Source organism: Osmerus mordax, chromosome 9 (assembly GCF_038355195.1).
Source record: "Osmerus mordax isolate fOsmMor3 chromosome 9, fOsmMor3.pri, whole genome shotgun sequence".
In the NCBI taxonomy this organism is placed as follows: Eukaryota; Metazoa; Chordata; class Actinopteri; order Osmeriformes; family Osmeridae; genus Osmerus; species Osmerus mordax.
The window spans coordinates 10,785,635-10,913,560 of record NC_090058.1 but is presented as its reverse complement, the minus strand read 5'-3'; the positions used below and the strand labels follow the sequence as shown (position 1 = coordinate 10,913,560).

The 127,926-nt window shown below is 44.1% G+C and overlaps 13 protein-coding genes and 1 long non-coding RNA gene across 17 annotated transcripts in view; 3 read left to right on the top strand and 11 right to left on the bottom strand.

Moving 5' to 3' along the window:
* The first annotated feature begins 7,671 nt into the window (after positions 1-7,671).
* marcksb (myristoylated alanine-rich protein kinase C substrate b) lies at positions 7,672-11,001 on the top strand. The gene is made up of 2 exons (XM_067243426.1): positions 7,672-8,019; positions 9,401-11,001. The coding sequence occupies exons 1-2, from the start codon at positions 7,924-7,926 to the stop codon at positions 9,974-9,976; spliced, it is 672 nt and encodes a 223-aa protein (XP_067099527.1). The 5' UTR covers positions 7,672-7,923; the 3' UTR covers positions 9,977-11,001.
* A 1,327-nt stretch (positions 11,002-12,328) lies between these two features.
* col10a1a (collagen, type X, alpha 1a) lies at positions 12,329-17,512 on the bottom strand. Its single transcript, XM_067243089.1, has 3 exons — positions 17,413-17,512; positions 16,853-16,994; positions 12,329-14,799 (listed from the first exon to the last, which is right to left on the bottom strand). The coding sequence occupies exons 1-3, from the start codon at positions 17,416-17,418 to the stop codon at positions 12,953-12,955; spliced, it is 1,995 nt and encodes a 664-aa protein (XP_067099190.1). The 5' UTR covers positions 17,419-17,512; the 3' UTR covers positions 12,329-12,952.
* A 12,609-nt stretch (positions 17,513-30,121) lies between these two features.
* si:ch211-266g18.9 (transforming growth factor-beta receptor-associated protein 1) lies at positions 30,122-37,222 on the bottom strand. Its single transcript, XM_067243319.1, has 12 exons — positions 37,164-37,222; positions 36,210-36,922; positions 35,723-35,917; positions 35,326-35,480; positions 33,527-33,609; positions 33,011-33,355; positions 32,797-32,854; positions 32,558-32,701; positions 32,175-32,315; positions 31,876-32,035; positions 31,285-31,706; positions 30,122-31,122 (listed from the first exon to the last, which is right to left on the bottom strand). The coding sequence occupies exons 2-12, from the start codon at positions 36,901-36,903 to the stop codon at positions 30,979-30,981; spliced, it is 2,541 nt and encodes an 846-aa protein (XP_067099420.1). The 5' UTR covers positions 36,904-36,922; positions 37,164-37,222; the 3' UTR covers positions 30,122-30,978.
* Positions 37,223-37,877: 655 nt separating this feature from the next.
* On the bottom strand, positions 37,878-41,281 carry fhl5 (four and a half LIM domains 5). 3 transcript variants are annotated; one of them, XM_067242820.1, is made up of 6 exons: positions 41,194-41,281; positions 40,804-40,975; positions 40,287-40,461; positions 39,349-39,518; positions 38,788-38,974; positions 37,878-38,219 (listed from the first exon to the last, which is right to left on the bottom strand). In XM_067242820.1, the coding sequence occupies exons 2-6, from the start codon at positions 40,960-40,962 to the stop codon at positions 38,068-38,070; spliced, it is 843 nt and encodes a 280-aa protein (XP_067098921.1). In that variant the 5' UTR covers positions 40,963-40,975; positions 41,194-41,281; the 3' UTR covers positions 37,878-38,067. The 3 variants fall into 3 exon arrangements, with proteins under 3 accessions (XP_067098921.1, XP_067098922.1, XP_067098923.1); XM_067242821.1 differs by lacking the exon at positions 41,194-41,281 and having other exon boundaries at positions 40,804-40,982; XM_067242822.1 differs by lacking the exons at positions 40,804-40,975; positions 41,194-41,281 and adding an exon at positions 40,710-40,762.
* A 7,711-nt stretch (positions 41,282-48,992) lies between these two features.
* Positions 48,993-50,225, bottom strand: fut9a (fucosyltransferase 9a). The gene has a single exon (XM_067243477.1). The coding sequence runs from the start codon at positions 50,223-50,225 to the stop codon at positions 49,143-49,145; it is 1,083 nt and encodes a 360-aa protein (XP_067099578.1). The 3' UTR covers positions 48,993-49,142.
* Positions 50,226-55,044: 4,819 nt separating this feature from the next.
* manea (mannosidase, endo-alpha) lies at positions 55,045-58,036 on the bottom strand. Its single transcript, XM_067243194.1, has 4 exons — positions 57,093-58,036; positions 56,861-56,970; positions 56,654-56,730; positions 55,045-56,398 (listed from the first exon to the last, which is right to left on the bottom strand). Exons 1-4 carry the CDS (start codon positions 57,613-57,615, stop codon positions 55,765-55,767), a joined length of 1,344 nt encoding a protein of 447 aa, XP_067099295.1. The 5' UTR covers positions 57,616-58,036; the 3' UTR covers positions 55,045-55,764.
* A 4,285-nt stretch (positions 58,037-62,321) lies between these two features.
* LOC136948750 (serine/threonine-protein phosphatase PP1-beta catalytic subunit-like) lies at positions 62,322-70,195 on the bottom strand. The gene is made up of 8 exons (XM_067242758.1): positions 70,144-70,195; positions 67,322-67,453; positions 63,969-64,199; positions 63,733-63,837; positions 63,556-63,627; positions 63,224-63,375; positions 62,809-62,943; positions 62,322-62,657 (listed from the first exon to the last, which is right to left on the bottom strand). Exons 1-8 carry the CDS (start codon positions 70,193-70,195, stop codon positions 62,553-62,555), a joined length of 984 nt encoding a protein of 327 aa, XP_067098859.1. The 3' UTR covers positions 62,322-62,552.
* Positions 70,196-70,789: 594 nt separating this feature from the next.
* LOC136949108 (phospholipase B1, membrane-associated-like) lies at positions 70,790-84,180 on the bottom strand. The gene is made up of 39 exons (XM_067243316.1): positions 84,135-84,180; positions 83,866-83,929; positions 82,108-82,154; positions 81,907-81,982; positions 81,694-81,754; positions 81,431-81,498; positions 81,120-81,189; positions 80,698-80,793; positions 80,457-80,483; positions 79,967-80,035; positions 79,670-79,765; positions 79,500-79,560; positions 79,349-79,407; positions 79,110-79,186; positions 78,945-78,988; positions 78,385-78,493; positions 78,219-78,270; positions 78,030-78,110; positions 77,873-77,938; positions 77,461-77,561; positions 77,226-77,307; positions 76,790-76,894; positions 76,503-76,598; positions 76,329-76,400; positions 76,085-76,162; positions 75,932-75,992; positions 75,743-75,801; positions 75,593-75,660; positions 75,055-75,098; positions 74,745-74,844; positions 74,489-74,540; positions 74,286-74,366; positions 73,099-73,164; positions 72,731-72,825; positions 72,177-72,258; positions 71,695-71,799; positions 71,461-71,556; positions 71,285-71,359; positions 70,790-71,187 (listed from the first exon to the last, which is right to left on the bottom strand). The coding sequence occupies exons 1-39, from the start codon at positions 84,178-84,180 to the stop codon at positions 70,909-70,911; spliced, it is 3,066 nt and encodes a 1,021-aa protein (XP_067099417.1). The 3' UTR covers positions 70,790-70,908.
* Positions 84,181-87,106: 2,926 nt separating this feature from the next.
* On the top strand, positions 87,107-89,497 carry LOC136949604 (protein yippee-like 5). The gene is made up of 3 exons (XM_067243967.1): positions 87,107-87,172; positions 87,532-87,693; positions 87,853-89,497. The coding sequence occupies exons 2-3, from the start codon at positions 87,553-87,555 to the stop codon at positions 88,075-88,077; spliced, it is 366 nt and encodes a 121-aa protein (XP_067100068.1). The 5' UTR covers positions 87,107-87,172; positions 87,532-87,552; the 3' UTR covers positions 88,078-89,497.
* Positions 89,498-94,567: 5,070 nt separating this feature from the next.
* On the bottom strand, positions 94,568-105,508 carry lclat1 (lysocardiolipin acyltransferase 1). The gene is made up of 6 exons (XM_067243434.1): positions 105,120-105,508; positions 100,503-100,672; positions 99,887-100,085; positions 99,584-99,730; positions 97,337-97,453; positions 94,568-95,094 (listed from the first exon to the last, which is right to left on the bottom strand). Exons 2-6 carry the CDS (start codon positions 100,668-100,670, stop codon positions 94,568-94,570), a joined length of 1,158 nt encoding a protein of 385 aa, XP_067099535.1. The 5' UTR covers positions 100,671-100,672; positions 105,120-105,508.
* LOC136949207 (uncharacterized) lies at positions 105,211-105,856 on the top strand. Its single transcript, XR_010877411.1, has 3 exons — positions 105,211-105,329; positions 105,452-105,602; positions 105,686-105,856. It is a non-coding gene; the product is annotated as an uncharacterized lncRNA (long non-coding RNA).
* Positions 105,857-110,957: 5,101 nt separating this feature from the next.
* On the bottom strand, positions 110,958-119,732 carry lbh (LBH regulator of WNT signaling pathway). Of its 2 annotated transcripts, XM_067243092.1 has the most exons (4): positions 119,542-119,732; positions 114,887-114,984; positions 114,607-114,709; positions 110,958-112,785 (listed from the first exon to the last, which is right to left on the bottom strand). In XM_067243092.1, the coding sequence occupies exons 3-4, from the start codon at positions 114,682-114,684 to the stop codon at positions 112,582-112,584; spliced, it is 282 nt and encodes a 93-aa protein (XP_067099193.1). In that variant the 5' UTR covers positions 114,685-114,709; positions 114,887-114,984; positions 119,542-119,732; the 3' UTR covers positions 110,958-112,581. The 2 variants fall into 2 exon arrangements, with proteins under 2 accessions (XP_067099193.1, XP_067099192.1); XM_067243091.1 differs by lacking the exon at positions 114,887-114,984.
* A 934-nt stretch (positions 119,733-120,666) lies between these two features.
* Positions 120,667-125,038, bottom strand: LOC136948790 (26S proteasome regulatory subunit 10B-like). The gene is made up of 14 exons (XM_067242840.1): positions 124,923-125,038; positions 124,405-124,484; positions 124,265-124,304; positions 124,061-124,113; positions 123,887-123,954; positions 123,583-123,697; positions 123,343-123,430; positions 122,460-122,521; positions 122,248-122,371; positions 122,066-122,127; positions 121,777-121,897; positions 121,571-121,651; positions 121,386-121,457; positions 120,667-121,292 (listed from the first exon to the last, which is right to left on the bottom strand). The coding sequence occupies exons 1-14, from the start codon at positions 125,005-125,007 to the stop codon at positions 121,174-121,176; spliced, it is 1,170 nt and encodes a 389-aa protein (XP_067098941.1). The 5' UTR covers positions 125,008-125,038; the 3' UTR covers positions 120,667-121,173.
* Positions 125,039-126,853: 1,815 nt separating this feature from the next.
* LOC136949451 (piggyBac transposable element-derived protein 4-like) overlaps positions 126,854-127,926 on the bottom strand; it is a 2,247-nt gene continuing 1,174 nt past the window's right edge. The window contains exon 1 of the mRNA XM_067243744.1: positions 126,854-127,926. This exon is cut by the window's right edge and continues 1,174 nt beyond it. Coding sequence (XP_067099845.1) covers positions 127,284-127,926 — 643 coding nt within the window. The 3' untranslated portion in view covers positions 126,854-127,283.

The following is a 127,926-nucleotide window of genomic DNA, read 5'->3' as shown; positions in this document are numbered from 1 at the left end:
AGAAAACAAAAACAGTCAAACAGCCCAGCTCCCAGCCTTAAGGCAGTAGCTGCATTGAAACAACCAGTTTGGCTTCTCTAAAGCTACCCTATTCCCTTTAATGATTGACACAATCAGTTTTGGCAATTCAAAAAACGTTGCGGTCTTGAAGGAACTAATAAGACTAATGCATGTTCCAGATAGCTACAGTTAGGTCCATAAGTATTTGGACATTGACACAATTTTCATCATTTTGGCTCTGTATACCACCACAATGGATTTGAAATGAAATTAAAGCTGAAAGTCTGCACTTAAAGCACATCTTGATTGTTTCATTTCAAATCCATTGTGGTGGTATACAGAGCCAAAATGATGAAAATTGTGTCAATGTCCAAATACTTATGGACCTAACTGTAGCTCTCCTCTAAGCTGCAAGAGCCTGAGCAACTGGATAACCTGCCTAGCTGGGTGGGCAACCTGAAGAGTCATCCTCCATCACCACCAGGTGACTTCAGCGACAACGTTCATTCAAACTTGTTTACCTCCTCCACTGTGGCCGGGCAGAACTACACCGGCTAGCTTTCCACTGCTGAGGGCATAGTTTGACACCCCCGGTTGAAGCCCAGTAGGAGACAATACACAGACCCCAGACCCACTGTTCTCAACCCACAGCCCCGGTGGGGTGGGAACGGGTCACCGGTGCTGACACCATTATGTCAGAGTGGCTCAGCATTACTAGTCACAGGCTCGTCTTGTGAGAAATGGCAAGACTGGTAAAGCAGATTGAAAATAGAAGGTCAAGGTCTTTGCCCCCGGACAGTGATGGCAACAACACAGCCTTATCAAAGTCATGGAACAGTGCCAGCAGCAAGCGATTTCTTTTCCAGGTATTTCATCAGCTAAAAAAACTAGCTTTATTGAATCTAGCCAAAACAACCCCAGCACCTTAATAACATAGACGCCGTCAACAAAACTGGTCATAATGCGAGTGAATGACATATTCCTATACTGTCAATCAAAACATAGTGTGTATTTGCAAACCTGAATCCCAATTACTACTACTGATTCCAGATGGGATGGATTAGCTTCACTTTCTTGGTGGTGCCGGTTTCTAAACAAATTCTAGTCCACGATGCTGCTGTAACTGTGGGGAACAGCAAAAGCAGAATAGTCAGGGGAGAGACTGTGATCATCCAGGACTGCACAGCCTAGCCGGGCTTTACAAGCGGTGTACAGGAAAGCCCGCAGAGAAAATGCTAACAGATGTGTTGTTTACAACATACCGCTGCTAAAACAGGGTACAGCAGAACTGCTAACTTGTGTATAATTTGAAAACCGGAATATTTGCATCATTCCTGAAATGTATGCATGTTTTCCTTTCAGATACAGGTTCTAAAACGGCAGTCTGAACATTTCTTGTGACCGTCAAAACACCCCCCACTACTGGGCAGACAAGCACAGACACACTAACTACAGTGCTTTGACACTTACCTACGGGAAGCTGTTGTGTCACTGTGTCCAGTTCTCTATTGGGTCCACATTGCTTAGCACAGAGCACAACGGAGCCACTGCAGATACAAGGCAGATTTATTTGATTCATTACAGTTTGAAATGAAAAGAGAGAATGATATGACGATTATCTTTCCTGTATAATCCTCTACTAACCATGATGCTTTGATGACATTAAAATCTGGTAATCTGTAAATGATAGGATAATCTTTCTCTATGTACATATTCATATCTATCAGCATACCATATATGTACAGTATATTCTCCTTCTTAGGAGGCATCTTTAGGTATTATACCATATCACACTGCAACTGTTTTAATGTCTTCATGTTTTGATGTCATCATTTTCCCAAAAGGGGTACAAAATAACTATTACTTCTATAAGTAACTAGGCCTGGGACGAGAGGAGCTTTGAAATAAGCATGGCAGGAAACTACGGCATCCGTCATTGTCTACATGTATGCTTTGTCGATCTACTGGGTTGATAATGTGCTTAATAAACATTTGCATATGAATGAATGAACCATGCCTGCATCCATTTGGGTGTTATGGGTAAAGTTACAGGAAAAGACAACGGAAATCAGAAATGTTGGAAAAGCAAGAAGATGATGGACTACACTGTGAAGTGTTCTACATATTCAGATATAACTTTCCAGCTAAATGCTCAAGATAGGTGCACTGCTGTAGGTTGTTAACATTTTAAAATGGCTTCATAGGCCACAATATTTCAACTTGAGCTGTGAGTCGTGACTGAATCTACCAATCACTGTATGTGGACAGTTATCTGAGCCCAGTCACACAAAACCTAGCTCTTCAGCTACACGTGCCCCACTCAAATCCAGAGATATGGAAAGGCTCTGATTCAGACCAAACACATACTCCGACTAAACCACACATGTTCACCCTCAGTGGTGCAGGGTATCGCATGACCACCTTGGCATAACAAAGAGGCGAGTCAGGCTATTTTCAGACCCAAACAAGCAGCTTGCCTCTGTGAGGAGGACCAAACTGCCATAATGAAGAGCCTCCTATGAGGACACCATTGTAAAAGGTTCCACTGCTAAAAGTATAAGGCACAAGGACGAGAGGAGAGGAGGGGCACGGGGGTTTGGGGCGTTCTCTTTGTGGGGGTTTGTTGGGACTTTGTAACTAGGAATAATAAGCACTTCACACTCAAGCAGACGGAGAGCCATAAACACACACACATCCATACCCACACACACTGTGTGAGAATAGAGATTCCTCAATCTGCAGAGGTTTACTATTGATGATCAATATTTGGTGCCAGACTAATGGACGTGAAGCTTTTACTTTGATTTAAAAATCTGCACAGCGCTGGATTAGACTTTGTCAACAGTCCTGGTAGAATGTTTCCCATACTGTAAATGGTTGTTGAGCACGTTGAGCTCCTGTCCTCACTCCTATCCTGATCCTTGAGCACTTGATCAGGTTTGCTGCTTAATCGGCACACCGGAATGGGTACCGGGGTAAATTAATTTTATGAAGTGGGCGGCTTTATTTTTGCAATCTGGATGACCTGTGCTTTAATCGCCTAACAAATCACAGAAGACCTTCACAAGCAGGGTTCACTAAACCAGACCTACTGCCCACATGGCTGGAAGATCAATGTTGGACATAGGATAGAAAGTGTCAGTGGGGGTCACATGCATCAGCAAACATAGTCTATAGCAATAGGTACAACCCATATTGTTGTTTTGCCAATTCATAACTAACCCTTTTCATTGCGTTTACAATATGATAACCCAGCTAATGATGGAAGTGTTGAACACCAAAGAACAGGACATGTCATGCCCTTGATTAATTCCATGTCCTTGATCAGATCAAAACACAAAATGTGTTTCATTTGTGGACAAGGCCGGTCCTCTTCTTGATTTTTGAACCCTGTGGAAACTAAATCTGAACAGGCTTATTTAATCACAAATCATGATGTGATTTAATAAACTACAAGCCTGTCACTCTGTCAAGTATGGGCTGATTCTGTTCTCCAGCCTAATGAAAGAAAACAGGGACACCCCTCCCACACTCCCATCTCTCTGAAGTGCTCTCAATATCATTTAGTATTTACTTGATTTACTTACATAATACAACCCACCACCCATTTAACTGTGAAACGGCTAAAAAAAAAACACCAGTGAGCTTACAAAGTTTGCTTTAGCGCAGGCTTATACATTCTCCCTTTACATGGACCCCATTCTCTGGATAGCTACAATATTTGCTTGTCTTCGAAAACTGAGTTCATTCAGTGTATCAACAGAAACACAATGGCCATGTTTCATTGGCCCACAAGATTATCTACACAATGCAATGCAGTGTTAGCCTTTCAAAGCATTCTTCATGTACTGAATGAAAAAAAGGTTGTCAGAAAGCCCACAGCTGACCCACAGTTCACATTTAAAGAGTGGCTTTTATAAGCTGTGTTTTAGCATCACACTGCGCTGGCCGGAGAATATCCCATTAGTAAACCAAAATCCCTAAACCCATACAGTTGTGAGAGCTGTGATGGTGTAAGTGTTATTGGAAAAAGAAAAACGATGTTTCCGCCCAACATTGGCTAAACTATCTGTCTCTATTCAGACATCCACACTAGCAGGTCATATCCTGGCTGATGTGTGGATGTTGAATCTGCTTTGGAATACAAACGTTCTTTCCAGGTCTCCTGCCAGTGGGTTGGGGCAATATGGTCAGGAGTCAGAACCAACTGGAAATTATGATGTTCAAAACATAGTGGTAGGACAGGCATTATGTGAGATTGGAAGGCTCTTTTGTACTGTAAATGAATATTTTTTTGATGGGTGTAAACTACAGAAGTATAGGGTGGATCAATGTTTTGTTAGCAACTTTTTATATGTGAATTATGTAAGAGATTGTGGTGTATGAAATGTTCTAACTTGCCATATCATGCATTTAAAAAGTCTTGCTGTTTCTCTGTCTGATTCAGTCTTTCTATTGACTATGAAAAACAACAACAAAATATGATCAGTATGCAGTGGATCTGCAGAAATGGATAAAAACACAAAACGAATAGAACCTTTTATGAATGGCGTACTATTGTGCATTCTATCAAGTCTATCACTGGTGGTTTAAATAGCCTGGGGAGTCCTCGCGAGACATTGTGATGCGCTATGCATTCATTACATTTGCGATGGCAAATCTGTGAGAGATATCACGCAAGCCAAATGTGATTTACATAGGCACAGGAATCCACCGGCCAATCGGCAACTCCCTACTCTAATTGTGAATGATATAACACAAGTGAACTCCATATGAAACTCCATGCAATGTAATTGTAATCAATCACTGACTCCCGTGTATAAGCTGACACGTCTGAAAGCCTTAGTATTCCTGAGTCTTGTTCAGAAAACTAAGCTATAGCCTTTAGGTAATTGTGAACGTGTGGTGAAATGGCAACAAGGTTGCACCAAGACGTTCTATGTATTCGCTTTAGTCATTTCAAACAATATGGCTACATGTACTAATGGTGATAACCCGGATTGTGTTTTTTGTATAATTGATTGCGTTTGAGTGCAGTCAATATAAATTGTATTTAGGAAGAAACCCCTTATAAACCGTGAAGGCCGCCGGAGCAGTTCAGATTGTGTATTGTAGCTTGGCTACTCCGCAGCGCATCCTTTCCCACTGCAACCATAGAACTGCAATCGAGTAACCCTCCGGACTAACAGCATTGCAAAATACCCCTAGAATAATGGGTTCCTTCATTCTGTTATACCTATCCAAATCACTAGTTTCTTCCGGATCAAATAATACAGGTAACGCACATGGCGTGATGTTTTCTACAATGTTAAATCTCGTCAACAGTTTTTTTTAATCACCTTTCGCCAATGTAGCCCATTCAGAGAGCAGTTAAAGCAAGGCGAAAGAGGCGGGTGCACCATCAAATTCAAGACAAAAAACATGCTTACCGTGGACAAAGCGGCCTAATCCATTAGGTTTTCTAGCACTAGGTCTACAGCAACAAATGCATCGAAATGGCTACATATGTGGGGAGGCTTTTGCAATGCGAAAACAACAGAATCCTGCCCGTCCCTGCGCCTCTCCAGTCCGTGCGTACAGACGATGGCGTAAAATATGATGCGGATTCGCATGGACCAAAGCTGTAATTGACAGCCTCTACAGCCAATCGGCAGCTACAATATGTTGTCGAACCCATTTTTGTCTTGCCTCCGGATTTGTGAAGAGACTAATAAACAGACGCGACATCACTGGCCTTGGCTTTTAAAGGACTATGATATAGTGACCTAAATGCCTGTTATATAAGGACTAATGTACACATTATGGATTACAGCTCATTCCTAGAATTCAATATTATTATTTACAATAAAATACACTTACTATTATTCCTACAACTTTAGCAAATTGCTTTACACAACACAGAGTTCTTTGACACAGGTGTCTGACAAAAGTATCACCAATTCTTAACCAAATGAGTGGATTTGTCTTTACACCATACCAAAGTAAGGCAAGGGTAAAACCCATTCTCTTTGTAATGTAATGCTTAAGATAACCAGTGTCCATGGACCCCAGGATCCCAGAGGGACTTCAGGAGTGGGGTGGGGATCTAAATAAAGCTGATTAGATAAAGTGTCAAAAGTAACACAGAAAAAGTTTGATATCAATCACATTTTGGATGTACACAATGTTAGTTGACTTAGATGCTAATGATGAAATGCCAAACTAATGCAAACTTACTCTTCCTCCGAGCTGAACTGTTCTCACTTTCCGATGGGGGGCAGTAGTGGGCAACAACTGTAAGGACACGCACACATGCACACACACACACATTTCAGATTTTACAGGTGTCTTAAATGGCTGCCTCTAAATGAACATGTTGTTTGAACATCACAGATGCTTAAGAGTGTCTGTTCCATATACCCTAATTCCATCATCATTCCAACCATTTTAATAAGTAATGCATTGCTACAGATCTATGGTAGTATATCTCCAAAGCTTTTGACAATATCATAACAGGATAAAACATAGAAATAGCCAGAAGAAATGGGTATGGTTGGAGACTAACCTGACTTATTTGAAACCTACTATATGTAGTAATGATTGTATTGCATCAAGGAGCCATTTTGCAGAGGTTACCATGGAAATACAGGTCATGCATTGATGGGTGTTGAGGCTGAGAGACAGAGAGAAGACTTGTGGTAGATCAGCACCCTACAACTCTCAGTAAACACTAATGTAAAAACGTTAGTTAGTAATGTACACTTAGGTCACAAGGATGCTCCCAAGAAGCAACAAGCCTAATATCACAGTTATACAAAATGGGATGGATTGTGTGTGTGTATGTATGAAAACAAAATGTTCTTTGCCGTGTAGAAATGTATGACCAATATTAACTTTTAGAAATAACTATTTTGTTTGGCAAAGCACAAATGCCTGATGATGTCAAACTTTATAACAAATATATATATTTTTTTAATTAATTTCACTGGCTTCAAAAACTTTAACATGTGTGCACTTGTATTTCCTTCAGCAGTTACTTTCCAGCTGACAGAAAGATAAATGGCACTTACTTTGGTTGTTCACAATGTGTGCTTCATGTTTTGGCTACTCGCAATGTTTTTGTTATCTTGTTGTTATTATCAGTGACCTATGCACTTTGTAAAGCTCTCTCTTGGAAGTCGCTTTGGATAATAGCGTCTGCTAAATGAATACATGTAAATGTAATGTAAAATCTCACGATGTGTCTAGTAGCAATGAGCATAATCTTGAATGAGTTAAACCCGACAATAGCAACAACGAAGTTCAAACTCGTAAAAATTGTTGTTGCCATACACATTACGAGAAATTAATGTAATCTGACAAAACTCCTAAATAGTGCACAAACAACAAATCTATTGATATGATGTAGTCATTTCAGAGATTGCATAGTAGCTGCCTGGAGCAAATATACAATTTGGTGTGAAGAAAATGGTTTAAGAAAACAGATTGACTGTTTACTGTGTGACACTGATTAATGTGTGAATAAAAACAAGTTGTATTTTTCCTCCATTGTCTAATTTAACATCGCCCTCCATGAACCTCCCCACCCTCTACTTTTTAAAGACTTCTCATTGGTCGAACGAGGATTGTTGTGTCGTCATACCCTGGAATGCCCATTCATCAGTGGACTTGGGCGTTGTACTCCGCATCTCATTTGCAGCAGGGGCAATTTCTCCATTTTCAAATTCTCTTCGGGGAATAAATTGGAAGATTTTTTGTTCCTTGAATTAAATCTTGTGGCTTTTTTTGCTCTCTGTATATTTCAAGTGGGGTGCTACTGGCTCGAAGTTGCGTCCGAAGCTTTTAGCAAAGGGAGAGTTCAAGATCTCACTAGAATTTTGGAAGGAAGCTTGCGGTCTTTGTTCATTCATTTGATCGGTTGGGTTTCTTTGTTGGGCTAGAAGCATGGGAGCACAAATCTCCAAAACCGGTGCTAAAGAAGAAACCGCTGCAGATAAACCAGCAGAAGAAGCGGCAGTTGCAGCCAAGACAAACGGACAGGTACTTCAATATTTGCAAATAATTTGGTGATTCGTAAGTCTTTGTCTAAAAATTTGGCAAAGTGTTGCGCCAATGGCGAGCTCCTGCGCAATTGAGCGCATCCCAATGATCGCCGGTATTCAGGGAAAGTGGCCACATGTATCCATTTTGGAAAAAGCTATATTCGGCACACTTTCATCCTAAACACTCGCCATGTTAAAAAAAATCCTGATTGTTTTTATATGTACGGATCGTGGATTATAATGCCTAATTTAGTCGGTAGTTTTCTCTCTTGGGAGAGAGGATCAAGTATCCTAACACGGCATTGTAACGTTTGGTAAATCGCAAACATTTCTTCTTGTGTGTGGCTATGCCTAGATGTTTTTGTTACATTGTGTAACCTGTGTTTTTAGAGGAAGCATGAATACCAGACAAGACAACTTTCAGTAATTAACGCTGAAATGTCTAGACTTGCCATGCTCAACGTGCAAGGCCATTTTAATCAAGTTACCACGCCTTTTTTGCAAGAGGCAGTGCCATGCTCTTTCCCCATTGAAAGACCAGTAAATTGATCGAAAATAATACACAGATAATCGGGAAGGATGGGGGGGGACAAAGCAGGCCAAGCTGGCCATAGTTTGCTTGATCAATTCGGTCAATTGCGATATTACTCGCAATGACATTCGCTAGAGTTGGCTGGCTCAATGGTTTCCTTAAGGTAACGTTTTAACTGGCATATTTGGCACCATTGCCACGTTTTTACGTTAACTTGTTGTTTTACAGGCTTAAATTGAGGAGACAAGGCCATTTAAATCATCCCGAATTCCGGCGCACATACCCTGATTATGATGCATTTATTGGAAGGCCACAACGACACCTAGTGGCTGCTAGTTGTAAAGTCGGAGGGCTAGGCCCCAGAATGATCGGTCCTCATTCTCCTAGTAACAGATGTTGCCACACTTTAAGGACATTTCTTATTGGCTGCCACCAGACATATGCAAAAAAAGGCATGCCATATACTTACTGCTTGTGCAGGTGGTACTCGTGTCTTCATATTTCGAAAAGCTTATCCAGAGGCTTCATTGTGGTTTCTTTGTGCATTTTAATTCATATATTTAGCAGAAACGACATACAAATTGTGCATGCTTGGTAGGCCTACAGCAGATAGTCTAGGTCCGAAAGTGCATTGTTGAACCATTATTACAGGGGTTAGTGCCAATGAACAGTCAGCATTGTATTAGACACAATGGCTCAAGTAATAATACAACTGTAGGAGTTGTCAAAGAAGTAGCTTTTCAAGTCACATTTCTGTTGTACCTTGACTGGTGGTCCATGAGATGCATTTGTAGAGGTAAAAGGTGGAATAAAATCAATTCTTTAACTATATATTTGTCCCCTTCAGGAGAATGGACATGCGAAAACAAATGGAGATGCCTCTCCTACAGAGGAAGCAAACAAAGCTGAGGTCCAGGCCAACGGCAGCTCCCCTACTGAGGAGACGCCCAAAGAGGCAGTAGAGAAGGTAGAAGCTGCGGAGGGGGAGAAGGAGCCAGCCGCGGCCGCCACCAACGGGGAGGCCAAGCCGGAGCAGGAGGAGGAGGCCGCAGGCACCAGCGACGAGGCCAAGCAGAAGAAGAAGCGCTTCTCTTTCAAGAAGCCCTCCTTCAAGCTGAGCGGCTTCTCATTTAAAAAGGGCAAGAAGGAGTCCGAGGAGGGGAACGAGGACGGCGAGGCCGCTCCTGCCGAGGAGGGGAAAGCGACGGAGGAGACCGCGGCCGAGGACGAGGAGGCTAAGCCCGCCGAGGCCGGGGAGGAGGCCGCCAAGGAGGCTCCTGCAGAGGAGGCCAAGGCCGAGGAGCCCAAGGCTGCAGAAGAGGTGAAGGGAGAGGCCGCTGCTGGGGAGAAGCCGACGGAGCCCTCACCCGCAGAGCCCGAGTCAGCAGCCTGCGGGGAGGCAGCCCCCGCCGCCAGCGAGTGATCCTGCACAGTGCACAGAACGAGACGCCAGAATGGAGAGAGTCAAAGAACCCGTTTGTTTGTTTGAAGGAATGAGAGGACTTGTCTAAAACCAGGGATATTTCTTTTGTTCATTTGTTGTCGGTGTTTACTGTTTTCTATCCATTTCATCCATAAATGGCTGCCAAGTCAACTGCAGTGAAGGACAGGGCATTCGTAGAGAAGGCATGCTCCATCACTGTTTTTTGCATATGTGATTGTGTGAGTGAGTGTGTTTCATGTGTGGATGTGAGTAAGTATTTGTTTTACACGTAACCATATAACTAACTGTATTGAAGTTGGAAGTTGTCATATTTAAAATGAAGTATTTGGTGTTGGGCAATTGGATGTAGCTGAGACTGCAAGAGTGACGCATCAAGATTTACAGGGAAGTCCTACGACAAATCTAGATGTTGTCAGTGTGCAGTTCACCACATTGTTTACAATTCCTGATCAGTGCCCCTGTGGCAGCAAAACCATTCCTGAATGACATAGTTTTTAGATTTAATGTAAAAAAAAAACATAGGTGCTCATTTCATTAGATTTCACCATTTCAAAACTCTGTAGTAATGCACGTTGTATAGACTTTGATATTACTGGTTTATGACCTTCATGAGATGTACTTAAAGTTTTTAACCGCTTACTTGTTGTAAATGAAGTTTCCTGTTTACCACCACATTGATTATTTTCTTTTTGTTTTGGTAAGAATTAATAAATTTGGAAGATGTTTTAAACATTTTGCATCAAGCTGTGATAACTTGCAACAAAAAAACAGTTTGAAATTGTGAATTTTGATGACTAACAACAAAAAGCAAACTGGTGATTTAAAAAGGAAAATAGCCAGTACAATTTCCTGAACACCATCATCTTTTGTTCTTTTGTAAATAATGAAGCTTCACCCTATTTGAATTTGAGATGGAATGTAACTTTGCCTACAAATGGTAGTAAGTTTTCTCTTCTTAAGGTGTTCCATTTTTCTGTGAGCACTGTGAATGAATAAAGGAATAATGCAGGCTGGATGTCTGTTTGCTAATTTGTAACCTGACTGCACTATGCAATTATTGAGGCAACTCTGGACACACCAGAGTATATAGGTTTTTTCTGATTTGCAGCACCCTCCGGTGGACACAGACATTGCTTCAAAATAGTTTCTCAATAGGTTTCCTAACTGCAGTAGACAATTCAATGTTTAGGAGCCAAAACTATATTGATTGTTTTAATAGTGACAACACCAAACATGTAAGCTCTAAATTCCATTAAGCAATTTCTTGACAACTGCAAAAGGCATTCAAACGAACAGTTGTGCTTGCCAGTGACATAACAGGGACTGTCCAAACCTCATAAAAGCCCCAGATGTTTTTTACGTTTGCGCGAGATGGCAGTAGCCGCCACTCCTGGGTGTTTCAGTCACCCACAGCTGCACTAGCGTCTAGTTCAAACCAGCTATTTGCTCCCAGATTAACCCTGTACACTGAAATATCCAGCCACCACAAAAAGGGTGTGTTTTACGTGTAATATTCTTCTCCCTGCTCCCTGGACCAGGGGTTTTGGACAGGATGTTGAGGCTTGCGGTTTCCAGGCTGCCCACCTCTGTTTCAGTGTTGCTACATGTCTCGCATGGATGCCTCCTGGATTAAAGTCTCTGTTCGATACCTCCAGGGATAACAGAATGGGGTCATTGTGCCCTTTTTATTGAGGCGCCAGTGCTCACCTAGTACGATTGAACAGAGCAGGAGGATATATTATTATTGTTGGGCCAGTTTCAAGGTGTCTACCACTCTTTACCTCCCTTAAGTGATGGTGGCACTGCCCATCTTCCTGTCCTGTCCCACCTCAATGCCACCTCTGTGCCCCTGACCACAAGCCTCTGTCTATATGCCAGACCTCTATGAAGATTGTTTGCGCCTGGCAGGACCAGGCCTCCTCTTACCAGTGTGTCCTCCGCTCAGTCTGTCTTGTGCATCACCTAACCACCCCCTCTTTGAACCAGGGAAGAGAGCCCTGCCAAGGAATACTCCCTCCAAACCCCCGGCTCACCATCTATTTTAAGAAGTTATGTAAACTGTGTCTGCCACCAGCAGAACTAGGGCTAGCATGAGGGGATGTACATCTGTGCAGCCTGGTTCACTGTCTTTATGTGACAGGAATATCTATTCTGATAGCAATATCGACTTTCAGGCAAGTCTGAAAAGTGTGGTTTAGGGGTTGGCTAGTAAGATCAGTTTCATATCATTCTAACATGTTTAAAAAAGTGATTGTCATATATCTTCTTGTTGTTGTAGTAGAACATAGTGATTATGAAAGGATACTAAGGAAGGGCCACTGAGACAAGCTATTTCTGTAAGAAGTTTTTTATTTTGATCATTACTCTTTATACAACATAATGATTCTTAAGGGATATAACAATGTTGGTGGTGAACAGTTTGTATTTGTATGACAGTATTTTGTTGGTGTGCTATATGTTGTAATATTTCAAATGGTCAATTTGACCATTATGATTTCACAATATTCAAGTCACATACACAAGGAAGTCAGATACAACATGGTGCACAGAAAGTCATCATGTACTTTAATAAGATTATTGGTCACCAAAGAACAAGGTTGTACAAAAAACAGACAGACATACATAAAAAAAGAATCACCGACTGTAATCAGTAAAAAAAGAAGGAGAAATTTTCAGGACACAACATAACACCTCAGTTTCACATGCTGTTTCCAAAAGAGAAAACTTGGAATCATTTTGCTGATAACCTCCCTGTCCCTGATAACCTGTTTGCATAAATTATTTCCTTCCTCTTAGCACCCATTTCTTGGATTTTTCAAGTCGAGATGCTTCTATTCCTCAAATAAGAGAGTGAACTACCTGTCTTGGCTGTTTGGCTGAGGAAAAATAACAGGGAGTTTACTTGTTTGAGAAATAGCTCGCAGATTGAGTTGTGTGGCTTGGGCTAACACCGTATCACGTTGAAGCAATAAGGAACCCAGAGAAAGAGCAGTGAACATTCTCAGCGGCGAAGACGCCATTGGCCTCATCGTCGGGGATCTGCAGGTAGACTGTGTCCTGCTCATCCAGAAGGAGGACGGCGCTGCCGGACATCTGGTCCAGGAAGCCCTTGTTGTACTCATCATAGCTGAACATGACAGGCTGGCCGTTCTTGTACAGGGCCACCAGAGCGTGAGCTCCGTTCACGTGGATGGTGTAGGAGAAGTAATAGATCCCGGGGACCTGGCAAGTGAACAGGCCGGTCTCGGTGTCATAGTGGGCCTCTGCATTGTACACTACTTGGTCAAACTTAATGGGGGTTCCAGACGCAGGGTAGGGGGTGGCCAGAGAGACAGTGAAAGCAGACATGGGGGTTTTGACCAGAGCTGGGACAAGGACCTCACCCATGCCCATGCTCTTCTCAAAGACCATCTCACCAGGGGCACCAGGTGGGCCTGGGGGTCCAGCAGGGCCCATAGCACCATCCCGACCATCAGCACCAGGCAGACCAGGGGGACCCTGTGGTCCGGGGATGCCCTTGGCGGCCAGACCAGCCGGGCCAGATGCTCCAGGGAGACCTGGGTGTCCCTTAAGGCCAGGTGCACCAACGGCACCGGAAGCCCCAGCAGGTCCTCTGGGACCTGGGGCTCCATCGAGTCCAGCAGCACCTGGTTCACCTGCATGCCCGGGAAGGCCTTTAGGCCCGGCGGGTCCTGAGACACCTGGGGCCCCAGTGGCCCCTGTGTGTCCAGTGTCTCCCTTGTTGCCTGGAGCTCCGGTGGCTCCCCCGGGGCCAGCTGGGCCTGTTGCCCCTGGATAACCCTGCTTGCCTGGGAAGCCCTGTGCTCCCTGATCTCCCTTGTATCCCTTGGGTCCCTGGGGTCCCCCTGCACCTGTGTCACCTTTAGGACCCATGGGGCCAGAATCACCTGTGAAACCTCTAACACCCTGAGCCCCAACGGGACCGCTGGCTCCAGTAGCACCTGTGGCCCCAGTGTGTCCCATCGCACCTGACTCTCCCTTCACACCTGTAGCACCTGGGCTACCTGTTGCTCCTCTATCTCCTTTCACTCCTGGAGCACCTGGCTTGCCGTATCCAGCTATGCCGGGGGCACCAGTTGCGCCCGTAGCTCCCTGATGACCCTTAGGGCCGACTGCACCAGGCAGGCCTGGGGCTCCATTCTCACCTGGTTTACCTGACACACCAACACCTGGGGCGCCAGGGTGACCCTTAGAGCCCATGGGTCCCGTGGCACCTGGTGCACCATCAACACCTGGGCTACCTGACTTGCCTGGCTCACCTGGCACACCTGCCCTTCCTGGCTTCCCAACTCCTGGCTGACCTGGCTCTCCGGATGGACCCATGGGTCCTGTGGGTCCTGTCGCTCCCTGTGCCCCAGCAATGCCCACACCTGTATCTCCTTTAGCCCCTGGCAGACCAGGCACACCTGGATGTCCTTTCAGACCTGTCTCCCCCCTTTGTCCATTTGCTCCTGGAAGACCGTGAGGCCCAGGCTTGCCTGTGGAGGAGAGGCCGGCGGGTCCGGGGCTTCCAGAGGGTCCAGGCATTCCCCTGGGTCCCTGAGCACCGGGAGCTCCTGTATCACCTTTCTCTCCATTGGCTCCAGAGGCACCAGGTTTGCCCGGCCCACCGGGAGAACCAGGTTTCCCAGGTACAGTGAGGCCAGCAGGTCCAGGGGGTCCAGAGGGTCCAACGGGTCCAGGCATGCCAACTGCGTCCTCACCTGCGGGGCCAGGTGGGCCAGCAGGGCCTTCTGGTCCAGGCTCACCTGGGGCACCAGGCTCACCAGCCACGGACACCACTGTTGAAACATGTAGGAAAAATCCTCATTCAGACTGTTGTGACATTGTGAAAATGTCTTACTGTCAGTTCAATGGACCTTGTGTGCACACCATAAGTGAAAGAATGAAATCCTACTGGAAGCAACAGATTTGTATTTTTATAAGTGGTCATTGTGTTTATGCACTTATGTATGGCTAGGAACATGTAAATATATATTATACTGTAACAGAATCTTACATGGTACATGCATACATGGTATTGTTTAAGCTAGCATTTTCTTAATTAGTACATTTGAACCAATTTTCAAAAGACTAATTACTATTTTGAGAGAGAAAAAAAGGGACTAGTTTAACATATCAAGGTGTCAAATAATTGCCACAGAAAACAACGGTATTACATTACATTGATTTTTACCTGTTTCATTGACACTTTCTGTAAGTATGATTTGTAGTCCCTTGTCACAAAACATTACTTTAACCATTGCTTGCAAGTAATGTTGAAGTTACTTGCTTCTACTGTATAACTGCAATAATATTGCTTTGTAATTACATTCAAAATTGTAACCATTTGAACTACACAATTTATGTTGGAAGTATGTTCTTACATATCTAATACTAAAATCCAGAAATTTAAGTCCACAATGAAATTTAATATGAGCTATAAAATGAACTAAATAGATATTTTGATCCAAGGTAAATGGGATAATTCAAATATCAAATGTGGCCATTTACAAAATATATATACTTTACAAGAGGGAGCATACTAAAACACCAGTTGTCAGTCTTGAGGACTTGAGTCTTGAGCATTTTACGTGCTGCCTTTATGTGGTAACAGGGCCCAGAGCGACTAAAAAAAAAACTCTCCCTCATCAGCCATAGGGTTCCAGTTTAGATTCATCAAACAGATGTTTCTACTTCGAGCATGGCTAGGCACACCCAAACAAACCACATTGTAGGGTGACTGGACTGTAATTGTCAGTTTCAAACTAAAAATAATTAAATGAAAGGCAGAAGGTCTGATGGAGTATTTTGAAATAAGAAAGCTTTAGATGTAGACTTAGATATGGGTGAATATCAGGAGTGGATCATTGCCCTTGACTGCACAAATGCCTAGTTATCCAAGAATGCATTATGTTCAGGTTGTGTTCCTGCTTGTGAACCAAATACGTCAAAATCTCTTGACAGATTGAGGACAATAAGATATCACATTTTCAGAAAACTAAAGAAAAATGTTTGTTTCACAGAGCAAACACAACCTTTTGCATTGAAACATAAAAACCGCTACAATGTGGCACAGAAACCTCCAAGCCATTTAAAGAACAGACCTTGCTAATTCTAAACAGTCAGACTAAATGTAATGTCCATTTTAATCAAACCATCAGAATTAAAGTGCCAGAGAGTCAGATAAACCAGAAAGTGTGAATCTATCAATCATAGAAGGTGTGTCCCATGATATACAAACAAATCCGTAAACTGTTTATAATGTGAGACAATAATCTACACAGGTCAAACTGATAACTAGCGCCCTCCGTGGGCAACTACAAACAAAGCAGGCAGCAGCTGTATACAAAGCCATACGAAGGCTTGTGTGCAAATGCTCACTTCTGGGACACAAACCCATTGGATAACTACTTACAACCCTGTAGCCAATTAGAGCACTGTGTAGCTCCTTAGCAAGTGGGAGCTCATGTTTCAAAGTACAGCTGCCAGTAAGCCAAGCAGGTTGGTTGTCAGAAGTGTTTGAGCCCTAGAGTAAGAGAACATGATCCTTCGTTGGTCTCCTCCAGGTAAGCAGCAACTTTGACATGTCACTAGCTGACATGGGGAATTTGGGGAATTGACTGCAGGTTAGATTTTGGTTTTAATTGCTATATGATAGTATGATGATTGTATGAGGCACTTTTTCCATAGGTTCAGTCTGAACTTCTGACGGCTATAGTCTATTATAATGAACACGATGCTGTTCTTTCACACATATCATACCAAAAAGACTTGCACAAATTGTAGAATCCAAACCGAATTCAAATGACACAAAATGCCCTTATTATTGTAGACCAGAGTGCAGCTTCTTACCGTGGCTCTTGACAGAGTAGGGCTGGTACTGAGGGGCCTTCATGACCTTCTTCACCACATATCTCTCACCGTGGGCAGCCGTCAAGGCCACCAGGAGGAGGATCAGGCTTGCTACTCTGATGACCATTTTCAGAGGTGAAAGCTGTGAGAAAAGAAAAGAAAGATGTTCAGGACTCCTTGTCTTTTTGTGTAGACATGAGACAAACAGGGATGTGAACTTTCAAACTGGGATGTAAGCATGGATTCACTAAAACGATATTGAAACAAAATCAAACTGTCCAAGCCCTTTATCCCGATTCAAGACCCAAACATGCACAATGATAAATACTAGAATATCCCATAAATGAATAAATATACTTTCTAGCAATGTACAGAATCCTGGATCTCTAGATCTAACTGTGTTCTCAGGAGCTTCCAGCACCCAGGCTACCAGGCCTGCAGCCCCGAAGACCCCTCATCTGATCTCTTGGCCATGATGGGAGCTTCTCACCAGGGCCTCTCTGGGATCACTACCCCAGCGCTGGAGAAGGGTAGAGAGGGAAAGGAACTCCCAGACATACCTGCATCCAGGGGGTTCCAGAAAGAGGGGAAAATAATTCTCTTCAGCACCAGTGTGCTTCCACTGCTGCTGTATATCCGTAGGCCTGGAGCACGTCTGGGGATCTGCTGCCTCCCAGTACAATACTGTTGGTATTTATACCATATCTGCCCCTTGCATCATTAAAAAAGCCCCCACCACACAAGTACCTCCCTCCTCAGAGCAGGGCTGTAATTAGAAGGCAGATCTGCCCAGTGCAGGCATGTCACATCAGGGTGATCTGCCGAGGAATATTCCTTGAAGATAGATAGGATTAGGAGTTCTTGAAGAGTTCTTCTACAAAAAAAATAATTAAGTTCAGGTACTGAAATGTAAAACAGTTTCAAATGGACTTTGACATAAGAATTAGATTCACTTTTAGTATTCACTTGTTAGTATAGACCTTCCTCTATAACTGCCCCCAGCCTTAAACATTGTACCTTCTGAGCACCATATTTTTCTCAATATAACTTAAAATGTAAGCAATTTATTGCACAGTGCAGAAAATACACAAATATTCCCACCTCCATAGTCAAAACAAATATGAAAACAGCCCTTGTTTCTGGTTGCCCCTTTAGTGGAACCCATCTTCTTACAAAGGTGGCATTGAGGACGGGAGACTGGACATCTCCATATTTACATCTGCCCCAGTTGGTCTGTGTTTGACATGTTCTTCACCTCTTCTGACCGTCTGGGCCCCCTCCATCCCTTCCCCCCATCAGGGTTGGTTATGAATACATCTTTAGCTACCACTTGAAAACCATTTAATTAATAGATTTGGTATTATTAATTTAACATTCAGAATTCTGATGTACAGCACCTAGCCATTAGGTTAAATATTTCTACCGAGCTGAACATATCTGAGAATCTGTTTGGTCAGCTTGCCTGTTTGGTCAAGTATACTTAGCCTTTGATTTTGCACACTATTTCAGGCTTAACAGTTTATAGTCAGTTTATATTTTTGTAAGTGCTTCACCCTCGAAACAGCTCATAAAGATATATAAAGAGCCACTGGAAAAGACATTTGTGTTGAAACTGTTTCTATCTGCAGCCCAGTGAATGCAAGGCCAGTGTGTGGTGAAAGAACACTGAGCTGCAATACTTCATCTTGAACACCAGAGAGCAGGTTCTACTGGGGTTATTCTCAGGAGTGCTGGGAAGTGGCATTGGATACTGTGGTGGCCTTTTGTTATTTTTGGAGTTCTCTGTGAATATACATCATCAGAGGTTTCAGGCCTGATTCCTACAATTACAACCTCTGACTGTCATGATGTAGTATTTCCTCAATCAGCGATACCCCCCAGTAGCCTATTACTGTCCCCATCCTCCCTCACTCTCCACCTTGCTCTGCTTACTTTGGGTTCCTCCAGCTGTAATTTCTCAATTTCACCCAGGCCACATAGGAAATGCATACACCCAAATAATCATACGTTTTAACACAGGCTGCCATAAATGATGTGTAGGGTACTCAATACACAGATCGCCTGAATATCCTCAAGACCATTTATGGAAGATTTCCTGCTTGCATTTTCCTGTGTGCCGATTCGTTTGAGTGTTTTTCTGTCTATTTGTATCGTTGATGATATGGATGCATAGTAGAAATCTGAGGATTTAGCAAGATTGTGTGGAGAGATTTCACCATCACACAAGCCAGAAAGTATCCTTTACTCAAGGGTATAATTAAACATTCCAAGAACATGGGACTTGTTTGAACCTTTCCAATTTTAGAATTAGACCAAATTAACTGTCATTTTCCAAAGTGCTACCTTGCCCTGGTTTATAGTGAAATAATCAATCATGGTTGACAAGCATTGTTTGAACATGTTGTCCCTATCAAATGAAAATTACTGTAACTTCATTTGCATTTTTCTCCATGGAAAGGTTGACAGCCAGACATCGTAGCCATCCAGGGTTAGCAATCTGATTGTTTTCTTTTGACAAATAGTAGACTAAGGTTGTATACAAACAAATTTCTGAATGTGAACTTTCTAGGCTGGCGTACACTAAGTAAGCAAGCCGCCACCCCTGCCAAGGCAGCATGTGTTTCCTGTGCCACCTACTGTATACTGATATGCCCAATCTACAGCTCTATCATTTTATTCTATTTATGTTCACACGCCACAAGAGAGACTCCATGTCTCAGCTCAGTCAGTGTTAGCTAAATGACAGAGCAACAGAGGGTGGAGTAACTATTTTATGAGTTTCTAGGTTCAGATAATTCCAGTTTATTTATGTGTTTTTTTTAACAGTTCAAACCACACATTTGTAGAGAAAGATGAAGAAAAAAAACTGCTTAATTTGCATCTCAGCATGTGCTGAGGGAACTAAACTCAATGCATGCCTTAGAACAGCTGTGTACCTTGGCATTAGGTGAGCAAATTAACAGTGTCATATGCTTGGTTTTTGTGCATTCCCAATGTTTTGCCACACTCCATGGCCTGCATGTGTGAAGCACTAACTGTTGTGTTTCTTCGGGTTGGAGTTGACTGTTAAAGGACCAAATGAAAGTACATGGCTGGCTGTTTCATCCCTGTATGCCTGCTCAACTCATAACACTCCCACAATAGTTTGATGTGGCTGCCCTGCCTCCGTTGTAATAACCATTAGGGATTATGGCAACCACATTAGAATAGAAAGTCGATGACGTAGATATTATATAGTCTAATACCAAACACTGGTAAAATCCACACGTATTAAACTCACTTGTCACTTCGTAGTGTGTGAGTGTCACAGACCCTTTAACTGACAATATATCAAATTATGAAAACAGTTTAATAAATTGTTCCATGTCATAAAGAGAGGGTTGAGGGCATTGGGTTCCTTATTCTTCTGCCTACATCGACTGTGTATCAAATGTGTGTGTGATAGACTGTATTTGTGCTGAGAGTGTGTTTATCACCTTTCTCAGCCCTGAGCTCAGTTCATGGATGGGAGGAGCAGGAGTGGGAGGAGCCAGAGTGGGAGGAGCCAGAGTGGGAGGAGTGGACGAAGAGAAAGACGTCATGGCAGGGCCACTTCTCCCCTGACCTTAGAGTTCTACAACCACCATCCTGAGGGGTTCCTTGGTCAGCCTGTCCTAGTTTGTAACGCCATACAACACACTCAGCCCTCAGAAGGCCTTCCCTCTTGTCCCCCCCGAGAGAGAGAAGCAGAGCTGACGGTAAACTGGTTACAACGTGTGGGATGATGAGTGTCCAAAGAAAAGGTTTCCCATTTTGTCTGTTATTTTTGTGCTCTCTTGTGCCAAGGAAACTGATATTTCTGGTTTCCCCCCTGTGCTGAGTGGCCCTCTCCCACACCCAGAGAAAAAACATAATTGTTGGTTGATGTAAGAGAGACCTAACCCTAACCCAGCACGTGAGCTAAGCTAAGGCTAAAGATACACCATCATGTCTGGGATACTGATTTAAGCTGTTCAATAAACTCAATGGACCACTAAGAGGTACTTTGAGCCTCATGGATGCTAGGGTTGGTGGGAGCCCTTGTGACTGGTTGGTGGCAAAATTACAGGGTCCCCAAAGCAACCCTGTAGCAGTGCTGCAGAGTGGCTTCGTGGAAACAGAGGTTGAAACGTAAATCGGCACACCCACAAATGCATAGCTAGCGCCATACACTTGCCAGTATGTCTCACAGAAGTTTTCTTTGTAAATTAATAATGTGTAGATTAAAGTTTCTGAACCATCTGGTTGTTGTGTGTCTAAGTGTACTGCTACAGATGACATTGGTAACCCATCTGGATACCTAAAACCACTGTGCTCTCAGAGCCAATTCAACAAAAACCAATCAGTTCACTTTGTTAGAATGGACTGCCATCATTCCATCATGCCATTAGATGACAGTTAAGCTCAGCCATTGGTCTGGACCTACAATGTAGTGGGTTTGTAAGCTGCTGAGTGATTTGGTTTGAGGAAAGTCACAATGTTACTGTACAGAAAGGGAATTTCTGACTCTTTCAGGAGACACTCTTACTTTAATTAGCTTAGGTTGAACAAAGGTTCACACCAGGGAACTGAAATGGGGAATTAACTTTCCATATACCTTCATTATGTTGTAAAAAAAGAAATGTGTTCTTTGGATTCCCTGCCATGTTTCTTGTCTCCTATATGGCTTTACTTGAACAATTCCCTGGGTCTTACGGACGCAAAGGGAGAAAAGAGTATATGCTTGTAGAATCATTTAAGGGTATCAAAGTTCAGCACATAAGTGTTGGTGGTTGAGTCCTGTATTTAAGCATAATCACTAATCTAAGACATCAAGACCCTGTAAATTGCAGGTTGCGCTGTCTGCATGGAATAATGTCAGCCATTTGACTACAAAACTTGAAAAATTTGTCAAAGTGTGAAAGAGGAGCCTGAACGAAGTCTGTCAACAGGTTATAGAACAAATTATGTACTGTTACCAGATAAAATAAACTCTGTGTCTATTGTAAAATAAACATTCCTGTCCAAAAAAATTGAAAATCTGACTAAATTCCTACCTTAAAAAATAAGGAAAGCTACAGACAGGAAGCTGAGAGTAGACACTGTCACACTGCACTCCAAAATGGATGCTAACCTAGACGCCATAATGGGTCTTGGGGAGACAAAACAAGTGTTCTTGTGTCTGAGGCCAGCCAAGATGGTCCAAAATTACGGGTGCTAAAAAGTGAACCCGGAGCAAACATTATTTACATATCTCCCTTCTACTGTATATGCTCTCCCACTGTCACAGGAAACCAAGCAGGGCTCTGCACATGCTTCCCACCACCCTGAGGCCAGGGCTGAGGCTGGGGTTCTGTGGTTTAGAGGCCTGGGGTGGCTGAAAGACTGGGGTGGCTGTGGGAGCTGACACTCGCTAGTGTCAGAAACAGCTCTTGTATGTCTAAAATAAACTGTGCCTGCAGAGTCTGAACTAAAGTGATAGAAGAAATGTGTGTTATGGTAGAATATAGCGCTATTTGCTATTGTCACGATTATTGTTCAATCTAACTAACGGCAGGCTGTTAAGCGTGTACCAATGGTGACTCACTGCAAAAACAAATACCTGAGTGCATTCTTAGTTGCAAAAAACGATACTTTTATTTCGCAGGACATAACCAAGACCTCTGGCTTTTACTGATGTTTTGGTGTCTGGTCATCGTAGAGGAAGGAACTTGTCCAAAATAATTCAAAGAAAATACACTTATAATAGCGTATTCATTGGCCAGACTTTGCATGATGTCCGTGGTCGTCTTTGTGATCTGTTTGTCCAGAGGTTTTGGTTGAACCAAGCCCTCCATGTTTGCAGGATATTTTGAAAAAGTGGCCCAGACGCTGCTTCTCGGAGTGTGCCTGTGTTGTGTGCACGTTAAAGCCTCATGTGGCCTGAGATTGTGGAAAACTGTCTCAGAAAACAGATCGGAAAACTGTCTGTAGGACAACATGTCTAGTATATTTCTATCACAAGAGCAACTATACGATGGAAACCACATGATATTAAAGTTGGCTGGCTGATGGTCATCTTTCGGTTGAGGCTGTCTCAGTCCTAGTGCTATACATACACAGACAGGCCCTAACATCTCTAAAGCCAGGAGACTGTTTTATAAGTGGAGCTTCTCAGTATTAGACAGTGTTTAAAGAAATGTCTACATAAAGCTTATGATGTTTACTTTACCAAAGTGGATTTGCAAGCGGTACAGCACACACCTTTTTTCACGATGAAAAGTCATGACAACACATTTCTGTAAGATTGTATCTGCTAGACGATATAAGGCTACTTTCATTGCAAATGAGCTGTTCGAAGCGGTTGCTATTTCCACCAACTTCACTGATGATGAACTTTAAATAGACAGGCATTCAATTAGTAGCTTTTAAGATGTTTATCAATGTTTGAGCCATGTTTGGTTAAAAAAAGGATGTCACTATGTGGTCTGGTGCTGCCCAAATGCTGCAGAGAAGTACAAAGGTTTTCTTTCCTCTCTGTGTTTCCTTTAGAGCCATCAGATCTAAAGTGGAAAGTTTGTTCCAAGGGCTCGTCCCTCCTAGAACAAGCCTCCAAGTCTCCTGCAAAGAAAGAGAGAGCGAGAGAGTAGAATGAGTCAGTGAGCTCTGTAATTTCAGCACCCAGCTGCTGTATTTGCTGACCTCCACTGAGGACCTGTTAACCATAGAAACCCACATGCAAGACTTTCCCTTCCGGCCCAACGTAATAATTATACCGTCACTTCCCAGGACACTCGCCCCTCAATTGCAGCATGTATAAGTCTGTAAATACAATGATAGCTTACTGAAAGGCCTCTTATACACAGGCCTGATGGTGGCTATTTTTGGATGCCTTTAGCCTTTTTTTTACCGACAAAGAATCTTCTGTTAATCTCTCCGCAACCCCATCAGAACAAACAAATCTCTACTTTTCTCAGAATGATTAAAATAAAGACGAGAATGATGATAAACTACTTGGGCTTCTATGTTTAGACAGCAGGGTGCTGTGGAGCTGTAGGCATTATGCCTAGCTTCCTGATCTATTGCCACAAAGCTAAAGCTGTGTATGGCAAGTTGAACTGTTTAGATTGGATTTAAATATATGCAGTTCGGTGCATTCAAAACAAATCTTATGGACCATAGACAATAAAAAAAATCTAAATTCTTACAAATGCCTTAAGGTCCCAGAAAGGTTTTCTCAATACAAATGTGGTCGTTGAACTACTTCTGTTCCTCAAGCTAACCAGCTAGCTTTTCACCATCATAAGATACTTTGATGGGGCTTCCAACAGCTGAGATAGTTTTCTCAGCTATTTACAGAGCTGTATTTCAAACAAAATCTCCAAATGCGGAATTTTTTGTGGTTAAGAGGGAAAAATGAAAAGAAAAATACTCTACTAATATTGGTTCACCTAAACTGTGCTTTTTTTGGGGAAGTGTTTACATTGCTTGACATACACTTGGTCAGACTTGAACTATTTGTGGTTGAATAAAACCGTGGCTCGAACCACAATGTGGGTCTCGTATTGGAGCAGACAGGTGGACAGAATCTATGTATGGAAATTCTTGCCATGCTGTAGTATAACATGGTCATGGCTTTAAGCAGTGATCATTTCACAAAAAGAAATAAAACCCAATCAGGTCTGTTTTTCCCCCCAAGATGGCAGTCTACAATAGCAAGATATGTACTGCAAAAGCATCGGCACAAGTTGTGGCATTTAGTCAATATATACAATTTCTAAAGCAACCATTACTTTGGATAATCTTCAACACCACAATGAAGTCAGGTGCTCAGACCTGTAGACGTCTTATTTCCAGTGTTTTCTGCCTGTGGTAGCAGTTTGTGCCATTCGTCAAACATGTGGGTCATTTCTCGTTCATTAACAGCATTAGCGTGCTCAGGCCGCTCAGACTGGCTGAACCTCCCACTGACTATGTCTTCTGTTTTGGGTTTTTTATTTTGGCACCAGTATTACCACAAGTGAGTTTTCCTGTGGGGAGGCAGGGTAAACAGGCTGGGCCCAAGCCTGAGGCAGTTATTATAGACTATATACAACCAGGCCTGGAAGAGAAGTTCTCATTTGGAATCATCCTGATACCTCACAATGTTAAAATAAAGTGTGTATTGTATACATTTAAGTGTAATAACATGGAACATGGCCCTGTCCAAGGACAATGAGCCACACAGGGTCATCCGGAGGATTCTTGGTCATGGTTTGTCAGGCATGGACACTGCATTTGTACTTGTAGCTAACTGTGGGCAAGCTCTCCTCTGGACCAATGGTATTATAATAGCATTGACATGGGATACATAGCCTATGTCTTTGAAAGACTCAGAGGTGTGAAAATCCAACCATATTGAAATTTGTTGAGATCAGTTCCAAAACCCGACTCTCTATTTCTGTACACATTGTGAGGCCTTTGTTGATTGCAGAGTTGGATCCTATCTGTATACGCCAGACAAGTGGTTGACTCCATTGAAATTAAGAAAATTATATTCTTGCCTCTGTGCATGCAGCCAGTGTAAGCTATACTTTTACCCACCATTATCTTTCTAGGTTCCGTGACTTTTCTGAAACTCCCATTTCAAATTAAAGGTCGGAAATGTGCCAGAGCCTAACATTACGAGCTAGTCACTTTTTAGGGCGAGTGAATGTCCAAATCTCCTGAGTCAATCTCCATGAGAGGTCAGCGAAAGCACTGCGAAGAAATGACCAGATTAGATTTTGGCATTAGGTTCCCTTCTGCCAGGCAGTTTACCTGAACCTTCAGAGGCGGGTGAATTCACTCCCAAAATGATATAAAAGCAATTTGGAGTCTAAATAAAATGCTACATACATAAAAATAACATGTATATCATGCATGAAATTGTAACAGAAATGCAAATCCTGTCAATTACAACTGAGTACAAAATGTACTTAAAACAGTTGAGTAAAAAAATCGAAAATTCCCCTTAAGGATAAATTGTAGGTTGTTTTTTATGTACAGTGCAGGTTACTACTTGTTAGTCACAAAAACAGACACAAAACATGACTTCCATAAGAACATCAGCATGGTTTACGGCGACATAGCGATTTAGATTTACAAGCAATAACACTGTCACTGTTGCCATGGTTTTGTAGCTCAGTTAAGTGACATGCTGAAGTTATGCCATCGTAGCGTTCTGTGGTCGTTGAGTGATAAGATAATGGAAAACAAAGAACAGTGCGATTCACAAGGCTTTCCATGCTGTCATGAATACTGCTAATGTACCCAGAGATTGTCCACACCTACAGGAGGCCCAAAGGGATTTGCAGGCTTCAGTTCTTCTATAAAGACATCATATCAGTATCAATCCTAAAGTCCATCTTTAGTTGGGTCAGGTATAATATGGTAGTACTGAAGGATGGGAATCACAATACAACTAAAGGGATGGGATGCTACAGACCTTTAGGAGGTCATTGTGCTATAACAAGTTTTTCTTTTTACTCTAGCACTGCCAGTACGACTTGTGCTTTTGCATTTTTTTGTGACCAGTAACTTCTGAAATACCCTAAGAGTACTGAGGAGTGAAACCACAGAATTCCTGTAGTGCAGTAGCCCTCCTCTACTTCAGCTCAGGTCTGTGTTTTGTGATATTGATGTTTTAAGTGTTTGATTTTAAAAACAAAAACTGAGTTTTTCTGTCTTAGCAGAGATGGCCAGGCATGCGAGGGCCCTCTTAGGCAGCGCTCATGCTTTAATATGTGTAGGCTGATGTGTGAAGACGAGAAAGTGGAGGGCGTGAGAGAAGCAGTTCACTCGGTTTCAATTGGGGGGTTCTGGAATCCTCTATTATTCACTGGCCTCTCTAATGTGGCTATGGGTGTGTTAATCTGTGGAGAGGATTGGTGCTAAATGTCTAATTATGCTTGATGCAGCGAAGCCCTCTCGCTTCTCAGGGTACAGTAACTGTAACTTATACCATTTGCTCTTTAATCAGTGATGTCAAAACCCACATGGGACGCAGTCTGGGAGATAAAGGTTACAATCTAGCTTGTGTCGGATGGTGAGGATCATGTCTGCCTCAGCAATAAATCTTTGCTCTCCTTCACATGGGCCAGGACATACTGAAACTGAACATGTCGAGAACATTTATACAGCATTGTATCTTGCCAAAGGGAACCTAAATGATGTTCTATGTGTAACAGCACTCAAGTGAACATTTTCTGGTGAAATCAGTTTCATATTGTTTTCATGATCGTGTAAATCAAGCAAATGAATCAAAGGCAGATCATGAAGTTCACCTGCACCTTATCTTCCTTTTGGGAAAACTGTGTCTGATGCCAGCAGGACATCACAAGCTCTACTAGTTTATTACAGTTTCCTCTCTTTGTGGCAGGTTTGTCCCAGGTTCCCTAGTCAGCATCTGTGCTTGGAGCATTTCCCAGACAGCCAAATGAGCCGGGGATGAAAAATGATGTATCTGGAACTGAAACACGTCTGCCCTCGGATCCAGACCACAAATGGGCTCGCCACACCTGACCCCAAACCCCCCCCCCCCCCTCCCACACACACACCATCACCACCTTCGGCCACACACTTGTTGAATGGACGTTAATTTGAAATATCTCCATTACGAAGGCGTACTCACAATGGCTTTCTATCAGTTCCCCGAATCGGATAAAAATAGGGAGTATGCCAGGAACTGTCATCTGCCATTAACCAAGCCTTGTTCCTGATCCAAGATGGTGTTATTACTCCTGCACTGTACAAGTCATTAGGATAATGCCACATAAGTAACACATTCATGGTTGACTGAAGGTCACAGAGAGAACTGGAGGTTCTCTGTAGCTCCGTAAAAGCCTGAGCAATTTTTCAGAATGGCGTGAGTCCCACCAGCTCCTTTTCAAAAGATAAGCATGGTTGAACCAGCAGTGAGCGTGTACCTCAGAGACTGCCTACACACCTAGCCTGGGCTGCATTTCTCCAACGATGTGTGTTACTAATGGGAGGATAAATACCGTGTTGCATTTTTGTTGTTTATTACACAATCTTTGTGGTTTTACTCCTCAACTCTTTCCCCTTCAGCTACAACCATTTAAAAACGTAATGCACTGTCAACAAATAGAAGCCACGATGATTAATTCCAAAGTGTTTCACAAATAGATTTGGAAATATCAGCTGAACTCAAGAGCTCCGATCTGGCTCAGTCTAAACCCAATAAAGCCCTATTGCCACCCTACCCTGATGTCAGATCAAGCTGCAGCAGATATAAAGGAGCGAGCCCATGAGATAAGGCCTGGTGCAGGATGATAGTCTGGTATTCTACACGCCATGTGCTGTAGCCTAAGTCTGTGCAGGGGAGGACAGGGTGGGGGCCTGTGGTGGCCGCCTCTACCCCTTCTGAGCCTCCTCTAAGCCAGGCTGCCCAGCTCCCCCAGTGGCACGGCTCCAAAACCAAAGGTAAAGAAAGCGATGGAAATGACAGCGTTGCCTTAGGAGTTAAAAAATAGACACGTTTTGATCATCCTCTTTCAGCTATTTATTCCCATGCCTACTCTGCCAGGCTATAGCATTAGTTTAGCCAGGGAAAGTAGAAATTAAAGAAGGTTCAATGCCTTTAGGTTTTCTAGTACCTTAACATTATTGGTACCAGGGGTTGCAAATTAAGATTCTCCTTGTCTCTTGCCAACCGCTAAGAGACTAAAAAAATGCATCATAAGAGGCATGAAGCAGTAATTTGTGGATGCTATGCTTAAAACGGCAGAGATGCAAAGAATCAAAGGTTCATTTTTTCCCATGGGTTTCACTTAATGAGCAACCTGCTGTTTTTTTTCATTTTCAATAAGTGCACTGCAGTATATTGTTGGAAGCAAAGGCTCAGAAATTGGGCTTGAAATTCATTGATTCATCAATTCAAAGCTGCATATACAGTGATAATGAAAATATATTTTCTATTGGTGGATTTACGATACAATTCATTTTCCATACTCAACAACAATAAAACAATCAACAAAACAATCACCATGATCCATCTTCCATCCCCAGGCCTACGCATATTCTGAGCATGTTCAGAACAAAACAAGATGTGCATGTAAACAGAAGCCTACTCTGATCCAGTCAGCCTTTTTTAAATTTAGAGAAGCACAAGAATAAAATGTTCTTGTTTTTCCTTCTTCTTCCGTGTCTGTGGTGATGGTGGATATTTATAATGGAGACCGATGTCTGGATCCCCACCATGCTTTCCTTCAGAAATTTTGCAATTTTTTTGCTTACATCCTGTTCCCTCATGTGTGAAATGACCATCTGGCCTGGTCCCTTTAAAGATCCACGGCTGACTTCCAGGGGAGCTGTTGCCTGCAATGACACACACTCACGTAACACTCAGCACCAGATTGCAAGGATCTTACACTCTCATCGGCAGCAGAATGGAGGGCTTGAGCAAAACAAAGCAACACAATTGCCTCGAGAATCTCCCATCCTTTCGAATTATCACACGTTCTGTTGTGCTGACGTTTGCTGTGCAGCTGATGTTTGTGTGGAGTCTGTTTATTGTTTGTTTTCACCTTTGGCTCTGTAGAGGCAGCGAGGCACATCGGAGACGAGAAAAATTGTTTTGAGGCTTGGAGCCCACGGGTATTCAAAACAACATTAGTTTCCTCCTTGGTCTGGCCCGGAAAGGAGGGAAGGAGAGGTGGAGAGGAGGGGGTGGAGGAGTGTGGAAGTGATCCCATAGTGACCCCATGCTGCTTGGGTCCACTCAGTGGTCAGCCTCAAGACTGACTCTGAGCCCCTCTGGGAGCCCAGCGCCAGGCAGAGTTAGCCATAGTGCTGGATGAACTGTTTTAGATGTCCCATGTCAGATCAGACATTCAACAACAAATATGAAATTGATCCTTCTAGAACAAATCAAGGCTTCACACTGGTACCATGCAAGTACTTCACATTCATGTATTTCATATAGTAACTGATCCAGATATGTAGTCTATGTTCACTTGTTCCTTCTATAAACGAAACTGATAACACTGTAGGTTGATCAAGAACAACCATGACCATGGCTGAAATAGGCTGTTGCCCAAGGTGGCAGCACCTTGCTTTCAGCTGGAAACACTTGTGCGAGACGCAGAACAAACAGACCAGCCAGAAGCACAAGTCTAGTCACTGTTTCTGGGCCCAAGGCGTCTCCTTGGCTTGCATTCCTAAATGTATCAGCATAAAGAAATAGTTGCACTTATGGTTAGCCTAACGACTAAATAGAGACTAAAATAGATAAATAAATCTTGAGCCTGGTGTTCCTCCATAGGACTTAATGATATGTCTTTAAGTTTATTTACAACAATTTCCATATCTTACAATTTGCTGATGTATTATTAAATGCAATACACGGCAATGTTACAAATAGGACATGCTCTGGTAAGAATTTAATAGCAGTCCATTTTTTTTTCCACATAGGACAATTTCTACATGACCTTTTTATAACATATCTGCATTTCCAACCGAGTCTCCAATTAGTTTTTTTCACACAGTGATAGTGGGGGAATACGATCCTATATACATGACATTGGGTTGTGTACTGTCTCATTTCAATCCCCATATGGAACATAAACTTAAAATACACAAGGAATGGAAAGGATTAGAATGGGCAGGGACACTCAGAGTGACTGGGCAGCAGGATGGCCAGACTCTCTGGAGTCCGCAGGTTGACAGCACAGCCAGTACTGTCTATCTATGGTTTTTAAAAAGGGAATGGTTTTGACATAACCACAGTGAAATGTACATTGCTTGTCATAACACCAGGGTTTGGATGTTGTGCAAAACCTTCATACAACTCAGTTATTTGCAAAGTGTATTTTTATTCTTTATATTTTATTCTTTTTATAATTGGGAAATGTGTCTAGTCCCTGCTCCCTGATTTGGAGTGTGTTCTGAGAGCCCCAGGATAGTGGCTAATCCAGCATAATGACTGGGTAAGTTGAAGATATTTACAGAGTCAACATAACCAGGAGTCCAAACAGGATTTGTTGTTTTGTGTGTTGGGCCCTAGTACAAGCCTTTATACTTGTCAACACAGACAGACAGACTCATGCCGACACAGACACATACACAAACATAAACACACACACGCACACACCAGCCAATCAGGACTGTGTCTAGGATTTTGTGCAGCTACTACAGGTTGTGTGAGTCAGTTCACCTGAGAGACTACACACAAACTCGGAGTCTGTGAGGTCCTTCTTACACGCCGTGCACACACAACCCTTGGGCACTCTCAGCATCCCTTTTGAGGCCTGGGCCTGGGTGGAGAGAGAGAGGGGTTGAAAGGGTTTACTGACTTCAGGAAGAACAGACTATTTCTGGCACTGTGGTACTACAAAGGGTCTACAGGAACAGGAAGTCTTGAAGGTCCCATTGTTAATGAAGTGAGTGCCTTACTGAGGATGTAAACGAAAACTCACCCAAGTGTACTTGTGTCTGAGTAGCTCTGCCTGGGCCAGACCCCTCTGTACTCCCCCCATCCTCCTCTGGTGAGATGTCCCTCTGAGGGAGCCCAGCAGGAACTGGGAGACCAGCTGGAGAGACCAGGACTCTGGAAGCACCTGGAGAACTGTTTCCAGGTCGAAGGCCGCAGCGTTAGCATTGAGGAGGTCCACGGCTGCGCTGGTGAAACCAGAGGAACCCAGGTAGATTTGGAGTAGGCCGAGGGACAGGCTCTGCTTGAGTTCCCTGGTCTGGCCCCGGCCGGCCCTCTGACAGTAGGCCCACGCGTCCTGAAGCTCTCCCCCCTGGTGGACCAGCATCTCCAGGGCCTGTTGGTGGTCACCACCCCTCCCCACAACGATGGCCTTCTCTAGAAGGAGGGTTGTCGGCTGGAGTCTTGCTGGAACGAGAGATTTATGAGAGATGAGATTTATGGATTTACATTTTATTCAGATGTAGAAAAATGGTCACAAACAAATCACATCAAATACTTTTCTTTGCAAATATGCACATGAATGAACAGAATCAGAGTTTCTGAATGGATCATGTTTGCCACTTGGCTCACTAACCGCGCACAGCTGCATTATCATAGTGCGACGACTGCCATAGCAACTGTTGCAGTTTTTCTCTGGCCTCTCGCACACCAGAGTCTGACTCCTCTCTCCTGTGGAGAACCGGCTGTATCTGGGCAACATATGCCACAGCCAGAAGGCTGTGGAGCTTCTCCTCCTGAGAACAGATTGGGAAGGAGAGACAGATCTGTGCCATCATCATCAGCATCACTATGCACTATTAATTCTGTGTTAGTGTTCATGCTGTTTGGATATTTCCAGCATGTATTTTTACGAGATGTCGCAGCAGCACTAACCTCCCTTTTCAAATCATGAACCAGAAACTCTAGGTAGCAAACCAACGCCTGAGGGTACTTTTTCAAGCAGACAAGAACCTCCTCCTGCACTGACAGATGAGTCTCCTCGGGGTCTCTTCTGGTGAAAATACGGACTCCGACCTTTTAAGTCACAGAAAAGATTGATCACCTTTCGAATATAGAATGAATGAGTTTGCTACGATTGTTTCATGACCCAAGAAAATACATGATATGGAATATATATACATGTGTTTTCTTAGAATACATCATTATTAAATATCATCATACACATTGACTGAGAATTGGATCTTTACACTGCTCTGTTTAATTGTGCAACGCTGCCCTCTACAGGTGAGACAAGAGAAGAGATCTTTAGCAGGTACCTCCTGGTCTCTCAGAAGGGTCCAGTCTGCAAACGCCCACACCACGTCGCTGTAAGGCAGGAGGCTGAGAGTCTGTACGATGTGCTCATAGACGTCTGAACACGAGGTGTCCTCATAGTGTCCATCTGCAATCCTCACCCAGGTCTGACACAGCGCAACAAAGCTTAGTTGCTGCTCAGTATACTCTCATATTTGTACAGTGTGCATCCCTTGTTTTTAGTTGTTGGATTGTTTTTTACCTCGATTGCATTCATATGGTCCTTGTGACTTTGGTAGAGCAATCCCAGAGAGAAATATCTGAAGAGGGGAGAAAGCAAGACTGCAGTTGAATGAACGAAACAGCTTTGGACAGTGTGGCGTCTCACTGAGGTCAACCATCCATTGAGCTAATGATATTGGTTGTGGCCCCTCTAAATGTCCTATGCCCCCCCCTACCCATCCCGCCCCTCCAACCTCTGGTGGTGCTGGAGGACGGCCACGCTGGCGTCCAGGTCCCACGCCTCGGAGGAGGACACCAGCAGGTGCAGCTGCTCCGCGTCTCCCTGCTCAGCGTAGAGCCTCAGCAGGGCCCAGTCCACCTCAGCGCCGCTCCTCCGACCCTGCTCCGTCCCCCTGACGGCGCTGAGAAACTCCGCCAGGAAGCACTGGTACAACTGAAACGTGGCCCTGTCCTCTTGCCGTAGCGCTTTTAGATCCCTGGCGTGGCTGGGTGGAGTTAGGTGGGAGCGGAAGGCCCCGCAGACAGGCTCCAGGTCTGGATACAGTGAAACGACTTCTCTGGGGTCCAGCTCACCTTTACTGTTTGAAGGAATAATTTGAGTTTTTCAAACCTGACCAAACTATACACTAGAATAGCAGTTCAATCCAAATGATTGCATGAGAGACGTTTGATATTATATGTAATATTGAACATAAAAAAGATAATCTTGTTTGAAATATGATGTGTACGGTGGTTTTGATTAATCTCACATGAATAAATCTTTGGCTTCGGTAAAGGCCCCCAGGTGAAAGTGAACAAATCCAACCATGCAAGTTATGGTCTTCTCCAGTTCCTGCCAAATGACATTTGCTCTTAGAACAGGCCCATACTGCATGAGTGTATCATTGTATCCATTCATCAGTTTTTATACTGTAGTTATGAGAACAGAGGATTATATGGCTGCTCTTAAATCTCAAGGGCAGTGTGCTATACAGTACTATTTTTTTTTTTTTCTTTTTTGTAAAAGCTGCAAGATCATTTTTTTATGAGGCAGGCAGGCAGACAGACAAAGCATAATGAATGATTCATATGCAGAGAGAATATTTATTTAAGAATCCTCAGATTGACCTTTGACCTGTAACCTAAGATTCCACAGATTACGCCCTCAATCTCCATCTGCCCCGTCATCATCATCATAAACAACCAACTCTTTGAATCACAGCTGTTAACACAATTTCACAACAAAATATCTATTTTCATAGACTGTGTAATCTGATGGTACTGTAGTAATCGTGACAGCTCTTTAACTGTACATCCATGTCTATCGCATGATACATTGTAAAACAATGTCATAATTCTGCAGAGAAATCATAATAGTGGGGATTTAGCATGTATTTGAATATAGGTGGATTAAGTGCGGTTTTCTAGTGGATTGAAGAGACACAGAAGATGAATTGTTTAATCCATCTGGTTTATCCTCTGTGTTTTACTTTAAGAACCCTTGGGGAGACAAGCTCTGAGAGTCTATTTGTGCTGTACTTTGTCTCATTGCTTAGATTTTTAAGAGACATTACAAATCAAGCTGGCATCCCAGTGAGATTTTATGTCCGGCATAAGTCCATATGGTTTCTTCCGTGTGGATTCATTTGTAAATAATTATTTGAAAGTGAATATTTGAATGTGTCTGCTTTTGCTTCCAGTTGGCACTCATTAGAATGCATACCATGTGCTTGACAGCTATTGCAAGATGGAGTCACATTTTAGTGCATTACCTCGGAATGGGTCCAGTTGTCTAATGGTCCACCCTGCTTTGGGTCCAACGCCCTGGTCATTTGCCACCAGTTAATCTAGCTCTCCATCACATTCCCTACAGCCCTGCAATAGCCTAAAGTGTTTCCTTTGTAGGATCCAAGTTCCATTCATTATGCATGGCAATATTGTGCAGAACACAATATTCCACCTAGGTAACACTGGAGTTCTGATGACTGTCTTGCATTGCCCCCTTCCCCCTCATTGCTCTTTCTGTAACAACTTGTGACAATGACAGCATTAATTGAATGCAAATTGTATTCAAGAGGTGGGGACGCCATGTACTGTGTGGTGGGATGAGCCAGGTCTTAATCACTGTCTCCTATCAGCCATCCATCAGAGCTTTGTTTTGGAAGACAACAAGTAAAACGATCTGTAACATAAATAAATCATGTGCTGAGCCAGGGTTATTGCATACAGTAGGCATGACTGAAATAGCTTCTCGTATTGCAAACATTTCTGCATTGGAAAATGCTTTGTAAATAAATGTGCTAAGTTGACTGATGGTCTTTTTTCAAATGGTGATTTTGGTAATAAATGGTATTGTGTAAGAAATATTTGGTGAAGAGGCCATTTGGGAGGTAGAGCAGACCTGATCGCATGTGCCACTCCTTCTCTTGACACACTCATAACAACCTGTGCAGCCTAATCCATGGCAAATATTTGGAAAATCTTTTCTTGGGTGACCAAAGTGTGCCAGCATGGTGGAATCCTCCCTGGGAGCATTCATGGGGTAGTGTGTAAATGGGTAGAACCCTACCTGGTACGAGTCCTGGAGTAGCTGGTGTTGAACTCCACCCAGCAGAGCCAGGGCCTCCTGCACCCTCTCACAGCCCGCCAAGGTCTGGATCTGCTCCTCCAGAGGCACCATGGACAGAAAGATGACCTCTCTCTCCGTGAACACATACACCCCATCTGATGGACGGACGGATGGATAGACACCCAGACAGAGATAAATAAAGGAATCAATGGATGAATGGATGAATACAAAGTAAAGGAATGAATGAATTAAAACCGGAATATACACAATATAAAATCCCCCCCCCCCACACACACAAACAAAAACAGCATATTTTTAGGATTTTAAGGATAAATCGTTCCTCATCATAGTGCTTCTCCACCCGTGATGGATGCTTCCAGTAATGATCCTGCAGTACCTTTGGTTGGGAGCAAGCCCTTGGCACCGAGCAGACAGACGGTCTCTTTCAGCTGCTGGTCCACCAGGCTGTAGACATGGAGGGCCTGGGGCAGGAGGGTCAGGACATAGGGGAAACACACCCCGGCCGCCAACACCCCCTCAGGCCACTGGAGCGGAGGACGCTGGCACACCCCCGTACTCATAACAAACATGCCTGCAAGACAGGGAACATACATCTAGAATACAAACATCCCAGAGCATTCTACATGTATGTACAGTATATGTGGATCCTACTGTGTGTGGCATGTTGAATAGTCTATTGTCATCCATCATTGATGTTACTCTGTCTGATAAGGCAGAAAATAAGTCGTGTTCACAGTGCTTTTCGGTGTTTAATGTTTTGCAATGTAAGTGTTTCTGGGGATTCGAGTTCGACACGCTTTTTCTGCACAAGCTGTCTGTAACGGACACAGTGCATGAACTGTCAAGCAGTCGTCAGCTTCTACCCAAACAGTCAGGTCCGTTCAGTAGGAACTCTCCTCTCCCCGCCGTGCTCACGATGACATTCTGCTTGTTGAGGTTGTGAGGGAAGAGATCCACGCCGTTGCCCGTCTTGTAGTCGTGGAGGAGGTATCTGTTCCCGGTGGCCACACACACGACGGTGTCCTCCACCGCCAGGGCCACGGGGTCCTGGAGCAGGGCCACCTCCTTCACACACTCCCACCGGTCCACCCCCAACACGTGGATCCGGATCCCACGCTTCCTGCTGGAGGCGGTCACCAGCTCCACGCTCACATCCTGGGACTGGGTTGAGAGAGACGACTCACAGACCTGGAACAGAGACACGTGCTGGATCCTCTTCAGTGAGGGGGCTGGGTCTAGAGAGAACATGTTGAAGGCGCTGAGGGAGCGGTCCCACAGCACCAGTAGGTGGTTCAGAACTGGCACGGCCCGCAGCTGGGATACTGGACCGCCAGAGCCGAGTTTCCTCCTCCTCCCCTCTCTGGTGGTCCCGTCCAGGTCGGCTTCTAAGCGTGAGCTGCTGGGTAGGGTCAGGTGCTGGACCACCGAGCCCCTGGTTCCGATGTAGATGTTCCTGCCGTAGCACTCCAGACAGTGGATGCTGGATGTGTCCTTCTCTTTAGGGACATTAGGGCTCTCGTAGACGAGTGATCGAGTGAAGGCTCTGAAAGTCATCATGGATGTGCACTATATTGTCCTAGAATTGTTATGTAACAAAATATGCATTACAGACAAGTGTCTATTTAAATTATGCTTTCATCCAGTTTGAGATTAATTAAATAAGAAAGTTCAACAATGTTGACATGTAGTACTGAAACTGCAATTGTATGTAACATGCAACATGGGACATGAACAATTAAGTGCAGCTAACCTAAACTGGATATTTGATGACAATACAGTTAATAGGCTGCAGTATTTCTGTATCAGATTGATCCTACCTGATTCTAGTCCACAGGTCTCAGCGTCTTGCTGTTGGACTTGTGAAATGCAGTTTGAACTCACCATGTGACTCCATCCTGACAGGAAGTCCTGTGTCAGCGCTTTACACTGCTCCCTCCCCCAGCCAGGACCATTGCACAACTCCTCCTTGCAGTTTGACCAATAAAAATATATGTTTATGTGGATGAAAACAACCTGACTGGTGGTCAGGGGATTTTATTGTTGGGATTCCCACAGGAATCAAAATGAGTTGTAGTGTTGTGGTGTGACCAGATTAACATACATGGCGAATAAACCGAATTCTGATTCTGATAAGCCCACTGTATGGTCTATCTTGTTTATACAGTGTAAACTGAGGAACATTTCAAAGGTCACAGAATTGATTTAACTACAACACATCTAAAATATAATGTGGGAAGTGGAAAGGATTGTTTCATATTTGTATGCATCGGTTTGTTTACAGTTATCTGCAGCTTTCATATTTGTACCCTTTGTGTAAGCCCAGAGGGCATGTCTCCTTGTCTGGCTACAGCTTGTTTTCTCAGCAACCAGAACTATAACTGAGACCCAGACACGCTGGAGGTCATCCTCTGAATGGCATACTTGCTGCAGGAATCCCTGGCTGGAGGCAGTCCTGCAGGGAACAAGAAGCCTTTCCCTGTCTTCTTTATGCATGCTCAGCTCAGTTCAACAGAGGACAACAGAGAAACAGAGACACCCAGTTCTTTTTATTACAGAGGCCAAGACACAGTCGTCCACCGCGGTAAATACAATTGCAGTGAAAAGAAAGACTTGATGTACGCATTAGGATTCGTTCGTAAGTCACAAACAAGCTTGGTGTTCCTCAGCGCCGGTCTGGTGCTCTGCGGTGGCCGGTCGGAGGGCTGCGACGCCAGGGCGAGGTCACTTCTCGCGGCCACAGTCGGTGCAGAGGATGTCGTCACGCTGAGTGAGGAAGCCGCGGCCCACCAGGGACACGGAGCACTGCATGCAGGTGAAACACTCACTGTGCCACTGACGCTCCTCAAACGAGATGTACTTAGCCCCGGCCAGGCCTGGACAGAGGGACAGACAGACAGACAGATAGACAGTTGGACGGACAGACAGACAGGTAGACAGACAGTTGGACGGACAGACAGACAGGTATACAGACAGACAGACAGTTGGATGGACAGACAGACAGGTATACAGACAGACAGATAGTTGGATGGACAGACAGACAGGTATACAGACAGACAGATATACAGACAGACAGATACAGACAAAAATATACACACACGTAAGCACACCCAGGATACACACAAAGCACACACAAACAGGAGAACATCAGACAACGGTACTTTTGATGAGCGCAGCCACATGAGCAAGATTTATTTTCAGTCCATGTCATATGTTCACACATTACATGGCCCCCCTCACACAAACATCAACAGACCACATGAAGTCACATCACAATTCTTGGAGCATTTGCACATATATTTCATATGTAGCACTTTTCTGTTGCTAACAAATCCCCCCCCCCACACACACACACACACACACCGTAAATAGAGGCTAAGAGTCGGTCGAGAAAAAGCGTGAAGGGTGTTAAATATGAACGAAAACATTGGTGGAGTGACTCACTGGTGATGGGCTTGGTGCAGCCCACACATTTCTTAGCATAGAGGTGGCTGAAGCAATCCAGGCAGTAGGGGAAGTTCTCTCTGGAGGTGAAGCGCTGGCCTGACAGCTGCTTCTTACAGCCGATGCATAGGAAACACTCCCGGTGCCAGGGCTTGTCGTTGTAGGTCACCCCACCAGTGGTGATGGCCTAAGGGAAGGAGACACACACACATGCATGTGGACACACCCACATTGCCGTCCTCGTGTACAGTTTATATTGACATCCACATGAACATGCACACACACATGCACACACACATGCATATTATGCACGCACCCACGTAGCCACTCACATGCATGTACATGAACACGCATAGACACACACACATGCACACAAACACACACAGGCACAAACCAGATTGGATTTCTATTGACATTTGTCCTGACATGCCCTTGTGTGCTATTTAGATCCTATTAGTATTCATCCACAGTCTAAGGCATGGAGTATAAATATGCCAGAGAACCTGGGAGATTTCGAATGCAGCCCAGCCTAAACACCACGAGACAGCCGACGGGACTCACTTTCTTACAGGCGCAGCACTGGTAGGCAAATTGCTTCTCAAAGCAGGGCACACAGAAGTAGCCAGTGTCTTTGGGGATGAAGGACTTGGTTCCCATTGGCTGCTGGCAGCGGTGGCAAAGGAAGCAGGTCTCATGCCAGCTGTTCCCCTTGTACTCCATTTTGCGGGAGCCTGCCACCAGAGGAGAGGAACAGCCTCGTCAGCATGTGAGAGACACAAACATGGGGACATAAGGACACTGGGCCGGTGTTGCCCGGCAGAAATAGACCAACTCCTCCTGTAGGGATGAGGGAGAAGGTTGGGACAGACCATAATATGAGATAACGTGAGGTCATTGATGCTCTTTTAGGACTAGAGGAAGGTTTCTAAGATAGATAACTACTTCATGATTTATGGCTTTGGTTGTTGTCCTCCTCTTTCCCCTTCTTTATCATTGTCATCATTGTCATGGTCATCTTCAATTTCTCCTTCTCATTGCTATTGCTGCTTTAATAGTCCTTCTCGGAAACATCATCATAAATTATCTGGACTGAGATAAAGCACAGTCACAAACGTTTGGGCTCCAGAGGTCCGTGTTTGTTTGTGTACTCCAGAGCTCTGCACAGGCCTCACTAGTGTCATTTACGAACACAAGCGACTCTTTTACTGGATGACGCACAGATGACACTCTGTACTATAGATGTGCGTGGAAGGGTGGAGCACTGGAGGGAAATGTACCAAACCGGTTCAGCTAAGGGCCAGCATCACATCATCATCATCACTGGCGGCCTGAGCATCACTATCATCAACAACATCTCGGTTTTAATCACAACCACCATCATCATCACTACCCTCATCATCATCATCATCATCATCATCATCATCATCATCATCATCATCATCATCATCATCATCATCATCATCATCATCATCCTACTCCTCCTCACACTCCAACCGTACCAGGCATTATGGTCTTCTTGCAGGTGGTGCACTTGGAGGAGTACTCGTGGGAGTAGCAGTCAGTGCAGAGCAGAAGCTCATCCTTGGCAGCAAAGGGCTTCTCCACTAGGGGGCGACTGCACTTGGCACACTTAAAGCACTGCTCATGCCAGTGGCGCTCCTTATAAGACAGGTCCTATGAGACAGATAAACATGCAATATTGAACTATTCAATAACACATTCAATAATGAATGGCTGCTTAGAATAATAGTCAAGAACATCTGGCAACATCTTGCTTTACGGAGCAAACTTTTAGATTGTGATGACACAAAGATGGCAAAGACCAAAAGTGAAATTCTAGTTTGAGCAGTTTAAAAAACCTGGTTTAAACCGGTACATAAAAAAATCCAGTCTTCCTACTTTAACCATACGCATAGAGTAACCTTCTGTCCTGAAAACCAAGTTGTTTATGCTACTTCCATCTTTGACGTCAGAGAGAAAGAAAAGGATTGAATCAGACCAGGGAGGTAGTCTTACCTTGCAGTTGCACCCAATGGGTAGAGTACAATCCTCACAGCAGTTGGCAAACAGGTTCTCGTAGCATTTAGTGCAGTACTGCGTGTCCTCTTTCATAATATACTTCTTACCCAGCAGAGAGTCCTTGCAGTAATGACAGTCAAAGCGTTCAGCTGACATGATTGCTCTTTACCTGCAGGACAAAGAGAGAAGCAGAGCGGTTTTAAAAAGCGAAAAAAGGAAAGTTAATGCGTCCTTCCTTCCTGCAATCAAGGGGTCAAGCAATTTAGCCCCCTCTTTATCAACAAATAGCGGGGGGCAAATAGTTTGGCCCACATTTCCAATAAGGTTGAAATGTTGAAGTAGAATTTTTCCGCTCTTCGTGAAGAAGGAGAGAGCTCGGCTAGTTACCCCAGTGGATGTGGTGATCAGGGAGAGGCCAGCCAGAGGGCTGTGCGGAGTGGAGCAGGCGTGAGGATGGAGAGGGGATGGAGAGGGGGAAACAGGATTAAGTGGGATACATCGAGGGGGTCCATCTATAAATACTATCCCTCTTGTTAGCAGGGATCTCCAGGGAGCATACAAGCTCCCCTCCACTGCTCTGCACCTTTTAAGGTAGTTGGTTGACTACACGCCGGCCCTTATACACCGATTGAAAAATTATATTTAAAAAACTAGTTTAAGATGGAAAACCAACTAAATTCAGGTGTGCATGTCTATATTTTTTTTTATATACATCCGGTGTTTCGATAAGTGAACTTCCATTTATTCTCCATTACTGCTTTAAACAGCTTCTTAATAGCTCACCATCCTGAGCCCAAAGCTGCCTAGATCCGCTCAACCCACATCTTTCATCCTCCAGACCAACATTACATGATACAGTTCTAGATTACAATGTAGGGGTGTCATGGCAGCAGGTTCAGACACACTTGTGGCCCAGGTCCATGCTCTGGCTATACGAGCAGTTGCAGATGGCTTAAGGGAGAGCGACGCCAACAGCTTCCTGTTTGCCAGGCCCTCTCAGTGGCTATTGACAGTGCTTCTGGCTTCACTTTACATGGAGGGAGCTGAGGCTCTGCACAATCTCGATCGACAATATGGCCAAATTCTGAGACAGGATGGGCTTTGTACGTTTACAGTCACTGCAACCGAAACCGCACACAGACACTCACAGGAAGAATTGTAGTCATTGTTACAGGCATTTTACTGTAAGGAAACGGAAGACATCTTAAAATTATACTTAAAAGATATCTTAAACCTACAAACTATTGTAACATCATGATGCAACCTAGAGCTACTGGTGTGGCACTGTGCATGATTTACAATATGGATGCATCTTTTACCATAATCCCTGCAGATAGATAGGATGTATCTGTACTCATAAGATTGCAATGTGAATGTATAACCAGAAATATCCGCGCTGCCATTTTGCCACCTCGTTAAAAATCCCCACACTGTATTATCTCTGACTAGCTGCCAACTAATTACATTTGAATCTTTGAGCATGTGGTGGTATCGTTTTTCAAGAGGATCAGGAGGCGGTCGTCTTAACCAAAATAGCCTGGGAAGACCACCAGTCCTCAGGCTTAATCCTCCACATACACACAGGAAGGTCAGGCTCGGAGACGGGGCTGGGAGGAATGCAGATCCTAGGAGACTTTCTCCCCTACTGTCTTCCCTGCTGCCCGCCACATAGCTGGGATTCAATGTCCTTACAAGAAGCTAGTAATTACACCGTGATGACTCTGAGGAAGATACATTTCTCCAGTCAAGCTGTGTCTGAGCGAGGGAAAGACAGCTGCACCTGTACTGTTTTGTTAGGTACTGTGTAAAAGGGAATGTACAACAGTCCCCATGGGAAAATGTAGATTTATGTTCTTTTGACCTATAAGGATGCCTTCATCTGAACCTTCCGTTCCAATGATAAGGTAAAATCCACACATCAGGTCTGGAATTCAAGACAACAAATACAGAAAGACTGCATTAAATGAGATCATGTGATCCATTTTCTTAGCATTTGGGAATATACGTGGGATTCCGTTGAATTTCTTATCTGCAGTGGATTATTTAATGATTCTTAGATAAAGTACAAATTCAAATGCTAAAACCTAACCGTGCATGCTAGAAACAAACAAATTCCATCATATATGGACTGTGGTTGAACCCCCCCAGTGGCACTCTTTGTTGCTTTGAGTGGCATGTCTGTCTGCATTGTGAAGTACAAAGCTGGAGTGGACGTGACCTATATTTACAGGCAAGCAAAAGGGCACACAGATCTCATGCTGTGAGTTGGATTAATCTGATTGTGGTCGTGAGAGAGCACTTGTGTGTCAACAGACGTTAACACACTCAAGGTTGCTAGGCTGAGTTGGAGCCCTGTCTCATGCCTGCCAGAGCACAGAGGCACGGATTATTGTTGTGACATATTTGTGGATGATGTTCTTTTAATCTTTGAATGTGTTCTTTGAGTTCACTGCGCGTGTATTTTCCGATGCAAAAAGTCACCTCGCCTTGTGAAAACCCTCTTATAATACTCACGGCCTATTCTATTACATGGTGCCAGTCTCTATCTTAGATTAATTACTTCAAGATGGATGGCAGGTTTTACCAACTTTGCAGAGCGAAAGTTTGCTGATCTTGCATATTCTGTTCCCTGCTTTAATCCCCTGAAGTCCACAGATGGGCGGTGGCCCGCAGATCTACAATACCAGCTGTCTAGCCCCATTAAATAGGCTTTTATCAGCCCTGGTGTCAGGTATCCTCGTGTCTTTAGTGCATTCAGTCCTTATTCAGACAGCAAGGTGTCTGTCGTTGTTCCCAACAGCAAGGCTGTGAGGAAACCGGTTGCATTTCCTTCAGTGTGGTCACTTGGTTCTTTGAGGTGGTGACTTGGTGATATAGGAGGAGAAAGAGGGATGAGACAGTGGGGAGGAGAATGGGAGGAGATGCTACAACCATTTTCCTCCGAGGTACAAAGATGGCCGGGCTGAGGCTGACAGTTGCCTGGCGTGGTGTTGACAGGATAAGTGGATCGCTTGGGTTGAGATGGGAGGACTCCAGTGCTTAATGAGAGGCCTCACACAAACCTGCTCCTCAGAGAAGGGCGATAAGCTTTCTCCACCAGCGGGATTGGTGGCCCGGTGACTGTGAGCAGAGCACTCAGCCGCAACGGGATAGCCTCACAGGAGGTAAGCAGGGGGACAAGGAGACACAATCACAAACCCTCTGATCTATCACAAACCTTACACCCCTTCAGGGAGGAGGAGAGCTGTGAACACCCGGGTAATCGCTGCCCTCCCACTCCAGCCCAGTGAGTCATGGGTGGAGTGGGTGACAGGAGCTGTCAGAGAGCCAGACATATGAGCTTCACCGCTAAAGAGGAGCGAAAGCCCTCCTGCTACACAGAAAGTCCTGAAGAAGGTTGAGATGTTCATCTCCTGCAAAGTACATATTCCTCCCATATTCATGTTGACCACGTGAAAGAAGCTGTGGAAAGGGCAGGATTGCCATTTCTTGTCTATCAGTATGTCTGGCATTGTTTACATTTGTACACCATCTGTAACCCTGCAAATCTGCAAACACCATAGCGGATAGAAGAGAACCTACCGTTCTGAGACAAGATGAGTCAGCCTTCTCGTAAGGTGCAGACAGCTTCTGGAGCCACATAAAGCTGGAGACTCTCTCCTTCTCCTACCAGTCTTAGACACTGAAACCCTGAGGCTCAACTGTGAGGAGAAGGCAGCTATTTTCCAACCTAACTCTTTGGCTTTGTGCAAAATGGCTTGAGTTAACATAAACAGTGCTGCACAAATATACACGCTCTAGTTTTCCTATGAAAAGATTCCAGGATTCCAGCAACACGTCCAAGGAAGTGCTGGCCTCCATCAAACAGCAACAGTGGGAGGAATGACAGGAATCTTGGTTGGATGATCATTGTCCACTGGGAAGTTTCTATTTTTAGGTAGTGTTACAACTGTGAGAGTGCATTGCTGTCTCAAACTTTCTGGCAAATCTGTTCATATTATGAGATTTACTGGAAAGCACTACACAATAATTCATACATTGATATGAACTCAAACATTGCTAAAAGACGTTTTGTTGACGATGACCCACATCGTTTGACTTTTAAGATGAAGTGCTTTTTCAGTTGGAAAAGCTCCATGCGAGCGAAGTTTCAAACAACCTTCCATCTTCCACCAATCCAGGAGACAAATCTCAAAGTGAGATATGCTCATGCCAATCTCCTTACTCGTATAATGCACAAATGACATCAGCAGTGGATTTACCATGCATATCTGGCAAATGTATACTTATCTCAAGTTAGGATTTGGCCACCAGAGGTAATACACCAGCCTGAGTTAAGTCTGCATGCGATGGGTTGGGTGTGGGGATGGCAGGGGTGGTGGTGGGCAGCAAATGACATTTTGCTAGATAGGATCAACGGGTAACCAACAACAGCATGAGGATCCTGCCGTAACCACCACAACACACGACCAGGACGCCCATCCATCACTCCTCAGCACCCCTGGCCCACTATTTATACCATGCAGGGTGGGACATGGTCCAGCAAGCAGACTATGGGGAGATTAAAGTGCTATCGCTATGCAATGCTAAGCTATTGATACAACCACATACTGTAAAGCAACGGAACACAATGTAACACAGCCGTTGAAAACCTCCGAGCGCACAGATTTAAAGAGAGAAACTTGGCCGTCAAACAAAGTGACAGGATGAAATGTGTACAGTTCAGTCAAGATGCTCCCATATAGATTTTTACCATTGATAGATTACCATAGATATTGAAATAGGTTTGATTTAGGCAGAGCGGTTGTATCGAGGGGAAGCACTCACTGCCTCAGAGCACAGACATATAATATGAGGCAGGGAGCAAATAGACAATACATCCCCTCTGATGGACAGTAACATACAGACACGGGGGAGATGGGGATGGTGGAGGGCGGCAGCAGCCCAGAGTCATACAACAGACCAGGGGTGAGCAAGCGTTTATATTGCCGCCCTATCGGACATGGACCTATGAGCTTGAAGTAGCACAGGTGTAGTTGATGAGTTACATGACGCACACGTGCAGCCCAAGTGCCATGCCCGAACAACGTTTTCATTCATGAACTGATGAGCATATATCATGTTTTCTAGACTGTAAGGTTAAATGTGGGAGGGGCATGTCAATGTCATTTTAAGAAATATTTAGAGGGAATCCTTCAAGGCTGTGGAAGGGTGAACATTTTAGCCACAGTATCATCTAAATGATAGTTTCACAGAAAACAGAAAACCCAATCTTCAGAAGAGTAAAGACTCCAACTCAACTTCTTATTATCCATTTCTTTATTTTCTTGACACTATCAGACATCTACAATTAAACACAACATTTGGCAAAATACAACGATTTGGCAAAAAACTTGTATTGATTGATTCACTATTTCTTCCAATGTGCTGACAGAAAATGAGTTTTGTTCAAGAGGGATTCACACTCAGCAACACATAAAGAACTCACTTCACTCATGGACTATGTCTAGACTAGGGACACTTAAACGTCCAATCAACTCAGAATCGGCCACCCTCACAGCAACACACTGTTGGTGAACAAAGGGACACAAAACAGACTGGTTGTCATGTTTGTTTTTGCAAAATAAAAAATAGAACAAAATGCTGAGAAATGAAAGGCGGAGAGAAATAAGAGATAGAAAGACAGAGAGAAGGGACAGGAAAAAATACAGATTACTGCATTAGAGAGTAGTTCATGAACGCGACACAAAAGCTCTGTTTGAGACAGCCACTAACAGAGTCACACATGTCCACATCAACTCAGCTGATTTCCATTATCTCTCTGATGAATTTCTTCAAGACGGGTGCAATAAGGTCATTTCAAAAGGATTAATGACTAATCCAAAAAACGGTATTCTTCTTTGTAAAATGGCCTCACTTGAGGAAATTCATAACAGACACTCCATTGTCTCCAGCAATGGCCCCTCACACAGTAGCAGTTTCATACAGTAGTTATATTCTGAGACACTCTTAGAGAGCAGTTCATGAATGCAACACAATAGCTCTGTTGAGACAGCCACTACCACAGAGAGCCACACATTTCCAAATGAACTCGGACGATTTCCACTATCTCTCTGAGGAATTTCGGCAAGACGGGTGCAATTAGGTAAATTCAACAGGATTAATGTAATGTAACAAATCCAAAAAACTGTCTGTATTCTTCTTTGTAAAATGGCCTCACTTGAGGAAATTCCTAACAGACACACCGTTGTCTTCAGCCCTGGCCCTCCTGTAAAGTGTCTTTTCTCTGACCCCCCCCCCCCCCCCCCCCCCCCATTCATAAGCTGCTTTAAAGTTAGAAACATCATTGAAAGTGAATCCACTTTCAATGGCTATGCCTGCCAATGCTTTGCATGTTAGAAAGAGATTTAAACATTTGCAAATATGTACAATACATTGTATTCATCAATGGCTGAGCTGTCGCTCCTCGTCGAGCTTGACATACAGGAATGATATATGTTAGTGGGCTAGTTTTCAACACCACCTTGACATACAATGTTTCAATGAACAGTTATATACATACAAAGACTACACATATGGAACCACAATATTCTCTTTTATCTGACAACTAGATGTGTTGATCCTAGTCAATGTCAATGGTCCATTTTAACAGTAAGTAAATAAATTAAATAAAACATATTTTTTACCAAGTAGTCTTCTTGCTTATCTTGCATATGTGCACATATGTTGCCAAGGTTTAGTTTGACACAGTTATTGTTAGTTAAGGTTCAACCACTGTGTCATTATAGCTGCTGAGTGCTGTTTAGATGCATTGTTTTAGAAAGTTGGACAGGAGTCTGCAGAATGAGCGTTGTGTACAGCGTGCTGTTAGACTGAGGTGAGAGTGGCCAGCAAGCCATGCAAGTGTAAACAGGAATGTAAACAGAACCCAGAAATTCATCACTCTCGAACAACCTCTCTTCTTCAGGATACTTAAAGAGGGCAATAAAATAATTTTTTAAATATCAATGGAGAATGATAGTATTATTACTATCCAGATGTTCAAATTATCTTTAAAAAGTAACATAAACACGTTTGGGAAGATCCAAGCATGAAGAATGTCATGTTTCTCACTCACTTTAACCAAATGGTGACATCTGAGGTGAGGTTGAAGTATCTGTGTGATGATTGAAGTACATAGCAAGCCCACATAAATAACACATATGCACTATGTCTCATTAGTTATGTTACATTTGTGCTCTCATACAGTGTCCTCTGTATCTACAATATATTATATTCAACATTACCATCTGAATGTCAAGAGTGCAACCTCATTCTGTAGTTAAAGAGGGGGAGGAGGGAGGGTTCACATAAAAATACAGTGATGCTGTGCAGCCTAATTTTCTACGGGGCAGTCGCACAGGACTGTTATGCATTTCAATATAATAATGCCCGATTTACATCCTTACTAAAATAGTGATGCTTCCCTGTGCCATTTCTGCTCCCAGTCTCAGTGTACAACAGATTTACATGATACTAAAATAGCAATCCTTGTCTATGCCATGTAATGTCTGCCCCATTCTCTGTTTTAAATTACAGTGTTAAACCCTTAATGACTGCCATTTTGAAAGATAAGTGAAAGTTAGTTTTGCAGTGCAAATCCGATTTTACAAAAATATGGAAAAACAATAGCCCGATTTATCCGAAGAAATACACATATGTACATTTTACAGTAGATGATGCAATTGAACGACTTTCACATTTGAAGTTAATTAAACACTGCATAGGTGACTGTAGCACTATCACATATGACATTGTTTTATCTTATAATATCTCACTTCAATAAATAGCACATAAATATTTGTATTTGAACAATTATTACTTTTTCCTTGTTCCAACAAGTTATTGTTCACTTTCGTGTGAAAACACAATGTAACAACTCAGTGGCCAATATTGACATTACGTCATTGATGACAAGTGTTCCATGTCCAATCAAGCACTGAAAACAAAAAGCAAACAAATAGCAGCAAAAACGTGGACTTGTTAACAAAAATGAAATACAAAAATGTATTTTTATTTGATGTATTATAAACTCAATGTGCTTATAATGAATATAAAACAAATACAAACTATGGTTGAACAACAATGAAAAAGGCAAAGTAAGGCTGATCAATACGGGCTTGCAAAGAAAGACAAAATAAGGAGTGTCTCATTTTGGCCACTGTACCAGCGGTCAAACAAATTATACAGTTTCACTGTATCAAATGTCAGTGTTGACGTCTCAAATAACATAGAAACAAACATTTAAAGCACTGCCCTCAACAACTAAGCATGTGTCTTCCAGCCCCTACAGGACATCAGCCACCCCAGTACCATTTGTCAAGGTTATTGAAGGCCTTGTACTCCTTGTGCCTCCTCAGGTAATCACAGGCCAGACACGTGTGCTCCGCCCAGAAGTAGGCCTTTTTCACCTTAAAGTGCCTCCGCCACTCAAAATACCTGAGGTACAGTTCCTCGTTCTTGTCCAAAAGCAGCAGGTATTCAGCCAGCTCTTTGGGCGAGGGGAAGTCATCCACGTGGATGAAGGCGTCCCCCTGGACGAAGTTCTCGTAGTTCTGTCTGGCGGGCCCCAGGACCACGGGCACGGAGCCCACAGAGAGCGGGTTGTACAGCTTCTCCGTGATGTAGTCCTTGTGGATGGAGTTTTCGAAGGCCAGGTAGAACTTACAGCTGGCCATGGTGGGGAAGTAGTCCTGGTCAGCGATGTATTCACCGAAAGCCTGGCCGTAGGCATGCACCTCGATGTGCTTGTACAGCTCGTTGTAATATTTGACCCGCACATGCTCCGGGTTCCAGTTGCTCACGATCCAGCATATCAGCTTGCTCTTGCTGGGCGGCACAAAGTCCTCCTCCCCCTCGGTCGCCACAATGGACCCGTAAGGCACTTCAATGTCAGCATCCTGGCGGTAGTTGAGCGTTAAGTTGAACAGGTTCTCAATGCCGGGAAGCTGGGAGGAGTGGGACGGAGACTCCAGATTCATCCATACCCACTTCTGGAAGGAGGGCCGCTGGAGGGGGGGCAGGTTGGAGAGGTCTGTGCAGATGTCCCTGTGGTGAATAACAACGCCATCGGACTTGTTGTAGAGGTTCCTGTCTGCGGTAATGAAACAGCCCTCGATGTTGAACAAAGTACTGCAGGAACTCAGGTCATAGGTCTGTCCGAAGGGCCAGAGCCAGACTAGCACGGTAGTCAGGTTCTTGTCACTCTTGGTAGAGAAGAGGTTCTTGACCCGGTCTGTGGATGCTGTGGACTCTACGGGACCTGACAGCCAGCTGGTGGACGGTTTAAAGTACATCAAAAATAGAGTCACAAAACATCCCAGTAGAAAGGTGCCGAGCAGAAGGGGTCGTAGAATTCTGTGGAAAGGTGCAGATGGCATACTCTGTCCTGTGGAAAGAGGAAAATAAACACATTATGGTGGATAGAACATAATACAGAATAAACAAAATTCTAGATTTTTCAATATTTCCCATCTTCCAAGCTGATTTAACATTAAATGTGACACGACCAAATGAGAAGGCCTGACGGTGCTAATTACTCTAAACTGTTGTGCACACCTGATGGATTTGACTTAATGCTGAAATCCAGGCAAGATTAGGAGTCATGGGATGTTGAGGAACAGGTCCGGTCCTACATTTGGTCGACCGTGAGATTTCTCTTCTTAGTGAGGAAGTGTTCGAATGAAAGGATGCTGCTCACAGTGGTTGCAAGATCCTCAGACATCTAGTGAGTTACGATTGATCTTGAGTTGACATGTCCTTTCACTGGCATCTCCTTCAAATGACAAAGAAGTGAATTTGATTAAACTGAATAAAAATATGAGAACATTGTCATTGGTTTGAGGTTAGGTTATTTTATTTCAACATCTGAACATAGGATAGTGTTGTGAGCCTATTATGTACCATAATAGTTATGTTTGACACTAGTCCACTGAACTAAAGATAATTCTGAAAGAAACATGGTCTTAGAATAAATCAGAATGGTCTTTGAGGAGCTTTTGTTCAATGTTAGAGGAGCAACATTACTCTTCAACACCTTATTTGTCTATTCTATTCTTAGAAACCGGTGGAGTTCCTTTCTCCATTAAACATACAGCTTGCCACATGTGAAACGTATTTCTGACAAATCTACTACAATGCTGCCATCTTAAGGCTTCGGTGAGTAAAGTGGCCTTGTGATTCTCCAAGCTCTAAGTCACAGACTATACAATGCACCTGCATTTTGCATAATGCCAATACATGGAAAGAGAAATGGCTGTTAGCAGATCATATGGCGGCAGAAGATACCTATACACTATACATCGGTGACAACAGCTCAATCTGTCATTTCCTTATTTCCAACCAGCTGTCAGATATGCCATGATTTGTGATTTGCAAACAATTTGACAAATTTCAGAAGGCTCACTATCATTTTCCCCTGAAGAGGAATTTTCCCAGACCGGCAGCCAGGCGGACAGATGTTACTGACTAAGGTGAGGAAGGCTGACACAAGCAGCCATTAACAGAGCAGGAAAGAAGAGGGCAGATGAACGCAATTCCATTTAAAGGCTTTAAAAAGAAAAAAGCTTACAGTATCAATGCATTTTTCATGTCGACCAAATCCTCTTAAACCCCAGAAACACACTTTCACTCAGTATCAGAGTTATCCCCCCTCCCCCCCAGGTCACAGGATGCATATAATACGGCCAAACATTTCAACAGGATCCAGGCTCTTCACAACATAAGGTTAGGTTGAGATGGCAATGTTTTGATAAGGATCAATGGATGAATACATGAGGTCATGGTCAGACAAGTGTCATAACTATGGCTTTCAATGGGCTTTTAAAGAGGGATGGCAAAGTTACTCTGTCTCCATGGTGATCATGAGTCAGGTTGGAGAAGTACATTAGAATTGCTATGTTCATGCAAAGCATTTCATTTAAAAATGGAATTAGAACAAGGATAAACAAGGCAAACCCACGTGTGTGACCATGCACCCTGTTTTCATTCACATTTTGAAATAGCGTTCAGCTAGGGTTTTGTCAAATGCATTGTGATGTATTTGGGACGCGGAAAGAGCACCACATGGGTGAGTGGTCTGCAGAGGGCTACATTTAAGTGACTGTGGGAAAAACAAACCCAAGCCAAAATGGCTTAAGGTAGTATCAGTCTGGGAGTGCTACATGCACAATGGCTCTCAATTGATCTTGCCTTAGTGATTTAAAAGGCTGTCCGTTTAGATGTTCCCATTACAATTTGACAAATACAAAACTATAGGGTGAAGCCGTAAGGTGATACATGCCCGTGGGGCTGTCAATCCAAGGTGAGAATTAATTTTCTTGCCAGAGCGACTGAAGGTCATTTTATAACGTGGTGCACACACTGAGACTCACACGTACACACGTTTGAGATGGGTGTCACTCGTTGTGATACTGCATTGAAGTTAATGAGAATAATAACCTAGAAGCAGAGGCATGGTGTGATTTTGTTGTTTCTTAAGCATCAAACGCCCTTCTGCACACAAAAAATGTCTCAAGAGCAGTGGGTAGTCCTGATGAATGTATTTCCAATGAGGACACTGCCAGGAGTGTATTCACTACTCGTAGGCTATTATCATGCATCAAGGAGCGCCGAACATAATCCAAAAGAAAAAAAAACGTAAAGCAAGACCTTAAGAAAATCTGTAATTGTTCAATGCCGCCGCCTCCTTACCCCAGCCAAAATGATGAATGTGAAAAAAATGACATGCAGTGATCAATTAGTTGTTATTTTCCTGTCTTATTTGTAATTAGCTTACATCACTTGGTTTGCAAAATTGCAGGTAGCATACCATTGCTCTGACGATTAACTGAAAAAAAGGCGTTTGACTTACCATCTCGAAAGGCGTGAATCAAAATATGCATTTCTTCCCATTTTATTTGCAGGTTTGTCTCTTGCAAACACGTACCTTGCTACATGCCGAAAACATGAGCGATGTACACTGAATTATTATTTACGCTGGTGGCAATATTTGCAGAAATCACATGCCATTCGGATGAGCACAATTCCATAGCGCATCATTCCCGCCTTCCGATGCAAATAAACTGATAACACAAAATTATATTAGGATTCTAAATTCACGCCTGCTCTTTCCTTGAACGATATCAAATCCATCCTTTCGGGCATAAGGGCGCCATGAAAGGAATGTGATTCGATGTGGAATAATTCCCTACTGGCTGCCCATGCGCTACCTTGCCCTGTTTACCGACAATGCAGCTCTGAGGCTGAAGCGGCAGCTATCCGCGGAGCGAATTTGTGATGTGTAGGACCAGATTTTATAGCGTCTAGCGGGTGCAAGACGTGTTTATAATTTAATCAGATGGCACTAACGAGCTAACTAAAGTCTTGATCTGCACTATTAATGCAAGTTTGATACATGTCTGTACAGGTCTAGGATATAGATCGGAAACATTTCACATATTCACACCATGGGATCTGTTTGTAAAGTCAATGTAGCTCACGTTTTTTATTTTTCCAGTCCAGTACAGTGTAATTAAATTCCCCACAGATTTGCATCCTAGCGTTACAGTAATAGCCTACCTGGGGACGTGGATGCCAATTAGAATAGCCTCCACCTTTTCCTTTCTGCCAGACATTAGATCTTGCTATGCGAATAAATCTGATTCAGATGCATACGGTAAGGTATCTAAAGCATCATCATTTAAATAATATCCCATATAGACATACAGTTAGGTCCATAAGTATTTGGACATTGACACAATTTTCATCATTTTGGCTCTGTATACCACCACAATGGATTTGAAATGAAACAATAAAGATGTGCTTTAAGTGCAGACTTTCAGCTTTAATTTCAGGGTATTTACATCCAAATCAGGTGAACGGTGTAGGAATTACAATACATTTTATATGTGGCCCCCCTCTTTTTAAGGGACCAAAAGTAATTGGACAATTGGCTGCTCAGCTGTTCCATGGCCAGGTGTATGTTATTCCCTCATAAAGGGAGTTCGTTATTTCATTGACAAGGAGCAGATAAAAGGTCTAGAGTTCATTTCAAGTATGGTATTTGTGTTTGGAATCTGTTGCTGTCAACTCTCAATATGAAGTCCAAAGAGCTGTCACCATCAGTGAAGCAAGCCATCGTTATGCTGAAAAATCAAAACAAACCTATCAGAGAGATAGCAAAAACATTAGGTGTGGCCAAATCAACTGTTTAGTACATTCTTAAAAAGAAAGAACGCTCTGGTGAGCTCAGCAACACCAAAAGACCCGGAAGACCACGGAAAACAACTGTGGTGGATGACAGAAGAATTCTTTCCCTGGTGAAGAAAAACCCCTTCACAACAGTTGGCCAGATCAAGAACACTCTCCAAGAGGTAGGCGTATCTGTGTCAAAGTCAACAATTAAGAGAAGACTTCACCAGAGTAAATACAGAGGGTTCACCACAAGATGTAAACCATTGGTGAGTCTCAAAAACAGGAAGACCAGATTAGAGTTTGCCAAAAAACATATAAAAGAGCCTGTACAGTTCTGGAACAACATCCTATGGACAGATGAGACCAAGATCAACTTGTACCAGAATGATGGGAAGAGAAGAGTATGGAGAAGGGAAGGAACTGCTCATGATCCAAAGCATACCACCTCATCAGTGAAGCATGGTGGAGGTAGTGTTATGGCGTGGGCATGTATGGCTGCCAATGGAACTGGTTCCGTTGTATTTATCAATGTGACTGCTGACAAAAGCAGTAGGATGAATTCTGAAGTGTTTCGGGCAATATTATCTGCTCAGATTCAGCCAAATGCTTCAGAACTCATAGGACGGCGCTTCACAGTGCAGATGGACAATGACCCGAAGCATACTGCGAAAGCAACCAAAGAGTTTTTTAAGGCAAAGAAGTGGAATGTTCTGCAATGGCCAAGTCAATCACCTGACATAAATCCAATTGAGCATGCATTTCACTTGCTAAAGACAAAACTGAAGGGAAAATGCCCCAAGAACAAGCAGGAACTGAAGACAGTTGCAGTAGAGGCCTGGCAGAGCATCACCAGGGACGAAACCCAGCGTCTGGTGATGTCTATGGCTTCCAGACTTCAGGCTGTCATTGACTGCAAAGGATTTGCAACCAAGTATTAAAAGTGACAATTAGATTTATGATTGTTAGTTTGTCCAATTATTTTTGGTCCCTTAAAAAGGGGGGGGGCCACATATAAAATGTGTTGTAATTCCTACACCGTTCACCTGATTTGGATGTAAATGCCCTGAAATTAAAGCTGAAAGTCTGCACTTAAAGCACATCTTGATTGTTTCATTTCAAATCCATTGTGGTGGTATACAGAGCCAAAATGATAAATTGTGTCAATGTCCAAATACTTATGGACCTAACTGTACATATGGCACACAATGCCTATTCACAGTGACTGTTCATAGTGGCATAAGAGGCAGATGAACGCAATTCGATTTAAAGGCTTAAAAAAAAAACAGCTTGTAGTCTCTCAGTACACTAAGGATGAATAAACTCCAACGAAAACAAACAAAAAAGACAGTAAAATGTCGACTAGACAATTAAATCCTCAATTACACAATACTAAAATAAAAATCACACACTCAAAATGTACCGTGTAGACTGTAATGGAAAACAGCCTTTTCCTTAACGATTGTCATGATTATTTTGGGCCACGGATCAATAAGTGATTAACCAAGTGATTTAAGCATTTTTCCAACAATAAATTACAACTTATATACTTTGCCTTTTCTCAACATCAGCTTGGTCCAAATATTTAAAATATCATAGGAGATGACACCCACAATGAGAGGCCTATTCCTTTATATCAGCATTTCCAATTATAATCCCTCAGTGGGTTTCCATGGTATATGGTTAAGGGGGGCCACACACACACATTTGCTCTTATGCAGCCCCCAGTCTCCCCAACACTGCTTCCAATCAGTCTTGCCATCTCTTACGCTCGCTACCAAATATTCCTGCCCATTTGCGAGTTATCTCTAAGTAAACCACAGGTCTGTTAGGCAAGTAGTCCAAATAAACTGTCTGACTGGTCTTGGGCACTGCCATCTCAATTTGAGTGCCTTCATGCCACTCATTAAAGGATGTTATAGAGATGATATCAGGCCTAGATTCCAGGGCGCTGCTCAGTGCCGTCTCATAGTATTTCCCGTTGATGCGATTCCGTGTGTTCTGGAAATTCCAGGGTCTGATGTTGGTGTCGATGTAACCAGGTCCTACGCTCGGGATGAACATCAAGCTGTTATCCTCGCAGAATGTTTTTATGGCCTCCCAGTTGCGGTGAGAGGAGCCGTACGAAAAGCCGTTTGTGGCAAAGTACGTGTAGACACCGTCGAAGCCTGCGGTGAGGATGTCCCTCTTGTGCTTCTCCTCGACGAGGAGGGCGATGAAGAGGCCGTCGTAGGGGGTGTCCCTGACGCTGCTTCTCTCGGTGGATTTCAGGAGCTTGGCCCACCGTTCTGAGTTCAGAAGGTAGGAGTCGTAGACGTAGAATAACGGGAGGAACTTGCCGGTGCTTGTCTTTTGTCTGTAGAAAGCTGGGTGCTTGCCATACCTGACAACAATATCTACACATTAGTGCTCTTTGCAGAGACAGAGGTAAAACACTTGGCTCTGATTTAATAGGGAGTTCTAAGTGGTATATATCCATTCGGCATTCGTAACATTTATTGTGGTTATCATCATTATCCTTCTCCAGTATTACTGGGCATACAATTGATATTGAATGGTAAATCTGTACTTACATCTAGGAGACACTGATGGAATCACCTGAGTAGAAATGATTTGATATGGGTGGGTTAATACTTACTTATCAATGATGTACTTGACATTGGTCAACATGGTTGCTTCATCTCTTCCTTGGTATGGTTCAATGTGAAAAGCCACCTGAACAAATCAACAAAGAGGGGAGGGAGAGAGATAAATAAAAATCAACAATAGAGACTATAGACTAAATATTAACGAACCCTTTCAACAAATAGATACTTCAACATTCATTAATAACCCTCATGCACACCTTTATGAGATATTTGTGTGCCACGTCCAACAGCAAAGGCACAAGCTCATCCGTCGATTCACCATTGTCATCCTTCATACCAGCTGGGTACCATGACACGGCAATGACACCTGACAATGCAGAGAGGGACATAACTCATAAGACAGAAAAGAACTGTCAGAATTCCATAAAATGGGACTATGACAAGCTCAGAGAACCACTAAAGAAGACATAACTACATCCTAGGTCTTACCGATGGCAGCCGTTCGTAGCTGCTGCATGTGAGCTTCAATAACAGAGGGGTCTCTGGAGCTGTAGGCCCCCAGAGCTGGGTAGAAGTTTGCCCCAATGTCATCGGGAGGGCTGTGCCTCCCTCTGGGGTAGCCTTGGGCCACCTTGGAGTCCCAGTGAGGCAACACAGGGTGATCCCAGTGGATGTACTTGTTGTCAAATTGCGGATTACCAAACCAAGTGTAGTAGAAGGCATGGACATTGTAGTTGGGAGCAGGAAATGTCTTCAGCATTGCCTCCATTTTCATATCTCTTTCTGGCAGATTATTGTTTGTTTTAATTTGGTCAAGTTTAGCAGCTGGCATTTCACTGTGTCTTTGTGGGTCATTAGGATTTTTAGCCTTTAAGTCTGGGAACAGGTCAAGACCTAAAGGACTTCCCATTGGATTTTCAGGCATGAGGGACTTCAGAACCAATGTTACTATGAATATCAGCAACACAACTCCGATTAATGCAATACAGGACTTACGTCTGAGCCTGGCCATTCTTCAACAGGAGCTTAAGGTTGCCCACTCATTGTCCAGGATCTATGTCTTGCTGCTATGTGTCATGTCCAAATGTTGCGAGGTCGCAACACATGCGGAAGTCTGCAGTTGTGTTAATCAGAAAGGAATTTACCCACTGCAGTTTCATAAAACCAAATAAGACGTACTGATTTATTTTGTTGCACAAAAGCGATAATAACCTTTTTTACCTGCACTACTCGTTGCTTCCCTGCACAAGTGAAGTGTTGCAATGAACTTTACACCGGCAGATATAACGTTAGTCCATCATGGGACAGGGTGACTGTAAACCTGTCGACCAGTAACTAACGTCACCAAATGTTTTTTTGCTCTTGAGAACATCAGTGGTAACTGGTAAGAAGTACAGAGACAATTATCTTTTGGTCTACATGTTTAAAACATAGACTCCAATCGCTTGTCAATACAAAACAAGTTAATTAAGACAAAATGTAAGGTGCATCGCTTCGCTTGCTGCTCTATTTTTGCCATGTCACGTGGCAGGGTGGCCCTTTGCCCAGACACAAATCTCAAAACAATCTGTCCTCTATCCAAAGCGTTTACGTTTTCCATCCACATTGTATCAAGATTTGCGAACGTTCTCCGACTGCACTACGCCCAAGTCAACAACGTTGAGAAAAGAGAATAGTTGACGATATTTAATTGATCTCTGTATAGTCATATCGCCCTCTAACAAAAGGATGAGTTACTGCAACTATTTAACAGTCACATTTAATCCGAACTCTGCGATAATCTTAATTGAGGAAATTCTGGATACCTGTCCATTAGCATGACACGTATGATGACAAGCGTGATAACTTCTTGACAGTTTATTTATGACGTCAGGAAAAGTTTGTAACTAATCATCATTCCCGTTTGTAAAATCGTCGATCTCTGAAAACTGCCATTAAGCAATGGATAATCAACAAGGTAGGCTATTTGTAATTTATATCTTAAATACGTGCACCTTAGTTTATGTCTGTATATTACTAGATATATAATCTAGCCTAATTAGTCAAGCAATATCAAATGAGAGGGAGTGCTGTTATAGGCCTAGAGCTAGCCTACTAGTAGGCCTACTATGTAGGACCATCACGGCGTCGGTCTACGAGGCCGAAGGCCAAAAATAAATCAGTCGTGCTCCGTAGAGTATACTATTGGCCGACTATCTGTTATAACAGCACGAGCATCGAGTGTGATAGTTTAATTAATTACTGTACTTGATATAATTTTACTTGATGCTATTTATAGTCGGCTACTATACAACATCACACATACACGTAACAAGACAGGTAATAACACGGCCTACACCCATGGAGACGGTAAACACTGGGGAAAACCCAGGGCACAACCGTGGCCATGTTGTTTTTAATCAATTGGCTCCTCCAACACAATTTCCAGGACTGGACTGTGGCCAAGTAAGCTACATTTGTCTGCAACACTGTCACTGCTAGCTACTAAGTTTGAGTAGCCTATACAAGTTAGACCATACCGCAGAGCAGCTACTTTGTATCATGTGGTCTATGTTTCCATTTGTGTAACCAGGGAAGTGTCTGTTGTGGACATACATTTTAGTATTTGCAGTGCAATGTTTGTTACAATCTAAGATAGATAGCCTAATTAGTCCTAAGTAATTAATTAAGGGGTCAAGTAGGGCGAGCCGGTCATTAGCAATGCACCACACCCTCTTGTGGTGTATTGCTTTAGTAAACCCCGACAGGGTGATGCAGGATGAAGGTGAAGCAAGACTAATGACTGACCCGCTGTACATCTTCCCGCTATTTACGCTACATGGCTGGCCTACTTACTAAAGCAATCAATAATTGTACACCAAATACTGATTTAATGGTTAGTATAGCCTAATAAGGATTGTATTGCTTCAGCCCAAAAAAGGGTCAGTTGTCGTACGTAGCAACAGTCTGTTATTCATAGCAGTAGTCTGCTATACAGAAATAACAGATTGTATAAATCTGTTATAGACTACTAAAACACGAGCATTCAACAAAGCCCTCTAAAAAATATCCCTGCCCTGTTATAGGCTACTTTAGATCAGCACTAATGGAATGCCTCTCAAATTACTTGGTTGGAACTAACTGTTGTATAATATTCCACCTCTCACAGGTATGGAGGCTAGGAGACAGTCTGTGCCTGGCCCGGTGATGAACTTACTGACTAGGAGAAGACGGGCCGAACCGGCCCATGACCCAAATTTGCAGGTCAGAATGGAAAGTGTACTGGAATGGAAAGTCTATAGTGTTTGGAACTCTGGAATAACACAATGATGTGTATCTCTCCTCCACAGTGCAACCCTGAGTGGCTGATACAGTGCAGCCTGCTGAGGTGGCTGTGGGACAGCGGTCTTGGCTGCACGCTCAGAAGCAGCTTCCTGGGTAGGCAGCTGGGGAGCAGCAAACTGGGGCTGTGGCTGGACTCCCACTGCCCGACCCTCACTACCCTCCTGCTCCTCAAGGTGGTGCTGTGGCTTTTCCTAGTGTGGATCCTGTCAGACCTCCACATGGGGCTGCCATGTTTCCTGCTCACCCTCACTTACTGGCTGTATGAGGGCCCTCTAAGCAGAGCTGTGGACTGGATCAGGACACGTTGGCAGAATAGAGCCCTGCCAAGGCCTGGGGCAAGTACAGATAACCCGAGAAGAGTGTCGACCCAGAGGGCCGTTCCAAGTGGGGTGTCCAGGGATATGTAGGTGGAGGACCTCCTCCCCCAGCGCCGAGTAAGAGCGTGGAATCAGCAAACTGGTTGACATTAAAGGTTTTCCTACTTTAACATATTGCCAAGGTGTGTGCTTATCTATAACTTTGCTCTAGCCTTTGATGAACCTTGTATGATGTAGGTAGAATCCAATGGGTTCCAGAGAGGGTTAAGATAATAAAACTAGTCATTCTAAAGCTGTGATACAGTAGGTGTATTCAAAAACCACAACAAATAAATCCAAGACTAATTTAGTTCCATCCATTTATTGAATTCAAAGACTTGAAACCAACTTGTACAAATTGCAAAATAGTTTGGTAATACCTTGGATTTTCCCACTAATGTTTAGGAAATGAAAATAAAAAGTAAGCAGAGTGAATTGATTATATAGAAACAGCACATAGGAGAGCGAGTTTCCATCACATCAAACTTGACTGCAGGTTTTCTGTGGGCTGAAGCTGAACTGTCGACTCGGCTTATTGTGGGAGAGCAGAATAGGTAACTATTCAACAAGTACCTCCAGATTCAAATGATACAGCAACCACTTTGCTCTGGTAATGTCATGTGGAAAACAACAAATACAGGATACTCTGAAATGCAAGTGAAGCGACAGTAAAAAAAAAAAGAAAAAGAAATGCAGTGAAAGTGTCTCGTCACCTGATGGTGCTACTATCACGTGTCACATATTCGTTGGTCTCACCTGCCCCAGTGTCTCTGATGAGGAGGGTTTGGTGCAACAGAGACCACATCAATGCTGAAACCACCTACTTTCCCTTTGGTTTGATTCACTTGCCTCTCTATGGCACTCAAGCAGATAGGGAAGGGAGGGTTTAAGGAGGGATGACCCACAAATATTAATATCACTACTTCACAGTCCTTCATTTAGTACCACCGTAGTCAGGTTTACTGGCTGCATACACAATCCACACAGTATTAAAAAAGATGCAGAGACGGGATACTTGCTGTGCTCCAAGTTATTATAACAGTTATTTATTTAAGAGCTCACTCGCCTGAGGGAGTTATTGCAAGTGCTGACCCTCCAGTGCCTGCTGCCAGCCAGGCGTCTTCAAACCAGCTGCCTCGTGCCAAGTCCAGACCAGCAACCACACAAAGCCACGATAGGCCACAAGCCCGTGCAGGCTAGTCTAGAACATGGTCTTTGCACCTCACAGTGCAGGTAGCAGCTCATTTACGATGTACAATTCTAAAGGATGTCCGACATGGGATTGGTCGGCCAACCGTTGTAAATAACAAAGGGATATGTGAGGTCATTCTGCAAGAGGGGAGTAAGAATGTGTGTGTGTGGGGGGGGACTGAGTTGATATGCAAGTGCGTCACATGCACCTTAGTGTGAGAAGTGACATCGGCTTGTGTGGGGGTTGTGTGGGATCTACAGTAGGCACGGACAGGCGCTTCAGGGTGGAGGGAATGTGTGTTTGTGTGGCGTGTGGGTGTGAACTGCCAGCAGCATCTGTTATTGCCTGCGTTGTTCATTCAAGCTTTCGGTCTCTCAGTCCTAATGGTCTGTATTGGACAGACTGGGGATGGACTTGTCCATGGATGGGGAAAAAAATGGGACACCGCAACAACGCATGCACGCACACACAGAAACATTCCCTCGTTCACTCGGCCCACAAACAATCATGAGAGCTAATCACTATCAATATGAGAGTGTACGTACAGACCATTACAGAGTGTCTGGTTTAGCTGAAATCAATTTTGTCTGGAGTTTTGTTTGTTTGTTTACTGCTTTTAGGGGGGGATGGGACAAGGCAAAACTGTTACATTTCCACATCCATTTAAGTTCTCTCTGAAGGCAGGAGTTACTCTGACTTGTTCGCGTGCACACTAAGCGTGGTTCCTTACACTACACCTCGGAGACAGGGGCTCGAATGGCATCGCAAGAAAACCACAATAAAGAGTCAATAAAAAATACCACCATACAGGCAAAAAAAGAAAGAAAAAAATATATAAGTCATACGATTGGTCACAGCAAATTTATGTACACATACAGAAAAGAGTCGTCAGGAGGGTGGAATATAGGGAGAAAAAAGACAATGAGTGTAGGGGAAGAGAGAGAGAGAAAGAGAGAAAGGGAGGGGATGGGGGAGTATGGATAGGCCCTGCATCTTCCATGAGTTTACTGGGCTTGCAGCGAAGGAGGTTGGGGAGGCAAGGGGACGTGGGGTCTGGGTTGGGAACAGGCTGTGTGTTCACCTCTTCTTAGGGACCTGGGCAGTGCGGGGCGGGGTGACGGGGCGCCCAGAGTTCACCCCTCCATACTGGTACTTGGCCTTTTTCTCTGAGGGCTTCAGGATCTGTAAACAGAGGGAGGAAGAAGGAGCCTTAGAAGAGAGGAGTGTGAATGAGCCTGGGATGTGGGGCTGTCAGCGTGTGTCTGTTATCACACATGGCATGTTTATTGTATAAATACAAGTAGCATCGGTGTGTGTGTGTGTGTATGTGTACCTGGAAAGAACACATGAGGGACTCATCAACACTCATCATGCCGCCAGCGTTGTCAAACTCCCCGCAGTAGTTGGGAGCGGAGAAAAGGGTAACCAACTGGCGCTTGGCAAAGAACTCATATCCATCCTCCACAACCTATGAGAGGACATAGGTTACAAATCCTCATCCAGCCCAATTAATATCCCCTATAAGCCCCTGCGAATATGCAACCTAACTTTGTTCCATGCAGCTCCAACTTGACAAGTTCATACGGTACAACCAATAGTTACCAAGCTAAGACCCAAAACAAGGTTTTCAGTTTACAAAACCACCTCACACTCAGTAGGTTTGTTAGCTGAACAATCACACAATTCCCACCAAAATAACAAAAATAGAATAATAAAGTGTGAGTGTGTGTATGTGTGTGTGTCAGTACCTGATGGGCTCTGCAGATGAGGTCCAGGTCATGGCGGTTGAGGAACTTGCTGACTACGTCCGCTCCAAATGTGAAGGAGACCCCGCGGTCGTTCTCGCCCCAGCCCTGGACGTCCTTGTCTGGGTCTGACCACAGAAGGTCACACAGCAGGCCTGGGGAGGTAGAGACAAGGGAGGATACAGTCAGTGAGGGGAGGAGAAGGAGGAGGGAATGCAGAGGTTAAGGGAGTTCAGAGAGAAAGAGAGACCAGCAAGGAAACAGCCCCCCCCCCCCCCCCTCCAAAAGAAAAAGAGTCTGGATTCACAGGAAACAACCTAATTGGACACACACACCTGTATCTGGGACATCTGTTGGCCTCATGATCCTACGAATCTGTTCCATGGACTGCAGGTCAGGTGACAGGCCTGCAGGTTAGGAGAACGCATTGAGCATTGATAGAATATTGGGGACAACAGGAAGACAGGACCGAGAGCAAGCAGAAAAGAGACCCCCCCCGTCTATCCTCTGACCTCCATGGCAGCAGAAGATCTTCTCGTCGATGATGGCGGCTATGGGGAGACAGTTGAAGCAGTCCGTGAAGGTCTTCCACAGCTTGATGTTGAACCTGCGCTTACCTGATAGGGGAGGGGGGGGAGGGTGGGGACAGAGACGAGCCGTGAATGTCACCGTGCGTGTGTGTGTGTGTACAGTAACTGGGAGTCAGAGGATGTACTGTGCGTGTGCGTTCACGTGCTTGCTCGCTCACACTCGTCGTAGAAGCCGTAGATGCGGTTGATGGACGCACACTCGTGGTTTCCCCGCAGCAGGAAGAAGTTCTCCGGGTATTTGATCTTGTAGGCCAGCAGGAGACAGATGGTCTCCAGGGACTGCTTCCCCCGGTCCACGTAGTCCCCCAGGAACAGGTAGTTGGCCTCGGGCGGGAAGCCTCCGTACTCAAACAGCCTCAGCAGGTCTGTGTACTGCCCATGGATGTCACCTGGGGAGGGGGGCAGTGAGGGGTTAAGCTGACTGAAGCGTGTCTCTCTCTCTCTCTTTTCCCTCCCCCCTCCATCATCGTCTCTCTGTGCGCTCTGGGAGCTTGGTGATCAGGTGGGATGAACGGCTGTAAAGGCGCAGGGTCAGTGGCTGTCAGTTTCCAAGGACACACACTCACATGGAGCCATTGCAACTAGTAGCACCACATGAGGGCTGAGAGCCTTGAGAAGAGAGGGGGAAAGGAGGGGAAGAGGATGATGCATCCAGGTTAGCGATGCAGTCTTTACGCACGCACACACACACACACATATCCCTGTCACAAAATCTCCACATCAATTTCACGTTCCTTCAGTTTCAAACATAAAGTATCAGTCCGATAGGCCTCCTCAGACAGACGCAGCACGGACTCTGCATAGCCCCGCCTGCTCTGGCTGTGGTACACTGGAGGGTAGCAGGGGAGCACGTCAACAGGGACCAGCCCAGATTCCAAAAATATCCTCCTGCACCAAGGCCGGCTCCAATTTGGGTTAAACGCTGCCGTGATGAAGACGAGGGAGGGAGTCTGGCCAGGTGCATAGCCACCCTCTGAATGCTAATATTCCCAGGTCGACAGACGACAGCAAACTGCAGCTACGCACCTCAGTGCATAAGCTAATCTAATAGGCTACCCGAGAACAAACTGACCAGTGTCATTTTCACGAAGCTCTAGAAAGCTTACCATGGCCTGTATTTCACATGTAAATGACATTTAACTTGAACATTGTAAGAGCGTCTGCTAAATGGCTAAATGTAATGCTTTGAATGTAACGTCCTCTTGATGGCTATCCATTCGTCCCCCTTTGCTGGCCAGGGTCCAATCGGCTAGGGTGGACACCTCACTTCTCCTGACCCCACCCCACCCCCCAACCGTCATTGGACCATGACGGTTGTTTACAGTGTGCCTGCCAGTGTCTTGAAAGCTGGAACCGGATTGGATGAGAGTGGAGGGTGGCGCCCTGCCCCTTCACGCTGGGCTGGGAGGTGAGGGTGAATGATTTACACAGGCCATGTCTGCAGTGTCAAAACAGGGCTGAGAATAGCAGGGCTGATTTAGTGGTCAGAGAGGAGGAGGATGGAGAGAGAGGAATGAGAGAGGGAGAAGACAGAGAGAGAGCAAGCAGGCGGAAAAAAAGAGGCCTGGAGTGGAGGCGGTGAGTGGGAGAGAGAAGGAAAACAAGTGGTTCTCGAAGACTCCAGACCCCCACCTTTTCCCCCCAGTGTATTTTTCTATCTGCAATTACGCCAATGGGACTACATCAACTTTGTGTTTGAGTGTGTACTTTTTTCTCCCATGACAGCAACTTCAAATGACCAGAAAGCTCTTATGACCAAACCACTGTCATGCCAGCTCATCTCGTCTCCATCCGAGAGCACTTCCATTACATAGACACATCTGCTGTGAGCCAGAACACTCACAGGACTCAACAGCCAGAGTATTGGTCAATTAGGCTAGCTGGAGGACAGCTAAAGTGGAGGCATGAGAGGCTGAGAGGAGAAAAGGACAGAGTCAAATTAATGGATGATAAACAGGGAGAGGGGGTAAATTAGTGAGTGATATCATTCCCTGAAATTGACAATATCTTGGGGGTGCAGCCTCACACACAGGGATGGCCTCACACACACAGGGATGGCCTCACACACACAGGGATGGCCTCACACACACAGGGATGGCCTCACACACACAGGGATGGCCTCACACACAGGGATGGCCTCACACACAGGGATCGGCAGACACACACACGACACGTCGATCCAAAACAAGGCGAAAACAAACAACGTAGGCAGCACAAAAACTCGAGGAGCCCGAAAAGGGAAGCGAGTTCTAATGTCCCTCCACTCTGCCCCTCCTCTGCCAGACAGGGCCCAATGCCGACGCACGGACGCTTCCATCAGCAGGCAGTAAGCGACATCATGAGGGCTTAGTGTGTGACAGGACGAACCTGATCCATGTGGCCTTAGTGAATAATTAAAGGTGAACATTGTTTGTCGCGTCTGCATCAGGAGCAGAGCCCTCCTGTCAGAGCTGGGTCTGTAGGCATGAACCCAGCAGAGGTTCATACCTACAGACCCCAAGGTTAGGAGCTCGTTAACTCCATAGGAACCACCAAGCGGCCAGTCGTTATTCCTCATCACCCAATACTGAAACCCACTTACCCAATATTTGATTGCTTACAGATCAAGCTGATTTCGAAGTCAAAACAAACATCATTGTCAGTCAATTGGCATTCCTGCCATGATAGACATCAGACATCTGATATCATGCCCACAAACACACACGCAAACAGAAAACAGTGAGAGCTGGCGGTGTGTGGGAGGTATGCTGCCAAACAGATGAAATCACAAATGTGTTGTATTGTACTTTGTGTGTGTGTGTGTGTTGAGGACATGTGAATAAATTGAGGGGTACCGAGCATGGAGAATGTGGGCAGTGTGAGGGCTGTGTGCTGAAGGGAAAGATAAAGTGTGTGGGAGAGTGCGGAGATGTGTGGGAGCCACAGAGATAAATAGATAGGATTCTTTCTACGCCGGAGCAGAGGAGAAAGACTCAGGAGTAGGGCTGGGTATCGTTTGGGTTTTTACGATACCGGCGCCTGAACCGATACCAGAAAAAACAAAAGAGAGCCACAAAATGACGGGGGGTGTACAGAATGTGTGTGTGTGTACAGTACATGGGGGCAGGAGAGTGACAGTGACTTGACATGGCCCTGGGTTCTCTGCCCTGTTGCATAAGCGAATTCCAAGCTGCATCAAAGCAGTAGATTGTTGCTCTGCGGTCTGGAGACGAGGGCCTGCGGTCAGGGTTCTAGCGGGTAGGAGAGGAGCGAGCTCTCTTTCTCCCTTTTCTCGATCTCTCCCACCCCCGGGCCAAGGGATTCTCAAAAGAGAATCCTGCATACTCTACATATGAAGTGAACATGAAAGGGATGGAACAAATATTCAAGCAAAATAGTGGAAGGCATAGAAGTGGAAGGAAAGATAATCCCTTCAAAAGGTTATGAGAGGAGAGCGTGACAGAGAAGAGTGCAAGGTGGTGAGATACAGCAACAGGGGGGTAATAAAGGTTGAAGTGTTTCTCGTACTGACCACAGATCTTCAGTGGGGCCTCCAGTTCCAGCAGGATGGGCTGGCTGAGGAAGATCTCCCTGGACTTGATGCACAGACCCCGCACCTCCGCCTCCGTCATCTGGACGATCTTCCCAGGACGACATCCCCGCACTGGAGAGCGAGAGAAGGGCGTCCTTGTCATCAACATTATTTGAATGATTCATCATCATCACCACCACCACCATTTGGACCGTTTTCATTTAGCCTTTTATCATCACCATTGTCATAACCATCATGATTATCCTAATCACATTATCATTGGTAACGTTTTTACTACAATAACACCCATACATATGACCTAGGCTTCATTTGAATGACTCTCAGCCTTATATGGCAAACAACAGTAATCTCAGTTGGTCTCTAAACCTAGCTCATCCAAGTCCTAACTCCTGACCCCCAGACTGTTTACATGCTACACACACACACACTTTGGTTGGTGCCTACAGTAAAGAAAGAGAGTGAATTTAGCCTATGCTGGTGTTGGCCTATTCAGTTCTAATTTGCATGCAGCTAGTCTCTGAGTCAGTCTGGAGACAATCAAATCAAAGGTCACATTTGTTTAAAGGGGGTGTTTTAGAACCAGCTTATTTAGACAACCCTTGACACGCCTCCTCTGTTTCTCAGCCAGTCGAGCTAGACTGCTAGAGGATGAATGATGGCCAATTTGGTTGGACAAACCCCTAACCAAAGAGTTAAGCAACAGCCTAACTAGCAATTTTAACTCTGAGATACCAGCCTTGCTCTGTGAATTCATGAAGAATACAATGCATGCTTTTGTGTGTGTGAGTGTGTGTGAGGGAGAGACACAACAGAGATGTATATCTGTCTCCTGTTCCCCTCAAAGGGAGACCAATTCTAGCGTGTTCTCACTGTGAGCAGTCTGAGCTGGATTAACCAGTGTGGCATCTCCTCCTCACCCTTACCCCTGATAAAGCACACGACACACACACACACACACACAGCCTACTTACACGCATACACACATATGAAACCATGCGTTGCAAAAACTGTACATCTAGCTGTTCTATATTGTTTATGTTGTTGGACTTGTTTCTAGTATAATTGTCTTATTTAGTGACTTAATTTGTGTAAACAACACATTGTGTTCACATGCTCGTACTGCACTGGGACCCAAAAGTACGTCTTCTAAGCATAAGCAAGCTCCAAACAAAATATTTCCGCACTTAAATTAGTTAGAGCATTTTTGCAGAGTGGGATCTAACTTCCTGGAGAGTAGGGCGTGGAGGGTCATACCACCATTCCCAGAGTACAAACACAGTCCCATGTCATCAATCTACCCTAACTGCCTCGAGTATCCTCCTAGTCAGAAAATGCAGAGGTAGTGCTTATGCCAATGCATCAAAGCTGAGTGAGCTAAGGCAGCCTCGCAAAGACGGTTTGCGGCGTTAAGGCCAGAAGTACACAGCTTTTGCAGGGATGCACTTTCAAAGGGGATTAGATCTTTAAGACCATGGATGGGTAAAGGCTGGAATGAAACCATGAAGAGGATTTGTTCCCATCACAAACTGCCAAGTGGGACAGTCAGAATGAATTCAATGGGAAGCCTGTGTGGGCATTTTGTGTATGTGTGTGTGTGTATGCATGTGTGTGTGTGTGTATGTGGGGGGGGGGAGGCAACTGAATAAGCCGTCTCCACTGAGTTGACTTTTCATAGACATTACATTTTCTGACAGCATGAGAACATATTACATAATGTTGAGATGCCTGACCAAGCAAGCGAGTCGCCTCAACAGAGTCTAGGACAACAAGTCTCCATAGATGCCTGGCTTCTGTGCAGCACAGACACACACAAGCATCTTTCCTTATCACAAGACCTACCTTAATGCATCAGCTAAACACATACTACAGCAGTATCCATTTCTTTGTGCCCTGTCGACTAGTTGCATTGTCCTTCTTGCCTTTATCAGGAGCTTTCAAACAGTTCTACCAATTATAGCTTTATGGAAAACCATGTGTGTGGGAGTGTGTTGCGTGTGTTTGTCTGTTTCAGAGTGAGCTGACTTGTGATACCATAATTCGGCAGTGAGCGACATTTTAATAGAATCTAGGCTAGCTAATGTAAGATTCCAGAGTCTGTGATCACCAGTGTAGGAAAGCTGCAATGGCAAAGAATAGTGGCTGGCTTTAGATAACTATGCGCCCGCATAGTAAATACGTCTCGCTGGGGCGTACAGGAGAACGCGCTTGGAGGACTAGAGAAGGAGCATTATAGGTGTACATGTTCATGTGTTTAACTAGGGTACATAGGTTTATTTGGTAGGCGTAATACCGACCATATCGTGTCAAGGGCAAGAGGTCCTAGCAATGTGTGCGAGACGCAGAAACAGCTGTCACTGAAGTGGGTGTCAGTCTCTCACACTGTGCTGTACCGACTCTGCATAGCAACCGCCTAAAATGTAAGACGTTAGCTAGCGTTGGAGCAAGCAGTGCTAGCAGGCTGATTGCAAATGTGTAGTAGTCTATCTAAAACCTACACAATTAAAATGGTCAGAAAGCCGATGATTTCTTCCTGTAGACGTGAAGATGGCTGAAGACAAGGCTAAACAGCAACCGTAAAAGGGGCAGACGACGGCCGCACACCACACTAGCAGTGTGGCCACACTGTTTATAAACATTGTTGGGAGCTAGCTAGATAGAGTAGCTATAGCTAACTATCTGGCGTTCGCTTTAAATAATGTCACTACGCGTTTAACATAAAGGTGTGTGAATCATTTAACCACACAATGTCATACATAGTTAGAAGAACGGTCAAGTCCTAGGACACATTCAAGGCTACTCACCTTCCAAAAGCCGAGAGATGATACTGTCCACGTTCAACTCGGTCTCCGCCATCTTCGCTACTGAAGTTCGGGGTGGAATGTTCAGTTTCTTCACGATCAACGCCAGAGGGAGTTCCCAAGGGTTTCTTTGTAGCATGAATTCATAGAGGTACAGAATATAGCCTACCTATCAATATCATAAAATCGCAACAAGCAAAACAGAATGTGGAGTATCATAACAAATCTATTATTTATTAAATGATAACACATATACAACTGATACATTTATTTGACTGTATGCAGTAGTCCAACACACCTCCGTCCAAAGTTCCTTCTTATGAAATAGCTTAAGATGAAAGCAAAACAATATACAGCAACTGTTAAAGAACATTATACCACATGGTTTGCAAATCGGCATTAAATGACTAAATTGGCAATATTAGCATTGACTAAATACTTTATTTTACATTACTTCAACAATACCATAATATTTACAATAAAATACACTGTTGGTCCAAAACTTGGTACTGTACATAAATGAGAGCCTATGTTCTTATGAGGGCTACTTTACATGTACACATGCTGTGCTTGCGTGTTCTTAGGATTGATCAATTTAATTCATTGCAGCATGTGGTTGAGGACGGCTTGTTGTATTCTAAACAGGCCTCATTATTGTCTGTGACATTAGCACAGGGCAAGTGAACATCAATGATTTCAGCCACACTGGTACAGATGGAGAGGCCAGACACACTAGTTACATGAAACCTATTTATGATCAATACAATGCTAGAACCCAGTTCCCTTCATCTCTCTCTCCTCCACCATCTTCACCTTCCTCCTGTTTCTCTTTTCCTTACAGGAGAGGAGGACCCAGGTTAGACCCCAGCCAATCAGAAGTCCTGTGACAGCCAGCACTGCAGCTGCCCATACAGGCACATTGTCAGAACAGGTTGGGTTGAGAGGTGTGGATGTGCTGGGTGTTTGGATGGTAGTGGTGGTAGTGGTGGTGGTAGTGGTGGGCACTGCAGGTAAACTGTTAATATTGGTGAAAATGTAAGGTTGCTCCTGAAGGATGAAAGAAGACCATTCAGTTATTTGTGCAGTGCCATTACAGTAGGTCTAATTTAAACTCCCCTTCACTATTGTACCCAACAAATCTTACCTCAGTGGGGCACTTAATGCTGTTTCTGTCATTTGTGAAGTTGTTGTATGTCTGTTTTTGGCCCACTGGTTCCAACTGTAATGAGATGATTAAATCATCAGAAATCCAGTAGAACACGGTCACAAAAACCGGCCCGTCAGTTACCTAATTCAACAGTTCTGACTTTGCATATTTACCATGTTATTCCATAGAGCTACAGCCATGTCAGCATGACCCCGCGCACTGAAGTGGAAGCAGTCCACAGAGAAGTATGTGTTGTCTGGTTTCCCTTCCTAGGAGTGAGTCCATTCAGTCAGAGTGTACTTCCCTACTGTATGTTACATTGTGTACAATGAATTCTCCGTCTACTACCTTCCTTGTTTATGGTTATATGTGTATGTGTGGTGTGTGTTTGTTGATGGTGGACATACCGTGTTAACAGGAACTACAGAGTTCTTGAAGAAGGGTTGGAGAACAACAGTGAAGTCCTCTCGGCTGTCATAGCGACCACTATGGATCAGGTTCTCTGTCTCAGTCTAGGTGACAAAAACACAGAAGACACTGTCATACTAGATATTGAGACACTGTCCCTGTTCCTTGTTTTTCTATAAGTTGATGAGTGCTACCATCCCTCTTTGGATGTTGTTTTTTGAAGTAAATACTTTTAAACAACTTGTAAGTTGTGACTACTTTTTCACTTTACATTTCTTTGCATATTTACCTAGTTACTCTGTGTTTGGTACCTTGGGACTAACCATTTAAATAGAGATAGAACTGTGCACTTCTGGTCCTTGATTATCTGCTGCACTCCCTATATGCACTACTTGTGCATCACTTTGGATAAAAGAATCTGAAAAAATGTATTAGGCTACATGTATTCATAAAATGCATGTTAATTGTCCAGTTCACGGACCTGTAGTTCACGATTGATTCTCTTGATTTCTGACAGTTCCATGGAGTCCTCTCCTGGTTGTATGAAGCATGGACAGACATTCCTGAAACATAAGAATGATGTTTATAGCTGTTGTCTAAGCGAGTGTCCCTACCACCATTCTGGACTCAAGAAGAAGTGCATGGCTGTGAAACAACGGGATATATAAAGTTGCATTTTCTTCCTGGGAGATCTGTGAAACAAAATGTGAGCCAAGCAGCAAAGCAATCTGTCTTTGCCACAGGGTCCTTCAGACACATAGCTACATGTTTGTCAATGGACTGCACTCTGATTGATTAGTATATCGAGTAATTTATAGATCTGTAGTTGAATGCTACTATTGTCAGTATTTCGATAGGCTGACTGTGCTTTTTATCACTCAGGGGACCTCTGAATACTGATAAACCTTTTTACAATAACCTTTTAAGGTATTGACACACTAAGAAACAAAAAAAAGTATATATTTAACCAAATAAATTAAATCTAGGACACACGTGTATTGATTTATTGATAGACTGATGGATTAGTTGACTTACTTCTGTAAAAGGTTGCATCCCAGACTGTCTCTCTTCACTCTACGGAGACCTATAATCTCCAGGATTCCCAACACATTTACCATCACCCTCGGAACCTGAGGTCACCAACAATGACATCATATATAAATGTTCACTTCATTCGCCAGTTGTTATTCCACATTAGTAATACAAAATTGTATTCAACTTTATTCATGCATTTTATCACATGACAACATAAAAAAATATATAGTATATCAAATTGTACCAACCATTCTCATCACATTTACAATATAAACAAATTATATAGGATATCTAAATGTATTCATCCAGGTATTATAATGAAAATGAGAATTACTTAAATTGACAATTAGGAGAAGGTATATTATTACCTCATTGTAGAGCAGATCCAAGCTTGCCATCATATGACTACTATAATTCTTAGGTGACAATGTGGCCTGTGTCAAAACATGGAAAAACCAATGTTAATATAAACAGTATGTAGTACATAGAAACACATGCAAGTGTTTTGGAGACAGATAGTAAACCACTCATCCACAAACTGTAGTCACATTTACAACAGCTAAAAAAACACCAAACAAAAAGGATGCAATGAATTGTCCTTAAGTCTATGAAAGCATGGAAATATAGGTTAAATGGTTTGGGCTCAAATCTCCAAGGAGAAAGCCAAAGTAGAAGTTCCTACTTCAAGGAAGCCTACACGGCTGCGTAAGTGCACATATGCACCAGTGTAAAAGGTTTAGAAAATTGCCTGTCTACAATATTGACTGAGGGAACGAATGTCATGAAACATGCATGGAAAGCTAACAACTGGCTAATGCTAAGTTGTCACTCGCCGTGACTCTGAGCTCATGTCAAATTGATGCTGTGCTTTGATATTCTGCTTCAGAGCAACAGCATTAAAGAGAGGGGCTGGAGGAGGGGGAGGGAGTGCGGCGAGAAAGAGAGGGGGGCGTGAGGAGACGGAGGGAGGGAGGGAGGGAGAGGGACGAGAAAAGATCTGACAGAGAGAACCATGTCTTTTGGGTGTTTAAAAAAGACAGAGGGATTGAGAAATGAAGAGAGAGGTTGCCTTTCTTGTTGATAGAAGTCAGAACAAGGGCCGATCCTGTGCTCCTCTCATGCAGAGACAAAAATAGAGAGGGAGAGGAGAGATAGAGAGAGAGAGAAAAGAGAAGGAGATCCTGTGACATAATCTGATCATTCAAACGAAACCTTGTCTGCAATAAAACAATGAGAGGATGGTCACGATGCTTGGTTAGGCTGACACGCCGCTGATGATATCATAGCACAACTATTAAACAGAAACACATTCTGATTACTGAACAATATAGAAGCCACTTCTGGTTCGCAGTGTGGCTAAATCTGCAAATAATCCACATTATAAATAACACATAAATGTATCCCAGGATGTTGAGGAGAAGGTTGAGACAGGGTTGGCATTCCTATCTTCCTGTCCCTGTATCATCCAAATGAAAACTCTGAGGGGAGTTATGAAACCCCTGATGAGCACTTGTTCCATGTGTATAGCATGTTACTGTCTGAAGGGCACGCTCACCCTGTCATTACAGTACTGACACAGGTCGTTACCCCCGATGAACAGTGTGACCAGCTTCCAGTCATTCTGAAAATCCACCGCCTAGGAAACCAGACACAGAAACGGGGAGGAAGGTTCGGAGTTCCCGTCAATTGCAGTTCAGCTTTTGTCCTGTTTTATATGTGATTCTGCATCACATTTACAAGGTCAGAAGAAAAACTCACAGAGTTCTTCTTCATGGCATCTATGAGATTTTTAATCTGTCCCGGAATTCCCCTGTGCAAGATCAAGAATAGATTTTTGTCAGATAAATTTCACCTATTACCTGTACCATCAGTACCTAATCATATGTACATAGCATTGCAATAATCATGACATGTCAGATCATTTAAATTCATGTATTTCTCATTATGGCAGTCTTATAAAGGCCTTGTGACAGTTTTATAACAGAACAGAGTTCAGTGTAAGAACTGCACTCACGATATTTTGGCACCAGAGACCGCCAAATTGAAGCCTGTCTGCCTTTTGCCGTCCCCTTTTGACATACCCTGGATATTGGGGTTAAACTTCTTCAGAATATCTAAACAGACACAGAATGTTGATTAACTCATAGTAGAACATAATTCCATTCGATATACTATACTATTAGGATAAGCCTAGTGATTTCATCGTTTATAAAGTCGCTTTATAACTTTAACTAGATTTAGTTTACTATCATTTTCATTTTAAGCCTATGGAACGACACCTAAACATTTCTTAATCTTACAACATAGGTTGTAGAGAGATTTACTTGGTAGTGTTGTGACAGTCTGGAGGGTTTCATCTCCTCCAATGCTGGTGAAAAAACAACAAATATTATTCATTTAACTGTGAACCCTTTCAAGTCATGGCCACGAGTTACTGCGGCCAGGTCACGTTTTAATCATCCGTGGTCACAAGATACGGAATCAGTGGTTTAGGCTATATTGACAACACTGGGTGAGCTCCTTAATAATTCCTCCCAAGATTCAAATGAAATGACATCACATTTATCCATGCTTCCATCACACGTGATAATAGCCTATGGATCTCGCCCGGTGTTAGTATGGCGTTAACAACAGACTGTGGCCATGCATTATTAAGATGTGGCCACAATTTTGTTACAGTATCACATTCACGCACCTTATTAACTTGTGGCCCCTAATGATCTCATACGTCATTAAGTAATGGCGATAAGTTATTGTTCTTGTGGCCACGCATTACTAACTTGTGGCCATGCAATCATATTTTTCCCACCAATATCAACACAGGGGCTCTGTAGTATTCTGAGTCCTTGTGTCTCCTCTCACCTCCATGCAACTCCTCTGTTCTCAGTTCTCAGCTGCAACATGTTCTTTGCCTTGGCCCCAAAGGCAGCCTGACACAGTAGAAGATAGAGGTTCATCAGAGGGAGATCAAACATGAGCAGTTAATAAAATATGAGATTCACAGAGACTCACAGTTAGAGAGTCCCCCACTGCAGCCACTACTTTGATATCTCCAGGCTTCAACCTGTGAACTGAGAGCGGATCAGCTGCGTGATCAGTGGGACAAACGCAAAACCACAACCAGTAATGTTCGACCCCCCCATCCAATTCCCCCCACCCCCCGACCACCCAATCCCCCTCCTCCCCGCCCGTCTCTCTCACCAGAAGTGGGTACAGTCTCAGACGGAGCCGTGTTCACACAGGAGAAATCACTTCCCCAATTCTACAGAATTGCAGACAAACACATTCTCAATATTAAACCCTCAATAATCTCAATTTCAATCTTAAAATTGAACACTGAATGACCTACTGTACCGTGATTGGTGGAGGAGAGGGAGGAGGGCCCTGATAGGTGTAGTTGCTGTTGTGGGCTGTCCTCAGGAAGGGTATGGTCTGATCCAGAGACAAACAGAAACTGAGTAATCTATCCCCATGTACAGTAGTGTACATATTCTACAATGATTTCCATGGACTGCACTAACTATCAGAGCAAAAGGCAAGATCTAATGACAAGTCAGAGATATACTGACACATCACCAGCCTATCCAGTCTGTATTACCTTAGAAGGACACTGCAAAGCCACACCAGCAGAAAAGTCTTGGGAGAAGGTCTTGTTTCCCACTGGTTCTACCTAATCGAGAGTGACATCATAGACCACTCAGGTTATTCGGACTCAGAATGACTTGCTGCGAGAGATGCTTTAGAACAGTTTACGCATAGATACGAAGAATACCATGTTGTTCCAGATACCACTGGCCATGAGTCTGTGGGCTTTCTCACTGAGGTGGAAACAGTCAGGGGAGAAAAATGAGCGGTCGGGACGACCATCCTGAGAGAGAAGGAGGGGGGGGGGGGCAGCAAGAGAAAGAGAGAGACAAACAGTTGACCACACCAACCCCAGTAGGTGCTGTAACATTGTTCCACAAAGGCATGAGAGTGCATCGTCCAATCTACTATGTGCACGTAGCATTAGAATGGGGTATGTGTCCGACTCCATCGAGAGCCTGCAGTGACTCTCACCTCCAGCAGGGGGAGGTAGACCTCTCTGAGGAAGGGCTGCAGCACCACAGTGAAGTTGTCATGGGTGTCGTATCGCCCCGTGTCCACCAGCTCTCTCATCTTACTCTGGAACGACACACGGACAGATAATGAGGCAGACAGGGTAAGGCAGACAGACACAGATAGTGAGGCAGACAGAGTTAGGCAGACAGACATACAGATAGTGAGGCAGACAGAGTTAGGCAGACAGACACACAGAGACAACTAAATGATCTTTTTGTCCAGAGTATGGTCTTGTCCAAAATATAAACCAATTAAAATGTCACATTACTTTTTGTTTAAAAACTCATTACAGAGACTTAAAATAATGGGTCCATCACAGACCCACTGACAAAAATCGGAAAACCACAAACAGGTTAGACATGAATCTTCCTCCACCAGCCAGTCACCTGTGTACCTGGTAAGCTCTGTTCATGTCTTGGAGTGACTGGAGTTCACGTGAGCCCTCGTTCGGCTTCACCACACAAGGGCACACAATACTGAGGAACAAACAGAGACTCGAGAATGAAAATGAATCAATCATTAAATATCTTTTGATGGTGAATCAGGCAGGCAGAGCCAAATCCGTGACGCTGCTGGCTCGAACGTGCTCTCTGGCCACCGGGTGACCACCGGGTGAATGTTTCACTCACTTGACAAACCAGGTGGGACAGTTGATGCTCTTGTCCTGGTGCAGCTGACGCAGGGGCACGATGTGAAGCAGCTCAGCTAGATTCACTAAGGCACGGGGCACCTGGAAATAACCAAAACACGTCCAACACAGGAAGCTGTTTTAGACGCTTATTTACGTTTACATTTAGTCATTTAGCAAACGCTCTTATCCAGAGCGACTTACAGTAAGTACATTACATTCCCCCGAGGCAAGTAGGGTGAAGTGCCTTGCCCAAGGACACGTCATTTTGCACGGCCGAGAATCGAACCGGCAACCTTCTGATTAACAGCCTGATTCCCTAACCGCTCCGCCATCTGACTCCCTCTATTTAAATGCTAGAGTGCCCCTTTATCCAACGAACAGACCAGACAGTCATGGCAACTGTAGCTTACCTCTCTGTGTAAGATATCCAGAGCTTCACGGATGCGACCGACCACGTTATTGGCTGAGAAGTAAACCTGTAGAACCAGAGGTGTCAGAACCAACACCATTTCTAGTGTTGTAGCAGATGTAAGTAATCATTAATTATTCATTTGGACACTCGCTTACAGAGTCGGTGCAGAAGTCACACAGGTCGTTGCCTCCAATGAACATGGTGATCAATTTCCAGTCGTTCTGGAAATCAACACGCTGTGAAAGAGGACATGACCATCAGCCTTTTCTGATTCACTCACGCGGTCTATGTGACGTACTGTGTGTGCTTGAGTTGAAGCTTTAATATGGTTTGTTTCGCCTCACCGAGTCATTCTTCATCTTGTCTATTAGGACACGAGCCTGAGTGGTCATGTCACTGAAAAGGGCAACATTCATTTTAAGGGAGGGAGCAGGGGAACAGGAAAGAAAGAGAGAGGAAGAGACAGAGAGAAAAAGACAGAGCGAGACAGAAAGAGAGAGAGTAACTGACCTGCTGGTGGCTCCAGGTACAGCCTGGTTGAGGAAGGCTTTGGGGGAGTCCTCATTCCCTATCCCCGTGGAGAATCCAGTCAGCAAGGGGTTAAACTCCTTCAAGATATCTGTACAGCACAGCCATAGGGGTTATACATAGTTAGAGTTAGCCTTACCTGCCAACTATCTATAACTAACTAGCTATCACATCGCATAGCATTTAGAAGCGACACAACCAAACACGCCTCTAACATTGTATAATATGGCAGTATGTAATTCACAAAAAATCAATATCAGTAGCATTTTAAACCAGTGGTAAGATCTAGATAGGTCTGCTGGATATCTGGTATACAGCAAGGTCCCTTGCAACGATAAGATCCCTCTCGGTTTATTATTTAAGTGCTAAAACAATCATAGATGGTTATCAATTACTATCAGTGGTCAGGTACAGTAGCATTAATACTGTGGCACATTTCTAAACCACAATATTGTTGTTATGTTTAAGCAAATGAACAGTTACATGTTGTATAGTATTATGAAGCACGACGGTATAAAAACTGTAGGTCTAGGATCACGTACTGGGCAGGGTGGTGACTGTAGTCAGGTTATGATCTCCCCCGATGCTGAAAGATAGACACACTATGTTAGCTTTCAGGGCTGCTGAGATACAGCAACCATGGAACTCAAACAGATACTTTCTCCACGTGCATGTGGTCATTAGACAGCTAGTGAACTCTTGCAAACCTCCATGACAGTCCTCTGTACTCATTCATCACCAGCAGGAGGTTGTTTGGGTCTTTCGCGCCAACCCCATTGCCTGCCTGTGGTGAGGAAATGATATCAGGGGACATCAGGGGACATCAGGGGAAAAAGAAAGAAATGATAGGCCGAAACTATTGTCCCCAACTCTACAACAAGTCCCCAAAGAGAGCAGAGGGAAGCAGATATAAGATTGGAGCAGTTAGCTAACATGGCCCGCCCACCGTTAAGGAGTCTCCGAGTGCTGCCACCACTTTGATATCCCCAGGCTGAAGCTCATGGACTGCAGGGACAAGAGAGACAACTTCCACGTCAGCCAGAAAAGCACACTAACTGCCAGGGGAAGTGTTTACCCAACTCTCCGAGGCTCTTTACCTGAGGTGGGTACCGTAGGGGATGGACTGCGATCAGTGCAGGGTAGCTCAGAGCCCATGATCTACGCAAGCACACACACAGGATATTTCGGTCATTTGTACGTTTCTCTCAACGTGTTTCCTCACCAGTGTCAAGACTTCTGACAGATAGTAAGGGAGAGGGAGACGTACGGGGTCAATGAGAGGACGGGCCTCCCTGCTGTTGGTTGAGGAACGCTCCTGGTGTGGGGAGGGGGAGTTGAGCTGAGTCCTCAGGAAGGGCTGCTCCTGGGTTTGGACAGGAGAGAGGAGTGTGAGAGAGAACCATGTGTCCATTACTGTCACCTTTGTTGGCTTATCCTTCAAAGTATTTGATGTCTGAAGTCTGAGAAGGGAAGAATGATGAATTATGGGGTGATGGGTTTTGGGCAGACGCTTTATGATCTCGTATTTTTTTCTGATTTGCATTTCCACTAGAATATGTCTCACGTCAGTGGGGCAGGATATACTGTTGATGTCATTGTCCTTCACTTCAGTCTGACCCGCCATTGGCTGAAGCTGGGGGAGAGATAATTGTGATTGGTCAGGACAGGTTCAGTCTCAGGTCATCTTACCTTATGTAATCATCAGATCACACTGATACACTTTGTAGACCTTAAGATAACATAAATCCTTGCCTGGAAGAACCAGAGAGTATGAGTGAAGATCATAATGGAAGTCATAAAACAACTACTCTCAACATTGGTCATCTAATCTCTGATACTGAAATAATCATAAAGTCCCTTAGTTATCATTTGCTGAGTCACTTTAAGATTGTGCCACCAAGGGCCGAAACAGTGACATCAATATCTCTCAAGGAATCTACAAACACTTTCTCTTAGACGATTATGTATGCTGCGTTTGTTGCTGTTACAATGTGCTCTGTGAAAAAGGGTTTTTCCCATGTTTGGTGTCCACAATGTGTTTATTGGGAGCTTACCAAGTTGGTCCACAGCTGAAGAATCAACTGGATTGTGTCAGATGAAAAACCTATCTCCTTCAATGAAAAAATGGACTTGCATTTATCTCATCATTGTTTATATAGGCTCATTTCCACATACTCTGGTTATACAGCATCTGTGGCAATAACCCTGTTATTATTGTTGCTATTAACCTTGTTATTGTTTATGATAACAATAAAGATGAACAGCATTATATGTGTGGCCCTTGTGTCCACTCACTGGGTCAGTGACCACCGGGCTGGCGTGGAGCAGGACTGCAAAGTCCTCCCTCTCACTGAGCCGCCTCTGCCTCCGCAGGACGCTGTCCAGAGACTCCTGGAGACAGGCGTAATAAATAACAGCACAAACACATTGAAGGCTCTCATGCACACAAATATCCCTGTCACAAAATCTCTTACAGTTCCTTCATTTTCAAGCATTAAGTATCAGTCCGACAGGCCTTCTCAGACAGACGCAGCACGGACTCTGCATAGCCCCGCCTGCTCTGGCTGTGGTACACTGGAAGGTAGCAGGGGAGCACTTGACAGGGGCCTGCCCACCCCCCCACCCCCACACACACACACACACACACACACACACACACACCCCACACACACACACACACACACACAAACACAGGAGTTTGAGTTTGTGTGGTGTACCTGCAGTGCTCTTGTAGAAACAGCTCTCTGTAACCGTTGTTTGGCTTTCTCCTCCATACACAAGCATGACCTGCAAATCATTAGCAGCCAGGGAAAATAAAGTATTACAATCCTCTTATTGCTTTTACAATTTCATGCTATGTCAAATTGTAACTATAGAATGCATTAAAGTTTATAGATTATTGGAGATTTATAGCCTACATGGAAATAATAATATAACAGCAAATGTTGGTTGCTGTAGAGTGTAACTTAAGTTTGTGTATTCTAGAATCTTCTGTATCTGTGTGGTTTTAGGGCGAGGAAACACCGACCTGTCCTGGTGAGAGGGCACATCAGAGAGTCCGCTCCAGACCACAACATGAACCAGGCTGTGATGCAGCTGAGGGAGGCAAACAAAGAATGCAATATTTATATATTTTTTTATAAAACTCTTATACAAAAATGACATGCAGGGGGGGATTTGAACCTAGGACATCCTGATGTGCAGTCAAATGCTCTATGACAGAGAAACCTAGATATAAACAGAAACACACAAAACAAAAACATTGACAGAGACACTGAATAGAGGAAGGACCTTTTTGAGCAACACCTCCAGGGCAACCTCCACCTCCTTAACTGCAGACTCCACCTGTGTCCTCGCCTGGGGAACAAGACAACATTTCCGTCTCCACCTCCACAGCATCTCAACGAGCTCTCACATCAGGAAGTTTAGAAGCACAATGTTTCCAATATGTGAAGGACACTATATGGGGGTGTGCAGTATGATTGGACGGGCACAGCATCCTACAGTACCTGTTGGGAGCAGGCACACACAGAGTCTGCAGGGACGAACAGCAGCACCAGTCCCCAGTCTCTGTCTGTCTCTCTGGCCTGTAAGACACACACACACACTCGTAGACAGGTGCTGAGAGAGTGATGCGGTAGTAATTGGACAGGCAGTGTTTGTGAGTGAAGCAACAGCCATGGCGAGGGAGAAAAAATACCTGGCGATTTGAGAAGGAGAGAGCTAGATCTTCAGCCTGCTCCAACAGACTCCTATGACCGATGAACAGACGTGTAGTAAACAATGACAGCATTTGTGTGAATTGTGTGTACGTGTGTCTGGTTTTCCGTATTTACCTGTGCTGATGGGCTGACTGCTGGGGTAGGGGTGTCACATCAGGGTTAAACATAGACAGCAGTTCTGTAAGTAGTTGGGGTTGGGGACAGAACATGGAGAGAGAAAAAGGATAGGAATATGTCATGATGAATGAATACACATGATAATCTCATGTTCTTATGGAAATCTATAGCACTTTATATGTTCAACCAGTCACTTTGTTCTTTTAGTACATACTGTAAACTCTCACAAAGACTTAGAGATAAATGCAGTCCAGATAGGGTCAATGGCCACTCTTATCCACACATGATAGATAAGAGTTCATATAGATGCATCTTCTGATGGTCTGCGTCCCAAAGGAAACAGTGTGTCTTAAGAGCGGTTGTCTTTAAAGAGACAATCTGGCTCACGACAGTTACCATACAGACATATCTAAGCAGTTTCAGTATTAGTCTTTTATCTTGAACATGTATTTTACTGGCTTTGTAAAGATATGGCAAACAGTAGTGTGAACGAACAATCGTATGATTCTGTCCTATTGCTTAATTCAAGGTTTCACCCTTTTGAAGGTGACAGACAGAGGTCTAGATAGGTAGATGAGTTATTGTATGAATATGACTTTAATTCAGTCACAAAACAGACTCGTTATGGTCCCACTTCTTGTAACATTTCCATGAACCCTGACCTCTTAACTGGAAACAAACTTTATCTTCTTTTTACAGCAAGGGCATTAGTGAACTGGGAGATTAGATCAAACCTGGTCTGCTCTACATTTCTAAGAGATTAGCACCAAAACGAACTGAGATTATGTGAGGGGGTATTGTTCCTCAAATCTGTGGGGTTAATCAGTGACAGAAACGTCGATTGGAAACTTCTGTAGCGTATGGAGTTCACAGTTCTGGATGAAGTAGACCATTTTACTATAAGGAAATTATGGCAAGGAAACCAATATTAAAACACAATGGCAACCCACTAACATAAACTGTCGTCTGACCAATATATTTCATGGCTTTAGAGAGGAAGTGAACCCAATGCCCCTTTAATAAACTTGGGTTTTATTCCATCTCTGGCAACCCTACCAAACTGGGAGAACGGCAATATCAATAATGCACTATAGACAGTGCATTAAAACGAATAATGGTTCACTGATTGATTGATAAACCTTGAAAACCTCAAATCCCTCTGCTGTATGTTCTAGAACAGATATTAAACAGAGCTTTTTGGACCCAAAATGTTTTGTTCTTGATATAGAAAGTGAAAACGTAGATTGTTTTCATAGAGGCATTGGAACGGGAATGAAGAATTCAGACTTACCAACTATTCTACTGAGAACGACTCCTTCTCCCCTGTGGTGGCGAGTGAGATTGAACATAGTGTGAGGAATGAATCAAGAATGAGGGATGAATCATTCATACATACATACATACATACATACATACATACATAGATACATACATACATACATACATACATACATACATACATACATACATACATACATACATACATACATACATACATACATACATACATACATACATACATCTGACACAATGTTGTGTCCAATGAAATGCATTCATGTCTTTGATCCCCATCCAACGAACAAAGAGGAATTGTGCCGCTGGTGACAAAATGACTGCTGCTTACCCGTGTGAGTGTGGAATTCCCATAGTAGACACAACAGCAATGTCAGCAGGCCTCAGAGCATGAACTAATGAAGAAGCAACAAGGACAAAGACACATCAGTGACTGTGAGGCTGTGAGGTTGCTGTACTTGTGTACATGTATTTGCACAAGAAGGCTTGTTAGAATTGTAAAGAAAAAAGACCTTACATAAAAAAAATAAAATAAACGTGGGTGTGTCATCATGATTTATTAGTTCCAATTCATTTTAATCCAAAAAAGTAGGATTTTACCAGAGGATGCAGGGAGAGCCGGGGCAGGAGAACAGAGGGATGTCATGTAGCTCTCTGTCTGTAAGAGGGACATACAGTACATGATTGGTGCTAATTTTCTGGAAGAGAGTAACCTCAGTGACCTGAGTGACACATTGTGTGGAAGACTAAAGGACAAACAAGGTCAAACACAAACCTTTTCTGACTCCTTCACAGGCAAGTTGTTGGGTGCTTTGTGAATGTAAGAGGCATCTGAAAGTGGTGTTGAAATGAATGAAATCCAATGAAACAGCATGAGAGACAAAGACATGTTTTGTTTGAGATTGCATTTGACATTTTATTCATTTAGCAAACACTTTTATCCAGAGCAACAGTGATCATTTTGTTGTTGCACTGTAACAACTGCAATACATTGGCCTTGTTCACTTTTGTCCTTAATTTTGTCCTGCACTAACTACAGTCACCTTCTGAATGTTGCTATAGATAAATGAATGCGTTAGTGAATGTGCCTATAGGCACGGTCACATTCACACATAAACACACAGAGACAAACAACAATAACACACATGCAACAATCAGGTGATTTTCCTTAAACAACAGCCATTTAGTTTTTATGTCTATGTAGCCCCTACCAGGACTTTGGATATTGAGCACAGACATACTGGGTCATGCCATAGTCGATAACAAAGCTGTAGTCACTGTGTACCATATCTTCCAATAGGCTACAGTGTGTATCTGGGTGTCAAGGATAAGACCATGTAACTGGAAAAGACAAAACTTTCACTGGCATTGCGTGAACTTGAAATACTGTAAATTATTTCACCCTTGTGTCAGTGACAAATTAACCATAGTAGGTTAACTCAGTATGTCCTTGAGTACAAATTCCAATATCAATATAATTCACAGATTCACATCCACTTCTAGCCTAATGAATGGAATTGTATTAAATGCTTAAAACTTAAATGCAACTCTGTTGAACTCGGTACTTTAATAAAAGTAGGCAGTTTAGAAAGTTTCTGTTTAAGGTTCAGTTTGTTAAAGGCATAAATGTAACATTTCAGTGATTTCCGTCAGCGTAGGATTTGTATGTCCAATATAATGCAATTAGTATGATTCCTCTGTTGAAGGAGACTTGCAGTCAGCCTACCTGTTATATGAGCACAAGGACCCAGAAGGGTCACAGCCAATGTAGCCAGAAGAATCAGTCCAGCTCTATCCATGATGATGGCAGAGACTCCTACACTGAAAAGTAGTTCTCTCTGTTCCTCAATCACTCACTGTCACTCTGCCTGCCTCCTGCTGCATCAGAAAGTGTCAGTGTTACCTAGGTTGTCCTCTCCACTGTTTTATTCTCTGCCAGCTCACCCTCCCTTTATCTCCTCATCTGTCTATCTATGAACGACATCAGTGTATCTCTTACCACATGTACCTCCCCTCGCCTGCCCGCATGCCTACTCACTGCCCACCTGTGTGTCCGCTTTTGTGTCTTAGCCTGTACAATTCACCTCTCAGACTGCATAAGTGTCCATAGGTTTTGCAACAGTTTTACATAAACAATACTGAATGGGGTGATGAGTTTCTTGGTAATTAGGCACGTTTGAGTGTGTGTGTGTGTGTGGGGGGGGGGTTCATGCAGGATTTGAAAGACAAAATGTGAAGTAGTTGTTGGCGTAGCCGTGGGCACACATGACCAACCCTCCTCCAACCCTCCCACCATGAAGGAAAACTACAAACAAGATAGCCATGCTTCTACATGCCTTAAGATACAACTGTTAAGTCATGGTCCTAAAGTTTCCTATCAAAATGGTATTTGGAATGTTCCAAATCAGTTAGTCTAGAGATGTCATAAGAGTGTCCTTACACAGTGATAAAAATCTGTGATAGAAATCAGTTTAAGGGGGTTTATGGTGAACATAAAACTGAATGGGTGTGTCATACTAATTTGGTGTGTGACTTGAGCCTCATAAACTCATTGACAACTGGTATGGTTCTGTGACATGTGCAGAGATGGACTTACGATTAGATTTAGAGATTATGAGATATGACTGTAGATTTGTTGATTATGCCATCTGATGCAGTCCATATCAGTTCAAATCAAAGATATGTGAGCCTTGATATGACATAGGGTCAAGGAACACAGTAGGATTTAGAGAAATGCATCTTTTGCTTTTAAAACAGTGGGTGATGTAAATGATTTAATGGGTCATATAAAGTAAATCTCAGAGGTGTGTGATGGCGACGTGCAGGTTTCTTAAGGAGACAGTGCAACATCTACAGACATACTGAAGATATGAGATAAGATAGATGGGGAAAGGGAGTTTATGGGGAGGATGTCCAGCCCAACACAACATATTTATCAATTGCATCAATGGTATTGTGTTTGTGTTTTCATCTCAAGGCAACGCATGAGTGTTCACAGGTCCAATTTGTTCGGTTCAATATGTTTTACATCAACAATACTTGCTAAACAAATGTGCTATTAATAAAACTCTTTCCTGATGGGCCAGATTGAGAAGGTCCTGTATAAAGCCTATACAGAATTAGCTGGAGCATACTAGCTCTTGATATTGAACACTGATATTGAGGTTGACATCAATAATGAAGTATAGAAACAAACACTTCTGCAACGTTTTGTTTTCAATACAGAATTCCATGAGACTATTTAATTTGCAAAACATCCACATTGCTGAATATGGAAAGGCTTTTAACCCATATGAAAACAGGGCTTTGCCCAGAGGTCAAGGTTCCTTAATCACTACTGCACTGAACACATGGATACTTGACTCCATCATGTACTTTGAACTACTTATGGAACTGCTACTAACCTGTAATGAACAATGGCAATAGGATAGGCCTAGTGCAAACGCATCGAGATAATTCGGCTCTTACCTCCATAAAGCCAATGATTTATGCTGCATTCCTGACACCTTGTGGGTGGAGATGGTAGTAGTGAACGAAGTCAAACCGGATGTTGACACACACAGACCGAGAGGAGCGCAGGAACAGCTGAGAAAGGACAACAAAGCAACGACGACGACAACCGTACAACTGCCTAAAAGGTAAATTTGAAGAGATAACAATTTAACATAAACATTGAGAACTTTGAGAGGGGTACACCTTGTGTTGTTATACAAGCTACAACAGTCGAAAAATAGACGCGAAAGATACTGTCACGAGATATGTTTATGTCTCACCTAGCTAGCTTGCTAGCTGATTAGCCATTCTGCCATCATGGCATTTCATGCTAGTCCAGATGACAGTTCTAGTATAGTGAAAATATAGTGTATATCTTTCTTTCTTCTTTCTTTCAATACATTTTAATGTCAGCGTAGGGACAGTAGTTGTCGTAGGTTCAGTGTACTCTCCCATTAACTGTTAGTTATCCCTTTTATCTCACAAACCCGGCTATGTGCTTCAGCGGGTAAGTTCCAGAAGCAACATGGGGCGCATCTTCCTGGACCACATCGGGGGCACGCGCCTCTTCTCCTGTGCCAACTGTGACACCATCCTGACCAATCGCTCTGAGCTCATCTCTACCCGCTTCACTGGCGCGACAGGCCGAGCCTTCCTCTTCAACAAGGTAGCCCCACAACATCCACATTGTAACGTCTGCCTGTCGGTGCCAAACTTCCAAAACCGCCCGCTTTGTTAATCAATTGCAATGTTGAAATGGTACAACATTGCCCATGTTATGCCAAATACCAACTAGTCAAAACTGTGTGTGTCCAACACCCCTCAGGTGGTGAACCTGCAGTACAGCGAGGTGCAGGACAGAGTGATGCTGACAGGCAGGCACATGGTGCGAGATGTCAGCTGCAAGAACTGCAACAGCAAGCTGGGCTGGATCTACGAGTTTGCCACGGAGGACAGCCAGCGCTACAAGGAGGGTCGCGTCATCCTGGAGAGGGCGCTGGTGAGAGAGAGCGAGGGCTTCGAGGAGCACGTCCCCTCAGACAACTCCTGAGCCCACACTGGGATGACCTGCTCGCTACATCCCTCACCCCCCCCAACCCCCTCCCCCCCCCGAAGGCCCTCTGCCCTATCCCCTGACCTCCACATTTCCGAGCCAAATCCCAATCACAGAAACAGACCTTTTGACCCCCTTTGGATTGGCTGGATCTCCTGATGCTGTTTTGGGCTTTGTGTGCCCCCCCTTGCCCCACCCCTCAGAGGACTTCCTTCCTGAATACTTTGACAAGGTCCCTCCTTTCCCATTCTATCGAGTTCATGCACGCACACACACAGACCTGTTAACACCAATGCGCAAGTTTCATGGCACACAACTTTGGTCACACTCACTCACACACACACAAACTCACAGGCATGCTACTTAAGAGGAAACATTTACCCTGCTGTTGTGTCACCAGTATAGCTGCAGTCACGGTAGATAGTTACCGGGACAAAATAGGATTGTTTTGTCAACAGATTCCAGCAGTTTATGCACTAGGACATTGGCATGAATCTTGTTTAATAGTCTGATAAGATAGTTCACATCACTGCTAGCTGACACACAAAAACACCATGGGATATTATGTTTAATGTAGTGTTGTGTTGTGGTAAACCTTGTGTCAGTGTTGTGTAAGCACAACTCTGACTGTCAATATTTGGACAAGCATTGATTTAGGCGACATACTGTTCTTGCACAATGTGATGAAATGCTTTTGAAATGGCAGCCACAAAGCTCTGTGTTCCATTCTTGCTGTGTGAATCTTGGACATGGAAACATCTTCCAAGGATAGCATGTATCAACTTCTAGCCTATATCATCAAGCTGATTCTCTAAGCATGGATGCTGCGCGCGTGCAGTCAGGACCGACCGGTCGCTCTCTGACTTGTCAGAACGACAGACCCCCCCCCCCCCCCCCTTCCCGGAGCGTGTGAGGAGTGTGTGGGCGAGGGATTTCTCTCACGAATGCTTGGAGCATGGTAAACACGTGCCCCAAGAGACTGGTGGCCTGCTGTGCCGGCGCGACCTGGACACAAACTGCTGCTCCCAATCCTAAGCTGTGCAAGGAAGAGAGGGGGGCTTTCTTAGCCATGACCTCCCTCAGTCACCTGGAGCCTGCCATCTCCAACCCTGCCCAGACCAACGTGCACATGGTGGACATGGGCAGATTATAACATTATTGCTTCTTCTTATTATCATTTTATTATTAGTCGGTATACTTAATGTACGATTGTATTATTTTTAGTGAGATTTTATGGTTTGAATTGTTTGAGTTGGCTCTTGTGTTATCTGTTTCTTGATGAGAGGTAAAAAAAAAAAAAAAAGCAAGCTTGTTTCTTTTCTGTTGACATTTGCCTAGATTTAATCTCTAGTAAAGATTTCTGAATAAAGTATCAAGTATTGCAGAATTTTGGTTTGTCCCGATGTGTGTCCTTTCAGGCAGACGTTCATGTGTGAGTGTGAAAGCACTAGGGGGCAGCAAAACACTGAATACAAGTATGCGCTTTTAAAGAACATGAGGAGGACTGTCCATTGTGGACAGTCCTCTTTTATGTTCATCAACCAAGTACACAAGTTAAATGTTCTGCATGAGATAAAAGCAACAGCCATGAAACAATGTTACACATTTAACGTTTTATGCCACTATGGTCAGTCTTTAAAAAAGCATTATATAAACTGTGGTCTTTTGAGTCTTACGTAATCATATAACACGTTGTGTTAAAAAAGTATGTGTGCCCTTAAAAAGCGTTATGTAATGAAATTTGGCCTTTTGAGTACATTTACTACTACCATTGACACATTTGTGAAATCAAACAATGACATTAGGTGACCTTTAATTAAGTGAACATGCCCTGGCTATCTTGAAAGGTGTAAGGCAGGCCAATAACATTGTCAATAACACCTTGAATCCTTCCGACAGTCATTGTGTACTCCTGAATATAGACATGTGTACACAAGTGGGAGAACTAGAGAAGGCATTTACTGAAGTCACATGCAACAGGATCTGGATGGAGAGCTGCGTCAAGACAGACTTAGCTAACCTACTCTGAGACTCATTCAACACTGGATACAAATTATAGTTGGCTTTGGTGGTGTGTAAAATAGGCTTATGGACAGGCAGTGACGAAGAAGTCTTAATCCAGCTATAGATATGACTGAGTCCTTGGTGTTATTTTTAGACCTGATCTTGTTGGGTGCTCTCTTGGCAGGTGTCTGGTTTGTGTGCGTGTGTTCGGTTCAACATGGTCGCTAGTCCTTCACTCGTGGAGAATCGTTCCTTAACACATGCTTGACAACACTATGCTGGCAGGATACTGTGGTGTGAATGCATACTGGATATTCCCATTAGGCGTCCCAGAGAATGTACCCCAAATAGGAGGATACCATCCAGGACAAAGAGGGGAGAAGGGATCCACAGTTAGACACAGCTACAGTACATCCCACCAACTCAGTTGTCAGGCACACCCACTGGCAGGTGTGATGAATGAACACAACCTGTGTTGTCCTTGGCTCACTACAGCTCTAAGCCAATCCATCTATAAGCAGCCAACACACATGAGGTCACCTAGATAGCTAGGTAATCACCCCTTCCCTGCTCATCCTAATGTTCTACATGCCATGGGCCAAGCCATGCCATGAGTCAAGTCTCAAAGGTGGGGAGTTTAGTGATGGCATCCAAGTTCTTTCCAAAGACAGTGTTTTCGATAATTCATCGCATTGTCTCTGTGATGCTGTTGGAAACGCTTTGTCATCATGGGAATGGGACACTGGGTGTCCAGGTTTTTGTTTTGGGCGTGAGGACCCTTTTAAGGAGAGGGGGGAGAGGACGAGTGAGGAGGAGATGTGTCACTACAAGCAGTGAGCCCACCATGTTGGCTCACTGGATGACGGCATGTGTTTATGCATCGTGCCTCCACCCACTAAAAACTAGTCATAGGTAGACTTCTATAGAAGCACAGGGGATGTGTATAACTCAGAAAGAGGAGAGAGTTGGAGGTGTGGGGGTGGGGGGGATAAAAAAGAACAATGGCAACAAAATTGTATCCATAATCGGCCAGTGATTCATATTTTCTGGGTGCCTATTTTTAAAAGGCTTGCATCAATCGGGAGTCTTACACCCGTATTGTCACTCATCTATTACCAACTGTCAGCCAGCGTGAGCCCCCCACCACTTCCCCCCAGGATTACTTTGCAATGTATAATAAGACCAGATAGTGGAGAGGGGGGGGGGGGGGGGAGAAGAGGAGAGACTGACAAAATGAACGATAGAGCAGGAAACAGAGAAAGGAAGGGAGAGAGGCAGAGGGAAAGGGAAGGATACAAAGAGTCAAAGAAGACAGAGGCCTCGTTCCATCAGCAGCAGGACAGAAAATAGTAATAGTTCCATTGACATCACTCCCCATCATGTTGCTAGGAGACGAGGGAGTCAACATTAGTTGCCAAGGCAACCCCACTTCACCTTCAAATCTCTTGCCCTCTGCATGTATGCGGTAGTCTTGTGTGTGTGAGACAGAGAAAGAGAGAGTGGTGTTGTGTAATATGAGCGCTTGTTGACTTATTCAATGCAATAGGGTTCACCATGAACGCTGCAGAAGTGCCTCTTTCTGCCTGTCATGGTAGTGCTCATAAAAACAGCTGATTATGTTCAAAGTGACATGACTCTGTGACCATAATTCGCTTTCATTTCTGCTAATGCCTTCTGAAGTTCATTTTATCAGTGACAGTTTGGTGTCATTAACGTAATAGGCCACAGAGTAGATCTGGGGGTATATCCTGTATGAATAGAATCTCTGATTGTACCAAAAGCAGATACCTTAACCCATGTGCTGCCTTCGGGTCGTTATGACCCAAAGGTTCATAACAAACCATCGTTGTGTTTACCCAATTTTACCCAATACAAAAACAAATACAAATTATTTTCTTTTAACCTTTGCTATGTGGGGGGTCTGAGACAGCCCAACGGCTAAAAGAAAACTCTTCACTTTGTTTTTGTATGCGGTAAAGTTGTCGCAATACAACGGTGGGTCACAATGACTGATGGGTCATTCTGACCCGAAGATAACACACGCACAAGCACACGCAGAACAAATTACAGGGCTACGACAAAATGGGTTGAAACAGTGAATGGATTTATTCCTATTTATTATACAGCGTGACGGATAACAGTGGCCCGTTAAGATATACCTGAGGACGGTGATTGTTAAGTCCAGCATCAGCGGTTGATTGTATTATGAGCAAAAATACAGGAGAAAGAGAGGAAGAGGCGTGGAGGAGAAACAGAGATGAGAGGGGGGAGAAAGAGAAGTAGAAAGAAGGGAAAATCATTTGGGGGGAGGTTTTGGGGAGAGGGAAAGCTTCTTCAGAGCTTGTTGAACAGATAGAAATGGATCATAGGTAAATAGGTCAAACATGCTGATGAGCGAAAATAATTCTGTCCGTCCATCACAGTGTCTAGAACCAGCCTCTCTACTCACACAGCAGGGGCCTCGTGGGAACACAACTAGAACTGGGGAATAAAAACCAAAACAGCCTCAGCCGCATCACTCATGGGTGAGCGTTAACAGCCGGAACAGCACATATACAAGACTATATAAGACTTCTTTATAAAAAGGACCCTTTGACCTGTAGCATGGAGGAGGCCTGGTGGACACAATCACTTGTGGCATCTACATTGGAGGGGACTGCAAGAGACGAACCTAACCCTAACCAACCAGCCTCTATATGGCATGGTTGCTGGGTTGGTGGAGAAAGATGGCCGGGGGGGGGGGGGGGGGGGGGGTTAGAAGAAGATCAAGTGCGGCCCAATCTCCTGTTTCCATTTCGCTTCCATATTTCCTTTTTTTTTTTTTTTTTTTTGGCACAATCGGTGCAGCTTTCTCAGCTGTCGTTCCCTAATTGAGTTTAGCGCAGGCTCCACCCACGCCAGGTCCCTGGAGAGAGGTAAAAAGAAAGAGTGGATGGGGAGAGGGAGGGAGGTGGGCATCAATTGGCGGGGGCATTTTTGGATTAGGGTGTCCGAGGCAAGTTTTCCACTCCAAGTCTGGTCCTCCTTCGTGACACCCGGGAGGTAGTGGGGTTACGTTGCACGCATGTTTCCACCCCCGAAACCCCCAGCCAGCCAATCACAGTCTCCCCCCAGTTCCTAGAAAGAGCAACAACAAAAATCTGCTTCCCTAGTTTCCTATTTGATGACGACCATCGTTCATTTTGGCGTGAATCACACTGTGTGTGAGGTCACCTACACAGGCACCTTGGCACCACGAAGAGGAGCTACCCTGTCCTGACAAAGGCAGTCCAGTCTACATTCTACAACGGTTTCTCTTTACCTCGCAAACCGCTTCTCGACTTTGGCTCGCCTGTGCAAAAGCTGTTTTTTAATGCATAAAAAAACCTGGCAACACTGTACTTGACATAGGTCTTCATAAAAACCCAAGACACCTTTATGGAAACATTTATGGAACCTCTATGATTGTTGATGTATAACGTGTGATTTTATATATATTAGAAAGGGGCAGGAAAGTGATTGGTAGATCTTATGTTTAAAGCTCCAGACCAAAGTTAATAATCCTACATATGTAAGGTTTGATATTTTTGTGTGAATGTAGTGGTTGGGTTCCCTGATTGTATAAGCATGTGATTGTTGGTAAGTGAAAAGAAACATGAGCATTTGAGATTGTCATGTTTTTAGATTTTCAGGGTAAAATTTGTATAATATCATGACATATTTAAAATTGTTGTTGAATGTATATGACGTGAACATAAGCAAGTGTGCCACACACATAAAAGGGTTATGAATGCTTATAAAGACCGCCAAGTAAAGTATTGCCGAAAACTTCATGTTCCTATTTTGAGAGCCAAACATAAAACACAACATAAAAACCTGTATAGAGGCTTAAAGCAAAATTGTACAAAGACAGCCTTACAGTATGACAGACTAGACTATTCTGATCCAGCACAGGTAAACAATGCTACACTTGATGTGTATGACTGACTTGTCACTTAGACTTCTAGTATTTCAGTTCTTATCATTTCATTTAGTTGGCTAAACAATGCTTGTGAAAACAGTGACTCATTTGGCTACACTTACAAGGAATCTAGATCAGCTATACACAGCACAGTATTGGAAAGGATATTGGCTAGAATCGTCACAGTATACAGACAGGTTTTGTATGAGTGCCAAGCACTATGGCTCTGCTCCATAATAATAATCCCAATAAATAACAAAACAATGGAAGAATAACAAAGTAAGCATAAAAAAAATGGGAACCAACTTTAAAACCCCATTTAAAAAAACACATTGCTATGGCTGAACATAAAACTTGAGGAGGTGAAACTAAAGCCATGCAGGCGGGTCGCCTACCCGTCTGCCCCGAGAGCGGCAGTGGACATGGAGGTTTGTGCGAGTAGCACCCAGCTGCACCTCAGGGCCCATCCCTGGACCCAGAGAAGCTCCCCCCCTATGCCCTCTGTCCAGCGCCCCCTCCCTCCCACCCACCCACCCCTTCTCATCATCCCTCCTTCTTCCCCTCCAGCAGGTCCTTCTTCTTCCTGTCCCTGGCCACGGACGTCCAGTAGCGGTGGCAGGCCAGCTCCAGCAGCTCCAGCCCTCCCCCCAGCCTCAGCTGGCCCATGTACACCGCCACCATCAGCAGGAAGTAGACCCGCAGCATGGGCCACAGCCACAGCCCGGCCATGCACAGGGGGATGAAGCAGCTCCAGTAGAGCAGCGACACCGCCTTGATCAGGGACACGCGCAGCTCCGTCTTGCAGGGGGGCACGCGGGTCGGCCCCTCCCTGTGGAAGGCCCGGGGCTGGCCGGCGTAGAAGTGCCTGAGGCGGACCTCCTTCTCCGCCCAGCGCTCCTGGCACCAGGTGTTCAGCTCGGAGGGGGAGGTGGGCAGGGAGGAGGCCGGGTAGCGGCGCACGTGGAAGTGGATTTCGCGGGGGAACAGGCCCAGGATGAGTTGGCGCTCTGTCTGGGCGATGTTCTGGGGGAAGGCGATCGTGATGTCGTGGATCGCGTCCAGGTTCTTTCCTGTGCAGGAGGAACATGAGGGGAGAGAATGACCAATCATCATCAATATTACAGTTCATAAAATAATTAGCCTAAAGAATTTAAAGAGACTTTCCTTCCATATAGATTGATATTGGCCCTGGATGGATGCCTTGCAATGGGCTCTTGACAGAACACGCTACCATTGCACAAGGTCGCTCGTATCAGAGAAAGACAGTGTCGAAATGACTTGACCAATCTCTGCTGTTGACTCCATCACGCCCTTGTTATGCTACTGTACTGTAAACCTTAGCCTACATTAGTCTCAGTCTCTCCCATATCACAGCAAAATAGGCTTAGAGTTTAATATCTGACACCTGCCACCCCCGTCATGTCTTTTTGGGTAAAGACATGACGGCAGGAGGAGCTGTATTTAAGGCATGCTGGAAGATAGCCAGGATGAGCTAACAGGGAAATGTGATCCAGCAGTGGTAGTGGTGGTGTAATAGGTGCCGCATTGTCGATGAGGCACCAGTCTGACACTGGGGACAGAGGAGCCGAACAAGGGGGTGGCAGCAGGGGTGGCAGCAGGGGTTGAAAGCGCAGCTGTCAGGAGATCTAACTCTGGCAGGCTTTACAGTGTTGTTGTATCAACTGTGTTTAACAGGTACATTTAGCTGGGAGTTCACATCATGGGCTGTTATGTTGTACCTAGCGTTGTTTTCATAGGGGTTAAATGGTGATGACAATCACACACGGAACAGTATTATGATATACTATATGCCATATAGTATATGGGACAACTGCATTACAACCTTTCACAGATTTTTTTTTATATTTCCCCTAGGGCTGCAACAACGAATCGATTAAAATCGATTATTAACCCTTGTGTTATCTTCGGGTCATTCTGACCCATCAGTCATTGTGACCCACCGTCGTATTGCGACAACTTTACTGCATACAAAAACAAAGTGAAGCATTTTCTTTTAACCATCGGGCTGTCGCAGACCCCCCACATCACGAAGGTTAAAAGAAAATTAAACAAATTTGGTTTTGTATTGGGTAAAATTGGGTAAACACAACGATTGTGCTGCCTTCGGGTCATGTGACCCGAAGGCAGCACAAGGGTTAAAAGCATTACATTTACATTACATTTAGTCATTTAGCAGACGCTCTTATCCAGAGCGACTTACAGTAAGTACAGGGACATTCCCCCGAGGCAAGTAGGGTGAAGTGCCTTGCCCAAGGACACAACGTCAGTTTCATGACCGGGAATCGAACTGGCAACCTTCGGATTACTAGCCCGACTCCCTCACCGCTCTTCTAACTGACTCCCAATCTTGCATTGGCAACGAATTTCATTATCAATTTGTTGTGTTGCGCGATTATTACGCCACTCAATATGTCGCGGAGATGTTTGAGTATTTAAAAAAAAAAAGTTAAGTTGAGCGCGGAGGTAGAGGAAAGGCCATCGGAGAGACGTTGTTGAGTAACGTTGTTCTGAAACACATGGCGGAGGCAGAAAAATCAGTACGACCCAAGTCATCCAAGGTGTGGGAGCATTTCACACTAAATACATCGAAACAGTGTGTTAATTGACCGAGGTGAAGTTAGTTTCATATTCGACATTCGTCTCACATTCGGAAGACGCTACTTTGCAGCATCACGTTAGGGACCGGGTGAAAACAACCCATACCATTTTGAAAAATGTAGACTTTTATAATATTTTTTGTAATATAAAACCTCAAACAGACACCAGAGTATCTTAACAATGTCTGGTATACTTCCATAGCCTTTACTTTTTCAATTGAGTTTCAAATAAAATGATAGAAAATCACAAATCTTTGAAAATATCTTAATCCTCGCAAATCTTAACTTTTTTCAAAATTGTGTCCAAAAATCTTAAATATACACCAGATTATTCTAATAAAGTCTTGGTTACTTCCACAACCTTTCAATTTTCAATAAAGTTTAAACAAAACTCAAATTAATTGCTCATCTTGGAAAATAGCATTACATACACACTAATATTAATAACTTTTTCAAAATTGTGTGCCTGTTTGTGCACATTCTGAAGATTTTTTTGCGCTGTGAATTTGCACTGTCAGTTCTGTTTTTGAATAAAGGGTTGGAAATTAATGCTTTTTTGTTTTTGTTTTTTTATCCGATTCATTGATTAATCGAAAAAAGAATCAATAGATTAATTGATTATTAAAATAATCGTTAGTTGCAGCCCTAATTCCCCACCCCCCCTTTAATTGTTTTTTTTTGTCATTGGACTGACCTTTGTTCAGTGTGTCCACGATGAAGGTGAATCCCCTGGTCCTGGGGTGAAGGACGTACTCGAACTTGGGAAGGCCGTTCTTCTCTGCAAAGTCATCACTCCTTGCTCTGGTGTTTTCTACAGGAGCGAGGAGCACAGATGGGGGGGTTAAGGGTCAGGCAGGGAGGAGGAGCTCCAGAGGTTTACAAGGGTGCGTGGGGGGGGGGGAGAGAGAGAGTGCATCTAGTTTGGTCCAAATGAGACCAAAGCCCTCTTTCTTAGCGGATTTACCTGGAATGATGTGTGTTTAACTCAGTTATTGTATGATGTAAGTGGGGACAGGCAGGCATGCAGGACACTGTGGTGGGACCCTGGGAGGGTGGAGGGGGTGGTCGTCTAGGGGGGAGCCCTACACCTGGCCATCCCAAGAAATCCCCTCCTTCAGGGGACAAAGCTAGGACCTGTCCCATATGGCCTGTTAATTTCATTTCAAGCCTTCTTTGATCCTGCAGGGACCACGGAAATCCTCAGGGGGGCTTAACTGCACCCTCATCTAAATCCTACAGGTGTGTGTTGTGTTTGTGTGTCGTGACGGGGGGTCATCTTCAAGATGAAATAGAGAACAGTACAGCTATGAGATGTAATTTCTGACCATGGATTTGCTAGTAAACGTAAGCCCTGGTTTAAGGGGAAGGCGCAAAATCCTCGGAAAGAGACACACAAACGACAGAACATTCCTCCCAAGCAAACATACAAAACGGTAGTTGAAAAGGCTTAGGGCTCTGCCCAGTTTGGAGCTACGAGAACAGAGATGTATGGATGTAGGACAGCTAAGCTAGCTATCTTTCAAACTATCTTTCAAACCAAGCCCGCCTGGTCTACAATCTACCCAGACGCTCCCATGTTACCCCGCTCCTCATCTCTCTCCACTGGCTACCTATCATGGCCCGTATCAGATTCAAGACCCTGGTATTGACCTTCCGAGCAGTGAACGGGACTGCACCCGTCTACATCAAGTCTCTCCTGCAGCCTTACAACCCCACCCGTCACCTACGGTCTTCTTCAGACAACCGCCTGGTGGTCCCACCGCTCAAGACCGCCCGGTCCCAACACAAGCTCTTCTCCTGTCTGGCCCCCCAGTGGTGGAATCAACTCCCCACCTCCATCAGAGATACTGACTGTCTCTCCACCTTCAAGAAAAGGCTCAAGACGCACTTGTTCCGGGAGTACAACGGTACTTAGGAATGGTTCGCTTGACCCGATGTTAGTTTCCTCAAGGATCACAATGACTCTTGCTTAGAGACTTGTTGCTCTTGTGGTTAGTGGTAACTGTTTTTTTTTCTCGCTGTGATATATTGTTTTTATTACTGTTGCTTGCTTTTTTCCACAGGTACACTTGCACTTATAGCGGTTCATGTTGTTTAATTGTAACTTGTTTAACTACATGCTCTTATGGTTCTTCCCTTTGGCACTTACTTTGGTTGTTCACAATGTGTGCTTCATGTTTTGGCTACTCGCGATGTTTTTTGGCTATCTTGTTGTTATGATCAGTGACCTATGCACTTTGTAAAGCTCTCTCTTGGAAGTCGCTTTGGATAAAAGCGTCTGCTAAATGAATAAATGTAAATGTAAATATAACTTCACCTGAGGTCTGGTAGCCCAGTGACGTCAGGCTGACAACAAAATGAGTTAGCTCATCCTGTCTTAAGGCTGGACAGGGACTTTGGCTTAGTTTGGCGTCTAAGGTGCTTTAGGCGTTAATGGTCTCAGTCTCTATGTTGGGACGCTGCCCTGCCCTGCTTCCCAGGAGCCAGTGTATTGTAGTCTAGCTCCAACCCTTATCTAGCTGCATTTTATTAAAATAAAGATTTGGTCACCATGCTGAATCAGGTTAGCCTCGTCTAGAGAGAAAATCTACTCTGGGAACAGGGCTGGACAGGCCTTCTCTGTGTGACTGTTTTGGTAGAAAAACAGATTAGAGGCTATTAGACTGACAGACAAACAGGAAATGATGTCTCCTCACCTGACCTACAAGTATAAATACGGTCAATAACAAAACATTACAGTACAGTTTCTCAGACACAGATCAGACCTAGTCTTGGACCAAGAATAAATTGGTCCAAGTGAATCACCTAATTGAATCATTTTAGACTAGGGATTAAACTGAATCTGTGTCCAAAAACACATGGCCTATACATCTCAGGTGGGGAGGGTCTATCGATTAAGGTGTCTGTGTGGGGTGGGCACGTGTGTTCCGCGGGTTCTCACCAGTCAGGTCGGTTCCCTCGGGGAACAGCAGAAGCTGCAGGGGTTCTCCAATGTCGCAGAAGTACTCCAACATGTTCTCTATGTGTTCTCTGTCATCTTCCCACCGGCGCTGGACAAAGATGTAGCAGGCCACCTGCAGGGCCCAGCCTTAACACACACACACACTTCAGTCACGGCAGCATTTTATCTGCAACCCCAAACGAAAGAGTATTCTGCTTTATACTACGCTGACAAATAAGCACTTTGAAGTCCCCTGTGAGGTGTATGTGTGCTGTGCGCGTTTTCCAAGCTACTCATACCCACCGAAGGCAGGCACTGCTTTGAGGGCAGCCTTGAGGCAGATCTTCTCCAGGCGCAGGTAGCTGTACCTGAGCAGGTAGCACCAGAGGAACATCCAGTCCAGACGCGTGCGGTGGTTCATGATGATCACGCTGCGTTCCCCCGGGATGAAGCCATCCCCCGTAATCACCACCTTCACCCCAAATACCAGCTCCAACAGGGCCTGGGACAGAGGGAGGGAGGTGGGGGAGAGGGAGGTGGGAGAGGGAGGTGGGAGAGGGAGGTGGGAGAGGGAGGGAGAGAGAGAGAAGGGAGAGGCAGAGAAGGGAAGATAGTGAAAGAGAGGAAGGGGGGGTGAGAGACAGAGAGGGGGGGGAGTAGAGTGAGCCAGAAAAATGATAAGGTTTGAAAGAGAAAAAAAAAATCAGAAAGTGAGAAGTGTTTTTCTTTCCCTGCACACGAAGGCAATGTAACACGGCCGCCCATGAGACGAGCTGTTCCAACACGGACACTGAGGTACAGCCAGGTACGAGGCAGCAGGAGTAAGAGGTCACAGCACAGCGTGAGGTCGGCCCCGAGGGCCAGGCTGCCAGATGATGGGCTCAGAGGGCACCACAGGGGGGCCGTGCGGGGGGCTCACCACAGGCAGGGTGAGCCAGGTGGCTATAAGGCGGTTGCTGATCCAGCGGTACCAGGCGGGAGACAGCAGCATGAGAGGCAGAACCGGGCCCAGCATGAAGATACTGCCGAACAAGATGCCCAGGAACAGGGTCAACATGAAGTACAGACCCCGCAATGACACATCCATACCTGGGAGAGAGAGAGACAGGGAAAGGTGGGAGTGAGAGAGGGGGTGGAGAGAAAGATACAGATGGAGAGAGAGGGGGGAGAGAGAGTAGGGAAAGGAAAGACAGACAGAGACACCGTCAATTCAATTCTGTGGTACTGAGTCATCCCTAAGGACTGAAAAGTAGCCTAAGTGGGGGGGGATGTTGTTAACCATGAAGATGAGTGTGTACAGTACGCTTAGTGGATTTTTCCTTTGAGGATCCAGGAGGCCGGCAGTGAGACTGGGCTCAGGAATTGGATGGGGCTGCCCAGTCGACGCAAGACAAATGGAATGATCGATTTTATTAGCGTGCTCATCCATACTGAACCCCTCTGCGTCTGCCGAGCCTCTTAAAACATTTCCCCCACAAACAGTGGAAAAACACCACGGCCACATTCCTGCTGAAGGAATGTAAATACTGAATGTTCCCAGAAGGTGTGCACTGCACAGTCACCAAATCCACGATTAAAAAAAGAAAACGGGTGTCTCACATTTCATACCCTTGAACCGGGTATCACTTGAAACATTGCACTTTCGTCCTCATGTGTTCCATGTTCGGTTGACGTCAGGCTTCAATTCATGCTCAGTTAACGCTGTGTCCGAGTTATTCAAAGCCTCGTCTGCATCAAGAGCTCTTTCGTTTTATCAGTAGCGTGACAACAAGACATACCAGACATAAAAAACAAGTCTCCTGAGGAAGCCAATTTCTTAACAGAGTTATGAGACCTTTGGCTGCAAAACAACATGTGCTCACTGTGAGGAGCTTCTTAGCTGTGGTCTAGCCCTGTTCAGTAATACGCTCTCATTTGTAGCCTACGTCCAAGGCCAAACGACCGTCCAAGTCGGTTACAGTGTCAGGTATGTATTGGTAAAAACAAGTTATCTGACTGGAAAGGACCAGAATCATCATGACGCTTGTTAATGGGGCAACCTAGGTTAGGTTAGCCCATCTTAGCCTATGTCTTCTGACTGCCATGGTAACCAGTGTTAAAAACTGCAAGGTGTTGCAGGGATTCAGGCAGTCAGTCAGTCAGTCAGACTGGCTGATGAAGCAGGGAGGAAGCGACCACCACCCGGCAGGTGTTTCATTCCCTGGGTTGAACTTTGGTTCATGCTACCCTGCTTCAATTACCCTGGCTCTGTGATTGCACAAGCCTTCACCTCACGCCACCTCAGGCAACAGCAGCATCATGACACAGCAGGTCTCAATTCCGCAAGCAGAGCGTCTGAAGGAGCACTTAACAACCCAGGTGTGTGTATGTGTGTGTCACACTCCCAGTAGAGTGAGGACATAGGGTTTAAGGGTTTTAAACAACGGAAAATATGAAGCGTGAGAGAGGAACAAGCTGGTTCAGCACAACTGTCACACAATTATGACCTCCTGTTACAGCTTTCTCCCACAACGTACACGCGCACACAAACCACACACACACAAACGCACCCTTCGGTGTCTGCTGGAACATGCATTTCAGTTATGCATTGAAGAGGATACACATTTTAGGTCCCCTGAGAATGAGGTGAAAAGTGACTGGAACTACCGACCCAAAACTGTAATAATGCCAGAAACTTGTGCTCCTTCCACCTACGACATCTCACCAGCCTTCCACAGGAGAACCACATTTCCATACTCTGGGTCAGATGCAAAGACAATGTCATCGACTCTGCAGAGTGAGGTTTGATTAAACATTTGTCGGGTCACCATAGCAATGCCTATTCGAGCACTGCCCAAAAATGTTAGCCAACCGCAATGAATTGATGTGCTCTTGGTCTGACCCTGTATTCTTTGGCAGTCTACCTGCATTCTTTCCTCTTAGTCAAGAACAGACAGACATCGTTACCATGATGAGAGGTTAACCACATCTTGGCTTTATACAAGGGGCTATATGTGTCCTTTCTCCGAATCATGGTGTCTGAGCTGCGACATGTAGACTCTTCTGGAAGATTCAAGTATCCTCCTCAGTGACATCCAAGGATCCCTGGCCAAATGCAAGCTTCTTTAATATCAGTGCGGTGTGTGTGTGTGTGTGCACACGCACGCATACACACACCGTTCGGCTGCATCTATACCTGTTTAACGTGTGGTTCTTTGATAGCTGAGTAATCTGTCTGGCTCTGCTGTGGAAAACCAGAGCGGACTTCAACCCCTGGGTTCCGTCTCCAGCTGCTGGGCTCCAGGGTAATTGCTCTCTGGGATGATGAGCACGGCAGTTTAAGGGGGCAGTGGAAAAACAACAAGTCTTTAATGACTTTTTTCCATTGGAGCTCTGATAAAGGTCACCCAGATTAAAAGTGAGGAGGACAAATGAATACACCGAGGACGGTATGCACGAGAGCATACACACACTATGCTTGAGTGAAACGCACACACACCAAAAAAGGCTGGCAAACACCCGCCTAGATGTGAAAAAGATACAGTTTGCATATCTTACATTTGACTATCAGATTGTGACAGATTGCAAAGCAAGGGTTCATATTTGTCACTACAGAGACTGAACAGATGTCCCTCTGTGTGTTTAGGACACTGACTGACTCTGCAGCGAGGACGTCAGGTCACCAGGTCTGTCTCACTGACCCAACCACACTGCAGGGCCCCTGAGCCGGACAGCCAGCCAGGACTGTGAACCCGCACCCCAACACAAATCACTTCCTTTTACTCACATACAAATGCATTATACACAAGGTGTCTGTGTGTGCGCTTCTATATTAGAGTATGTGCCTATGTGTGTGGTAGCAGAGTGGCCTAGATACAGCAAAATATGCCCATTGTGAATGACATGTCCAAAGCTTTCCAAAAACCCAATTAAATGTGGGTGTTTTATGAATATGACAGAGATAGGCCAGCCCTCTTTGCCTGCTCATTTTGCTAATGGACATCCCCACTGTGAGGATTTGTGTTGGTGGCACTGCCACCATCAGAACACAAAGAGGACGTCTGTCTTATTAATGAGGTCTGGGTAATCTCTGTGAATAACAAAGTGACAGTTACTCAGAAACAATAGTGACAAAGACGACCCACTGAAGCCTGCGCATCGCGGAAAAACAAAGTAAAGGCAACCCACAGTGGCCTCATTTGATTGTCACACATTCCTCTGATTGTCATTGCTTAGCCTTGCTTCAGGACTACAAAGTCCAACTTCCATGGAAGTCAGTCTTCTGTCAAAATCAAAGAGATGTATTGTTATATGAACAGTACAACACAGGTTCCTACTGGACAATGACATTATTGTGACATGGCAAACTATGTAGTGGTATAAAAGGGAGAAAGAAAATGATACAAAACACCAGCAGCAAAACTGTCAAAAAAGCAAGTAGCTAAAAGTATAAAAAATAGCATTATACCAATACAAATACACTAAAATGGTCACAGTTATATAGATACAAAGTGAAGAGTGCTGATGTAACTCTGTGGTACTACAGTATTTATACTGAACTGTCTCAGAGCTCTTACAACACTTATACCATAACTAAATGCTCCACCCTCTGATCATAGGTAGTGTTGCTGCAAAGGGATGTCAATCCAAGGTCAGGTTCCTCACAGATTAACCTGCCTGGTCTGGTCTTCTGGTTGTGGAGGTCAGTCCTGTCAAAGGCTACTGTCATAATGACTAGCCTTATTTATCTCACAATCAATTGCATGCACCATACAGCCAATCGGTCTGTCAAGCATGTAGTAGTTTAAAGTTAAACATACATAAAAAATAAAATGTTCCATGTTTAGCAATGTGATTTACTCTAACCTGCTCATGTGTATAATATGCTGATCATATGAACCTGGCTACATGCCTTACATACTCACGTCTAACTGCGTAGAGATCATGACAGCAAGTGAGGGTTAAGGATAAGTTTGGTCAAGTGAAGCTTTCTGGTTTGGCTAGCTAGCTGGCTAACTCCTCATGTTTAACTGTCTTACATTTGAGATTAAATTGAGTTGTCATTTGATCACTCTCATGCGAGCATTGTTGCAACTTTGCATTAGTATTGTTGGCAACAGTGACCATTAGCACGCGTAAATTTGTGTGGATTTACTGTACTTTACCTCGGTAATGTAGCTGTGCTGTGTCCACTGAATTTTTGTTTAGGACCGTTTTAAATAGTTTAATAACTAGTCCACGTCTTTGTGATGACTGTGAAATGATAACTAAATTGTATTGTCCCACAAGTGAATAATTTTGTAATGTGTGATGTTATGCTATTGAAAGTCATACTAGTTTGTACTGTACTACAGTCTGTAGTTGACTAAGTGTAAACAAGTCATGGATACCTAGCGTAGACAGCTAGTATAACTAGAAGATAGGTAGGTACGTACAACTTCAGAGCTAGCTAAAGAGCTACACTGTAGCTAGCTAGCTTAAGAGTCACAGACCATCAAAGCATATTTAGTCGGATAACCGTTAGGCTAGAGAAGTAAAACGGAATAATGTTACCCACCTGCAAAAGTGTGCTACTTCCTTGTCAATTGGAAAAAGCTAGATGGCTACAATATGCTAACGTTGCCTCGGAAGACCAGTCCGGGGAGATGCGACCAGCCATATAAATGTCAACAACTTGGTTGCGACATTAGCGTCTGCTAGCTGTTGCTAGCTAACGACTGAGCTCGCAGGCTAAACGTGTTCAAGTAACGCGTTGGCAGGCTCGCTGGTAGGCACTGCACTGGAATCTGAAGCCGCATTCGCAATTGTGTTTGTCGTTTGGTAGTGCTGACTTTACTCATAAACTATGATTACATTCACGGATTGATACCATACACCTTCATGTTTTAGATGCACGCTGGGAGCAATGAACTCTGTTAACATCACCGATTCGGGTAACCTGACAACTTCAACTCTCAACTCTCAACCCATCTGCTTGCTTGCAACCCAAAATGACGTCAATAGGGGACGCTGTTCGTGTGGATTAGATTACATGGAAAATGTGAGAAATTATGAAAAAGTATCTCTTCTGAAACTCTTAATGTAATGTATTTATTTAGGTGACACTGCTGTTTTCTCTTTCAGATAAGTCACCTATCAGGAAAAGGTGTTCAAGTCAAGAGTGCTTCATAAAAATAAATACAAAAAATAACATTTACATTTATTCATTTAGCAGACGCTTTTATCCAAAGCGACTTCCAAGAGAGAGCTTTACAAAAGTACATAGGTCAATGATCATAAACAACGAGATAGCCCCAAAACATTGTGGGTAGCCAAAACTTGAAGCATACATTGTGAAAAACAAATACGACTACACTACATGATGATACATGCTGAATTCATGATTTAATGTCCCAACCTATCTTTTTAAAGCAGAGTAAATAAACTCATTGCATGTCATTTATTTCCTTTACCCACAGTCATTCTACTGTTAAAAGTGACCTCAACAGGCAGGGATGTGTTTCTGATGTGTGTGTGTGTTTAGTGTGCATGTGTTTTGTGAGTGAATACGTATGTGTGTGTGTTTGGAGTTGGGTGTGCATGTGTGGGAGTGTGTCAAGAGAGTGAAAGAACAAGAGAGAGAGCACTTACTCAAACTCAAGTCTTTTCCATGACCTGCTCCCTTTGGCATGCACTCTATCTCAGCGTCTGAGTGGACTGTATGGTTTTATCAGTAAACTTCTCAGGGGTCAGCGTAACGCCTCAGAGAGAGAGAGCAAGAGCCGTGAAGCGGCCTCTCTGACTTGTGTCTCACAGCCAGCTCACCTCTACTGGAGAAACGCATCGATCACCACACTCGCCTTAGACACAAGATAAACATCTATAGGGAAGCACATGTCTTTCTTTACTTGAGTATGTTGGGTTTTATTTATGCATAATATGGTATATAAGTAGTAAACACATTTCAGAGAGGCATCAAAGATGGAGTCTGTGTGGTTATTGATGGAAAAACAGTACGGGTGATTCATTATGAAACAACATGAAATATAGCAGTGTTTCACGAAAAGAAAAGTTAATTATGTTGAACCATCGCACCTGTGGTTACATGCCTGTTTCATGAGAGTGCAGTGTGCCATTTTTCTTTGTCTGTGAGTGGGGGGGGGGGGGGTATTATGTCTTTTTTTGGGCATTGGACATTATGTCTTGGGGTTTATTTTCAAAGGAGTCTATTGATAGCACTAAATGGAGGCTTTATTTAAGAAGAAATCTCTGCTGGTTTGTTGTTTTTAAACATTCTTGTCCCTCATGACCCCTTGTACTTTTTGCCAGTAGAGAAGGAGGGAAGAGGGGGATGTCGAGGTTCAGGAAAGGGACAGGGATGATTTAACTCAAGTCTTCCTCCCTCTCACCCTACACTTCCCTCTGTATCTAAGGTCTAAGTAAGCATGCATGTACAGTATCTATGTCTCCCTCTTTCTTACGCTCCTTTGAAGATCTTCACACAACAGACTTGTTAAATCAGTCCCACCTCTCTCTCTTTCTCCCTCTTTCTCAATGTCTCTCTCTCCGTCTCACTTGCTCTCCTCTTTCTTTATCCCTTGTCTGAATTGTCAGAATTGTGAGGTGAGGCTGTTTTTCCAGTCTCGTCTCCAAGCCAGGAGTATTAGGGGGGCATAAGCTGTCTATTTATATCAGTGACGCCCCATAGAAGAGCAGCAGAGTCTGGATTAGCACATTAACACACAAAAGTACACGCGTAATTGGACCCTGACAGGCACAGTGATCAAAGCTCAAAAACATCACAGACAACATGGCAGCACTCTCGTACATCACCCTATTAAACAGAGGATGAATCTTTTAAGTGTTGAGAATCATCGGCCCAAATGAATATGTGGCTGTGTGAGTGCATACTTGGGAATGTCTACGGATCGCTCCTTGTTGAGGGTTTGATTCCAGAGCTGCTTGGCACTGTATTGATGGTTCTTGACTTGGATGGATTGTGTAATCGTTACGGCTTTGTTTTGAATGGCAATCACTGCGTCAGCTTACTGGCCCCTTAGGGTATGTTGACTGAAACTCACTTACTCTATCTGAGTGGGGGAAGGTGGAACAGATGACCATAAAAACGTATCTCCTTCTCCTCAAATGGGGGCTAGATTGTTTTTTTTTAAAGCCTAATCATTATACTCTGACATGTTTCCCTGTAAAATCACAGGTAAAGCCACATAAGGCTAATTTTAGGAAGACTAATTGACACCGACACAATAGTGTCAGAAAAGTTAGTTCCAAACCTTCAACTCATCTCACCTTATCTCGAGTGACCCAAAGAAACCGCATAAGCCACCACATCTCTCACACGGTCTCCAGTGAACCCAACATGACCCTGTGTGATACCTTTGCTGCAGCACATTGTGCTCTCTATTTTAGACCTGCTCCATATCCACCTTCTCCCCTCTGTTGACTCCTCAATCTCTTCATCCTCCCTCTCCCTCTGTTCTGTACCTCTCCACCATCCCCTGCTCAGTTTGTTGGCAGTGCCAGCTATGTGGACTCTTGGTGTCTTGTCTCCAGACTTGTTATAAATAACTAAGCAACGTTTTCTCTTCATCTCCCGAGAGCTCCACGTTCTCACACTGGAGAAACCCTGGGAAAAGAATCTTTCCTTTACGCACACGGCAAACATAGTAACACGAAACAACAACAAAAAATCAGGCACAAAAACGCACACAGTTACACAACGTACTGGTGAAAAACAAGACAAATGTCATGTTGCATTATGTAACCCCCACCGTGGGAAAATATAAAAGGCACAGAGTCACAGAGAGAGAGAGAGAGAGAGAGACAGAGAAATGGAGAGACAATAAGCCCACTGTTCATAGCTCCTGAGATGTGATGCCTGGGGGACAAGAGTGCCTAGTGGGTGTGTGAGGGGACAGGTTAGAGTGTGAGCATGTAGAGAGAGGTGGAGAGAGAGAGAGAGAGAGAGAGAGAGAGAGAGAGAGAGAGAGAGAGAGAGAGAGAGAGAGAGAGCATGTCGGTGTGGGCTGCAGTGGGGACTCGGAGAGGAGTCTTGGGTGAAAGGGTCAGACTGTGCTGACACACTGGGATCAGTGGCAGATTGTTTCCACTGGAAAGAATTCCAGGAATGGGCTAGAAGAGCTATCAGTGACTGTGCTCAGAGTAGAGGACTGACAACAGTTTATTACACAGCCAGACACACACACACACACACTCTATCTCTGTTCTCATACACACATTCAAACATGTAGCGATGCACGCTAAAGTTGGTGTGCGAGACACAATCCGTCCCTCATGTCACTGCAGGGCTCGGGCCTCATCCCAGGCCAAGTGAGGCCCCACTCTCTTGTCCACTAACATTAGCTTACACGGATGTGGGTTGTTAACAGAGAGATTCATGGAGCCACTAAGGATTTTGTAAAACACAAAGAGGAATTCAAACAAAAAACGGTTGTATATGATGGACATTTATTACTTTCTTGTCTTGAACCTGTGACAGCCTTATCTCTGGCAAGTTGGTCTTCACCTCTGAGTGCTATTGTGGGGCCCTGGCTTGCCCCGGGTTTGGAGGTCACTGGCTGGACTCAGCTAGTTGTTGTTAATGACTCCCTGGCCCCTGGCCTCCCGCATGATCCCACGGCCCTTCTGCTTTATCAGCAGGCAGGTATATTAATAACTCCTTGTGCTTCACTTTTTTTCCAGGAAGTAGGAAACATGGTAGAATGTCAGCTCATTGTTCTCCTTCCAGGAAGTAGCCTTAAGACCTTGTGGAGATGCCACCTGGTCAATCTGAGAAACCCTCGACCCCTTAAGGCTGCCCCTTCCCAACTTTGATGGACAGTTCCAGGTACAAGGTACAAGTCCATCAAACCTGACCTGGCCATGTCACACTACTATACAGCAACAAACCTCCTCGGAAAGTTTCCATTGTAGCAGTGACCTGAAGCCCCCCAGTCGGTTCTTGTGCAATGTATTGGTTTTTTGTACCCCAAATAATGTTCTATTGTCATTTGTAGGATGGTTCTGTTGTCACATCCTACCTTTATCTGTTATGTAATGTATTTATATAGCAGAAGCTTTCCAAAGGAATGTACTTTACAGGAGGTACTTCAACCTGGGAACTCTTGATCTGCAACTGAGATATACCCATTCCCGGAGTACAATGTTTATGCAATACCTGATTCTCACATAGCAGAGGGACAAATTGCATTACTTTTAGACATGAAATTATAACTATAGGTGTTTACATTAGCTAGATAACTTCAACAGTATTTTTCATGTGGCTCAGAGAACATGCTGCACATATGTACTGGAAGCTTAACCCTCCTGTCTTAAGAAATACTGACACCTCCCTGGTGTCTCTCACAGTGACCCGGGGTCCAATATATCTCATAACTCTACTAAACCTTTGAATTTAAATGTGCAATGTGGTACAATGTCACATTCTGTAAGTGCTCTAATATGCTCTGAGTGTACAATGCAACCAAACAGTCAAACTTCTGTTTTGTTAACTTTTTAGCATCCCCAAAAGGTAAAGCTATTAAACTATGGATGCCAAAAAGACAGCCTATAGACATCTTTTAAACCATGTCAAGGAGGTTGTGGTTCTGTAATTACCATGAACACGACATTTTGTGTCGATTTCTAGACTGATTATAAAATCTTTGAGTTACTGCTCTTTTCAACATCCATACAATCCAAACATACACTCATTCAAATGAATGATTAGACTAAAACCAGTTTTTTGTCAATCTCTCAACTTTTCTATATCCTGATATGGTTGGACCTCATTGGGACTGATCCAGTACCTATCGTAATAGGTGTTTTTTTGAGGCAGTTAGACAGAAAATTATATACAATGTTTGGGGTAATTTTATGATACTACATAGGAGGCCATCTACTTAGATTCATGTTTAATATATTTTGGGTTGTTTGATATGATTTTGGGCCCCAGGACAACAGGAGGGTTAAAAGAGTTTGTGATGAAGGGGGGGGGGGAAGAACACAGGAAGAAGCATGCGGTCCTCTGCACTCGCTGCTATATTTAATCTATTTACATTCAGAGAGACAGCAGCATAGAGCGGAGAAGGAGAGGCAAGCTGTAGGCAAGCTGTATGCAACAGATGAGAACCAAGCAGAGACGAGAAACTAGGCAGGAAGTAACAAGTTAACCACAACATGCAGGTGAGGGGGCTTGAAGAAAGGGGAGGTTTCACCAAAGAGAAAATGAAAGGAAATAGTATAGCAAGTCTCTTGAAAACAACTTTTGTTGTGCTATAGGGGTACCCCGTTCCCCCCGAAAAAATGATTTTTCATCAGCGTTTTACCTTATCAGTCTATCCTAATCAACTGTCGGACTGATTCTTGACGTCCTGTATCAAACAAACAAACAGGAAAGCAAATTCAAATGTTTATTTACAAGCTCTGCACGTTTCACAGAGAAAGTGATGTAAATACAAAACAAAATGAGCGATTAACGGCGGTTTTTCTCCCTGAGCTTTACAAAAACAACACAGGATCAGTGAGGGACAGCAGAGAGATGTTCTGTACAGAGCCCTAATGCCATCCAAAACACTACAATACAAAGAAACACTACTGACAAGTTTATATACAGTAAATGGAACAAAAATAATTGTACACATGTAAAAGTGACTACCTCATCAATAAGGAACACTCCTGTGACAATTTACAACTTCCATAAAAAGACAGGTTGGGTATGTTGAAAAATATGAACAGACAGTTTTTCCTCAAAATTGCATACAATAGAAACCCAATGGCATCTCTTAAGGCAGGATCAGTAAGCCAGGCAACCAACTCCCTGGGGTTATAAGCAAGACAAACGTTTATTGCAAGACAGGGACATTCTTTAATATCAGAAGATAGATGACTGTTAGCTACAAAGCATTGGCTGTCTAGCTCATTGATCCTGATGTGTTGTCAAACAACCTAAACACGTAATTGACACACCATCATCTGATTTCAAAATTAGGAAGACTACCGCCAGTGAAATATCGGGAGTTCAGAAGTGACAACACGCTACAAGGCCTCAGGTATTGGTCTCTGAGGTAAAACATGGATATTTACACAGCCTTCCATCAGGTCTACATCCTTTTCTTTGGTTGGTCATCACCGACCTTTCGGTCTTCTCTATCCAGTAATTGTCATCTGAAGGAGCTGTATTTGTTCTCTCATTGCTAAGGCTGTGAGTGTGAAAAGGATGATAGAAAGGGGGGGGAGAAAAAAAAAGCACACGAGTGCTTCAGTGCAGAACCAGCTTTGACGCCAATTCGTCACAGCCACCATCGCTGTTAGGAATTAACACCACATCAAAGTTGTTTATGTTCCAATACTCTACCCTATACTCCACCCCCCGTGTTAAAGCAGTTACTCCTGTCCACAAGGCATTCTTCCTTCCTTCCTGTCTGTCTTGCCTGACCAACTGCCTCCTTGTCATGTCACTGAAACCCTTCAAACTTTACTCATCACAATGCACCATAATGAAGAAAAAAAACTAATAAAAAAAAACCTTGACATGCGCACAAACACTGACTTCTGTTGACAGACTGGGATGCATTGACAGAAATCAGTCATACATATGACATTTAAATTAATGTACTACACACAGGTATGGACAACAAATGCATGTGTGGGCAACACTACAGCAGTCACATATGGGTATACAAGAAGTCTCTTGGGTTATGGCACCAGCCATAGAGAGCTATCCATGTCAGACTGCACTTCCATTGTAAAACAAAATGGACAATGCTGGATTTAAGCGTGTGCATCTTCATACCAAAGTGTAGATGGATGTATGTGGTTCTCAAGGAACACATTAGGGTTGTGGTCTCACAATCCTGTTTGCAGGTGTGGAGTGTGAATTGGTTAGAGTAAATTATGCTTTGGTGTCAGTCAATAAGAGTGTAAAGTGAGCCGTCAGTTTATTAGGGAAGTGATGTACAGCATTGGTGTGTGTATGTGATGGGGCAGATGTAGAGCGGAGGAAGGAAGTTGCTGCTGGTCTTCTAATGCTGAGTATTCTGCACTGGCTGTACATTTGGATTTGCACCGTTGCTTTCCTCTTCCTCTCCATCGCTAACGAGGAACTCCTCCGGAGGCCACCGCAGCTCCCCGCTCTCCACCTCACCCTCCGTGGGCTCCACCACGATGGACGGCAGACGGTCCTTCAGCTTACAGCAGCGCTCAAAGTCAGAAGGGTCTGGGAATATCTGGGGGGAGGGAAGACAGAAACAGAGACATGAAGCTCTGGGTGGCTGATTCAGTAAAAGGACACACACACGTAGCCAATGTAGAACAACAACATTGTCACGTGACCCAAAGTGACAGGATTTATGCAATAAATATGCCGGCATGCAAATCAACACTTTGAAGTGACTCTTCTGTCACCAACGCCCAAGTTTCTCTTGCTTTTTGCGCAGAATCAGAAATGAGGGTCATGAGAAAGTCACAAGTTGTGTCTTGCAGTCAGGCCTGAAGATCTGCATGTCTGGATCAGAAAATGAAGTCCCGTGAGAGAGACTGAAAGAGCAGTCGACACAGGCCAGGCTGCTGTGATTAGTCACCGGCCACAGTCTCTCTCTGGTTCTGAGATCGAGGTAGAAAAGGGCCCAGGGGAAGAACTTCAAGTCCAAGAAAAGCATTTATTTAATTTTTTTTTGCCGTTTGGATAAAGTGGAAGAATATTTTTAGTCCTGCATATTTCACTTAGAGACACTGGATGGGGGGAAAGTGATGTCGCTTGTCTGGGCAAAGAGCCCAGTGGAAAGAAAGCATTAGATGGGGTCGAGTGAGAAGGAGGAGACGGACAGAGAAAGGGTCCAGCTGTGTCCAAATCTCCCTGAGTGTCATACATTAGGGATGAGGGGGGAGAGGAATGACAAAACGTTTGAGCGAGGAAGTGTCAGACTGACTGTGTGCGCACGCACACACCCAAATTTGTGGCTGTAAATTTGCGCCTCCTGAAAACAGCCGTGTATATGACCATGGGAGTATCTGAGCTATGGGTGATGAGTGTGCAAGAGTGTGCGCAGCGTGATTGTGTGTGTGTTAGTGTGAGATATGGTTCCTGTTAGAATGGGATATTTGAGATTCTGCGTGTGAGCATGTGCACCCCCATCTGAACACCATGTGTGCGTGTCGACAGCTTTAGTGTCTGCGTCTCCCTGCATGCGCTGCTGAAGTCAGCTGTGCGTCAGCACCGAGGGGAGTTGGCTAACGAGTGACCTTGCCTGTGGACCCCCAGCTCACACATGCCACAGCTTCACTTCCAGGGGCCGGAAAACCACGACACATCACCAGCGATGCACAGCGATGGCTATTTTGGGTTGTAGGGGCGGGAGTGGAGGGAGAGAAAAAGAGGAGAGGGTGCAGGAATTGTAACCGTTTTGACTGACTTCAGTAGAGGGTTAGGCAGAAGGCTACCTTTTCCTAACTGACTGTACGAGGGTCCCACTGTCCATTTGAATATGGAAGACCAGACTACTACTACCCCTCCCTCCCTCAAAGACAGTCACCACTCATAAGCAGATCAGAGGTGGGTGCCACCTTGCAGGAAAACATCTGGTGTCACTGTGGGTGGTGGATCCATAGACTTGAGAAGCCACCAGTATAAGAGGGGGGGGGGGGGATGCCTAACCACTACCATCACAGTCAGGCCATGGAGGAAGAGACTGAGACTAAAGTTGGGCTAGCAGCGCAGTAGTGGAAATGGGGAAAGGGGTGTTAGAAGTAGCATGCAGACCACTTTTCCTCTGAGTCTTTCCGCCCCTTCCTTCCCTCCCTCCCACAGCTGGGGTGTGAACCACGACAGGAAGAGGAAGTCTACCTCCTCCCTCTGGGTCCAGTCTACATCCCCCTCTTCCTCCATCAGCTCCCTAAAGCATGGCAGGATAGTTCTTCTTACCCCAATAAGGATGTCAGAGTGGATGTATGCTAGGCATGGGAATAGGTGGTTTAGATTTGAACTAAAGAGTTCCCTGTACACCACCTGGGCATAGATAATGGAGGCAGGGACTCCGAGTGTGTCCTACCTGGAAGGTGAGACGATCCTTGCTGGGGCTGAGCCTCATGTCCTCCATGGGGGTGCTGGTGATCATTACCTCAGTCATGTCTCTCCTGGGCACAAACACTGGGCTGCAGGAGACAGGAGACACTGAAGGTTAACACACACCTAATTGGGAGGAAGCTTCTGCATTACAGGATAGTGGAACCGAGAGTGGAATTTTGTTACATCTAGCTTACAACTATCTAGATCTGCTTTCCTGCAGTCGGGGAGTTTACGTCAAACCGACCAAGAGTACCGGTATATACCTTTTGAGGTGTAGGTGGTGATGTGAGAACCAGACAAGCAAGATGAGATGTTCCACTGAGGCGATGTAGACCCTTAGTTAACATCAGTCTGGGTTTGTCTGTAAAATGTAAGGCCAGGTATTTAGAGAAACCTGACCACTGAAATGGAATGAAGCGTAACATGGCATGCACTGCAAAACCATGCTAGCTGAGGCGTTGTGGTTAATGTTACAGTAGTTAGCCTCCTTTTGGCTCAGGATGAATTGTTTTGGTGCCTTCTATGGAGAGGACAGAGTCATTGTGAAAGTGTGCAGTGGGCGGGCGTACATTGCCCTTTCATCTGAAACCTAAACACTATTGAAAGTTTCACTGAAGTTTCCATTTTAGCTTGAGTAAAGAGAGGTTTATTTATGCTTTTTGGAATGCTGCTTTCCAGTCACATCACTTCTGAGGGATGACTGGTGTCAAACATGTGCTATAGGAGGAAGAGAAAGCCTATTCTTGGGGCCACAGATCTGAGAAACAAGATGGCAGAAGGATTCTCACACCATTTAAAAGCGTGACGGCATGGTGGTCAGTGTGGCAACGTTGGCCTGGCTAGGATGAGTAACTTGAATGAACAAAAACATTTTGTTTACATCTCTACAAATGAAAGATGCATGGTAAGCAATGTTGACACACTGGCAATAAACAGCAACACACCGAGTTGAGACACAGACTGTGAAAGTACAAGCTTTCAATACGCAACTCATGATGTTTGACTTTTCTCAAGTCAATCCCAGGCTTAAGGCTTAAACCCACCTCTTAAGTAATGTCTTATTATAAAAAGTTTGCCAAAGCTTATTTTTGGCAACGTATTGCTGAGTCTCAGATCAGAAGTTTGGTTCTAAACAAAAAGGCAGTGAGAGTCCCTTTGTGAAGCAAATGACAGTGGCAAGTCTGCATCACGTTGGCAAACTCTCTGGGGGTTCAGCCATGAGACATTTTGAATCGAGATGTATTTTCCGATGGCATACACACATATATGTATATATACACACACGTGTGTGTGCGCGCGTATGGTGGAAAACTCCTAAAACAACATTTAGATCCTTTTCAGCCTCAGCGAGTGAGTGAATAAGACTAGAAAGCAATACAAGCTCAGCATCAGTCTGATCTATAGGGATTAAACAGCAGATTCAATCTTTAAATTGCTGTCAGTCCAATAATTGCATTTAAAGCCCCAGGGCTCCATTTTCCAACACGTCACTTATCTCAAAAGGTTCTTCTGGCCTAATGCTATCAAAACAGGGCACTTGGGCTGGTGTGCATTCTTTGGGATAACATCTTAATGATTTATACATTATAGTACACTGATTTACTTAGGAGTCAATAAAAATAAAATAAAAGATTGGTTTAAAATGGGGGGGGGGGGGGGGGGGGGGGGAATAAGAGATGGTGTGGCGATGGATCAATACATGCCACAACATACTGCCACACCCTGGAGCGATGACGACCATCCGCTGACAATCAATGTTTTCCATTTCCAAGTCACATACCACTTGTCCCATTGACTGTCATACAGGGCTGGGAGGGCCTTGAGGTTCTCAGTAAAGGCATTTGGAATGCAGTAGGACACTCCAAAAACATGACTCTTAAATCGGGTTTTTTTTTGGTTGAGGACAAGCATGGGTGGATAAAACAATGGCCGGGGATCTAAAAATAAAAAAGTAGACCAAGAGGATATGCAGGCTTCAGCGATGGAAAGCTTAATTTCAGCAGCGCTGCTCTTAAACTTCTTTCATCCACACAGAGACAGAGACGGAAGACGCACTGTACGGGGGACAGGACAGACTTGAGTAGTGGAGTAGGAGAAGGATAAACACTTAGGCCTTGCCAGTCATATTTCTGCTCTGGGATCGTATAAACATCCTGCTTGGCTAAGAATAACAGAACAGCAGCATAATAAAAAGGGTACAATGAGAAGGAAGTTGGAGAGCCCAAGTAACAGTTCACCCTGGGAGAGAACTCGCATACCATTCAGATCCATTACAGGGAGAAGCAGGGAGGCCAGGACGAGGATACACAATGTGGCAGACCTTTCTCAAACCTAACTCTTGCCTCCCCATCCTCTTCAGCAGTCATGCTAAGCCTTCTGTAGAACCAACTGACCCCCAGCTTAGGTGAACTTTGGGACCACAGGAAATAAGAAACTGACAGACTAAAGCCTGGTTAACGCTCCACTGTAGTTTTACGGACTGTGCATAACTTTACAACGCAATCCCTATATATGACTTAACACATTTTCAAAATGGCCACGAGTGAGTTTTTACCATGCCGAAATTACATCAAGTTGAAAAAAGAACCCTCAGAACCCGTTTCACTGCAGTAGCCCATCAGTAAGTAGCACCAAACATTGGAGAACGTCTACCCTGTGCAGACAGGATCTGGCAAAATAAGCAACAGTGTGAACCACGCACAAGAGAAGGCAAACGGTACACAACACAAATAGGCCACAGGTTTCAGCAGCAGACATCGCCATATCCTGTCAGGTATGCAGTGTGAAGGCTGTCGAGAACCCACAACATGATAACGTACCACATGATCATGAACCTGCCATCAGGTTATTCTCCACCTATAGATGTTTCTTCCCACCTGCCTTACCAGGATGCTCTAGCTAGGTCAAGACATGGATGCCAGACACGTTTTTCATGGGCATACAAACACTAATCCTGACCCATCCATAGGACCAAGAGCCAGACAAGACTAATCTGAGAGCTGGTACAAGTGTCCCTAAAGTCATGTGATTTTAAAGGGTGTGTGCACATGCGTGGGTGTGTACGTGTGGGGGGTGTTTAGCACAAGGGCCAGAGAGAGATTTGATGCCATTAATCTATGATTGAGGACACGGTGGGATGACTTGGATTAGTCAGAGATAGGATATGGCTAATTATCGGGAACAGAGGTCATCGGATCAGGTCTCGTCTCAAGTGTGGAAACGTGCCCATCAAGTCCAAATCAACCTTCATGACCCCCGTCACCATTATGGAAAGAGCAGCTTGCGCTTACTAATCTCCCTTAATTACGTGTTACAAAACAAACCGGTTAGTAGAACTGTTCCATTTAGTCTTGTCCTCTTTTTTGGTGTATCTAACACTTAGCAATTGCCCTACATGTTCATTCAACTTTTACTAGAAGGTTGCGTTGTGAACACAGTGTGGCTGACCAATCTCGGCATGGCGACAAAGCCAAGGCTCTGACATTCCATACCAACACTGAGCTTCTGAGGATGCCAAGTCGCGCACACAAGCAGGAGGTGTGTAGGGGGTGAGTGCTGTGTCAGGACCCAGAACTGTAATAGAATGGTTGGCTCATGGCCATAAAACTAGGGGGAGCAGTCCCCCGTCTTACAGATGTTGAATAAGAAGATTAGACTACACACCCTTATCCTAACCTAAATGAAAGGAGAACCAAATCGTTATCACTGGTTAGGGATAACTGAATTTTGATGCATACCTTTCTACAGGCTTGCTCAGGAGCAGTTTTTGATGTGACCTTTGAGGCAACCAGTCAGTTTGACAAAAAACTACAACTTTGAGGCACACTATATAGAGACTATAATGTGGATCTCAAGAAGAAAAAGGGTTCCCCTTATAGCATCTTAGAAGCCACACTTCGGTAGAGATAAGAACAGCACAGGGAGAGCGGGTTTGTGGTTTTACAGTGAAGATCGAGGTTGGGCCTATACTTCCTGGATGAGAACAGACTGGCAGAGGTTACAAAAACACAGAAGCAGAACAATGTCTAATCAACAGCTTGCACATCCTCCTTCTCAAAAGGAATGTACTTTCTATCAATTGGGGTTTCACCATCTGGTCTTTAGTACACAATGTGTCCGCACAGAACTGAGAAAATAGCTTACAAAAAGAAGAATCGACAGACAATCTAGTGGCCACAAAGAGATATGATGCACTGACTGCATGAATTTAAACCGTGCATAAATTGACTCATGAGAGCCCATCTTTCTCTACTGCGTCGACCGCCACACCTGACGCACGAGCTTGGCGTCAGACTGGGTTGACGCCACAAAAGGTCAAGCAATTTCAAACGGTTGGCAGGTTAGACTCAGTTTCTTATTTTCCGACGAAAGGCATTTCTCACTCATGCAAATGTAGCCTGATAGCATCCCTCTGACGATATATTTATTTTGGCATTTCATTTTGGATTTGAGTTCCTTCAAAATAGCTGACATATAAACGAACAACTATCTCTATAGGCTACATAATTAGATTTTATAGAACAGCGGTAAAATTAACGTGGACTTTTTAACTTAAAGCAAGCCCACCGAACAAGTGGTGAAACTGCACCTGTCACAACGCCATTTGGAAACATTGGTTTAAGACATCCTGAACTTGTTTCTTTCTATTTTATGGGGTGTTATGACCGCCTGTGGAAACTAAGTGGGTGTTGCGGACATGCGCTATTTAGGCGCTAGTAGGCTAATTAACGTGACTTGCTTCTCTTCCTTCATTAATTCGCACAACTAGGCAACTCTCAGTCTCCTTTGAATGCAATTATTACAACGTAGCCTATAGGCTACATGCATTGTTTATCTAAATAATCAGGCTTCATTGCTGCAGTTAAGTGACTGAAAAACAATTTGAACATTAGTCAAGTGTAACATGTTGCCTACTCACCAGTATATTTGGGGAGAATACACAGACATGAATTCACACCTGCAATTAATTCTGATGATCAAAGTAATCTGTCGGAGATCCGGTTAACAGCGTTCTTATTCTCCACCAACACTGAGTACCCGTCCCTTGAAAAGAAGAGCGACTTCACAGAGCAAAGACAAAATTGGTTGGCAACCGCAGTGACTTTACAATTGTTCAGCGATTTGTCCGTCTAATCTCTCTTGTATTGAGTATTTATGTAAGAGGCGTGTACTTGTTCCGCTACAGACACACCTCCTCCTCACGGACTCGAATTCTTCAATGGCAGCGGTAAAATCACCAAGGACCAATCAGAACACATGTGCTTCGCACCCAATGACGATAGCAGGGATGAACAATTTCATTGGAAAATCAAGATACTGCAGCACTGTTCATTGATAGTCGCTAAGGCGACAAAATGTGTCTATGCAGAAAAAGGAAAAAGTCGCTTATTCTTGTAATCTAATAATAGATTGTCCACAAATTGAATGCGCACAATCTGAATGTAGATCACTAGAGTAATTTGATGTCCAGCAATTCGAAGAAATATAGCTACCAAATGTTGTTTCTAGAACACGTTTGACCTTTTCTTGTCCGTGTTGATATTGCTGATACGCGGGTATTTAGTGATACACAACACATATGTTACAATCCGTCGACATATGCCAAACATTTGAATGTATTTCACATTTTACAGCAGGCAACTTTATCTTTTCCAGGTCATGTGAAGGTCATATGTAGTCTCATGTAAAAAAAAATTTTTTTGTCATACAAGGCCATTTACACCTAATAGAAATGGCCAGCTGTTCTTCAAACCCCTTCCTCAACACGCACATTACTTAAAAAACATATGACAAAGGAGAGAGCTGGTGGACATCACTTAATGAAGCATTGGTGAGAACCTGCAGTCTTCAAAGCATGTAGTAAGGTCCATCAATGCCATCTGGTGGCAAGCGTCATAACACAAGATCATCTAAGTAATAATGCACTTACAGGTCAGCTTTTTGTAAGCCCCAGGTATGCAAGATATGGCTGAAAGGTGTTTCCTATAGTATTTTAAGTATTTCATTTTGAAAAGCTCCTTATACCCAGTTAAAACGGTAGCCATTCACTTTCAAACAATATCAAAGTTTATTGGCAACTAGAAACATGGTCCAGGCCTGATTCTGGGCATCAGTCCCAGGCATAGATTTACAAGCATTTTACTGAGTAACACATTTTATTTTCAGTTATTCAAATTATAATCTTTTTTCCCACCAGACTACAAGAAAGACAGAACATGACAATTCTATATTTGGATTGTTTGTCGTTTCTTAAAAATAAAATCCTTTGCATCAAAGAGTTGCTCTTCTCATCCTCAGGATTTAACATACTGTATGTAAGACCATACAATGGGGTTAATAAGGATGATATTTTTGTGTATATATTTTCAAAGCAAAATACAAAAAACAAAACGGCAAAGTGTAGAGTGTTGTAATTTCTACAATTGTACACGTTTGTCAAGTTACACTGTACATTTCAAATATAAGATTTCTGCTGTGTTTTCTCCTGTTTCCTCAAATCTTACATGCAAATAGCCAGAAGTTGTCAGATTGCTTGCAGTGTTTAGATGAATCATAAAGGCTTGTAGTCCAGCTTGGACTCCAGTTTTTTGGAGTCCGCCACCTTTCGGACCGCCTTCATGAAGTCTTCCTGGGTTACATACTCGTGGTCGGCGCGGATGGCAAACATTCCTGGATTACAAGAGGGGTGGTGGGTGTCAATGCTTGATGGGAGATCACGTCGCTAATTCAACATGATACAGGTCTATTATAATGGATACCAACCTGCTTCAGTGCACACGTTCCTCAGATCAGCTCCGTTGAACCCATCTGACAGCTTAACTATTGCTTCGTAATCTGCAAAGACGTTTTATTCAAATCAACCGGGTGATTTGCATTCAAAGATCCTCAGGACATCTTATATTTTATTATAAAAAACACGGCACTCGAATAAAATCTGTTGGACTGACCCATTTCTCCATGCTTGGTGATTGGTCCAGAATGGATCTTTAGAATGTCCATACGAGCCTGCTCATTGGGCAGTTCGATGTCTGAAAAATGATAAAACACACAAAATAAAAGGGTTGCAACCAAGTTCACAGGCAAAGTTTCAACAAATAGGAATGGAGGGCGGTGGAAGAGGGAGGTGGGTGGGTGGGTGAGGGAGGGGACATACGGATCTTGCGGTCCAGCCTGCCAGGCCTCAGCAGGGCAGGGTCCAGCGTGTCAGGTCGGTTGGTGGCCATGATCATCTTGACTCTGTGCAGGGTGTCAAAACCATCCATCTGGTTCAGCAGCTAAGGAAGACAACAGGGGAGTGACTCAGCATTATCACGCTCTGGCCGGGGAGCCCACGGCACCAGTGGCTGCACGACAGAGCAGTCTGAGGGGGCTCGCCAACGATTCAATGATGCCGATGTCGAAACATGAGGAGGCACTGTATGTGTTAAGGCTGTGAGCCTCACCTCCATCAGTGTCCTCTGAATCTCTCTGTCTGCAGACGTCCCCTCAGAGAAACGACGGCCGCCTACACACACACACACACACACACACATTACAGAAGCAATAAGGGGGAGGCGTCAAGGTCGACTGACACCACCCCACTCAAAATATTCTCATTGTACTGGTTTACACACTGAGGCTGTACCTATGGCATCGATCTCATCCATGAAGATGATGCAAGGCTGGTGGTCTCGCGCGTAGTTGAACATCTCTCTGATCAGCCTGGCACTCTCACCAATGTACTTATCAACTATAGAGCTGGACACCACCTGAAGAGAGGGGAGGTGGAGGGCATGTAATCATTGATATGCAATAACAATTGATATACTCAACAAGAACAAGTCTATAAAGTCTTACCTTCAGAAAGTTACAGTCAAGCTGGCTGGCTACTGCTCTGGCCAGGAGAGTCTTTCCAGTTCCTGAAGACCATGAACATGTCAAAATACAAAATTACACTGCATTAAACTAGCAGAACAATCAGTGTTGCAGCCCCTACAGCTTGTTGTGGGTTGACTAGGGGATGTCAATGTGATAGAGCTGTGAGGAGTCGGGGAGGGTGCCAGGGTGGGTGAGCTGTGAGGAGTCAGGGAGGGGGCCAGGGTGGGTGAGCTGTGAGGAGTAAGGGTGGGTGAGCTGTGAGGAGTCAGGGAGGGTGCCAGGGTGGGTGAGCTGTGAGGAGTCAGGGTGGGTGAGCTGTGAGGAGTCAGGGAGGGGGCCAGGGTGGGTGAGCTGTGAGGAGTCAGGGAGGGTGCCAGGGTGGGTGAGCTGTGAGGAGTCAGGGTGGGTGAGCTGTGAGGAGTCAGGGAGGGTGCCAGGGTGGGTGAGCTGTGAGGAGTCAGGGTGGGTGAGCTGTGAGGAGTCAGGGAGGGGGCCAGGGTGGGTGAGCTGTGAGGAGTCAGGGTGGGTGAGCTGTGAGGAGTCAGGGAGGGGGCCAGGGTGGGTGAGCTGTGAGGAGTCAGGGTGGGTGAGCTGTGAGGAGTCAGGGAGGGTGCCAGGGTGCGTGAGCTGTGAGGAGTCAGGGTGGGTGAGCTGTGAGGAGTCAGGGAGGGGGTCAGGGTGGGTGAGCTGTGAGGAGTCAGGGAGGGGCCTAGTGGGTGAGCTGTGGGGAGTCAGGGTGGGTGAGCTGTGGGGAGTCAGGGAGGGGCCACAGTGGGTGAGCTGTGGGGAGTCAGGGTGGGTGAGCTGTGGTGAGTCAGGGAGGGGCCACAGTGGGTGAGCTGTGGGGAGTCAGCCCTCTCACCTGGGGGTCCGTAGAGTAGACAGCCTTTGGGAGGGATGATGCCTACCCTCAGGAACAGCTCAGGGTTAGTGAGGGGGAGCTCAATCACCTGAAACACAGCAGCAGATGTACTCCCTCCTCTGTCCATAGATGTACAATTACTCCCCCGGTATTATTATTATTATTATTATTATTATTATTATTATATGTGCAAGATCTTTTTTCTTTTCTTTGTTTAGATACTGCGTGATACTGACATACCTCACGAAGCTCTCTGATCTGTTCAGCCAAGCCTCCGATTTCAGAATAGGAGACACTTCCTGGGTCTTCATGGGACATGTTGTACACCAGGGGGTCAACCTCTCTGGGCAGGTACCTGCAGGGGCACAGTCACAAGACATAAGGCATCACACACCGTGTATAACTAGTACCGATTATGGTCAGAGGTTCTGAGAAGTAGAGATGCAGACATTCCATGGTAGTCATTAAAAATGTCCAAAAGTATTTGAGAATAGGCTGAGTTACATAAATTGCATGTGGGAACTTGAGGAGGGGAGCCATTCACCTCATGATGGTCAGAGTGGTCATGTCCAAAGCAACTCTTGTTCCTGGTTTCAGCATGGACTTGTCCAGCTGCATCAAAAAAAGTATTGGACAGGTTTATTGCTGACCTAACATTTATGTTTGTTGGCAATAGAATAAACATTTATAGATCATGCAATATGATGACGAGTAATACCTGTCGTCTGCAGCCAACTACATATCTTGGGCCATTTGTTGCTTTGACAATAACTGTTAAAGTGCAGACACAATTATTATACTCTCTTTTCTTACCAGACATGAAAGAATTGCATAGCTACATTGGTACATTAACTGACATTCATTTCCAGACATTACAGTTCAACAGTGATTTCCTGTGAGTATCAGTTACTTCAGCACTTACATTTCTCCTCAGTCAACTGTTTAAGGACCTCACCAACAATCTACAGTACAGGAAAACGTAAAATGATTAGTTGTAGACAACAACATCGAAAGGTCAATCAACAAGAAAGGACAGAAGGTATTGGGGGTATAGCTGCTTACCTGTCCAACACTTTGCAGTGCTTTAAGGTCGTTTTCTGACTTTTCATATTGTTTTGTCTGCTCCCTCAACTGCTCACGAACTGTGTAGATAAAACAGTCACAAACAATAGTAGCTAGCCAACTAGCTTGGAAGAAAATGTATTATAAAGTTACTTCTTTTAGCAGATTAAGCTGTGGACGGCTACATTATTAGCGAGCTACTGTAGCTACGTTACCGGCTAGCTGCTCAGCATTGCTAGCGTCATTGGTAAACAATCGATTAAAGAAGAAACTACACCTTTGGCCACAACACGAGAAGATACACGACACCAGAAATTTAAGATACTGTATTTTGTCAATTAGCCAGGGGTATTGACGTTCGCTACAGTATCTGGCACTGCATGCTAGAAAGCTTGCATGACAAAGCGTCTTCTTGGTCAGCAGTTGTTATTTGTCTTTCAAAAGCTGGAAAGTTTTGTTTGAGCAGCACAAGCTAGCACCTGACCAAACTATGTATTTAACTATCAACATCTACTCACGTTCTTTCAGGCGCCCATCAATTTCTTTATGTTCAAGCAATTTCTTTCTGTAATCTTGCAGCCCCTTGTCTCTTGTATCCGCCATGACACCGGTGTTGTACAGAATTCAGTTCCCCTGTTCCCCCTTACTTGCGCGTGCGCGAAATCATGACGTTTTATCTTGTTGCTTGGTTGAGCTGAATGTGATTTATATAACCTACTTTCCATGAGCATAAGGTACACTTGAGGCACACTCGGGGAGAATGTCCCTGTACTTACTGTAAGTCGCTCTGGATAAGAGCGTCTGCTAAATGACTAAATGTAGTTAATTTGACTCAAATACTGGCTAGTATAGTAGGTATAGTAGCCTATAGTAAGTTGTATTGCTCTATCTCTTACTGATGAAACGTATTACTGATCACAGTATAATACATCAACAGCATTACTGTATTGCTTTATAAATGGTCATACTGTTATATACAGAGGTGAACCACAGCATAAAAGACTGATGTGTAGATGACACTTAAAATAGGAGGGGGGAACCACTTTCCTCACTTGCAGGTAAATATGTTACTCACATAATGATCACTGTAAAATACATCCCCAGCATTACTGTATTGCGTCCGATCAGACTGTAATATTTACATTTAGTCATTTAGCAGACGCTCTTATCCAGAGCGACTTACAGTAAGTACAGGGACATTCCCCCCGAGGCAAGTAGGGTGAAGTGCCTTGCCCAAGGACACAACATAATTATGCATGGCCAGGAATCGAACCGGCAACCTTCTGATTACTAGCCCGATTCCCTAACCGCTCAGCCACCTGACTTCCATAATATACAGTGGGAAATGTAGGGAAATCAGTTCCCCATGTGTTCTCAGTGTAAAAGACTGGCGTATAGTTGAAACTTGTTATACATAATGATCACAGTAACATACATCACCAGCATCACTGTATTGCTTTATAAATGGCCAGGCTGTAATATCCATGGGGGGAGCAACTTTCCTCAGGCCTCCAGGGAAATCTGTTCCTCCTGTGTTCAATTCAAATTGGGATACCTTAGTACCGTAAATTACAGTACTGTAGCGCTACTACTGTAGGCTACACTAGACGGATTAGCACTGAAAAGAGGGACTAACAATTGAGCAATTATATATACTACATAAATATTATAGATTATATATAAATCACATTCAGCTCAACTAAGCAACAAGAGAAAACGCGCACACACACAAGGAAGGGGGAACAGGGCAACTGAATTATCCAGAACACCGGTGTCAGTACCGGTCAGTACTGACCGTAAAACTAGCCCAGTAGCCGGTTTTCTGATTTCAAATACTATTAGTGACGTGAGGCTTTTGATTGAGTTTTTCCAATTGTATCACATGATTGAGAAGGTTTAGACTAGCTTTTGTGCCCTACCCCTACTATAAAGAGGCCCAACTGTACTTTTTATTAAAGTATGTGAAGGATACACGTGTGCACAGTGTAGAAATATAATGTTGTGTAAAAGTTATGACCATTCTAGTGATTAGTGGTAAAACATAATTTAAAACCCCATTTAGGACCAGTTTCCCAGACATGGGTTAAGCCTCGTCCTAAAGAGAAACATTCAATGAAGATCTCCACTGAAAACGTTTTTTTTTTTTTTTTGACTGGGACAAGGCTTAATCCATGTCTGGGAAACTGCTCCTTAGAACGTCATGATACATTTCACATGAACACTCCTCAAATACTCCTTTGAGCACCTGTAATAATACATTGACATTGCATCTGAAATGACACGACACAGACACTGAGATATATATTTGTGTTAAAAAAACACACACACTTTAGTTAATTTGAACATTAGACTGTGGGGTGAACGAATAACGCATCAAAACATACCAAATCAAACTTTCAAACTATCTAGGCTAAAGTAAATACATTTGTAACGTGTAGGAGTGCATGAATCAGAATCAGAAAGGGTTTTAATCGCCATGAAAGTTGGCACAGACAAGTAAATTACTTTGGCAGGAAGGTCGATACATTCAACATATAGGAATATATCTTAAATAAGTGGTGTAAGTTTAAACAAGTCTACAAAGGGTGCAAAGTCTACTTAACTAATACTAAGGGGACAGGTATGCCAAATAAAATTAATATAAAGTATAAAATAGCCATCATGTACAATATAAAAATACAAATAGGGTGCTTAGTGCAAATATTATGTGGGTGCAAAAATGGCAAGGGTGCAATATATGGCATGAACAGAAAATACATACATGTATAAACACTTAACAACTGCAATACTGCAATACCTGTGAAGAGAAGAGAGGGCGAAAAGAGGCAGGGGGAAAAGACAGCAACAACACTACCTTTTCTATTTAGAACCTGAGCCGCTTAACGAAACTGGTCACACTCAGACGAGTGCCAAGACTGAAAACAGTTCCTATCACGAACCAAGCAAAGTCTCTTGCCATTACATTCTGGTGCAGAACAAACTACTCTGGTTTTATTCTCAGCCTTTCGTTTCCGATAGCATAGCCAACATCTCCGAGGGGACTCTTCCAATGTAGGGACATGGGCTGTGTGGACTGATGATGGAGGTGAAGGAGGGACAACACGCTTTGGTGAACGCAAAGGGAAGCTCGCTTGAATATCGATACCTCCCAGCTGACGTGCCAGGTTTTCTCTGAAATCTATCTGTGTCAAGTTCATTAGTCTAGACACATCCGCTGGTTCCGCATGAATAAGTTGCCATTCCTTGAACAATATGAAACTATTTACTACGGCAATGTCTATGAAGTGGAAAAAAAGAGTCTTCCACCACTTATTCGTTTTTTGTAGGAAGCCATATGATTTTATCATTTGGTCTGACCTATCAACACCACCCATGTTTTTGTTATAATCACTGATGACAGTGGGCTGGGGGGATACTTCCTTTGTCCAGTTGCCACCATTTTTTACAAACCTAGTTGTTTCAGTCGTGTCATTCGCACTGTGGAAATTAGACAGGCATGTGACGGCACGCGTGTCCTTCCAC

Coding starts and splice junctions, on each gene's coding strand:
- lbh (XM_067243091.1), bottom strand. CDS start 119,570: ATGTCTGTGTATTCTCCCCAAATATACTG. Junction 114,710..119,541: donor TATTCTCCCCAAATATACTG/GTGAGTAGGCAA, acceptor TGTCTCCTGCAG/CCCAGTGTTTGTGCCCAGGA. Junction 112,786..114,606: donor AGGATCGTCTCACCTTCCAG/GTAGGACACACT, acceptor CCCTCCCCCCAG/ATATTCCCAGACCCTTCTGA.
- marcksb (XM_067243426.1), top strand. CDS start 7,924: ATGGGAGCACAAATCTCCAAAACCGGTGCTAAAGAAGAAACCGCTGCA. Junction 8,020..9,400: donor CAGCCAAGACAAACGGACAG/GTACTTCAATAT, acceptor TGTCCCCTTCAG/GAGAATGGACATGCGAAAAC.
- fhl5 (XM_067242820.1), bottom strand. CDS start 40,962: ATGTCAGCTGAACGCTTTGACTGTCATTACTGCAAGGACTCTCTGCTG. Junction 39,519..40,286: donor CAAGAAGACCATAATGCCTG/GTACGGTTGGAG, acceptor CTCTGGTGGCAG/GCTCCCGCAAAATGGAGTAC. Junction 38,975..39,348: donor AGTGCTGCGCCTGTAAGAAA/GTGAGTCCCGTC, acceptor TCCTTCCCTTAG/GCCATCACCACTGGTGGGGT.
- LOC136949604 (XM_067243967.1), top strand. CDS start 87,553: ATGGGGCGCATCTTCCTGGACCACATCGGGGGCACGCGCCTCTTCTCC. Junction 87,694..87,852: donor GAGCCTTCCTCTTCAACAAG/GTAGCCCCACAA, acceptor AACACCCCTCAG/GTGGTGAACCTGCAGTACAG.
- LOC136948790 (XM_067242840.1), bottom strand. CDS start 125,007: ATGGCGGATACAAGAGACAAGGGGCTGCAAGATTACAGAAAGAAATTG. Junction 124,485..124,922: donor TGATGGGCGCCTGAAAGAAC/GTGAGTAGATGT, acceptor TTATCTACACAG/TTCGTGAGCAGTTGAGGGAG. Junction 124,305..124,404: donor CACTGCAAAGTGTTGGACAG/GTAAGCAGCTAT, acceptor CCTGTACTGTAG/ATTGTTGGTGAGGTCCTTAA.
- manea (XM_067243194.1), bottom strand. CDS start 57,615: ATGGCCAGGCTCAGACGTAAGTCCTGTATTGCATTAATCGGAGTTGTG. Junction 56,971..57,092: donor GCTACGAACGGCTGCCATCG/GTAAGACCTAGG, acceptor CTGCATTGTCAG/GTGTCATTGCCGTGTCATGG. Junction 56,731..56,860: donor CACACAAATATCTCATAAAG/GTGTGCATGAGG, acceptor TGATTTGTTCAG/GTGGCTTTTCACATTGAACC.
- fut9a (XM_067243477.1), bottom strand. CDS start 50,225: ATGCCATCTGCACCTTTCCACAGAATTCTACGACCCCTTCTGCTCGGC.
- lclat1 (XM_067243434.1), bottom strand. CDS start 100,670: ATGGATGTGTCATTGCGGGGTCTGTACTTCATGTTGACCCTGTTCCTG. Junction 97,454..99,583: donor CGAGGGAACCGACCTGACTG/GTGAGAACCCGC, acceptor TCGCTCCTGTAG/AAAACACCAGAGCAAGGAGT. Junction 95,095..97,336: donor CGTGGACACACTGAACAAAG/GTCAGTCCAATG, acceptor CCTCCTGCACAG/GAAAGAACCTGGACGCGATC.
- col10a1a (XM_067243089.1), bottom strand. Junction 14,800..16,852: donor CTACTCTGTCAAGAGCCACG/GTAAGAAGCTGC, acceptor ATGTTTCAACAG/TGGTGTCCGTGGCTGGTGAG.
- si:ch211-266g18.9 (XM_067243319.1), bottom strand. CDS start 36,903: ATGATGACTTTCAGAGCCTTCACTCGATCACTCGTCTACGAGAGCCCT. Junction 35,918..36,209: donor GAACGGACCTGACTGTTTGG/GTAGAAGCTGAC, acceptor CCTGTCTTGCAG/GCATGTTTGTTATGAGTACG. Junction 31,707..31,875: donor TGATAATGCAGCTGTGCGCG/GTTAGTGAGCCA, acceptor CTCTCGTTCCAG/CAAGACTCCAGCCGACAACC.
- LOC136948750 (XM_067242758.1), bottom strand. CDS start 70,195: ATGGCGGAGACCGAGTTGAACGTGGACAGTATCATCTCTCGGCTTTTG. Junction 63,376..63,555: donor AACAGATGTCCCAGATACAG/GTGTGTGTGTCC, acceptor CTACCTCCCCAG/GCCTGCTGTGTGACCTTCTG. Junction 62,658..62,808: donor CCCTCATGTGTTCTTTCCAG/GTACACATACAC, acceptor CTCTGTTTACAG/ATCCTGAAGCCCTCAGAGAA.
- LOC136949108 (XM_067243316.1), bottom strand. CDS start 84,180: ATGACATCCCTCTGTTCTCCTGCCCCGGCTCTCCCTGCATCCTCTG. Junction 82,155..83,865: donor GGAATTCCACACTCACACGG/GTAAGCAGCAGT, acceptor CATCGGTCATAG/GAGTCTGTTGGAGCAGGCTG. Junction 72,259..72,730: donor GGATGCAACCTTTTACAGAA/GTAAGTCAACTA, acceptor CTTATGTTTCAG/GAATGTCTGTCCATGCTTCA.